The sequence below is a fragment of the Lepisma saccharinum genome, chromosome 2 (assembly GCF_977018435.1).
Source record: "Lepisma saccharinum chromosome 2, izLepSacc3.1, whole genome shotgun sequence".
Taxonomy (NCBI): domain Eukaryota; kingdom Metazoa; phylum Arthropoda; class Insecta; order Zygentoma; family Lepismatidae; genus Lepisma; species Lepisma saccharinum.
The window spans coordinates 22,805,325-22,944,079 of record NC_139230.1 but is presented as its reverse complement, the minus strand read 5'-3'; the positions used below and the strand labels follow the sequence as shown (position 1 = coordinate 22,944,079).

General features: G+C 39.2%; 2 protein-coding genes across 3 annotated transcripts; both read left to right on the top strand.

Moving 5' to 3' along the window:
• The first annotated feature begins 8,436 nt into the window (after nt 1–8,436).
• On the top strand, nt 8,437–8,865 carry LOC145981442 (uncharacterized). Its single transcript, XM_083114674.1, has one exon. It carries the CDS (start codon nt 8,437–8,439, stop codon nt 8,863–8,865), a length of 429 nt encoding a protein of 142 aa, XP_082970800.1.
• Nucleotides 8,866–21,406: 12,541 nt separating this feature from the next.
• Nucleotides 21,407–91,291, top strand: Sps1 (inactive selenide, water dikinase). 2 transcript variants are annotated; one of them, XM_083117153.1, is made up of 7 exons: nt 21,407–21,814; nt 26,382–26,486; nt 53,623–53,771; nt 56,688–56,800; nt 65,023–65,213; nt 81,766–81,978; nt 90,556–91,291. In XM_083117153.1, the coding sequence occupies exons 1-7, from the start codon at nt 21,538–21,540 to the stop codon at nt 90,738–90,740; spliced, it is 1,233 nt and encodes a 410-aa protein (XP_082973279.1). In that variant the 5' UTR covers nt 21,407–21,537; the 3' UTR covers nt 90,741–91,291. The 2 variants fall into 2 exon arrangements, with proteins under 2 accessions (XP_082973279.1, XP_082973280.1); XM_083117154.1 differs by lacking the exon at nt 21,407–21,814 and adding an exon at nt 22,159–22,311.
• Nucleotides 91,292–138,755: the final 47,464 nt, after the last annotated feature.

The following is a 138,755-nucleotide window of genomic DNA, read 5'->3' as shown; positions in this document are numbered from 1 at the left end:
ATACACACATACATACATACATGCACTCTTCTTACTGCATGCATACACACACACATACATACATACATCTTTATACGTATATGAACGCTATTCACCGGATGTTTACATTTCTGTGCTTCCTTGGTGATGGCGGGGACTACACTTGAAAATAATAACATTGAATTTAAAGGTGTAAAGGCAGTGTCTTCGGAAAAAGCGACAACATTTGTGTGGCTTTTGGTTTCAACATGAGATAGGAAACAAACAATTGTTCTCAGATATCTATGCATCGTTCTCAGACATATCCGATACGGAAAAATCCGTGGATGTAGGCAGTAATGCGAAGAGATTGGACACAAACAAGAGGGAGTATGCTCTGCAGTCGGCACTTCATCAAATCAAATGAAAATATTTTACGTGTTTCGAAAATTATAATTGTCTAACGCACATGTGTTGATTAAATTTAAAAGTTGGAACTATTTATGATCATAATCATAACACATTTGCCTTTTGGTTGTTGATAAGCGCTCTCTCCATTGGCGTCGGTAGGTCAGTCGACCCCTTCTCCCCCCTCTGGAAATTGGCATCCTTCATTTCAAGTTGGAAAAGAGCAGGAAGTTTGTCATTGTTATTGTTAATAACAGAAATAAAGTTCACTTGGTTAGCATTCCAGAATTTTCAGGGACAATACCGGAATGATATCATTTGTCCCGGTGTCCCGAATAGTTTCTTCAAGATGCACAAATGTCCTGGAATCGGGTGGGAAGAAATGATTAAGACTTTAGGCTACTTCCTGAACTTTTTTTATATTTAAATGTGTGGACGAAATTTTAAAATGCTCATTTAACAAAACAATCCAACTTTATACATTGAACCGCTCCCTTTCCATAATACAAGAGTTATCGAGTTACAAGAAGGTACTGCAAACATCTTTGACTTCACGATGGCGCCGCCGTCTGCTAACGGTGCTGAATTTCAGTTAATATTATCTTCTTCCATTGTATAGTAACCTGCTTACTACAAAGAGTCAGTGCCTATCTCTTCTTACTGCAGTTTTCAATTAAAGTTCCCACACAATATGGAATGTAAATGACAATTATGTTGTACTTACATAGAACTTTATAGGGTCCACCCCCCCCCCCCATCACTAAATAACAAGCTTCCGGTCAGTAGTGTCCCGGATTTTCAGTTATGAAATATAGGAACCCTAATTCAAAAGTTGAACCCCTCCCTTACGTGAACTATATATACGCCCATGTGTGTGTGGGTGTGTGTGTGTGTGTGTGTGTGTGTGGGTGTGTGTGTGTGTGTCGTGACAAAAGGGCGTATCTCAATTTTCTTGATTGTTGAAGAGAACATATCGTTTCTGTACGTCTTAAGCCTTATCTATACTTTCTGAGTTACGTCGAGATTCACGGGCGCTCTGTCTTCATAAATGTTAAGGTCTGAGTTACGTCGACATTCATAACTGTTCGATATGCAACATTACCAGTTTGTAGATGTCACCAAGAGGAATGCTCTGGTGAACTTGTCCCACTTTTCTTTAAATATACGAGTACGTCTCTTTGTCCCGCTAGGGGCTGAGTTTAGACGGAGGGTGGTATTTGAAAGGGATGAGGGTGAATTACACCCTCTAATTTCTTGATTTACCCTCTGGTTGCTATTTTATGGCTCTTGGGGAGAAATTATAGAAACCACAATGATTCAAGAGTAGTTACTGGACTACCCCCACGTGCCTAAGAAGTTAGCAAAGGAGGTTATGACCCTGGCGATGGCCTACTGGCACCTTGTTTTAGAAGTCAGTGGCCGCGTCCGAATCGGCAGCAGATGTCACCTAGAGCACCGTTCCATCCGGGGACTCAGCCAACCTCCGTTGTCCGAATTCGCGGCAGACGTGGTGTCGAAGGGGAGAGCTGAGAGGCGCGACAGATGCACGCTTTAACTCGTTGTGACCCTGCGCTGGGCAGCCATATTCCAACTTTCACTTTGTACAGACAAAATTTACTGAATAGACGATGAAAAACTTAGTGATACTTTAACATTTTATCGATAATAGTGAATGTAGAAAAATTGTAAATGATGAAATAGCATGTTACATTTTTCATATGAGTAGTAAATAGGTGGAAATCATTGTGATATTTGTTTGGCGTCTGCCTTCTGCTTCCGTACGGTGCGCCTGCGCCTCAGAACGCGATGAGTGACGTTCGGGCTGACACCTGGCGATAAAAGTGACAACCCTACTGCAAGGGGACAGGACGGAACGGAGCGCTTGCCAATCCGGACACGGCCACAGTTAGGGTGCTTGGTCGGGAAAGGGGGTTCTGCTCACCAAAAACACGCCTTGGCACGTCACTAGACGCACAACCATGAAATTGGGTGGGTGGCAGAAGTTTGCGCTGTTGCCACGTCGGAGCACAGCCCTGTGTGTTCTGAGGTTTAAGAGCAGTCTGACGTGTAGATATGGTATTCAATTTCTGGGGCCTGTAACGAAATTTCAATTCACGCGATCACCAGCTCTGTATTGAATGGGGCTCGAAAGTGTCCCGAAGATAGGTCGGTCTGACGCTCGAACTAGGCAACGCAGCCGGTTGACGTTGCCACACAGTGCGCGGGAACCAGCTACTTTTGTCCCGCTCTAGCTTTGCTTTTCCCACATGTGGCACCAGCGCAATTCGAGCACAGCAGCCTATTTTCATGACAGTGCGATTAGGTATAATCAACCCCGATTGCGAACAGCTCTTGTGCTGGAGTTGTCCTAAGTATGATGCCGTATGTCCCACAGTGATCTGATGGATTTGACTACACAACCTAAAGGGTGCTCATCACGTGGAGTCGCCAAATGGTGGGAGCAAAGTCGAAAGGAGTTGCTCCAACATGTAGGAGAATTACCGCTAATTTTCGCTATCCACTGTTTTCAAATTAACAATCTTCGAAACTTATGCGGAAGTAGGTTTCTGCAAGGTTTATTTGAACCAGTGGACTGCACTACATGCAAGGGCAAAGTTGTCATGCGATTGTCAGAGAACGAGTGGAAAACAATTATTGAAGCTAAACGCACAACACATAAAGTTCATCAAAACACTGAGTTTGTGCTCACTTTATGAATAATAATTAATTATGTAAAAAGAATGGTACCTGCCGTGAAGACAGTGGCTCCTCTACTTTATTTGGTGTGGGAGGGGAGAATTGCCAGATAAGTGCGGGTATCATTTAATAATCAATATATAAACGCTCTCACGCACTGTTAGATTTTTCTTGTTTCTTGTACTTTACTGATTCTTAACTCTAATTGAGACAATGAAGATGAACGATGATTACGCGAAAACAATGAAGGAAGACTTGAAAACGAACACCTATTCCCAGAACCTGGAACCTTTGGCTAGATCATATATTCTTAGTAGATTTATCCCAAATTTTGCTCTCATCATTGGATGTCCTCCTCATTCGCAAGGATACTATATACAGGGTGACTGGTAATTAGATGTATTCCCTGAAAGGGGTTAAAGTAGAGACAATTTGCAATAAATTTGACCATATGATACCCCGTCCAAAAATTAGAAGTTTTCGAGATAATCGAATTTCTATTGTTTTTTTAAAAAAAATGACAATTTTCCTCATAAAAGGATGAATTGAGAAAAAACTGCTCATTATATGGAACTTATTTCAGCGTTTTCTGATAGCTAACAAATAAGTGGTTCGTTGAAAAAAAAAGTATTTCCCAAATAACAATCACATGTAAGTAACGGGTGGGTCTAAACTTACAAGTGATGATAAAGAAATGCACTCTTAGTTTACTTGGAAACGTATTAATAACAAAAATGGTATGACACGAAGCGTACAAATTACTTAAATTACTTCCTTGTGTCATCAGCTATCCAACAAGGTACAAATGTTGCTAACATTCACATTTGTGTACAAGAAATAATACTTCATTCATCTTCACGTGAATGGAATCAATGCACAATACAATTAAAGAACATTACACGTCTTGCTCAAAGTGGACACCTCCGTTACGAATGAAGGCACGCAGGTTTTTTTTTTTATTTATTTATTTGGTCTCTTAACTCGTGATGTGATGGTGTCCTTGATGTGTTGACCAGCTGTTAAGATCCTCTCCCTGAGCTCTTCTTGCGAGTTTACCGGTGTCTTGTCATGTGGCTCCAAATGTAAAAGTCGCAAGACGTCAAATCGATCGGGGGATCGAGATGGGCAGTCATCATGCTCATAAATCATGTCACGTCTTGTAGCTAGAGGCACATCCTCCAACAACATTGCCATCCCGTTCCTCAAAAAATGTTCATAAGTGATGCCATTTAAGATTTTGGGCAGGAAAAATGGCTCGATCAAATGATTGTTGATGACGCCCATCTATACTTCTGCCTGGGCGTGCGACAGTGGCTGGATGAAAATTACTCAAAGAAATGGATTGGCCGAGGTGGCCCGATTCCCTGGCCGGCTCGATCCCCCTATTTGACGCCTTGCGACTTCTACATTTGGAGCCACATGAAAGAATTAGTTTACAAGACACCGGTAAACTCGCAAGAAGAGCTCAGGGAGAGGATCTTAACAGCTGGTCAACACATCAAGGACACCATCACGTCACGAGTTAAGAGACCAAATGTCCGTAAAAACCTGCGTGCCTGCATTCGTAACGGAGGTGCCCACTTTGAGCAAGACGTGTAATGTTCTTTAATTGTATTGTTCATTGATTCCATTCACATGAAGATGAATGAAGTATTATTTCTTGTACACAAATGTAAATGTTAGCAACATTTGTACCTTGTTGGATAGCTGATGACACAAGGAAGTAATTTAAGTAATTTGTACGCTTCGTGTCATACCATTTTTGTTATTAATACGTTTCCAAGTAAACTAAGAGTGCATTTTTTTATCATCACTTGTAAGTTTAGACCCACCCGTTACTTACATGTGATTGTTATTTTGGAAAAACTTTTTTTTCAACGAACCACTTATTTGTTAGCTGTCAGAAAATGCTGAAATAAGTTCCATACAATGAGCAGTTTTTTCTCAATTCATCTTTTTATGTGGAAAATTGTCATTTTAAAAAAAAAACAATAGAATTTTGATTATCTCGAAAACTACTAATTTTCGGACGGGGTATCATATCGTCAAATTTATTGCAAATTGTCTCTACTTTAACCCATTTCAGGGAATACATCTAATTACCAGTCACCCTGTATAATGCACAGAGTTCATTGGAATTTCTAAGAAATATGTTTTTTCTTGCCTACGCATTAATTAACTATAGAATAGTAGTTCTTCAATAAAGAATGTAGATCATTAAATATTTAAAATTTGCTGTACAAATGTTATTATTTTTATGTGTTACTTAACAAAAGCGTTTCAAAAATGATTTATCAAAATGATACTAAAGTCCCTTCTATCCGTAATCCTTTGTAACTTCATTTTAATTTCTTTAATCGTAAGTATTTCGATGCTATCCTAATTACCATGGCAATTGACAATTTCAACGAAAGGCAATATCTTTCTGTTTACATTTTCATTGATTGATTTATTTTACTTCGTTTTTCTTCCACTTTTGGTTAATCGCGAAGATGAATATGAATGATGATGAGATGAGATGGATGAAAGGACAATCACAAACATTTAGGAACGGCACAACATGAGCCCAATAGAGGATTATACTGGCTGTGAGTCCAGACGCCGGAGCCTAGCTAGTAGTGTTGCCCACGAAACGAGACGAGACGAGACTTTGGTCTGTCTCGTCCCGTCTCGTGTCTCGTCTCGAAAATATTAGTTTGTCCCGTCTCGTGTCCCGTCTTGAAGGGTTCTGTCCCGTCTCGTCTCGTCCCGTCTCGTTTTGTCTCGTCTCGTCTCGTAAAAGTGATCCGGGATATCATGCCAACAAAAGTCAAAAGTAGCAGAAACACAATATTTTTTCCGGAAAGTGGGATAAAGCTCCAAATATATTACCCATTGCGTGGTGAGAATAAATAAGGTTCGTTAATCATGAGGACATTAATATTAAAAATGCAGTTTCTTGGTTACTGATTGCTAGGTATCTTATGAAATCTACCTTGTGTTTTTTCTCGCTTCCATACAACTGTCTATCCTTTTGAAATGTTTTCCCCTAGACCATCTTTCTATCTGAATGTCGAACTTTCGTGCAATATGAAAATTTACCTTTTTTCTTTAAATTCTAAATTATTATTATTATTATTACATGAAATGTTACAAAGACGGTACAAGAATAGTAATATAACAGCACGAATATTAGATAATATCTAGCTTAAGTGTAGTTAAGTACGCAAAAATTTGCATGAAAACCGTTGTCCTGGCAAGGAAATTAATGACAAAAAAGGTGATTAATTGAATATTTGCTGAATAACAAAAAAGGATATTAAATTCAGTTGACGAAAAAAAGTTCCTAATTAATATTTCTGTACATAAATCTTTATTGATATGCAAAGCCGTATGGTCGCAATAGAATCCTTATTCGGCAGGAATAAGTAACCCTCGATTATGCTAAACAAATATATTTTTTGTTAAGCAGGTGGATGCAAGAAGCCGTTCCTGCAAAGGTGTCTGTTTCACGAAGCGAAGAAACGTGACAAAAGCACCACGTATGGAAGGCAAACCTGCATTTATTTTATATCGCACATTTCAGATCCGTGTCTCTTGAAGTTATAAAAATCCAAAGTTCAATGAATTTTTAGACATGCTATATTTGATTTTGATTTGATTTGATTTAGTTTATTTTACTTCGCGCTTTGTGCCTCTTGGCTAATTTGCGAAGATGGGGATGAGTCATGAAATGATGAAATTGATGAATGGACATTCACAAACAACCAAGCCCGACCGGGATTCGAACCCGGGACCCTTGGCGTCGCAGCGCGATGTGCTAACTACTCGGCCACAGGGTCGGGCTAGACATGCTATAGTTGAAAAAAATATGTTTAGATGCACCAAAAGTGCATAATTATCAGATTATGCATATAACGTGTTATTGGAATCAACCTATTTGTGTAAATTGGATGGCTCCCCGATGGCGTAGTAATAACGCCAAGGTCTTGTAATTAAGGGTCCTCGCGTTCGATAACCAATGGAGGCACAAAGTGGACCGGATCGCACTTTAACCTGAAGGTCGGTTCGCAATTTAGCCTATTTGTAAATCAAGTGGACTTAAAAAAAATACAATATCAACGTTAAGAATATTAGAATCCACTAATTCACCCACCCCAGGGCGAGCCTCAGCTACTGGGCGGGTCGCAGGTGGCGGATAGCGAATGGCCCCCAGATATGGGGGTTAGCTGCGAATAAGGGGAAACCCGAATAAGCAGTCCCGGACCGAGGCGAACTGCTGCCTTGCAGTGAGAGGGAGAAACCTCAAAGGCTAAGGGAAGAAACCCTAAAAGAAAATCTAGCAAGCCGAGGGCTATAAGGGAGGCAGCCCCTCCCACAAGGCTTTGGAACTAGGGCTGATAACCCGAGTGTCCGAGATGAAATTATTAAAAGAAACTACAGAGGAGAAACCGGACTGATTAAACTGTTGACGACCAAGAGAGGGAAAAGGATAATGAGAGTGGCAACCTGGAATGTACGTGGACTTGCTGGAAAAGAGTTTGAATTAACGACGGAAATGGTGAGAGCAAAATTGAATATATTGGCGGTGACAGAGACCAAGAAAAAAGGAAATGGATATGAACAAATAATAGAACCAAATAGTGGTGAAAGGTTCCTAATGTTTCATTCAGGCGTAGGCAAAGAACAGAGAGCAAAAGGAGGAGTGGCTATAGTAATCTCCGAGGCCTACAGACATTATGTTAAATGCTGGAAATTCATCAATGAAAGAATAATCTTGGTAACTTTAACCTTTAACAGTAGCATAAATGAAGACACTACTTTTATTGCTATATATGCACCAAATGAAGATGATATAGCAGAAGAGAAAGATAGATTTTACGAAGAGCTGCAGAGGACAGTGGATGACACCATGGGAGCTGTCTTTGTATTAGGTGACTTTAATGGCAGAGTTGGAAACAACATAGAAGGAATGGAAGGGCTGTTAGGGAAATACGGCGAGACGCACCAGAATAATAATGGGAGAAGATTACTAGATATGTGTGCAGGAAATGATTTTGTAATTACGAACACAATGTTCCCACATAAAGAAACACATAGATATACAAGAGAAGTCCCCAGCCGAAAGGAAAATCTATTATTGACTACATATTGACACAGAGGAAACAGTGGAGATTTATCTTAGATGCAAGAGCATATAGAGGTTACGAGATTGGAAGTGACCACTATTTAGTAATTATGCAGTTACATGTTAATATCAAGACCAATGACCCTGGTGATAACAAAAGGAAACCTAAAGAAAGAATAAAGGTATATAAATTGAGAGAAGAGGCAAGACAAAAAGACTATCAAGAGGCTGTGAAACAAAGGGTGGAAACATTGGAATGGCCCACTATGAGAGAAGATAAACTGGAAGAAATATGGAGTTTATATAAAGAGGCAATCTTAGGAGCAGCGGCCGAAATCTGCGGAAAGTCCAGCGGAAAGCAACAACAGAGAAGAACAGCATGGTGGACGGAAGAGATAAAAGAAATGGTAAAGGAAAAGAAGCAACGGTGGAAAAAATACCTACTCACAAAACATTTAAGTGACTATGAAGCTTATAAACATCAAAGATTAGTAGTGAAGAATATAGTGAAAGATGCAAAACAACAGTCATGGGAAAACTTTGGAGAAGCAATGGAAGGAAACCTACAAAATAGCCAAAAGCTGTTCTACAAAGTATTAAAATCGATGCGAACAGAGAAGCAATGTCCTCTTATGTTCATAAAAGACAAAAGTGGTAACCTCCTCCGAAGTGAAAATGACATTATGGAGCGGTGAAAAGAATATTTCCAAGAACTGCTTGGAGGAAATATGGAAATTGGAGAAAAGGAGAAAGAACAGACTGAGGAAGAAAAACAGCAACACCAAGAGGAGGGAGAAACTGAAGAAGAAATAACTATGGAGGAGCTAAAAAGAGCACTAAAGAAAATGAAACTAGGCAAAGCGGCAGGACATGACCAGATAGCACCTGAGATGCATAAATTCATGGGCAAAAGTGGTCAAGACATACTACTCAAGATTATTAATCTAATTTGGAAAGCAAAGAAGATACCAGCTGAATGGGAGTGTAGTGTCATTGTGCCAATATTTAAAAAAGGGGATAATAGAGACTGCAAAAACCATCCTGGGATATCGCTATTGAGTGTGCCGGGGAAAGTATATGCGAGGATACTAGAAGATAGAATAAGGAAAGTGGTAGAGCCACAGCTAGACGAGGCACAGTGCGGATTCCGACCAGGAAGAAGCACACAAGACCTCATATTTACCATCAGACAGATCAGTGAAAAACTGATGAGATATGGAAAAGAGGCACATATGGCTTTCATAGATCTAGAGAAAGCCTTCGACACCAATCCGAGGGATGAAATATGGAAAATACTAAAACAAAGAAAGGTTAGCAATCAATTAATTACAGCAACGCAGAGTCTGTATAAGAAATGTAGAAACTATGTCCGCACCTGCAATGCAGAGTCTCAAGAATTTGAGACTATAGTAGGACTTAAACAAGGATGTATCCTTAGCCCACTCCTCTTTATCACCTTAATGGATGATGTTATTAAATCATGCAATGGGAAGGTACAGAAATTCAAGCTGGGGTATAGGTTTTTAAAACCAATATATATAAACCATTGTGCCTTCGCCGATGACATATTAATATTGGGAGATTCCGAAAGTAATTTACAAAAGAACGTGAGAATCTGGGAAAAAGAGTTAAAAAAGAGGGGTATGAAGATAAATGATAAAAAGACTCAGACCATGATGATGGCACGACAGCCAAATATACATCAGATTGCTTTGAATAATGGAACGACATTAGAACAGACTACAGATTTTAAATACCTCGGGGTTATAGTGCAGCAAGATGGTAGAATAGATGGTGAAATTATAGCTCGATCCCAAGCCTCAGGGAGACTCTTTAATGCGCTAAAGAGAAATTTCCTAAATAATCCATTAGTGACCAAAAATACGAAAATCCGTGTGTATAAAGTGATATATTTACCTACAATACTTTATCGTAGTGAAACCTGGACATTGACAAATAAACATAGGAGTAAAATACAGGCTTCAGAAATGAGATTTCTCCGCAAAATAGAAGGGAAAACAAGAAGAGACAAAATTAGGAATCAGACCATTAGAGCTAGCCTGGGCGTATTACCAGTGCTTGAGAGAACCGAACAGAACCAGTTACGATGGTTTGGGCACATACAAAGAATGGAAGACTCCAGAATAGCTAAACAAGCCTTGAATGCAAAGATGCAAGGAGCAAGACCACGCGGGAAACCCAGAAGCACATGGGAAGAAGATGTGAAGGCAGCTGTAGAGGCTAGAGGAGGAGAGTGGAGGAGAGCAAAGGAGCTGGCCCGAGACAGAATCCGATGGAAGACCCTCTGGGAAACCTCAACACCGCAAGGTAGAAGAGGATCGACTAAGTAAGTAATTCACCCGCAGGTAAGTCAAATTTCACATATCCCTCTTCATCCTTTTTCATAGACTTCCTGCAATACTCTTGTGCATGTGTGTTGCATCCCACCAGGTGCGAGAAATGTGAAGAGTTATTCTTTCCCTGTACTGCGTTATTTCTATTCATAACAGTAACGCTAAATTCTAGTTTTATCTGAACTTTTAAAAAACGTGCAAAATACTTCTCTATCTTTAAACAACCACCCTTTCTCACGTATGTGTAAAACAATCCCACTCTGTCTCAGAAAACCTCTTCCTACGATTAAATGTCGGAAACAACTCTCAAGTCTCAACAATTATAAATTTATGCTTAAATTTCCTATCATTTATACAAACAGTAGTACATATCATGTCCTTTGGTGCAACACTGTCAACAGCTAATGTTACTTTACTCGTCCTAATAAATTTACTTCCAACCAGTGACGGCGCCAGGGAAATGTGACCGGGGGGGGCGGAAGGGGGCAACAAAATATTGTTGGGGGGCTGTCACATTAAAACGCCCGAAATCACTACATATATAACATATATATACATATATAATAATAGTTATAATAATAATTATTATTATTATATTCATTTATGATGTTTTGTGTTTGTCCCTTGTTTAGAGTGGACGTTTACTGCCTAAATTTACTTCTTGATTACGAGTATATCTGCATATGATTCTATTTAATAAAGGCATTAATTCTTTTTTATTCGTAAGTTGCGTTGTCTCGAGTGGCCTATTTCAGTATTGGAAGACATTCATAATTTTATAATTCATCGTCTTTCATGAGATGAAACTACTGATATAAATATTCAAGTTATAAGATAATAATATAATTGACGAAAAAATGTGCTTCGAAGAGTTTAATTTTCTTGCAAAATGAACGTGACGTTGGAAGAAATTAATCTTCTTAAGTATTAGAAACAATGAAAGTCACTTAGTAAAGTGCAATTCTCCAGTAGGAGAATTCTGCTCTATGTGCTTTGGAGAACACATTGCCCACCTTTGGTACGTCCAGGACTTGACATTTCTTCTCAATATCAAGGACAGCCATATGAGGCAGTTTGCATCCAGCATCCTGTTTCGAGCAAGCCCTTTCAAAGATTTTAAGGACGAAAAGGTTCTTTCACATTCACACGCTGCATTGGGAACTGGAATTGTTACAGAGAATACAACTAGAGTCTGAACCTTGTGAAATGCCAATTTATATTTTCCTAGTATTTCATAGAAATCCATTAAGTGGAGTATTTCAGTGCCATCTTCGTAACGCAGTAGAGTTTTGGGCAAAATTTGTGTTTCACATTTCAGGGAAATGTTATCACAAGATAAAAAATCTGAAAAAGAAATATTCTGACCCTGGCATTACTTACTCTTGCTCTACCACTCCAACGTATGTCAGTGCTACACAATTACAGGCACCTATGGAGTTCGTGGGAAGAAGTTCTTCGACTTGGATATGTACGAGAAAGTGCGAACCTGCCCGCGATGTGTTTTGAATCGAATTTCAAGTGTAATTTGCATTTTAAGGTTCAAGTTCAAATACATTTCCGAATAATATCCCCTCATTTTGAAATTAACTTCAAGAGTATCGGAGAAATTCCCTTTGTTAAGGTTTCCCTCAGGCTCATCATCTCGAAATTCAAGTTCCTGAATAGTAAGAAACCGCGATGAATCCACAACAACTGACATGTAGTGTCGGTTTTTCTCCGATCACCTTTGGTCCCGGGTTCGATACCCAGTGGAGGCACTTTAAACTGTAGGTCCAGTCCCGATTAGCCATACTGTGCATAAAGTGGACTTAAAACATCAAATCTTGAATCAACTTTGAATGTATTTTACTAATTAGCGTTGTCACTAACGACCCACGATTAGAATAATCTGCCCGTACTACAGATGATGTTTTGTGGTCCTCAAAATATCCGTGATGTTTTAAAACCATCCACATTCAACGCTTTATCCCAGTTCTTAAAACTGGTTAAAACTTAGGTTAATCGCGACGATTACAGGACGTAAATAAATTAGAAATCACCTATGCCCAGGTCAGAGCTGAAATCTTGAACGAAAGTCGCACACACACATCCGAATATATACAAAAACGAATTTAGTCAAGTTGTTATTATAAGCAGGAAAGTGATATCATGCAGAATACACCACTTTGAAAAGGTGAAAATCGTCATACTCTTATAAATGAACTCTCTTATTATTCGATATTTAATTATCTTCAGTTAGGGGCACGGGGGCGAAGTGTCTGACTTGGGGCGCCCCCTGCCCCCCCTTTGGCGTCGTCACTGCTTCCAACCCTCTAATAACTTCACTGCTGATAGCCTCAGCTTCGAAATGGAAGCTTGCGTGTCGGCGAATAATACAAAGGACTTGTTTATCTTACAAGGGGTTCACTGTCCTTCTTTCATTCAAAGTCTGCCGTTTTCCATTTCTCTCAGCTTTTCCTAGCAGCTGAAAATAATCCTAAGTGTCCCTCGTATTATTGTTCCTGCAAAACTTCCTGTCGGCAAGCAAAGCAAATTACAGAATTTTTATTGCCCCTCCCTTGCATCAACCTTCATTCCTAGGTCTGGATTTATGGCACTTACCCGCTACTGCAGGTCAACCTCGCCCCTGAAGCAACGGTGTCCATTGTTCAAAGCGAAACCGCTGTCAGTGGTGAGCGGCGAAAAATAGTCTCGGAATACACCCTGACCGTAACCAGGCAGGGGGTGCGCTGAGCTCCCGCCCCCCCTTTCCTGGCATTGCTGTCAGCTTCCCTCTGAAGTTTGATAAAAAACTACTTTGTGAAATTTGTTTGGTAACGAGTGAAAATGTAGACAGTAGATACTACATGTATTTTGCTCAAAAAGTTGGCTAAATTCACAGAATAAAAAAAACAGATACAACATTTGTTCATCTGATTTACAGAAAGGCTAATCGGGACTGGACCCACAGTTTAAAGTGAGATCCAAATCACTATGTGCCTTCACCGGGTATCATACCCGGGACCCCTTGATTACAACGCTATCACTGTACCATCGGGGAGTCCCCTCATAGAACAAAGTTTCCTCCTACGACAATTATACAGAACTTAGTTATCTTTCTTCACTTGAAATCTATTCTATTGTATTTCAGCCTCAGTATTTCGTTATTACAATCCAAGGAATAGTATTCTCCTTAAATAAAAATAGAAGCATTGGAAATAATATTTAAACGGACGTAAAATAATCGAATCCAACCACCTGTGGAATGCCTGAGGGAAACAACAAGAATTTTTTCAACAAAGACATTTCCGAAATTTCCATAACATTCTAATAATTTCGCAACCCGTGCAAATAATAATCATGTGTTAAAATCTTGTCATGGTTCCCTGTAAACACTAAAATCACCAAATTAGTTCTTTCCAAATTTCCCGTACTTTCTCCTCCTCTTTAGCTCACAGCTCCTCGGAGTGGGATAATGCAAGATTATTTGTCCCTAATTACATTCACTGTCTTGCCAATATCTTGGACTCCCTAACAACTTTCCCAACAACTCCTCATCAATTTGTACTGCCATGTTTGCTACAATACTCGAAGGTAGAATTCTGTGTACGGTGTCAAGTGGATACCGTGACAGAGAAACGAAAATCGGAAGCGGAGGTAAAGCAAGGATGTGTTCTGTCACCCCTGCTCTTCGCTCTCTATATATATTATATAGTGGCGTATATAGAGAGTGAACAAGCAGACACCCCAAGGTGGGGACGACAAGGGTACCGGCGCTCCTGTTCGCAGATGATGTGGTTCTGATCTCGGAGACAGATGCCGGCCTACAAAGGGCTCTGGACGGGTTGGAAAAATACAGCAGAGAATCCAAACTGCAAGTAAATCTCACAAAAAAAAATTATGGTGTTCAAAAACGGATATGTATATGGAAAAGACGAAAGGTGGACTTTCAGTGGGCAAGAATTGGAAAGGGTAAAAATAATAAAATACTTGGGACTAGTTCTCACTATGGCAAGGACATGGACAAGACATGCAAACGGTACAAGGAAAGGCTGGGGCAATTACAAATGAAATAATGCGGACAATATGGAAATTGGAGAAATACGATATACATTTTCTGGAAAAACTGTATCTTACATTATTAATAGGGTCAATAGGGTACGGGAGGGAGATATGGGAGCAAAGGGGGGGGTCATGTACTAAACAGAATTCAATGCACATTTTACAAGAGGGCTTTGCATATCAGCATGGGCACTGCAAACTGCGGCGTACTGCGGGAACTTGGACTGGTCAGGGAGCATACGTGGGATATGTTGAGAAGGGTTAAATACTGGACAACATTAATATCGAGAAGGGAGAACTCGGTAAAATGGCAAGCGCTGATGCAGCGGGTACAAGGGGAGGAAATGGGAACATGGGCGAAAGAGATCAGAGGCAAACTATACGGAATTGGACTGGGATGGATCTGGGAGGGGGGACACGTCGAACAGGGGACATTGCAATTAGTGAAACAAAGATTAGATGATATAGATAGACAGTAAATAATAGCGGAATGTGAAACTAAAAGATCGCACGAACTCCAAAGAAGGGGACCGCGGGAATGGGGACAAGTGCGTACATCAAGAAAGTGGTTGACATGGATGAGGCTGAGGGGATGGAGATACGATACAGTAAAAAACGAGGAAGGGAGATATAAATGCGTATTACGCAATGGTAATGATAGGCCAGAACATTTATTCTTATGTCAGGACACGCGCGTTCTGCAAGAGGAGAAGCTACACAACATAAGCTTGGAAAGAGTGTTCGAATCAATTGTAGTGCAAAGGAGCATGAAAGTATTGGAAAAAAGTGGGGATGTATTTACAAACATTTAGGGGGAAAAGAAGTGCGGTAAAGAGACGGGATAAGGAAGAGGAATAATTGTTAATTTACCAGAACTGCTATGTTAACATCTATACGGAATGTAACAGATAGTGTAGTCTGTAGGGAATCATAGTTATGTAATAAGAATAGATGTAGTGCGCACAGCCGATGGCTCGCACACGAGATGAGCAATAAATACTTATACTATGTTTTCCTACTTCCTAATAACATTCACTTCTGTACACCCTTTGATGTAAAAATTAAATAATAATAATAATAATAATAATAATAAACCCTATCCGTCGGTCCGTTTATCTTTCCAACCTATAGAGCTGAGACTATGTTTACAAGATAAATATCGGACTCAGATACTCCACGATGTTTTGGCCCCTCCTTCCACCTTCTCTACCTGCCCTTTTACTTGATGTTATTCAGAATTGTTTCAGTATCTGGAGTGCCATCGTAACATAAAATTATTAATCTGGAATATATTTTTTTTTTAAAAAAAAATGGGTAGTATTGCTGTGTTTCGAAAGAGTATTGAAAATAAGTTTAGGTATTCAATTCATTCATTACTCTCTCTAGAATAGTTTTCTTTTGACTTAATACACGCTTATTAACGTTTCTAATTGAAATACTTTATTCCAAGCAAACAAGTATTTGGTACTGATTAAATATTTTGCTTTTATTTTTTCGAGACATTCGAGACGAGACGAGGCTTTTCAAAAGGTTTGTCCCGTCCCGTGAGCAACACTAGACGAGATTGATTATGTGTCCCGAGACAAACGAATATTTTCGAGACGAGACAGCATTTCACAGCATTTTCACGAGACGAGACAGGCCAAAATCTCGTCTCGTGGGCAACACTACTAGCTAGTCTGGAAACTACAGTCCAGGGCTTACTACGTGAAAGAGAAATTGAAATTTTGGTGTTTTTAGAAATGATCTCTCCTTACAGCCCGTTTATAAATATTATTAGACTAGAAGGTTCTGTTAGCAGGACTGTAAACCCAGCTGGCTGTTACCCGGGGGGGGGGGGGACACACGTGATTTCAGTCATTCGCAGTTAACATAGCCAGTTAATACATCTTAGACTTACACTTGTCTTGTTCATTTTTTGTTGTATTTCTCGTCAAAAACAGAAAGGGAGATGTGTGTGAATGAAATTATACATAAGCGATTGCTACTTGGTAAAGCTCATGTCTCCGCCGATGTATAATTTCTTGACCTTGACTAATTAAGATTGAAACCAAATATCTACATAACGAATGATAGATAGTTCCAGAAATGTGCCCTCTTTTAATTTTTGTCGATGAACACCCCTCGCCATGGGCGCCCGTAGGGGGAGGGGTGCTTGCTCCCCATGAGATATCTGGAAATAATTAATGTACTTCGAATTGTGAAATTGTAGAGATATTTTATAACGAAGAGTATTGTTTTCTGTGACTTACAAGCCGTAAGTTACAGCAACTATTATATTATTATTATAATTTGAAATAGGGTTACATTTAAGCTTACAGTTTATTTTACACTGATTATCTAACTATAAAAACAGCTCTTTGTCCTACATGAATTAATGTTAAGTATACAGTGATGCAAATTGTATAAAGATATATACAAAATATGGAAATTACTAATGTATGTAAGTTTAAAAAAAACATAAATGGTAGTAGTAGTAATAGTAATGTAATAATAATAATAATAACAACATAAATAAAAACAACAATAGCAGTAATAATAGCAATAATAATAATAATAATAATAAGTTTCTGTGACTGCCCCCCTGAGATAAAATCCTGCGGGCGCTCTTGCCCCTTGCCCCAAGATCATTAAATACTCAAACGATTTTTGTGATAATCTGACCTCAATGTCAGAGACTTTCCATGTTTCTCTACCCCTCCAGGCACAGCCTCCGATTACGAGATACAAGTGCCGAGTTTCATTAAAAAAATCGTTCATGATTTCTTGCGTGAAAACGTCAGGCTCCCTTTCTAGTCTCTGTGGTAGGGAGTTTAACATAATAAGCTGTGAAATCAGGACTTCCTAGGATATAATCATGACTAAAGCGTTGCAAAACAACTATAATGCAATTATTAACTTTTCGATTCTGCACCCCCCCCCCCAAGTTCGATTTCGTCCATCACCCCCTCCCAAAAGTTAAGCCCCAAGTTACGCCCATGAAAAATCAGTCTTTGACGGAGATTCTGCTAACCTAGCCATATGTTCGTTTTGGTGCGGACTCGTAAAGGAGGTTGCTGACCTGTTGCCAATGTGAAAGCGACACGAGTGTCTCTGCTCTGAATAAGGGAGAATTCACATAGAAGCGACAAAGGACACGAAACAAACCACCACCAGTAATAAATACAACCTTCCGTTCCCAACCGAAGCGACACAACAAGCTGCCAGTGTCACTTGTCTGGGCCGTTTCCTCAATATCGTGCATCGCGTCGATTCGGTGTGTTGTACGTGCATAACCTGTGATTTATTTTTTGGGGGGGGGATTGACACCGAAGCGACCGGCGACACGTGTCGGTTGAGAATTTTAACAGTTGAACGCCGGCCTGGTGAGGCTTGTCATGCCGCTACGGTGTGAAACTTTCCTGCTGATTGGGTCGTTTCCAAGTGGCATGTGTCGCGTGTCGCTTCTGTCTGAAATCTCCCTAAGAACGAAGACAATATAAAGAAATTAAATCCTATTGGTTGGTCGAATGGCAACTCTGCAGGAATCTGTCGTGTAGGAATATAGTGAATGCGTTAAATTTGAATTTAAAATTTTGGGTGCGTCAGCGCTAAGGCTATTTTGCACCCGTCACATTATACGAGGTCCAGCCCCTTATCGTTACACATAACAACTCTAACGTTGCATAAGTAAAAATCATAAAATATTAAAATCTTCTGACTTTCGCTAAAAGCTGAGGCTGTAAAGGATCACTCAGTACAAATAAGGACAAAACACAGGACAACACAAACAAAATTATACTGGCCATGGGGCCAGTCGCCAGAGCCTCGTTAGTCTGCAGTCCAGGGTGTACTACGTGGAAGTGAGGTTGACTATTGGGTGCACTACGTGGAAGGAGCACCCCTTACACCCCGTGAATGCGTTAAAGTCGCACCACTCAACTTAACTGCTATATTGAACATATGGATTTCCTCAATTACATGGCCACCTTGTTCACCTTATCTGACACCCATTTATTTTTACTTTTTGGGGTTTCATTAAAGATCTAGTGTATGTTCCACTCTGAACGGCAAATCTAGCTGAGCTCAGAGCACGAATCGAAGAAGTGACGCCTGATATGCTGCTGCGATTGAACCGAAATAGCTTTTTTAGCTAAAAACTCGATGTATTCCTTTACAAAATGACACCACAACCAGTTCTGTAACTTTTCTGAATAAAGTGTTATACACTTTCAAAGTTGTAAAGTCCTTTTTGGACCACTCTGTATAATGATTGATTGATTGATTTGGTATTTTATGTCCACTTTATGCACATTAAGCCTAATCGGGACTGGACCTACAGTTTAAAGTGGAATCCGAACTAGTATGTGCCTCCACCGGGAATCGAACCCGGGACAATTCTGTATAATGATCTGTACAGATAGGACCAATATATTTGTGAGCAAAGTGACACCGGAACTAACACGCAGGAAAATAACTATTTCACAGAAGTCACGTGGTTGCATTTACATTAAATTATTTCTTGCAATGCGGAGTGGTTAGCACATCGCACTACAATGCCAGGGGTCTCGGGTTCGAATCCCGGCCTGGGTATGGGTGTTTGTGAGTGTCCATTCATCAATTTCACCATATCATCACTCAACCCCATCTTCGCAAAAAAGCCAAAGGTGGCACATAAGGCGAAGTAAAATAAAATACCTACATCAATCAATCGTTCTTGCAGTGAGATGCCTCCATAGCGGAGATGTTAGCAAAGCGCGCTATGACGCCAGGTGTCCCGGGTTCGAATCCCGGCTTGGGCATGGATGTTTGTGAGTGTCCATTCATCAATTTCATCCATAGGCGCAGACTCCATGGGGCTTGGGGGGCTCGAGCCCCCCAATGTTAACTATGTGGGGGCAGAGCACCCAAATAATTTTGCTTTAGAGGATCTAATGTATTATTTTGCTTCTGTTGTAAAGTTTACTCTGAATTGTGCCACGTGAACTTAACTTTAAATACACATTTGAAATGTTCTAGACCATAAATTTGGGGGGCTGAGACCGCTAACCATCAACTTTGGGTGGGGGGGGGGCGGGGCTATGATCAGAGACAGCAAAATACATGACTTATTACTATATACTAAGTATGTAATTAGAGTATTTTTTAAATTTTTACTAAAAGGAGTTTCAAAATACGATGTGCATGAACTAGGGTATTGGATGGGACTTTTGGGCTACAAATAGCTCTAACATGACATTCGGAACGAGATCATTGATATATTGATGTCTTGCGCTCCGTGGTAGCAGATATTAAAAGTCGGGAATATTTTGTTATTATGGTTGACGAAACTTGTGACATATCCATCCGTGGACAATTAATATTCTGCATTAGAACTGTGAATAAAAAAATTGGAGGAATTCATGGGCTTTTATGAGATTCCGAACACTAGGCCAAAACTTAAGAAAGAGAGAGTGTGAGCCATTCATTAATTTATTTCAGTGATCAGAGCCCCCCAATAATTTTGACAAGTCGGCGTGCCTGATTTCATCATTCATACTCATCTTTGCGATTAGTCAAAAGTGGCAGAAAAGCTATGTAAAAGATAACAATTCAATCAATCATTCTTGCAGAGGATGGAAAATAGTGAAATTACGAATATATGTAGGCCTATAAATTGCTGCTTCTCCCTGCTTCTTCGTCAAAGAAACCTTGAAATGAACGCATATCCCTTGAGAACGAACAGGCAGGGGGGATGGGCGGTGGGTGTTACAACCCCCACCCTTTGGCTCAGCATTTATAAAATAAATAGCTTTAAATGCTGGAAATGTGGAAAATATGGCAAAATATTATGACAGACTACTGAAAAATAAGACATAACCCTTCCTTTTAGAAAATCCTGGGGTCCCGGTTTCGAATCCCGGTCTGGACATGCGAGTGTCTTTTCATCAATTTCATCATATCATCCATCACTCATCCTTATTTTCGCAATTAGCCAAAAGTGGCAGGAAAGCGAAGTAAAATATACGAAATCAATCAATCGAAAATCCTGGGCAAGCGAACAAGGAAAGCAAATCGTCGCTGTCCTTCCACGAAAAAATGCATAGAAAAGTTACAGTCACCGTTACTCGAAACAAGTAACAGCTTACTTCCAAACTTTAGTATCCACCAATCCCTGAGCTCGTTGCTGAGCTCACAGTGCAACATAATTTTCGAGATATAAACGTATATTTTATGCAGATGTGGGGCCAGCATTTTTCAGCTTTCAGCTGATGAATAACGCCGACCTCCGTGGCGGATTGGTTAACACAGTGCGCAACGATGGCAGCGGTCCCGGGTTGGAATCCCGGCCAGAGCACGGGTATGTGCTCTATTTAAGCGTCCCTTCATCAATTAAAACATATCATGACATCTTTGCGATTAGACTAAAATGGTACAAAAACGACGTAAAATAAACCAAATCAATTAAACGGATTAGTAACCTAAAGGCCTATGGCAACACTTATTTTATAATTTGTCAATAAGTTATAAATGTGTACTGTATATTACGTCTGGTATAACCATTGTTGTCTAGTGTTCTTAATATAAAATAGATTCGTAAAAGGAAAACTTGACACTAATCGCCTAGATCTTGACTGGATAATAACCTTCCATGCAGTGTATCCAAATGGACAAAGTGCGCTCGACTTCAAGAATTTCTGCGAGAATTAAGCGGTGCGTGTTTTGGGTAAGTTTCCCATTTACTCCTGTGATGTATCGCAAGGGTTGATTTTCCACCAGAAAATTACTGACTGCTCCCCGGTATTTGGCGCGGGAAGATTTAGCCAATAGCAAGTAAGATACAAGCAGCGTCTTATCCGGGTAACCAAAGTCCAGGGAGCACGCCATTTTGTGAATCAGCGAGAGGTTGAAGGGGCAGGTCTGACTGTGAAGAGTGAAACACCGTATACTGTGTCGCTACGCTTAAAGAATTATTTGGAAGAAGCTAGTGTTGAATATCACATACAAAGGAAGATGCAGGCAGCTGCAGTAACTCAAGATGCTCTTGCAGCAGCCCAGTTGGAAATAGGAGGAAATCCTACCACTTTAGCCATTAGGCGGCCTTTTGATCCTGTGGCCCATGAGTTGGACGCGTCTTTCCGTCTGACACGTTTTGCTGATTTGAAAGGATGAGGGTGTAAAGTCCCTCAGGATGTGCTTTCTAAGCTTCTTGAGGGACTACAGCAGGACGAAAATAATGCCCAGGATCATGAGCATGCCCATTTTATGCATATGGCTATGGCCAGAATTGGTAAGTAATATTTATTGATAACCGGTATTAGTGCTGCGGTAATTTTGGTTGCATCCTGTCGCCATGATGAAACGTATCGTTTGTGTATGCTGTACCCTGTTCGAAAACGTCCTACCAGTGTGGTCTGCGAGTTGAGAACATGTGTTGAGAGATGTACAGGTTTGGGATGGTACCCAAAGCAATTTTGTACAATAACTTTCCACTGGAGCATTTGTTAGTGCTGCTGTATAATTCGCGCGTTTGGCATTAGTTGTGTAATGCATATATCCTTGACAAGGGCACACAACAGGTTCGCTTCGATTTTCAGAGAAACCTACGTTGGACGGCGTTACTATATTGCATGTTTTCGATGGGTATCCCTTATAATGTGGAAATACAAGCTGGACACTACAAATATAAAGTCTGTAACTCTTGACATGACTTTTAAGGACTGTTTTGCATCCTGTAAAATGACGTACCATTTAATCTGTCGCAACAAACTTGTACGTTTTGTTATGGTAAGTGTAATTGGTATGGTGTCAAGATGTAAATAAGAATGACATTACAAAAGTGCGCATTATAAATTCTTGCCAGGCTCATCTGAGGGTTTCGTGCCTTGCACACAGGTTATTTAATCTTCATTGTTAAAGTGACAATTTTCTAGTTACGGGTTAAGTTTCATAAAATTCCAAAATGATGACCTGTTTTTTTTTTAAAATACCATATATTTTTCATGTACTTCATATCCACAATAGAAATGATTAATACCACCAGCCAGCCACCTTCAGATTTGTTTTTGTTTTATTAATTTGCTAGTGGCCGCGGTGGCTCAGTTGGTAACGCGTTTGACTACCATGCTAAAGGTCCCGGGTTCGATCCCCGGCCGGTTCAAATCCGGGAACTTTTCTAACGATGGAAGCAGCCCCGGCGCCCACCCAGCATCGAATAACATGGCTACCTGGGGGGTAAAGGCTGTCAGGAGCACGATGCTGATCACATCACCCCCACTCACGACCGGATCAAGAAAGTGTGGGCGTTACCCCCACACCCCCTATATGCCTTCATGGCGTGGTGCTATGCACAGGGGATCACTTTACCTTCTTTTTTTTATATTAATTTGCTATGGTACATATTTGTTTCAAAGATATTTGTATTAAAGGAATGGAGGACCATGGTGATGTCTTGAGTTAGGAATGTAGTGAAGTTTTGTAAGTTGTGTATGTATGTTAATTTCGTTGTAATAAGACTTCATGCCACCAAGCCAAACATCAAACTAGTTTTGTGTGTCTGGTACTCCCTTTGAGGATTGCATTGAATTTTTAGAAATCTATAGATGTTGACATCAATCGTGGACCACTTTTAGTTTTGTTTTGTAAATAGATGCCACCTCGTAAAATTATTGATGCCATTAAGTCTGAAGAACTGCTGTAGTCAATTTATGTACATACCTTGAAAATATGCATTCTTTGGTGTGGATTTACTGCTATTTGGTTGCAGGGTGTTTCATTTGAGGCTGCTCGACAATTGTTGAATTTTTTTAATAGGCAGATTTCGATGTTTTACGTAATATAAAATTTGTTCCAAGAACAAATGGAAAACACAAATAACTGAGATATTTGATCCCAAAGTGTGGCCTGCATAAGTAAAAACCTACCACCAAAGTACTTTCATCACATTTTGTTAGTATAAACCTGTTGTATACACCCTAAAGTAGTAAAAAGAACACATCGAAAATTGCTATCAACTCCGGACCTAACGACGTAAAGTTAAACCTGCTGTTCTGTAATGTCATGTTGGGTGCTTTATTCAGTTGCGCAAAGCTTTTGGTCTGTTCTGCTTCATGGTAAGAGAACACACTAAGGCATGACACGTACTTTATTTGACAATAGCACATCTCCGCAAGCTAAAAACTAGAAACTTTTGCAAACTACGTAATCTTCATAAACCATACAAAATATTTCACTTTATCAAGGGAGTACAGAGGGTCAAGGGTACCCAACATGTCAAATGGCAGACAAAAGGGGGTAACAGTTCATTATATTGGAGACACATTAAAATCTGATATCTTGTGTTTCGCATGGTTCGTACTTACCAATTGTGTATTGCGGAAGATAGTTCAAGGTGCCATTATGCTTTTTACATGAAAACAATTTGGTACTAGTTTACTATCCTTCGGACACATTTATTTATTTTTACAGAAGAAACAACTTGCTGTATTAAGTTCCTGTAGCATTGTCGAACATCGGGAAGGTGTTTTGTGTGATGTGGGAATGTTTCATAGCTGAAATTCATGTTGTTCATTGAAAATTAATTCTCCGACTGAGAATAGCGTTTGGCGCGTACACCATCACACGTCGTCGTCTTCTTCATGCATCACTCGTCTTGATTGTGTTTTGTTCATGTTCATTGGGTATCCAGTGTTCGAACTGTCTGCATTTGCAACGAGAGTTAGAAGGATGAAACAAGAGTTAGAAGGATGGTGTGTCTCTAGCCCCACGAACAATTGGCGCATGGTTAGGTTAGGAAACATAGTTAAAATTTGGTTTTGTGTTAGTATCAGGATCTAGAAATTGGAAATAATTGCGAACCATTGGCGCATGGTTAGGTTAGGAAACAGTTAAAATTTGGTGTCGTGTTAGTATCATTATCTAGGAAGTTGAAATAATTGCGAACCATTGACGCTAGCCCCACGAACCATTGGCGCATGGTTAGGTTAGTTCAGTTAGGTTAGGAAACATAGTTAAAGTTTGGGCTCGTGGTAGTATCAGGAATATATATATATTTGGTTGTGAAAGAAAAAAATTCGCGAAAATCGACAATTTCCATTCCGAAAACTAATGCCTTATTTTAGCTTATTTTGCATTTTCTAGATGTTTCCCACTTATTCCAGGTCGGATAGCCCCAGAAATGATTCACGGATAGCGCCACGAAAGATTACAATTTTCTTCATAAAAGAACGCGAAAAAGAAATAGATCTGGTGAACTTTGTTCTCGGGCATTTCTTGGGTTCCGAAGGTTGAAACACTGCATAACAATTGAAAATCGAGGAAAGACAAGCCCGACGCGTCATATGTAGGAAGGTGTACGTGCCATATTGTGTGTGAGGCTAGGAGAAAGAAGTACTGGTAATGTGAAAAATTGCTCTTTCATCAAAACAACGTCAATACACCTTCAGGAATGTTCTGCGAAGGAGATACGTAAGTACGAATGTCAAAAATTTGACGAAGATGCGGAAAAGACAAGCACGACATGCGATTATGTAGGTAGGTGTACTCGCCATATTGTGTCTCAGGCAAGCGAAAAGGCCTACCAGAAAGACGTACTTGTAATGTGAAAAATTGCTCTTACTTTCTTCAAAACAACGTTGATACACCGCGAAGCAGATACGTAAGTACGAATGTCAAAAATTGACCAAACGAAAAAATTAGAGGTGTCCGAAGGATTGTAAATTTTTACTGAAAGAGAAAAAAAATTCGCATTCCCTGAACATGAAAATTCGATAATTATCGAAGGCGCTTCCACTGGAAAAATTTCCGATTTCCGCACAAACATGCTACTGCCTGCCTTGAGTCGCCTGGATGCAATCCCGAATGATCCCGATTGTGCCTTCGGCATGTCTGCACCCACCCAATCCACGTGTCTGCCGATTTCCACGAACAAATGCAGCCACTTGTTTAGAGTACCCTAGAATTTCGGAAGGCAACCCCATTGTGTCAGTTCAGTCCCGACCATATGTTTCGGTCTGCCAGTGCTCGCTCCATCCTACGTTTCCCTGTTCAAAGCACAAGAGTTCTGAGAAGCTGGGGTACCAAGGATTTTGACAGCATCTGCTGTGTTGGCAGTAGTCAACATATATTTTTTTCTGGAATGTTTAGCTTACACTTAGCAGCCACCCACAGATAGATCACTGCTCGATTGCAATAAAAATTAATTACAAAAAATGATTGCTAAGAGGAAGGCAAGGGGAGGGGGTGCTGAGGTTCAGAGGTACACCCCCCCAGAGACTGGAGAATGGATGATGTTCAGCTTGATGTGATCTTGCAGTACACTTTGGGAAGAAACTGCATGTAGTCCAGCAAACAGGTTCTTGGGTGTTATGGAAATAGTTTCCAAGAAGCTTTTTTCAAAGCAAAAAAATTGGCGATATTTTATACGTGCTCATTGATCATGATAATCATACCTTGAATCACTTTGGCAAAGACCATACCACAATGCTTACCCGGCATGATTTCAATCTGATCTGTTTGCCTGAAGAATGGCGACTGGCACAATTTCGCACAGTGGATTCTGAGGAAAATTGTTTTGTGATATAGTAATTTGTACTGCACATTTCAGTTCTTTATGTAGCATATTTGTCCAAGGTGCTGTTTGACCAACAGTGGACAAATAATCTGTATAAAAAAGTAAAACGTGGCACCTAGGTGAGGCAAGTTTACATTTCTGAAATGTAAGTTATAATGCGTATTTTTAAAGTTTCTTGAAATCTGACGATTGATTGAATCAATCAGCTGGGATGTTTTGTTTTTCAATACTATGCACTTCAATAGATAATAGCAGAAAAATTGAGAATTTTTAATTTCTTTTGTAGGTATTGGTATGGATTCCTCCGTAACTCCTCTGAGGCATGGTGGTTTATCATTGGTGCAAACAACAGATTTTCTATATCCTTTGGTGGATGATCCTTATTTGATGGGTGAGTTCCATTTTGTATCCTCTTTTGTAGGAGACTGCCTATAGTATAATTTTTATATAAGAGAGTGGGGAAAGTATTACAATGGTTTGAGAAAGGGTACGTATTCATTGTAGAAATCTTGGGAAGGTGATGGCATATTTTCCCCATTTGTACTTATTATAATGTAGATTTTTTATTAACACTATGTATCGAAGATTTCTTCAGTTGTTAAAGCCTCCTTTAGCATAAAGTTGCATGTAGATATGAACACAGCTTTCATCTTATCTGGGAAAAATATTTAGGGCAAAGCCTTACTTAGGTTATCAAGGCATGTAGAAAGGCTTGTTTTAACTATCTACAGAAAGGCAGAATACTTTTTTGAAGTCTGTGATTCAGATATGTTCAATGTGTGGTAGGCAACAAAGAAACACTGCATGAATGAAGAATATACGTTTGGAATGTTTGTCATTTGCCAGTTTTAGAAATATTTTAATTCATTCTGCTTTTGTGCCAACTCCACCACATTGATCACACCATTCACACTAAAGATAATTGATGTGTACCATATTGATTACTTCCCATATTTTGCCTGCTGTATTGTTACTTGCGTATCAAGTAGAATCTGATGACTTTCTGAACATCTCTGTCTGACTTTGTAAGTATAGCTATTACCCCCATCTAGTTTGCTACACTTTTTGACAGTAGGTGTAGTGCAGGTCCATGTCAGTGTCAGGCTGGTGCAAGGGTGATATGTTCAAGCAAGTAAACGCTTAACTCTGCTGCTTTCAACGTCCATTGGATTGCATAGCACACACCACACTGTATACACTGCTCCAAAACGTAGTGCAAATGGTGCAGACAACAAATCAAGGAAGTAGCTCACTGAAGTAATTAGAAACATGAAAAGCTGATTGCACATGGACTAGGTCATTTTTTCAATGGTGTACATAGTGTCTCCTCAGTGTGTTATTCACACATGTGCAGTGAGTGCTTGCTTATGAAATGGAGAGCCCAGTGTCGCTTACTGGTTTGGTGTGAAATCCCTGTCTCCTTCTGCTTGTCTGTTGTGAAAGCTTGCTTTTCTATCTTTGAGCATGCAGTTGTAATTGGCACTGTTTAGTTTACTCATTATGGGGTAAATGAGAAGTTAAGCTGAAAGTGGGAGGGTGAGGACGTTAGGTTAATCATTTTGTGCTGAAATATGTAAGAAAATTAATATTTAAAATGTAATGTAATCATAGTAGATTTTATATTTCTAATTTAAGAAAGAAATTTTTTTTTTAAATTGCGTAAAAAAACTGGTTTTCTACGTGACTTAAATTACGCGTAATTTATGTGAATACATGATGAGTAGATTACCTTGCCAACCCTGTCTGCCACTAAGCTGCTTGACAATGCAGTCGATGTTTTCCATCCATTTTTGGGGAGGTTGGGATATGGTGTTACTTTTAATATATTTTGGTTCCTATTAAAGTGCTATGATTCTGCAGTGGGTGTCCCGTGGCCAACTATTTATTCCGGTGTATTGTAGCAAACCATATTGTAGTGTATATACATTGTAACAATCCATTATGAAGCAAGGTACAGTAAACATACTTGGAACTGTCCTTGTCATTGCACATTTATGATATTTACTTTTTGGTCTGTAATGTGTTCACTTTTTGTGATAAGTCTGGGTAAGTTATTTCATATATATTTATATATAAAATTGTATAGTTTTTCAGTACATATCTCTGGATTTGGCTATGTTCAATTTCTGCTCAGGTCCCTGGATTTTGCTGCCCATGATTTCTTTATGCATATATTTAGTGTACATCATCAACAAGCCATCCTGACAGAATTATAAAACTATATTTGCCAACCCATTACTAATGTACAGCCTGACTTTTTGTGTTTATTGTGTTCAATAATGCTGAGTATCTACGCAATTGTGGACATGGCAGATTTCTTTCATAGCAGGCATTCAATATAGGCTTCATGTCTGACTCTCGCTAAGGTGAAGAGTGACTGTTTCACACCAGTCATGCACTGCTACTAAGGAAAAATTAAATTGTATAAAAGAGAGAGTGAATTTCTGGCCATATTGTAAGTGTTGAGTGTTTTTTTTATTAACCTAGACAGGATGTTTGAAAAATATGATGAATAAGAATTTTCAGAATTCAGGTTTTCCTCATGAAGAAGATGAAAATCATATGGAATCTGCCAATCAAATCTTCAAACTGTCTTCTTTCTGTTGATTTTTTGTTCAGTGTAGGGCTGTGCAATATATCAATATAGAGTATCTAAAATATCAAAAATAACTATATTGACTGTATTGAAAATATCAATATCATAAGACACATCTAAATCTTTTGATTTGAAGTTTTAATTGAATTGTAGTATTATCTAGGATAATCAGAGAATTTTGGTGAAAATAAGTGTCGCAAAACACAATGGAGTCTGTAGTTCTTAAGCACAGTAATTGAGGAACTGAAAATAAGAGAGCTTGAATGGTAGTGTTAATTCTCATGTATATGTTAAGTCAAGCTCAAGACAACACTTGCCAAAGTCCCTTGTCTAGAGTTGTAAATTACTCTCATTATAGGTCTTACCTCGATTTGCAGGGGGGGGGGGGTGAATTCACACTTCTGTGTTAGGTAAGCAGTCTGATAATTACATGCTTCTACTCCCTGGTGATTGTGAGTATGGAGAAGTTCAGACCTACAGGATTGTGAGATGATGGGGAAGCAAAGAAGGGGCGAATGTGAATCTTGTACTTTCAAGAGCAACAGAATGCATGTACTCCTTTCAAACACCTAAAGTTGTCCTGAATTTGTAAATTTGACAACGTAGCACTTCAGAGCCAACATATAATAGCCAGCTTTGCAGCAGTTCTTCTTCCTAAATGAATTAGCCATTGTGAATTTGTTTTCAATCTTTCACATTTCATGATGTTAGAAACCCTAAACCAGTAATACAATATGCAATTAAACAAAGCTTGTAAGTTGAAATGCATGTGTTTATCTTTTTTTAAGATTCTGAAATTGAAAGTAGGGAAATTCACGTTTCAAACACTGAACACATTCTCCTCCACCTGGAGAGAATTGCTGCTGCATTTTAATGCGAAGAGGCAAATTTCTCACGATTTTAGGCATAATTTCATTAAAGGTACCTTGTAAAATACTGGACGATTCTGCAAAGTGAGTCTTCATTCATCTGTGGAGAAAATTGGTTCTGAACTCCAGCACAATGGTTGTTTTCACAGTGTTTTACAGAGCATTTCATTAGAAATATCATGGTGCAGTTGGTTATCCTTTTTCATCAAGAACGAAACATCATAGTTTTGAATCTCATGCTCTCCTTTTTTGTTGTTATATACCGAGTAATAATATAATATTATATCACTGTGCATTCCTCGGGATCATTTTGCTCAGCTTGCTTGATTTTTCTCATCACAAGTTGAATGATATTGAGTAGGGCTGAGCCTGTTATCTGCATGAGTGAGTATCCTTTGATTTTCTGTTAACGATACCAAAGATTTTCAGTGTGTAGAAGAGCGGGCCAAGGCAACAGCATGTCTCAACATTTGTCCTTTTTCAAAGTTTGTTCACCCTTCCTTGAGACATTGGGAGACCAGCACAGGAAGTTCCTTAGATTTTTCTAGAAACACTGGATAAAACCCTACCCTCCTGGGAATCAGATAGCGAAATCAAAGGCATGGGTAAGTGAAAATGTCAATGCCGGATCAGGTATTGTGGAGTTCTTGGAAAATAGGGATGAAAGTCACTGAAATTAGCTTTGTTTTATCTATTTTCATGTGGGAAGGGGATTCAGCAATTTCTTCTTGTTCCCTTCCCTTCGGTGTCAGTCTTTTGTGTATCAGCCAATGAGGGTTGTTTATTTCTGCCGAGATTAGATTGGGAACATACTGTTTTGAATGACAGTACTGAGAAAGATGGAGTTTTTGTTTCAAGTCCACTTCATCCACAGATAGGCTAATCGGGATTGGACCTACATTTTAAACTGGGCCTGAACCACTTTGTGTCTCCACTGAGTATCAAACCCAGGATCTATCGTTAACAAGGTGAGGGCGTTACCACTACATCATTGGGGAGACCCCTCTAAAGATTTATGTACACCAATACTTACAATAATGAGAACGACTTGAGATGGCCGGACCCCTCTCAGATTTTCTTCATATTTGGCATACTCACTAATTGAGGCCTCCTAATCATGAATCTGAAGTTAAAATTTGTCGGAAACGTCTAGAAATTGCAAAATAACCGAAAATCAGACGTTAGTTTTCGGAATGGAAACTGTCTATTTTTGCGAAATTTTTTGTGTCACAACGGATATATATTCCTGATACTACCACGACACGACACCAAATTTTAACTATGTTTGCCTAACCAAACTAACCTAACCATGCGCCAATGGTTTGTGGGGCTAGCGCCAATGGTTCGCAATTATTTCCAATTTCTACAGAAGAAACTACTTACAGTAATAAGTTCCTGTAGCATTGTCTAACATCTGGATTAATTGTGGCTGTTCTACAGATGATAGTGCCATTATATTTGGCTGAGATATTTCCACATAAAAAAGTTTCAACAACAAAATAATAATACTTTTAAGACCGTTTTACATGAAGCTCCACACAATTGAATTCCACTTATGTAAAAAAAAAAAAAAAAAAAAAAATACTTCTACGAGCATTTTTGTCTGAATAGAAAACAGTTAAAATCACTTTGTCTTGCTTTTGTCTAAAAGCGCACACTTGTAGCTTTCCAATGAGGTATATTTGACTTCTTTTCTCCCACGGAATATAATTTTACAAGCATGCAAACAAGAGGTCTCAATATTTTTGTCACTGATAGTAAATACCAGGAAGTTCAATCTTCAATGTGTAGTATTTCTTTTCTGGTTCATTGTCAATCCTGTGTGGTTCAAATTAGATGCACACCGTAAATGGTAGCATTCAAAACGTATGTTCTGACTTCAGTATAATAAGAATTTATACCAGCAAATTGATTAATATTGTTAATAACTTTTCTGGTTTTCATCATTTCTTCACCTATCTAATTTTTTCATGCAATTGTTCACCAAAGTAATATGCCAGCTAGATGACAAAAATATTGGCAGCCAGGTACTTATGAATAACTTTTCCATGAGTCTTGGATTGATAACATAAAAAATGATTCACTTTGAGGTGGTTCTTTCCCACACATGACACAACTTCTCCATTGCCTGTGGCTTGTTTTTGCTTTTTGTTCTTATCAAGTAACCCTTTCTTGGCAACCTTCGCTTCTTGAATAGACCGCTGCTCATGTGTGGTTTCATGGTGGCTGTCCAAATTTTTCCATGCTTAATATGCTTGAGAGGGGGGGGGGGCAACAATTTTGTATGAATATATGCGTTATACATAGAGGCATGCAGATTGCAATGTTAATTTTTCATGTTTCTGAAAGGTGAGAGGAGCAATTTCCTACCCTGTATTGGCACAAAATGAACTGCAAAATTCAAAAAGACTCCTAAGCATGAATATTAGTTTCTTTACAGATGTGAAACTTTCTGAAGTTTGAATTATCCTGCGAGTTATGCACTTCATGAAAAATTTGATTAATTCATTAATAATAAAAATATATTAAAAACTTACGTTTTGCGAGTATCTATGTTGCTTCTGCTACGTTTCGGGATGCAACTGCTCCCTTCTTCAGGCTGTTCACTTATAGGTTATACTCAATTCATAACCGCGTCGACCTTTTATTAGGTATAGGATATGGGATTGGTTAAGTGTGTGGGTTAAAAACGGTAAAAACCTAACACTCATAACAGGTGCAAGTCATATTACCATGCTGTTTTCCTGATTAGAAACGGCTCCTTGAAACGTTAAAACTTTAAAACTAAATAGCCATGGCCCGCGTGTGCTGCAATTGCAATACTCCAAGGTTTCCTCATAGAGCATGAGGTTGGGCACCTCCCCTCTATTTCCCCTCCAGTCTTTCTCCCTCCCCTCCTCCTTTCCAGTTCACGTAAAGTGAGAATTCCTCTTCCATTTGAGCTTGGCGTGCTACTTCCGGGGTTACGTTAAAGCCTACTTTTACGTATTCCTTCCCATCCCACTTCTTGAACATCTTCCCCCACATTTTGTCGATATTCCCATCGTCTCTGTTTAATTTATTCCCTTTTCTCTTACATATATACGGCCCTTCATATACATTCCTTCTTAGAGGTTTTTCCTCTTCCCTAAGCACTTTCCGTTTGGCGATAACGTGGCCTTCGTCAAGGATATGTTCGGAGAGCCCTGTCTTGGGAATCCCCTCCCATATAACTTTGTAATGCTCTCCCCACCGAACATTCATGCTTCTTGCTGTTTGACCCACATATTCCTTCCCGCATTGGCAAACTATTCCATACACCCCCTTCATCCCTCCTTCATTTATTTCTTCCTCTTTTTTAACCACACACACTTAACCAATTCCATATCCTATACCTAATAAAAGGTCGACACGGTTATGAATTGAGAATAACCTAAAAGTGAACAGCCTGAAGAAGGGAGCAGTTGCGTCCCAAAACTTAGCAGAAGCAACATAGATACTCGCAAAACGTAAGTTTTTAATATATTTTTATTATTATCATTGTGAGTAATTCGCACAACTCTCATCATGAATTTGATTAATTCAGCTCTAAATATTTCAGAAGCAAAAATAGATACCTTTATACAAGAATAAATGTAATATTCTGGTAACTACATAAATTTGCTATTGAAAAGGATGTGTTTATTTTGTATAATAACTGCAGTTTTTAAATCAAATTTAGGATTATATTCACAATTTTAAAACTAAGATGTAATTTTATAGACTGCTTTTGATCAGATATTTCACCACTATAACATCAAAAATTTTTATTTACCAAAAATGTGCCTCTTAATTATGCATGAGCTGAACCTCTGTTATATATATTTTTCAGATGAGAATCTAAGTGTTTTCATTAAAGAGGATCATGTCATTTTTTATGTGGGGGTTATTTCTTATTTAATTATTTGTATATATTTTATCAACGAAATAGTCTTCTAGAGTTTTGAAACAGAACAGTGTGTGACCACACTATGTCGACATTGTGGCAATTTCTTCATGGTAAATTTCTAGGAAGATTGATGGGCAGACGGGGATCTATTGAAAGGCCTGCACATTCCCCAGATCTAACATCTTAGGAGGACTTTTACCTTCAGAAACATTTGAAGAGAATGCTGCATGCATTAAAAGTCCATGATATTGACCATCTGAGAGAAGGCATAGTTGCTGCTTTTGATGTTGCACCTACTACATTGCCAAATGTTCTATGTGAGTGTGCTCACAGGAACATTGACAGCATTGTAATGTGCATGTATCATAAGTGAGAGATATTCGTATAACTTTTTGCTGGCTAAAGAACGTTGGAAAAAAGCTTTGCCACTTCATTTCTCGTGAAATTCTGGCCTGATTTGATATATCACATCACCCCATTTCCTTTTAAATGTTTGCGTTGAATTCAATATACCGGTCAACAATATGCTGCACCTGCGCTTGACACACACAGCTAGGGATCTCCCTGTGCCTAACCTATTTCTTTCATGACCAGGATAACTCCTTTACATTTTGTAGGGGGGTGTTAAGGCATTTTTGACTTGTCATAGTTCATGTAATGAGGCTTTTATCAGTCACATAGTTACACATACTATTTTGTATCTTCTGATCCCATTGAAATCCCAGAATAATTTTTTGATATGTATAGCATGAGGGATCAATTTTTTTTTCCCCCCTCACTATTTTTAGTGGACATGGTTTGAGATATTCAAGGTCACAATTATATTTTTATCCAGAGATAGGCTTGTTATGTATCACTGGAAAGCTTGTTCAATTACCTGTACAATAAGCTTTATTTGAGCTTTCTAGGCAAAATAGGGGCGGAGTTACAGCACATTTAGTATAGCTAAGAGGGCTCAAAAAGGGCAGTTTATGCGAACGTTGACCTTGAATAATTTAACATTTACAAGACTCATGAGATGCAAAATTCCATGCATAGTTTCAACTCCCCAAATTTCATGAAAATCTGAGTTGGTCAGGATGTGGGCTGTGTTGGAAATTGCACTTACCTGTGTTGATTTGGTATGGAATGACTCATGTTATTTCAAGTTGATACCACTTTATGGACACACACGCATAAAGTTGCATTACTCGTATATTACGATAGAAGTTGTATATTCTAATAAATCCTTCTTGTATGGTTTTGAAATATATCCCCCAATATGAACTAGTTAATTAAATTACATAAAGTTCAAATTGCGAAAATTGTGGTGTTTACATTAAGTTACACTTCTTTGTTCCTAAAACTACTTATTGTGAAATTTACTTTGAAGTCTATGAAGAACTAATTACAATTCATAATTTATGTCATTACAACACTAGCAGATATATTTACAGTGGTGCTACACATAGCACAGTCTATTTGATACAGCCAACATACCAGAGAGAGAGTACATACATACGTATGTGACTCTTCAGTGTTTCTTTTAAAATAATATTCGAATCGGTTGTGAAAGTAAAATAACCACAGTAGGAAATTTAGACATACGCACTATTTATTTAAAACCATAATAAGTAGACTTTTCTCTCGCAAATAGAATGTCCCTCTCCAGGGGTGCTGACTTGTCATAATTATTGGGTGGGCTCTGATCACTGAAATAAGTTGATGAATGACTCACTCTCTCCCTTTTTTTAAGTTTTGGCCTCAGTGTTCGGAATCTCGTAAAAGCCCATGAATTCCTCAAAAATATTAAAATTTTCATTTACAGTTCGAATCAGAATGTCAAATGTTTACGGATGGATATGTCACAAGTTTTGTCAACCATAATAGCAAAATATTCCAGACTTGTAATATCTGCTACCATGGAGCGCAAAACAGATCTCCCTTATATATCAATGACCTCGTTCTGAATGTCATGTAAGAGCCATTTGTAGCCCGAACGTCCCATCCACTCTCCTAGTTCATGCAAGTCTTCTTTTGAAACTTTTTAGTAAAAATGTTAACAATACTCATAATTATATACTTAGTATATAGTAATAAGTCACGTGTTTTGCTGTCTCTGGTCATAGCCCCCCCAAAGTTGATGGTCTAGAACATTTCAAATGTGTTTCTAAAGTTAAGTTCATATGGCACAATTCAGAGTAAACTTCACAAGAGAAGCAAAATTATTTGGGCGCTGTGCCCCCACATCGTACCCATGGAGTCTGTGCCTATGTCCCCCTCAATCATTTATATAGCTCTATTGGCCGAATCTTTCTTCTTTAAGCTGCCTTGAATAACAGTCTTAACATCTATTGTCTTTCTCAGGGTCGTGCCATGAATTTTCATGATAGGCAAGCGATGTGCCAGTTTCGGCTAATTGTAACATTTCCAAATGTAATATAGGGGTGGTGTAAGGGTAAATTTGGAACCGAAATTACCAAAAATTGGGTGTCTGAAAAAATTTTAGGAGAGCATTGAAGTGAACTAACGCAGGAGTGGTGGTGTTGGGTGTGTGTGGGTAAATCACTGGTACACACACACACGAGGGGGCTTTCCCTGCTAACCTGTTGGTTTTTTTTGTTGTTTTTTCACATTTGGGGCCTCCCTGATGGCACAGTGGTAGCATCATCACCTTTTAATCAAGGGGTTTGATACCTGGTGGAGGCACAAGTGGTTTGGATCCCACTTGAAACTGTAGGACCAGTCCCGATTAGCCTTACTGTGCATAAAGTGGACTTAAACAACAAATCAATCGTTGACATTTGGGGGTTGTGTCCCTTGCCCGTAACCCCCCTGCGGTTAGGGGTTCCAAATTGTACACAGTTGCATGCGCTGATATTTTAGCTGCAAAACAAAAGTTATCCGAAGTAGATTGGTCCCATAGTGCCAGAGTTATTACGATTTTTCTCCAATAAGTATACAAATTTAAATTTCGCACTCAAAAGCCTCTGTGACACTGGGCTTTTTTTGTCAGACCGGCACGATGGACTAAAGGTTAATTGCTTAATGAAAATTTTCCCATTTTTGTTACTTGATTTTGTTATGCATAGTTCAGGACACGATCCCTCATGATTGCTCATCTCATTTGTCTATCCTGGTGGTTATTTTCAATCTCGACCATACTTTTACACAAGACAGCAAAAACAGCACACAAAAGCTAGACTAACACAGGATGATGGCCACAGTAAAGAAAACACGTATCCAAAACCCCCATGCTTCAAAATGCGCCCTCTTCCTTGTCGTATTTGCAGTGTTATATACCTTCTATATTTCTGAGTTACTGACTTCATGACTGGTACTCATTGACTAACTTCATAAGCTAATTTGTTCATTACTTTTCTGTTAAATTTCACATGTGAATAATCATACTGAGTTAGGTGGTGCTACGGACGTTAGCAACACTTGTGGCCAGCGTGGCCAAGGTCTTTCCAACACCCTTGCCAAAGACTAAGTGGGCCGGGGATTGCTTGCGGTCGACATTTCTTTTTGTGAATGAGGAAGGACAGTGACCATGCAAGAACTTCATAAGGCAGTCGAAAAGTGGGGAGAAAGGTGAGCAGTCCTCTTCCTTTTAAGGTGGATCAGCTGAGCTGCGTTGCTCAGCCTTGTGAAGGCTGCAGATAGTTCGTTTGCAGCCAATACGACAGGGAATAGGGGAATTGAAAAGTCTGCACATGTACATATGTTAAAGTAGATAAATTCCATTCCAAGGTTAGAAAGGCATTAAAAACATGACCTTAAGGCGAAGAGGGACAATTACGCACCAGGCATGCATTTATTCCAATATCGTCGGAATGAGCAATGCTACTAAAAAGATCTCCGCCAGAAATGAAGAGTATGAATTTCTCCCCATGTGGCGAGTGGAGCGGCCTAGTGCATTTCTCATTGCCTCCTACGGCCATCCTGGCAGTGTTGCCAAACCTGATGTGCATAATAGAGCTAAATTTCACGATTAATATAGCTTAAGTGGACTTTCAAGGAGCTAGATTAACAAAGGCTGCATAAAGTGCCTTGTAGGGTTATTTTAGTTGTCAGAGGGGTGGGGGTGCTGCTATTACCGTTAGCTTTAAAGTGATGGCAATTTATTCTTAGTTTTCACCACCTAGATTTGGCGGCAACACCCATCTCAATAATCCAATGATGTTAATATAAAATCGAAAATAAAGGGTTCCCGGGTAACAATATTGTCATCTTCATCTTAGCCACAGCGCTATATATAAAAATACATGGGGAGGAAAGAAGAGGTGGGTGACGCAGCCTATAGCTATAGGAATATCACGTCACGTGCAAAATGTACACTCATGGCAAAAGTTGGTATTTATGGGCCGGAGCCAGTGGTGGCATCATAGTGGGGCAGAGGGCGTCTGGCACAGTTCTCAGGCAAAGGAGTGCACGAAAGAGCCAGATTGGCTCTAAAAGAGTGAAGTTGGCAACAGTGATCAGTAGCTGCCCTAGCGAGAAAGACCTAGGGGAAATTGTCCCTCCTTGCCTTAAGATATCAAAATTGTTTTTAACCCTTAACCGGGCAACCAGTGTCTGACACTATTGCTTATATTTTTTGTCAGATACTCCAAACTATACTTCCTGCGAACGTGATATTTTTTTACTTTGTTTCTCTCTTTTCTCATTTCACAATATTTGACTTTGGTAAAGAAAGCTCAGGCATAAAAAAATATTTTCAATTTCACTTAACGTAAACGGGCAAGCAGTGTGTCTACTTGAATATATATTAAGAAATGTTTAATAAAAATAAAGTATTTAATAAGACATCACATAAAAATATTATTAATGCTAAAATGGAGAAAATGAAACAATTTCCTCATACTACCTTCCTGCCTAATATGTTTCATATACTATGCTGCAAAAATTACACCAACATGCAATTACGAACAAGAATTATGGACATAACAATGATGATTAGGTTAAATATCATGTTTACTCTCTTGTTTCCACAGCAATGAAACAAAAATCTCACATAGAAGGGCAAGATTAATTTCAGACACGGCTTGACCGGACACGTTACAAAAATAGCTTGCCTGGATAAGGGTTAAAAAAACAATGCAAGTGGCGCTTCCTCCACCTTTCCTTACCACACACTTCTAGTCTTTCTTATTCTACTTCCATGTTCAGCTGGCCAGTGTGCTCCTCAATTTTGATTGGAAGTTCTATTGTGTCTATGTTTGATTTAAAGGCTGTTTCTAATTCTGTTGGGAACTGAATAAGAGGAAGCTAGAAGTCAATTGAGAAGTGAGGACATACCTAACTGCCATGTGAGACTCTCCTGTTGGAGTATTTCTGCTTGGCCTGATGTCACGATGTCTACCTATTCCTAGTCAGATGGTGAAATCTGCGAAGAAATTTCGGGGTTCAATGAGAGTAGGTTGCTTCAGACTGGTATAGTGTATCCTTTTCTTCATGAAAGTTTCTTCTCCCCGTAAAGGAATCAAACATTCGAATACTCCTATTCCTAACTCTCATGTAATTAAAATTATTGTATTTATTAATTACATCAGATGAATGGCATGGAAAGGTTGTTAGTGGCTGTTTTGAATGAAAAGGTTTGCAGAGGTATGTCTGAACAGGTTAAGACATGCAAGGGGAGTACCATTAGTAGGAAGCTTTAAGCTGCCAAGTGTGAAATCTTCTTTCTCTCTCATAGATCCTTTTTATTTAAAAAATGAATCAGTTTCCAGAAGAAAAGAAAATGTTGTTTTTGTAGTGATTCTTTTCTCATAAAAAGGTTGCATTAAGATTTAAGACACGCAATGTGTGCATTTGAAAAGAGAATCCCTTTCTCTCTTTCACAACTTTGAAATACTACACTGGTGTAGGATTGTTGCTTATTTTCCAAGCTGCGTAAAGTCAACACTTCGAATTGTGTGGGTTTAGTGACGTGCCTATTTTTCATTGGGGGGAAAGTATCCGGGGTACTGTGTTATTATTCCTCTTGACTTGATATGTAGTTTGTATCTTAGAATAAATGCTTGTTTACATAATCACAATGCTATCTTGTGGGAAGTCACATTTCTATTTTTTTTTTGTTTTCCCAGAATCTTAGTTTTTTACTAATAATAATAATAACCCTTGAGGGCCAAGGTCTACCTACCAGACTACTGGCCTCACTTTCACATGTGTGCCTCAGCAGAGGTAGACAATCATCCAACCAATTACTGTATTATGTGTAGTCAGCACTCGGTCATCGTCGTCATTTTTCTATGATCGAGTTACGCTACTCATTCGTAGCTCTCAAATTTATTCACAATGGTAGGGGGTCACCAGTCCCATACATACTGTAGCCTGAGCCCAAGGCCTGGTGCTGTACACTGCACAGCCATGATATGGGGCATGTGCTAGTTCCAGTAAAAAGGTTAATTAAGAAATACACTGCACTTGGAACAATTCAGTTTAATCAAGGGGCTACTGGAGTAGTTGGAGCTTTCCACTAATTCACTTGCATGTCTTAACCAATGAGCTTATATGTAGAAACATTTAGTGTCAGCCAACATTGAAACCATTTGAGTGAGGAGCGGCAACCTGTAAGTGGTCATGCAGGCTGAACAGCTGATTGTCATGCAGACCGTAACAAGTAACCTATGTATTGCAGTGCATGTTATAATGTCATTCCTCTATCATTGTTGTTACTTGTTCTAGCAAGACGTTAGAGCTGTATAAACTGATAATGGACAAATTAGCAAGATTTTCTTCCCCCTTGCTGTCGTCGCGTGGATTGACCATAATGAAAAGTGCTGCTTAAACTTTGAAATTATGCTGAATGCTTCTAAGTTGTGCTATGATTTATTAGATTTTTTTCGGATAATTGTAATTCTGCATGCTTTTCTAGAGTTTTGAACATGCTTTACTTATTTTTTACATGTAGAAATTTTCAGCGAAAAATGCAGGCTCGAACAGGACCCGGGTTAGAGTCCTGGTTGAGCCTGCATTTTTTGCTGAAAATTTCTATATAGTTCATCTGTGTGTGCCCAATCTAAAATTATTTTTTACACTTTTGAAATAGTGTAAATTTCCCCCCAAAATTGTTTAAAATGGTGCAATAAACAACATGGGTTCAACATAGAACTTTAAGGTGTTTGAGAAAATTTTATACCTCCAACTTTGTACAGATTTCCTACCATAAAATCTCCTGACAAACTAAATTGGGCAGGATGAAGGAAAGATAGAGGATGGATCGTGGCATGGTTGTAAAAAATCCGCTGGATCGGCATACTCCCTATTGTTTGAAACATGTCCCCTGGTGAAGTAGAAATAAGATTTGGACATAATTTTATTTTTATTTCCTGAAAACTTTTCCCTCTCCCAGAGGCAGGTGTTTGCAGATTATGCTAGATTTTACCATTATGCCAAAAGCAGGGTGCTAAGTGCGAACAAAGATCAAGCTGTGCTTGGTTTAGTAGAGGCCGACACGCCAGTCTCTCTTCACTGCAGGTCCCAATTTTCATTTCACCTCCCTCATCATGTTTACCCTGCTAACCAACTTTTCGCCATTGTTTCCAATTGTCGTTCCATTCCTGGACACACTCATGCAAACATAATTGAAAACAATTGAAAGAGCTCACGGTTCACACTGTTTGACCGGGACGTTAATGTGGCAATATAGCATGACATAATGGTGGCTTCTTTTATGCATTGCATTTTCATTGGCTAGTTAGTAACTAGTGTTGCCAACTGTATTAATGAAGCACTATTTCTATCACAGAAGGACAACGACAAAGTGACTGAGTTTTGTTGGATTGAAATCACCATAATATTATTTTAAGTACTTGACCGGTTTGATGGTGTGTGAATGTGCATGTGTTTGGTTAGTGAACGCTAAATTTCATAATGCCTCCAGTACTATTATTCATATTTCATCACTTTAGAATAGTTCAAAAGAAATAAATTATGTGGATGCATGAACATTTCAACTCTCGGCTGTGTGTTCTTGTAGGAATTGTATGAAGGAAGCTGTTATTTTTGCTGCTTAATGAGATTGCTAAAATTGGCATGCTTTGATGGGTGACAAGTTCATAACAAAATAATAAGCTGTGTGGCTTATCGTCTGGTGGCAATATATGTACTTGTTATTGTTATGGAAGCTGGCATTGTTTGTAAATGTCCAACAAAAGCAACCGACTGTCACCAATCACAGAGGGTAATATGCTTAAGGAGGAGTGTTTGTGGTCCAATTATCAAGATTTAACAGGTTCGCAGTGCAGATCATTAGTTCTCAGACCATTGGTAGTGTTAGTCTTGTATTACATGTCGTTGCAGTTCCAGTGTGGATGAGCTTATTGGTAGTGAACAGTTATAATGCAATGGAAAAATAATACATTGTTAACTTTATTTGAAAATGAATCACTATGAAGAAGTCTTCTCTGCATCATTTTGGGTAATTTTATGCATGTGTTAGTTCATATGTAGCAAAGTTTTAGTCCATATGTATGTACATATGAAGCCACTTGTTAGCACATATTAATCCCAGCATTTAAAACTCAGAGCTCTGTAATTTCCTGTGCCTCGGTGCACTGTATGGTGATTTTTCTATGTTCCATTAGCAATGCTGGTTCTCGCGTTGTGTTGCACAGGTCACAGCAGAGACTCTTGTGCCAGCCAGACTCTACCATTTTGCTGGGGTGGGCATTGCTGATTGAGGATACTCTTGCTGGTTCCTCAACCCTTGCCGATCTTCGCAGGCTCCCCCTCCCTTCCTTCGCTGCCCCTTCTACTTATCCATCTGTATGATGAAAACCGATGTAGGCTTTGCGCTGCTTCTGGATTGAGCGAGAGCAGTCAACTATTGACAGTAGCTAACCTAGGCAATTGTATGGTCATTGTGCTCATAATTATATAACACACATTAAACTCCTAAAAGTAGAGAAATAAGTGCAAATGAACTGGAGGAAGTTCCTCTCCTACATGGAGGAATCACTTTTGTTTGTGACACACAATAACTTAATTAAGAATGATGGGATCTGAACCAGTCATTGTGCAATTAATTGCTGGGTGATGTAAGTTACTCATCATTAATCCTCTGATGAGAGCACTCGTCATTGGCATGACGAGTTAACGCTTGGCAATACGAAATTTACAAATAAGATTAAGGAACTAAACTGCAGAAAAGACAATGGTCACTCGTTGGGTTTTGTGAACCTTTGAACCTGAATCATGGCTGGGTGTTAGGATAGTTACCTGTCTATCTGATGAATTATGATGAATAAATTATACGAAGTCCTCTGTTGGCTTCTCAATTGGTTGACTAGAGCGTTGTCTCACTTCTGCCCTACTGCTCTCGTAACCTCTTCTCAACTCCAATCCAAAGTCAGTCACCTCTCAGCTTGTCTCCCCTCTATATCCCTAGGCCATGGAGCTCTTCCTCCATGCTGAATCATGTTTTTTAATTGCCACTATGCAAACCGCTGACTCCATAGACAGAAGAAACTACATGTTTCCTGAATAGCTCAGGAGGTTTGCATAGCACAACACTGCATTGTTTACATGCCTCAGAGGCTGAGACAACTGAGAAAAACAAGTGAATGCCCTGGTCAACGTGAATCATTCAGAGAGACTTTATAAAATAAACATATAATCTTAGGGATTGATATGTTCTACCACCGTGGAGAAAATTTTCCATGTTGAAAATTTAACACATTCGGGTCTGGCCTCATAACACAGCATTGTTACCTCTGGTCTGCGGTTTTTGGTTGTTTTTCAAAAAATCATAGAAAAAATATTTTTAATTTGATTTTATTTACCACATATTTCTTAAATCTACAAAACTTCCTCTTTTCAATGAACAAAAATTTGTTAAATTTTATTTTCATTTTCAGACGTTTTTTAATATTTTTTTCAGCAATGTTTTGTGAAGAAGGAAAAAGTACAACATTGTAACAAATGTTAATATAGAGATATTTTAAGTTCGTAATCTTGAAATTTCAATAATTAACTACATAAACTATCAATACATTTTTTGAATCTTGCATAAGAATACTTCTTATGTGCACATAACAAAAAATAATTACAAATTACAAGTAATTATCTTTTGTATGAAAAAGTGGCTGCAGGTCATAACCAGAGGATGTATCAGTTGGTTCTGCATCATCTGTAAAAATTAAACAAATAAATAAATAAAATAAATTTTCATTTTACATACACTATAAAAAATAACAAATGGAAAAACTAAAAATACATCAGTGCATGTAGGAGAATCAAGCAAGAGGCAAGATGAATAGACCCAAAAAAATTACCTCTTCTCACTTCATGTTTATATTGTCGACAATAATTATTACGAATATAACCTACCTTCCAAATCTTCAAATTCATCTGCATCATCAAAATCGTCACTACCTTCAAACTCTGAGTCGGAATCCTCTAGGCAGTCTGGATCTAACGATGCCATTCTAAACAATGCACAGTGCAACAACCTGACAACAAACAATCGCAGGTGCGTGATAAAAATAGCACATGAGTCACCTAGCGGTCAGAATTTCAACAGAGGGGCTTGAATGAACACGCGCATGAGACAAAGTACGAGCATAGTCCATCGTTCAATCGACAAAGTGATTGCATACCACAGGACGGGCTATAGCCCGTCGTGAGATCCCAAAGTGTTAAAAGTCAAATCGCAAAGCTTGACATGACCCAGGTTCGCCAATTCCATATATTTTCTTAGAAAAAACAAATGTACAAAATATAAAAACAACAAAACATAGCTTTCTCTTGTTTTCCTAACCCAAAAAAAAAATTCCATTACCTAAAACATTACAATCTATAATAACAAGTACGCATGTCGATATGATATAAAAACAATATTATGTATCATTACATGACTAGTAGTTACAAAAGTTCATGTCATTAAATGATATAACTTGCGATTTAACACAATTGTGCATACGTAAGCCTTTTGATGTAGGATTGCTCATTCCTACGGGTTGCGAGCGCTCGGTCGTTTGTCTTTTGTCCATCGCCAGCACGATCGCAAAGCTTGGCTTCCAGCAAATGTAAATGGCCGTGTTTTTGCAAGGAAAACCATAGTTCACAATGTTTCTATGGAATTGAGCCTGATGTGGACCCTTCAAATCAGCTTCGAAAACTAAAAAAGGTGTATAAGTAAGTACACGAACGCGTGGATTCTCACACATGTAAGTAAAATCGTAAATAAGCATGTAGAACATAAAAAATAGACGTAAATGTCTTGCATTGAATCTTGGTATACCCGTGTTCGCAGTAAACTTATCACAAATACACAGATCATTGTTTCTGCATGTAGAAAAGCCTGGGTACACCAAAATGTAATATGTTTTGCTTAATTTATAGCCACTTCACTCATGACCAAACGAAAGGAAAAATATTGTTATGCACTGTTTATATCAGATCTTCCCTTCGTTGCAAGCCAAATAAGCCTCTTCAAATATACGAGGGCAATTCGGAAAAAAAGCTCAGTTTGGTTATCAATGACATACATTCATAGATACAGAACTTGTATTATAGACATTTGAAACTTACAACATGACATTACTTTTCAACATAATCACCATTCAAATTGAGGCACTTGTCATAACGTTTTACAAGGTTTGAAATTCCTTCTGCAAAAACATCTGCCGCCTGGGAATGAAGCCACCTGCTAACAGCATCGTGAAGCACATTGTCATTGTCGAAGCGGTGCGATGCAAGCCACTGTTTCATGTGCCTGAAGAGGTGGTAGTCGCTCGGTGCCAAATCTGGGCTATAGGGAGGATGACCAAAAACATCCCAGTGGAACTGCTCCAAATGTTCTTGAGTACGTCCAGCAGTGTGCGGGCGAGCGTTATCGTGAACCAACACCACACCGGAAGTCAGCATGCCCCGACGCTTGTTCTGGATGGCTCGTCTGAGTTGTCGTAATGTTTCACAGTAGACTTCTGAAGTGATGGTTGATCCACGCTCCATGAACTTCACTAACAGTACACCTTTCACATCCCAGAAGACTGTTGCCATAACCTTTCTGGCAGACAATGTTCGCCGAGCCTTTTTGGGTTTCTTTGGTGAGTGCGTATGTCCCCACTCCATTGATTGCTGTTTGGTTTCAGAGTTCACGTACGACACCCAGGTCTCATCGCCAGTCACAATTCTGTTAAGGAATTGTTCTCCTTCTTCGGCATAACGCGACAAAGTCCAAAGCAGAGCCCATTCTGTTGTTTTTTTTGTGCTCCTCCGAAAGGAGTTTTGGAACCCAACAAGCACAGAACTTGTGGTACCCCAACTTTTCTGTCACCACCTCGTACAAAACAGTCAGAGAAAGTTGGGGAAAGCGCAGAGAAAGTTCCGATATCGTGAACCGACTGGTTTCACTGACAGTTTTGTCAATTTCCTCCATGAGTTCGTTGCTGACTACGGATGGGCGCCCACTTCTTGCCGCATCGTGCACGTCGGTTCGTCCATCTTTAAACATGCAACACCATTCACGTACGACACTGTCACTCATCACGTTTGGTCCGTAAACATCACACAGTTTGCGATGAATCGCAGCCGCCGAAAGATTTTTCGCACACGGAAATCGAATTACGGCACGCACTTCACATTTGGTGGGCTTTGCTATTGGAACGTTCATTTTCAATTGTTGTAACGGACGAGTGAACTGCAACACAACCTTCTCCTTCCACTGCTCACTGTCTACTGGAATACTGCACATACTGCCACAGAACTGACGTCGCTCTTCCCAGACATTTCTCGCGCATGCGCAAACGAAGGTTTTTTTCCGAATTGCCCTCGTATAAACTGTCACTGGCTATTTCGCTTATTCCTATGTATGAGTAGGAAGTATTCGATGCACATAATTATTTGCACTGAATAATAAAACTGTTGCAGGCAAAAAACCTAGATAACCAAAATAACGTTCGATGTTCGATTTCCTTGACTATGTTTATAAAATAAACATATAATCTTAGAGATTGATACGATATTATTATTATTATTATTATTAAAGGCATGGTTGTACAAACACACATATACTTGTTTATCTTGCTCAATATTATAAAACCAGCATTTCACCTTTGTGCGCACACATACAATCTCTTGAGGACACTTGGAGTTCATGTAGATTAAAGGCAGTTTGGAACATTGAATTTTGGAATTATTTTGAAGAGAACAAGATTATTCTATGTGCATACACAAGAAATAAATCATTTTTTGTTTCATACTCATGAAATGCTTTTTTGTCACATATGAGCTTAATTCTGCTTGTAAAATGCTTTTTTATACCATTGGAACAGTTTTTTTATTCTTAAAAATCCTACAAACCCCTGTTTTATTTTAAAGTTCCCTGTACATATAGCACCATGCCATGTAGACATAGGCACCAAACCTAATATTTTTGTTTGAAGTTAATTTTCATTCTTGGTGGAAAGAAGTGTATTTGGCTCATTTATCTAAAACATGCATTATCATTTAACGAGGCCCCTGTAAACGTGTTGCCCTAGTCAGCACCTTATTCGCCATGTATCCCCCTACTTAAAGAAACTTGCTTGGCTAAACATTAACAATAGAAGAAAATACTAAACACTCACCTTGATGCACAAAATACTTAAAGAGTGGCCCCCCAAAATACTTATTCGATAAGATCTGCTCTTGTAGAACTTTGGTCGAACATAAGTTCTGCACGAGTCTTGAGATATATGATAAACAATCTGTTAGTTTTAATTTTCATTTGGAGGGTTATATTGGAGACCTCCGATTATTATTATTTTTTTTTTTATAAATATTTTCTCAGTTCTGGGATTTGTAATGATACTTTTACCAAGGGAACGAATGAACTAAAATAATCTTCTGGCACATTTATATTGCCAGGTGGGGCCCCTCCATTTTCAAATTTCGTTAAAAAATCTATTTTTTCTTTTCTTCTACCCGATAATGGAAAATTTAGTTTTTATGTCATGGGCTTATAGCCACATCTGTACTGAACAAAACGAGATATAATATGTAACTCCAGCGTTCTTAGTTCCAGAGATATAAAATTTTATATAAAAGCATGCAGAAATTTAAAATTCCCACTGAAAACTCCTCGATTGTTCGTCCGTTTACCGGGAAAACATGCTCGGTCGTCTAAGGGTTAAGCTTGCCTTGGATGCCAGGTTGTTTGCACACAGTAGATTACATTGTCTATATGTATTCCATGTCCATATCATATACGAATTCTACATCCTGCACTTTCAAATATATTAACAGGAATACAATAATAACTTAAGCAAAATGTTTTTTTAAATCGCTCCTATCTGTGCAGTTATACTCTAAATACACCCTCAGAATCTCGCGCTCCCTTCATAAACATTCAATGTTTTGACCACTTCGTGTGGCTACCTTGTCTTCAAATAGTCACTGCTTGGTGGCGCTGATGTTAAGCAAAGATCCTAAACTGCTCTAACCCAATGGCCTTTCACTGCAGCGAGCTGGGGAAAAAGGTCTGTGTGCTGGATGGTCATAAGAGGATAAAACTTAGCTTTACGCTTGTTGGAGTACTATTTTACTTGTTCTCTTCAGAATACTAAACTTCTGTTGGTGTAGAAAATCATATTAATGAAAATAAAACAGGCTCAAGATTTCATTTTTGGTTGGAAGAGTCAAAATGTCAATTTTATTGGATGTAACTTGAAGTTGCCTCTCCATAACGAATATGTGGGGTCTTTAAATACTTAATCATATTTTTAACAGATTGTATGTGGCTTAATAATCAACTTTAATAAACTGTTTCCACTTCCAACATGGGGAGAAATTCATGCTTTCTTTTGCCTCTTTCGATGTTATTGAAATAAATGCCCACCTGTTGTGAAAGTGTCCCTCGTAGCCTCAAAAGTAAATATTTATTTGCAACTAATGATATAATTTTGCCTATTTTTAACCAACTTCCAACTATTGTAACTTTTTTTATCCATGTATTAAGATCTCAATTTTCTTTACGTGTACCTGTCATAAAGTACTCTTTATACTCTAAATAACAAATTTTTATTAGGTTCCCCATCAGATTTTGGGTCTCAAATTTTGAAAAAAAAAAAATAAACTTACATTTTTCAAGTGCTGTAACTGAGGAAATCAGTAATAAGAGCTCTAGTAGTTTCTGCTAAAACTTTGGATGTTCCTCTAATATATATATATAATATGATATTACATTACTTCCCCACTGAAAAAATTCCAAACTTTAAATTTTGTTCAAAATCAAATATCAGTTTTGGCACTAAATTTCAGCAATTTGCATTAGAGATGGTAAAACTGATACAGAATATAACACGTACCTTGAAATAATTCCAAATTTACAATAAATATTTTGAACTCTGAATATTATGAGGCTTAATATGAAAATGATCTCAAAATTTGTTTTAATTACTTAAATTCAATTAAATGCATGACCAAAGATGATATTCCATATTTATCACATTTCCGAGAATAGTAGCTACATTTTTTATTCTTTCCTTTATTCTCCATAGTTTTTCAATTGACAGCTTGTATGTTGGTTGTTGCATAGGCAAGTTTCTTCTGCAGGCTGCATGGAACTTGTTTTATTGTTTGCATGCAACATGTTTTATTGTTTGGTGATTCAGCTAAGATGAGCTTAAGTCGGAAGTTAGTTGTGACATGTTTCCTCTCAAATATATCTTGCAGTTGTCTGGCTCGCTGGATGTGGCTAATTATTGCAACTGTCTACAAGAGCCAAAAATGCCGGAAGTCATGAAAAAAAATGGCCGTCATTTTTCAAACTAAGTGGAGTTATAGAAAAAATTATGCCCATTTTGAACTACCCTTGAATTGTTACCGTGACAAGAAAAGTTTTAAAAAAATGGTCACGCAGCCAGTGCTGGACCATTTGGTATGAATTGAGCCTTGCACAGTTTTTGTAAGTTGAACTATAGTATTTTGTGTTTGTACGCAAAATTTGAGATGTGTACAGTACATTGTATGATTAGTTAATTTTCTGACAAGTATCCAAAAATGGTATGTTGGCTTCGATATTTTCATTTCTGTTCATATGAACTGAAAGGGTTATCTATTGTGAATATCTAAACAATGAAGGCAAAGAATGTGACGATTCTTGTGAATACTCTAGCAGGAATTCTAAGCAGACTTTAGTTTTCAGATTTTGGAATATCATAGCAGCTTTTCAAAAGGTGATGGGAAATTTTGAAGGTGGCTTCTCCTGCATCAGCCAAATGTCCACCTGAGCCTTAGTACTTAAGTGAATATTGTGAAATTCATTAAGTTATCCCACTTGTACTACAATACTTGGTTCCTCTCAGATATATCCAGCCACTTAGTAATGTCATGTGCTGGCACATTGTCCTCATGCACCCCCACCAGTATTCAGCAATACCACAGCAGAAGTTTAGCATCTCTAGAAACTGGAACAGGGTGGCTACTCACTGGGAATTCCTTGAATTCCAGGAATTATACGTGAATTCTGCATAAATGATTACAACTTACAACTTGAGGTATGTTTTTGACAATGTACCTTTTACTTTTATTGACGAAGCTGTGTGGAACATATAACAGAATTCTCAATTTGTTTACTTTGTTGGTGTCCTTTGCAGAACAATCTATCTTGCAGGCGGAAGATATCTTTAAGTTGATTAGTTAAATTTGAGTTTGAAATTTTATGGAAATAATTTTTCGTAGATTGGTATATCCTGTAACATTTGTGACTTGTGTTTGTACAGATGCATTTAGAGTCTGAGTATGTGAAATGTTAAATGTATATTAAGTATTTTAAATATATATATACCGTTTAATTGAATTAGAATTTTTTGATACATTGGAATATCACAGACCCTTTATATTGTTAATATATTTGTGTGTATGCTTGTCAGTGGTGAGGTAATGTAAGGTTGTGAAAGAAAACATCTGCTTGTACCCTTGAATTTTTGGAAAGTTTGCCTTGAAGACCGGGAATTATACTTGAATTTTATCATGGTCCTAGAGTGGCCACCCCGTGGAATGACACTTCGTTTCATGGAATAGACAATTCTTGCACTTCTTTGCTATTGGTGATAATACTGTTTGACCAGCGATCCGAGAGCTCCAGTTGGCAAAGTGCCAAGAAAAAGGGGAAGTTGGCGATAGGAAGGCAGGCGCGAGAACGCCGCTCGCGGTTGCACGTTGAACAGTGTTACCAATCTGCGAGGATGCTTATCCACCAGAACATAGGTAACGAAAACCGAGGGACATGCACAACCATGCCGTTTGCCAATTTTAGGTTCACTGTTGGTATTGAAGAGTTGAATCTTGATTAGTGTTATTGTGCTGTGCTATTTTTTTTATATATAATATAAAACCTTGGGAGTAAAACGTCGCAGTGAATGAATGGATGTCTAAACACTGCAGGCAAATGTGACAACATCGCTTTACGGAAAAACAGGCGGTGGCCATGGACGTCCGCAGGATTTTTTCCAGGGAGGGGCAAGGAAGGTTTTTTTCCAGGGGGGGCAAACAAGGCACATTTTCTCCAAAAATAGTGCTGTTCCCTAAAAACGCATTGCTTAAATTTGAATTTATGGCGATCATGCAATAATTAACACATATTATTGTGTCTAAAATGAAATTATATGTGCGAAATACATAATTTTTGGATGACTTTCATTTTTCAGGGGGGGGGCGTCCCTTCCGGACGCCCATAGTGGTGGCTCGAAACCAGATACGGGTCCAGTCGGCTTCCTCTGGGGTTGGGTCAAAGATGCCGAACTGGCGCTACGTTCAAGACTTCAGCTTTTGCAAAGACGCCTCTCCACGGCCAGAGCACTTCCAATATCTTGTGACAATATTCTCCGGTTGGCAACGTTGCTCTCTTTCCCCACGTGACACTCGCGCTGCTCTCGTTTCAGAGAAGCGGTTCCACAAACTCCCCCAATTTACGACTGGACTCTTCTACTTCGGGCATGCGCAGAAAACTCGAGAGCTCTCGGATCGCTGGTCAAACAGTAGAACTTTGACCTCCCCTCATACAATCCTAAAAACAATACATATTTAATGCTTTGTGATGCGACCATGATAAAAGTCTGATTATGGGAAAGATTTGGTTTTTCATTATTGTTGCTCTTTTGACCTGTTAATTTCAAAGGTCCACGACCTTCAATATGTTGGGTGATGGTGGTGGTATCATGTCACTTGGGTTTACGCAGTTGGTGGTAGTTCAATTTCTACTGGTTATTGGAATTGTGTTCTGCTTCTGTGTATTGTGATTCATCCTCATCAGTTAGAAGCTTTGTGGCAAGTCTTCACTTCATCTTGGAGCCATGGTGGCCTAGTTAGTAAGTTGAATGCCACGTGGGAGACCCTTGTTTGATTCTATAAATGTGTGATATAAGGTCACGATTTTCCTCCCACAATCCTGCAGAAAACAACTGTGATGGGATTTGATGTGCTGACCACACGCCACCCAATGTAGAAGCTACTTGGCAGGTCCTGTCCCATAGAGGGCTGTTGCACCATGGAGTGAGTTTGGTTTAGGTAAAGGTAGCTGGAGCCTGGTGCTGATCTTATCAACTCCAAAATATTGTCTGATTGAAAATGTGTGGGACCCTACATCCACTCCTCCCTGTATTGTCTTACATATCCCTTGTTCTCTGGGATCTGTAATCCAAAGTGCCAGGTGGGATGCGCTTGTGTTGTGTAGGCTTAGTACTGGTTTCTGCTGATGGCAGTGGACTTGCAGTTAGGTCTAAAAAAAAAAGAACAGTGCAGTAACATGAAACTTTGCCCATAGGTTTACTTTGCACATCATGTTTACTAGAACGTACTGTGAATTGTATTTGAATGTTTGTTTCTCAATTGTCAGCAACCACCTGCTGTCTTACTTAGGAGATAGGAAAGAGTTAGTGTAAATAATTGTAAAGAGGAAAATTTGAATATACCATAGATCTGTTAATTTGAGGAACAAAGATTGAATCTTTCTTGTGTTATTGACGTTATGTAGTTTTTGCAATGCTCTCTTACTATTTCCCAGAAAAGTTTATTTTAAGAAACAAGTCACTAATGTGAAACATCCTGATCTATTGTCTATAAAGTAAAGTAAAAAGTTAAGTTCCCCATGCATACAGCACAGTGCCATGAAGGCACACTTATGGGATGTGGGGGTAGGGCCCCGTTCTCGATCTCTGCTATTTTGGAGGTGATGTGATGAGCACCATGGTCTGGCCACCTCTACCCACAAGTACCCATTGATTTCAGGCTGGGTGAACCCCAAAGCTGCTTTATGTGGGAACAAAACTAAAAAAAAAATCAGACCTTAGATTATCCACCCTGGGAATGAAACCTGGGTCTCCTGTGTGGCAGTCAGTTTTAACTGCAGCTGTGATCTCTTTTTCTATATGCTGCCATTGTTACAACCAAAATGCCATTTTTATTTGCACAAATGTTTCTTTTTAGTCTAACAATATATGAGCTCTAATCGTGAAGATAATGGGAAAAGAGTCTAAAATTAATTGTTCCAAGACATCAGTAAATATATTGGTTTCTCATGTACTCCTCTTCAGGTAAAGTGGCACATGCTTAAACTGTTCAACCTTATAAAATGTGACACTTGATGTGAACAGGGGTGTACATTAATTTATTTTTAAAGACTATAAATGTTCTTTAATGCAATCTTTTTGTTGTTTTGCTTTGTTAACAATGCTGTTTTAAAAATCTCAAGTAGTTGTAGGTTGATTAATTTTGAAAGTCGTTGTTCTGAAGGTAAGTACAAGAGGTTAAGAATAAGTATGAATTTTTAGTCATTTTAATGTTCAGTACAGCCCATTTAATGAAAATGTGAATTTTGGGGGAAATAACACCAAGTAGCTAAAGATAATAACACAGATTATTAAAAGAAATTTGGAAGTTCAGGTTAGTAATACTGCTGAAAATATAAAAATGGGGGTACCACTTCATTCTCAAAAATGTGGAGGAAGAAATAGTTTTCTTCCCAATAATGTTGTAGCCTTAAATTTTGTAAACTTACCATAACTTGAAATCATACTTGTATTTTATCCACAATGGTTTTGTAGTGTGAAAGCCTGACACTGAATTTGCTAACAAATTGGAAATGACAAAGGTGTGAAGAATAATGCTTTGGTTTGAGATACAATCCCTTGCACATGAAGATTTTTTTTTGTTTTAATTACTTCATTTTCTTTTTTTATTTCAGGAAAGATTGCATGCTCCAATGTTTTAAGTGACCTCTATGCAATGGGAGTTACAGAATGTGATAACATGTTAATGCTTCTGGCTGTCTCAACAAAAATGAGTGAGAAGGAACGTGATGTAGTCATGCCATTGATGATGAGAGGATTTAAGGTAATGATTGCACAGCTTGCCATTTGTAACACACAAGTGTATTTATTATTATTATTTCATGAATTTAGCACTGAGAGAACTTCTGAACTTGTATGTTTGAAGATTGTCTTGAACCAAACATTGTACGAACTGCTCAAATACACTTGATATCCCCCATGATTAAAAAGATGTGCTGCCACCATGTATCTTTGATTTTGCAACTGTTCGTTGCTGTTTATATTGAGTCCACCATGGTGGATATGCTGGGATGTGTGTATTACAGGAGTTAGAATATTGCCTCAGTATCTGTCAGGTGGCACAAAGGGTGTACATCAAGTGTCTGAGAGATATGTCTTAAGAAAGTTGAGTTCTTGTATCTATAGAAGAAAAGCTCCTAGGCCATTGGGGGATAAGCAACTTCCTCTTGTTCAGCTTCAGTGTGTGGATTCACAAATTGCATAGTCATGTGCTATGTTTTGTAAATTTTATTCAAATTTGTGATTTGCCTCTTTGGTTCAATCTATAAGCAGTAAATTAACTTTGAATTGTGGTTGTTTACATATATTGGATAATTTTAATCTTTTGTTTGATTTCACATGTGTACCATATGTAGAAACCTTTTGTGTGTCACATCTGGTACAGAAATGGTAGCCATATTGCCATCATGATACGTGGTTAAATTTTCAGACCTTTACATGATGGATATATGGCCACTATTTCTAAACCAGGTATTTTGAACTATGGATATATAGGTGAAATAATACACTATTTTTTTTTCTAAAATGGTTGAATGACCATGTGAGTTGATGACCCCTTGTATGTTCAAACTTTTAATTTCTTTCAGGTGAAAGGGCAACAAGGCCAATGTTTAAACCCCACAAAAATTATTTTTCAGTTTCAATATACATACTGTAATCATAAATATTATCTGCCCTATTAATTCAATAATGCTTCCTACTGGATTGCAGATTATAGTTCTGGAAAGTGCAAGAATGTAAGAATTTCACCACAATGTTTTCTGTCTTGTAAAGGGACTTCTCTGTATGTGGCCAGATTTGCAAATTCTGGATTGAAAAATATTTTGTAATGTACATATTCTGGAGTTTTTTTTTGTTTTTTTTTTACATTAAATTTATAGTGGAGGCACCCTTTCAGCCAATGTGGGGACAGAGTTTTTGGCAGTGACCCTTTCTTGCCGTGTTTACCTACGAAGAAACTCCTGGTCAAACAACAATTAGGCCTGCTGCTTGGGCAAGAAGCAGCAACTTTAAAAATCCCCCTTCCCAAAACAGCATATGGGAAACAGGATTTTTTTAAAATAACCGTTCTGCGCTGTGAATGGACATCGGTTGATATGGTGGCTCCATTATAGATGGAAGTGATATTTATTTGGGCTTTTGGATCTAATTCTTGAATGTTTTAATGCAAGTTGATGCATTCAATTGGGGTTGACTACTTGCACAATAATATTAATCTCGATTCAAAGCAGTATTGGCTCAGCCCTAGTTTTTCTTTTAAAACCAAATTAAGAACGTATGAATAGGGAACTTTTCTAATTCGCAATAACACTGAAAAACATGGATCATAACCAGAAAGTGCTTGAAAGTACGTACATAAAATGATATGTTGTGAAACAACACAACTTTGATCTCATTCAGTTTTTAGTGATTTACCACTTCTTTATGCTAATATGCAGTGAATATACTGTGAAATTCAGAAATCTGCAGCTGACCATTCATAAATTTGTTTTGGAAGTTTCATTTCCAAGTGATTAGTGTGGCCTATGATTTGTCCTTTGCAACTTAGATGTGAAACTTCCCTTAATCTTGAAGTGAAGAGAATTAATGTTTTCAAATTTTTCAATTTACGAGCAGTTAACCCTCCCGTTGCCATGCTTTTCGACACCTTTATTTTACCAAGCAGGGTATTTTGACTACCCCAATACAATTTTGTGATTTAGTGTAATATTTGTTTTTAGATTCTGTTATTTTCAATGAATATCTTTATTTAGTATTGAAATACATTTTTTCAAATTATTAAAAGTATTTAAACTGAACATAAACAACGTATGGTGACACTAGTGCATCATTGCAATTTATGTACGCTCTAATTCAACTCAACAATAGTAACCTGAAAGAAATAAAGAACAATATATGTTGAGCTAAACAATGGATGTATGGTAAAACTCAACAGTGAAAAAATTAAATAACGAAGATGAATGACAGATGTATTTTGTAAAACCTTCATTTTTGACAAATAAGAAGATAAGACATTTCATACCAAGCTGGGTAGTCTCACAACCCCACCAATATATCCCGTCAATAATAACTATAAAAACAAAAAAAAATTGGGTCAGTCATGAGTGTAAATACAATTTCAATCATTTTAGGACAAAGTCATGAAACTACAAGTATGTAGCTCTTAAGATAAAATTATTATAGGGGAAAATCAACCTGGGGTAGTCTTGGTAATGGGAGGGTTAATTGTTCATTAATTTAAGAATTCCATCACTCAATTGTGGCAAGTACGAGAAACTAAGAATGAGCATTTTAATGTTGAGTGCAATTTTTTTGAAAGTGCAACTTTGGTGCAGTAAGTATCTTGCAAAAGATAAATGTGAAAAATTCAAGTTCTTCTGTATGAATCCATAGTTGATACAAAAATTGGAATTACAAGATTAAATATTTGAGGGATTTTTTTGATTCATATGAAGTTTAACATTTTAAATTTGCATCTATTTTCTTGCATTTTGTTAGAACTTTGTACAAAATGTCATATTTCCTTTGGGTAGACCAGTTTGGGTTTACTCTTGTATTGCCATATTTGTGTCTGCTTTACCATGGTCACATGGTGGTAAGGATCTCTCAGATTCTTGCTATGGCACAATATGATCTGCACCATGCTCAGACTGTTTATTCATTCTGAGTACAATTTCAGGATACTGCTCTGGAAGCTGGAACAAATGTGACTGGTGGACAAACTGTGATGAATCCCTGGTGTACAATTGGAGGTGTTGCATCCACAGTGTGCCAGACAAATGAATACATAGTGTGAGTATTTCCTTTTTTCCTTTAAGTATATTTCCTGTAATTTCAACTGGGAAAATATCTAGGTGGCATGTTGCTTGGAGAATTCTTGCCAATCATGGGATACATCCAAACAGATCTACAGACAAATGAACTTACTTTAAAGTTTCGGACCAAAGATTGGTTAACTTAATCTCACTTAAAATAATATTCAAACATCTATTTTGTAATATACACTTTTTTAAACCTCAAAACAGTGAAACCTTGATTTTACATTAATCAGGGCATCAATGTGGGAAAATGTAAACTGGGAAGAGGAGGAATACAGGTGTGCAAGGCTCAGTTAAAGGTCACCTAAAGGTTAAGTGTTTCGATATGCAAAATTTGTATTAAAGTGGATGAGGTACAGTTTTGTGTAAGGTGCATGCTTATTTAAATTGTGAAAGTGCATGCAACTTTCTAGTTAATGATGATGTTTCGGCTCATACTTTCCCAACAGTTTGGTCTTTTTCAAGTCTAAAGATGCCACACGACATTTACGTGGAGTCTTAATTGTCATGGATATTATGCAAAATTCAAAGTTTGCATTATTTTGCAACATTATTGTGTAAAAACATATTTTGTGATTACTAGGGCCCCGGACTTTGTCCTATAAAACTGTAGAATATGTGTGTAATTCTGTCATAAAAATGCAGAAATATTCCCAGTAAAGCCAAAATTATGCACAACAGTACTTTTGAATTTCTCATTATATGGGAAGTCAGTATTTTCCAGAGAAGATAGAGTACAGAAGGGGTGAGGTATTAAATTAAATCAGAATCACTTAAACCAAAGAATGTATTGGGAAAATACTAAAAATATCATGATGTTTACTGCAATTATCCTAACTTTAATTTACTAATATATCAGATTTGATTTACACCTCTGTGGTGGAGCTGTCTCGTGTCACTACTTGCGCAGACACTTGTTTTCATTTGCCTGCTCCTACGATATTCGGGACAGAGTGTACACACTAATACGTGCATGGCTCAAACAATAAATGATCTTGAAGTTCCATATTCAAAAGAGGATATAGTAGGGGCTGTAATGTATCGAATGTTACTTTCACTTTTGACTGATTGTTGTGGGAAACGATAAATAGGTACAGAAATGAGAAGAATTTAAACTTGTTTATGGTGATACTCGTGCCAGCACAACAATTACTGAGGACATTTTCCCTCAACTATGTCCGCACAGCTATCAATTGTTGGCTGGTTAAATAAAAAGGGGGGGGGGTATTATTGTTCTGTACTAGTTGGGAAGAAAATGTAGCATCTGCTTTAATTTTCTTTGTTTGTAATTTCCTTATCCTGCCAACGTAAGGATCTCATCCCAGTATTTGATCCAATGCCAAATAAAAAATACGTTATAATATAAAGTCCCTGGCCCTAGTGATTACGCAAGGGGTAATCAGATATAATTCTTGAATATTTTGAAGCAAAACCCCAGTAAACTGATACTTACAATTGATCAATATTTTGAACAACTTTAAATTCTTAACCTTTAGCTGACGGATGGGACATATATCTCCCAGTAGTGTGTAGCAGCAATTAACGTGTCTGTTCTTGAAAGAGATTGAAATAGTCCTTTTGCTACCCCTCATAATATTATAGCATCTTTTGAAAATTTTACATGTGAATGAGTGAAAAACAACACTTAAGCAACATGCGACCAGAGGCCCGCACAAGACCTGTTTATGAGACTATCACTCCCAAGCAACATGCGACCAGAGGCCTGCACAAGACCTGTTTATGAGACTATCACTCCTAAAATGTCATGCAACCTGCGCAACACCCTCGCTTGAGCACCTTGCCTGACCACCTGCCAAGATCGTTCCTGGCAGGGATTGTAAACCCGTATGGTACCTGCAGTCCTACGATACCTAATAGGTCTCAGTGCGTTCTTTCAATCAACTGCACCGGTCGCACACCTGTCTGCAGTGTTACCAACTGCAATAGATTTCCACTACTTAGAAAGGGAACTCAAAGCTTCGTAAGCCACATCACCAATAAAATGAGATTTAAGAATTTATTTATTAACCAGTCTCCTATAACAGAGCGAATGCTCCAATTACAATAGGCATTACAATTTGATTTGCTATTTACAATATGATTTACATAAATACATGATACAAACACACAGTAATTATTACACAAAACCTTAGATAAATATGAATACAAAAAGTTAGAAAAATACAAAAAAAATTACATATATATATATATATATATTACAAATTTTGAACAGAGGAGAAAACTAAAGGACAGAAGAATGGTGCTACTTTTCCCCCTACACAGATTGAAATAGGTTTTCAGCCACAACACCACCTTCAACAACAGTTTCCATGTAGCCATAATACACCTATTACCCCAGCACACTGACACCTCCACCCACAGGCGATTGGAAAGTGCCTACATTTCAGGAATGCACGCCACCATACCCCCCAGACTCAACCTAGCCACCCAATAAGTATTCTCCCATTCCCCCCCCCCCCCCTAATCACAACCCACCCACCGACCATCCATCCTGCAGTAAACACTGGTGAAAGGATCTTTTCGCAAAACCAGTGTTCTATCACTTGTTTCTGGCACCACTGTGCTGACGGATGCTGGCGTCAGTATTCTGTGCCTCTACGCTTTTGTACTCCACTTTCTACCTACTCTGAAAATGAGGTCATAACCTCGAAATATCGATCTTTTCTTCAATTGTGGTAAGTGTTTACTGTCTCCTACATATATATATGGATAAAAGCAAGGAGGACCAAAAGGGCTAAATAAAAATCAAAGAAGGAGAAGGGAAACACTCGCCGGACAGTGGAAAAATTCAAAATTTTCGCTAGCTTAGTAGCATCATCAGTGTGAGACTAAAGAGACTGAACCGGAAGTTGGGGCCCTGCAGAGTTGCCAGGTCCCCATCGAAGAAGAGGGAGGACACCTGACTATCTCTATCCACATAAAACCCACCAACCACATGCAATACCTACACTTCTCCAGCTCCCACCCGTTCCACACCAAAGAAGCCATTCCATTCTCTCCGGCCCTCAGGGGACAGCGCCTGAACACTTCACCCACCTCCCACCAGAATTATAACCTCCGCCTACACCAAGCCCTGGTCAACTGTGGATATCCCTTAGTCCTGGTCATGAAACAAATATCGCGAGCTGCCTCACACACCACTACCACCAAGAAACCTGCTGCCACCAACCCACCTGCACACATCACCCAATATCATCCCCACCTCAACAAAATCAGGCACACACTACACTGATCCTGTAACCAAAAACATATTTCCTGACAAGCCCAAAGTGGTTTTCAAATGCCCCCCCCCCCACCTCCAAAATATCCTGGTCCACAACACTCCTTCAACACCCCTCTGCCCACAAATGCAACCGCCCCAGGTGCAAGACCTGCCCCATCCTCATTACCTCTCACACCCTCCAGATGCACACGGCCGCTGACAAATTTACCCTCCATCCCAAAGGGACCTGCCATGCCTGAAACCTTATCTACATCCTCACCTGCAACATCTGTGGGGATTTTTACCTGGAGGAAACATCAACGGCCCTCAACCTCCGGATCAATAACCACCACTCCTCCACCCACAACCTGGACTTCTGTTGCCGTGCACACCAACCACCACAACATCAGTTTCAACGACTGCTTCCGGGTAACGATCATCCATCTCCTACCCCAACCAGCCAACACCTCTGTTCGCAAAAGATTGGAGAGGGCCTATATATCAGCCATCAGTGCAACCACTCCACCTGGCCTGAATAAGGCCACCCAGTAATGCCCACCCTTGACCCACTGTCCCTCCCAAGCCATCCCATCCCATCCCATCCCTCCCACCCACCCTCACTCCCAACTCATCCTACACACACAGTTTTCGACGAGCCTGGTGACGAAACGGTGTTTTTTCATTCTACGCACCACTACTTCTTCGATGGGGACAGTGTTTGTTAATGTCTGCATAGGCAGCCATCTTGGATGTATGTCACACAGGCAATACGCCACAATAGTAGGCATCAACAAAATATCACAGGCAGTAATTTTCCCCCTTTATATTTGCCAGAATGTCAAGTAAAGTGTAAAATATGCATAGAATCCTTGCAAAAAAGGGCACGAAATAGTTTCACTAGATATATCTCCATAACAGTGCGAGATATAAAAAAAACTAAGAATCAATTTTGTTTATTTTTAAATTCTGAACAAAACATGTATCTATAAAAAAAATTCCAAAAACCACTATTAACCTTTTGCCGCCCAAGACCTTTTTCACAAGTAAGCCTCTATTGCCCGAGCCGATTTTGAGTAAAATGCAGTTTCAATTAAATGAGTGTAGATCGGAGGCTAATTGCCCTAGAGAGATGAGTGATATACCGTTGTACACGGAATGAACCAGAGATTCAGACTATATGAAATTTTTGAAAATTCGGCGTATATGTGGTGGGGGGGAGGGGCTAACTCTCAAAATTCCAAAATTTTGGGGAAAAAATTTGGTTCCCCCACCCTCCCCCCAAGAAAAAAGTGTCGACATGAACATGGAAATGATCGCTGACATGTAAGGAACACAAAAATATTTGCATTATCATCATATGTACAATGTAACTTGAGTTGTACCCCCAAAAGGAATGGTCGGCATGCCACTGATTCAAGCTTCAAAATGCAGCAGTACCTTGAAATGACTATAGCTCAGAAACTAAATGCCCTAGAGATATGAAAGATATACCATTGTACGCAGAATGAATCACAGATTTAGACTATATATAATTTATGCACATTCGGCGTATATATGAAGGGGGGAAATCCCCTGAAAATACTTTTTTTAAAAAAGGGATTTCGCCCCCCTCCCCCCCCCCCCGAAAAAAAGATATGAAAAGTTCAAAATGCACATAGAAATTATCGCTGGCATGTAAGAAACAGAAAAATATTTGCATCATTGTCGTATGACCAATGTAACTTGAGTTGTACCCCCAAAAGGAATGGCCACTGATTCAAGCTTCAAAATGCAGCGGTACCTTGAAATGACTATAGCTCAGAAACTAAATGCCCTAGAGATATGAAAGATATGCCGTTGTACGCAGAATGAATCAGATTCTGACGATATATAATTTATGCACATTCGGCGTACATATGGAGGGGGAAAGGGGAGATCCCCCCAAAAATACTTTTCCCCGCCCCGAAAAAAAATGACAAAATGCAAAATTTATGCAAATTTGGTGTATATATGGGGGGGAAGGGAGAAAACCCCCAAAAATTATTTAAAAAAATAGTCACGACCCAAAAAATGTCCTCGCACTTGGGCACAAAATGACGCCTACGCACAACATTCACGGACGAAAAGCTAGAACGTAGTGACAAATGAGCGCCAATTCTTGCAGCTGCTTGAAATTCTATATTTAGACAATGCTGGGTAACCCCTGTTGCCACTTGTGCTAAAAAAAAAAAAAAAAAAAAAAAAAGGTTTCCTTCAGCACGCTTCGAAATTCCATTCTCACAACGCAGATTCAACAACCAGTCTTCCCCCCTGCTTGCGCCCTCACGGAAAACTTTCATTTTGACATCGGATACTGATAAACAAGCTTCCTTCGAATGCACTTAGCAGGAGGGAGTGAAAAGCATTGCTTTAGAACAACAAAGCTGGTCTTCCTTTGTCAGCAAAAAGTTGACCTTGAAAAGAGACGCAAAAAAAGAAGTCCCTTTCCCCCCCTCCATTTTCATGAAGACAAAAAAAATGCAAAAAACCATTTCTGTTAAATACATGTGTTAGGAACAATATAAAAAAATAAAATCTAAATTCTAGCCAAAAATAGAAAAGTTATAATGTAAAAACTACGACCTTGACACAGCATCTTGATCGAGACGCTTGGTCCCCTGAGGGTTACTTTTGGGTATCTCGTTCGAGACGCTTGGGCAGCAAAAGGTTAAAGGAGTTATGATGTCTTTTCTTAGTTATTTCATGTAGTGGTAGCCATCTTGGATTTATGACGTCTCTCAGGCCTTCTGCCACAATTGCGGGCAAACCACCTGGTAACCGGCATTACACTCGAACAATCACTTGCAATCTGGAAAGAAATACTGTGGGGGTAAGACACCCCTGGCACCCCTAGGGGAGGAGGGGGGGACATGTAAAAATAATCAAAAACTACCGATATTAGTGTGGAATAAATAGTTTTCGGGTCGCTAAGATTGATAGTGACACTCCCAATGCCTTTCAAACCAAAGTTCATTTTACTCTATAGTTAGAATTCATTATACATATTCCTGTCTAATAGAAGATTGCGATAAATAAATATCAGGGCAACACCAGGCAATCATCTAATTTTTAATAATGCTGATTGAATAAATCAATAAATTTTGTTAAATGATGACTATTTACCATAAGAACATAATTATTTTTAGATGCTTATTATATGTGCAACCACACATGTATTTCTAGTGACTTATTGCAACTGTTGGCTATTGTGCTTGGATCATTAAACTAAACTTATTGATATGATAATCTACATCTACATGTCTTCACCATTATACTCATTTTAGTGTGTGTTGTACTCTGATTGGGGACTGCTTGTAAGTGCACAGATGTGGTAACTTCCTATACCGCCACACAAGCAGCCATTCTTCAATCTGGTCACAAACTACTAGAGCTGGATACATTGTTTAGAAGCAACAGTGACATAAAACCCTCCTGTTGATAACGTGCGAGGGGTGGAAAGGTCACTCCCTGAAAATTCAGAGAAATATTGAAGCGAAGTGGTCTGTTCCTATGGTGACATCCACTTTAGTTATTGAGCTATGATTTTTTTGTACTTCGTGGCAAGTTTGAAATGTGAAAAGCTCCTGTCCGCTGAGGTGAGACAGACATGCGAGGGGGGGGGGGGGGATTCCCCTAGGTTCTTCTCTCTTCAGCAGCTGCTGATCACTGTTGCCAGCTTCGCTCTTTTTGGAGCCAGATCTGGCTCTCTCATGCACTAGTTTGGCTGTGAACTATGGCATCTGACCCCTGCCCCACTATGATGCCATCATTGGCTCCGGCTTACATAGACAACTTCTGTCATAAGTATACATTTTGCATGTGGCGTGATATTGTTTTATTGGCTGACATGAAGAGGGGGTAATATTTTTATCTGGGAATACTTTATTTTCGATTTCATATGACCATTGGTGGATTATTGAGATGGGTGATGCGGCCGGATCTAGACTGTGAAAACTAAGAATAAATTGCCATAACTTTAAAGCTAACGGTAATAGCAGTGCCCTCACACCCCCACTCATTTGACACGTAAATAACCCAGCATGCACTTTATCCAGTTTCGTAAATGTAGCTCCTTGAACGTTTTTACTCCATTTACGGTGAAATTTAGCTCTTTTATGTGCATTAGTTGGGCAACACTGCCAGGATGGCCGTAGGAGACAATAAGAAATGCATTGCTCTTATGGAAGTATTATTTTATTTGTTCGCTTGGGAATATCAAACTTCCGATGGCATAGAAAAATATATCAACGGAAAAAGGACAGACTGAAGTAGTAATTGACAGACAGAAATGTCAAAACTTCCATTTGATTAGCCGTAAGTTGAAGTTTATTCCCCATAAGGAATACATGGGTTTCTGAAAATTCTTAATTATCATGTTTTTCAAACATCGTATCTAGCTCAATAATCAACTTTAAAAAACACTTTCACTTGCAACATGTGGAGAAATTCATACTCTATTCAACGCCAGCTTTTTCCCTCAGTAGCACTGCCCATTCGGACGATATTGAAATAAATGCACAACTGGTACGAAATTGTCCCACATCCCCTTAAAGCATCAGTATTGGTGAGTATGTGTAAGTGTGTGTTTATCTGTTCAATGTAGTATAGACTCCGCTCTTGTTTTCATTAATCAGAACAGTGATTTGGCAGTTTTTGTAACAGCCAGTTTAAAGTTTCTCTCCATTCACATGGTTTGCAGAGTTCATGTTCCTCAGTACTTCAAAAAAGAAATGGAATGCTGCCATAGGCACCCATGTAAAATTCCATGTACATCTTGACAACCAGGCCATATAGATATTCCTCTTTTGTCTTCTCAAGTTAGGTGAAGGAAAGTTTACCTCGTGGCCTTTAAGTACTTTGAAAGTGTCAGAATCTATTTGTTTTAAGATGGTTCCACCACATTAAAATTAATGGAATCTTGAATTTGTAGTGCTTCATGATTTGTATTTTCACAGGCCAGATAATGCTGTTGTGGGAGATGTTCTTGTGCTGACAAAACCACTGGGAACCCAAGTTGCTGTAAATGCACATCAGTGGCTTGAGCAACCAGAAAGGTGGAATAGAATAAAACTAGTAGTGTCTGAGGAAGATGTGAGGAAAGCTTACCAAAGAGCAATGGATTCTATGGCAAGGCTGAACCGTCTAGGTAAGTTGTCCACATAAGTAAAATAATATTTCATGGTGCAACAACTTGTAAGGCCCAGGGTCTACCTACAGATTGCCAACCTCCTTCCGACCTGCCGAGGTGGGAGATCATACAACCAGTTACGGAGTGATGTGTGGTCAGCTTGATGAACCCCCAATTGTAGTACGTTTTCTTGATCGTGTTAAGCTACTCATTCATAGCTCTCCAATTTCCTCATGATGGGTGGCCACTGGTCCCATACAGAGGCTGAAATCTCAGGAGAAGAGTTGTTACACTTCCGCCCAAGAGACTCAAACCTGCATGCACCCTGTAGCCTGAGCCCAAAGCATGATGCCTTAGACTGCAGGGCCACGGTAGGGGACATCCACATAAGAGGAAGATATTTTATCAACATACCCATTGACGTAAGAATTCCTTGAATTCCAGGATTTGCTTCCTACGAGGAATTTTAAGCACTGATTTCCATGATACTTTATTCCCTGTTGAAGGAATGGGCTAATGCAAAATACTTTCTAGCAACAATGACCAATGTTTTACAGATCCAATATAAAATTCTTCAGAAGAATTTTTTCGGCCTTCTCCCAGCATAAAGTGGCTCTGGGGCTCACCCAGCTTCAAATCAAAGGTACCTGTGGGAAGTGCTGGGGGGATAAAGGTGGCTGGAGCATGGTACTGATCACATGACCTCCAAAATGGCAGATATTCTGTTGGGCCATACCCCCACATCCCTAAATGTGCCTTCATGGCAGGGTGCTGTATGCTTTACCTTTACTTTCTGATCCAAAATTTTACATTTCCCTGCATTATTAAGGGCATGCATGCATACAGTCAAACCCCGATTTTTATGTTTTTCAGGGGCCTGTATATAAAAAACATAAAATGCTGGAAACTTAAAAAGTGGGAAAGCATAAGGGAGGGGTGAAACTCAAGTGTCGGTAAGAAAAGACAACACAATCTACTTTTTATGGGGTATATTGTGTCAAAAATTATTTAACAATGGGAAATAACTATGATAATGAATTTTTAAGGAATAAAAGCAAGACTTGCTGTGAAAGTCAATGACTGATTAACGGGACCAACTTTCGAGGGTAGGAACAGTGGATGACTGCTTCTAACTGCCGCCTCTTAGGTTCAATTTGTCAGGGTTGCTACGCATCTGGAAAACCTGGAAAACAGGGAAATGTCAGGGAATTTTGCAGATCGTCTGGAATTTACGTGCAGTGTGGAGTCTGCAATAGAAAAAGTTGCAAAATGAACAAGCAGTTCACTTCCACTTCTGGATTTGGTTCTTATGATTCTCAGTCTTGTGCAAAATAAGCCTTTCTTCGAATTTCTGTAATAAATTTTCACTTTTATAGTACTAGATATTAGAAAGAATATCAAAGTAAAACTTAGTCCAGATATCTGATTGATAACTAAAGTACATTGACAATATGATCATAATTGTCGGAATGATTGGTGAAGATGAGATTATAGTCTTGTTATTTTATAGATCTGAGTTTTGTTGGCATTTCCTATAGAATTCCTTTATGCAACAAAAATTTTTCCAGATGCTTTGTACTTATAAATGTAAGAAAAAGAGCAGCATTTCTGTTACCTCAGCCTGAAGGCTAGATACACGTGATTGTAGCCCCTAATACATTTAGGCTAGATACACGTGATTGTAGCCCCTAATACATTTGATGCCGATTGTAATTTTACTCTTGAAATTTTCACTTATTCTTGTGTGTGTTGAATGAAATTTGCTAAAAGAAGAAAAGTTGTGAAAGTGATTATTCATAATAATTAATGGATTATATATTTAATTGAAAAACACAAGGTTCAAAAGCAAAAATCATGATGATAAACATGTCTGGAAAAATTTCATTTTTGGACTGGAAAACCTGGAAATGTGAGGGAATTTCATAATCAAAAACTCGTAGCAACCCTGGTTTGTGCATCTGATGTGTGAGATCTCAGTTTACTCTGTAAACTGGTAATTAGTTGCTATTTTTAGAAGTCCCGGGTAATTGGGGGGTGTGATCTTTTATAGATGGGTGCCAAGTATCTTTATATACTGCAATCAAAGTGTCCATAAGACATGCAGAATGGTTTAGATTCCACTTTGAGCTGCATATGTATCCAGTCCCGATCAGCCAAATAGCATGAAGTGAACAAAACAAGCTTTGTCAAACTTACGCAAGTTTAGACCTCGCAATAAATTATCAGTGACGTACGCAGGATTTTTGAAAAGGGATGGGGTTACGTATACTTTTTATAGTAGTCACTTTGCCATCTTTTCCTGCCTTTGACTTCTTTTTTTTTTTTTTTAGAAATACTGACCAGAGAGAGAGGGAGCTTGTGACCCCCCATCAACCCCCTTTGGGCATGCCACTGATTCTTATTTACATCCATGTTAATCGACGATTTATTATTGCATAATCGAGGATTTATTATTGCATTTAGAAGTCTTGCGGAGGGCAAGCACTCCTTCCACCAATAGTTTCCCCGTAAATAAGGTGCTTCCCTTTTTTTTCTTCTTTTTTTTTGTCTTCCCGTCAACATTTAATATTGTGTTATTTTCAGCACCTGAATCGTTCCGATAATATATTTTTCTTAGCATCATGTGAATTTCCTTCCTGCACTGCTCTGGTAGTTCAAGGTTTTTATCAGATTGAAGAACAAGAAGAAGAAAAATAGGTTGTCTTTTTTTTTATCTCCTCGCTTTGTATCTGGTGCTAGTGTTTCCTATCACTGGTGCCTGTTGCCAGCTGCCCATTGCTGGGAGACAACCCTCCCACCGTTTTGTAAGGGGAGGAAGCGGCAGACAAATATGTGGTGGAGCTACGCCAAACAAGTCTTATCAGAAGTGTGCTCATTCCGGGCCAAGTTGCAGAAAGAAAGTAGGAGGAAGGCAAGGGGGGTGGGGGAGATAGCTGATTAGACACTTTCCAATGCAGTCATGTCAATGCTTCCCACATATGAGCAAGATACCCGATGCCTAGCATTAAAGAAAGAGAAAAGGGTTGAATCTTTCAATTACTGCATAGCTGTGCAAAGTGGCAGATTAATTTGCTCCTGTGGGGGAAAGTTGTTTTTTTGGTTTTTTATTACTGGCCGTACGCTATGTTTGTTGAATGTGCATATTCAAGTTCAAAAGCAACAACATAATTTTAGACATCAGAGGAAAGGAGATCGCTTACTCCATTATGTTAATTGGTTAAAATGTCTTGTGTAAGGGGTTCTCACTTCCACAGGAGCAAGAAAATCGGGGCAGAAATACTTGGCACTTTCCAGTAATTGCAAGATTAGTGATGATACCATAGGGGCCATGAGAAAGCAAATGAGAGAAGGTAGTTTCAGATGCACTTTGCACCATGCTCTGGCCACCTTTACCCCACAATTCTTCAATTTTTGCCAATTTGAAGGTGATGTGATCAGCACCATTCTTGGGGAGCCCCCTTGCTATTTTGGCCCAAATACGCATTTTAATGGCATTTAGATATGCACTAAATTTGGCTGCTCTCAGAAAATATTGCCACACCCCTCGTTTTATCACGCATTTTTCCTTGCCCCATCGCTTTACAACATATTTGTTACGCAATATGCATAGAAAAAACATTCTCTGCCTCAAGTAGAAGAATTATTTATCTCAACTTCACCCCTCCCCCCTTCCCCACACAATTGGTTTGGCATGAATATTTTTCCATCAGTGAGTAAAATATTGACCTAACTGTCCATAGAAAAAAAATATCACTTTAGCTTGTGCATTTTCAACTTCATTCTGATAACCAAATGATATAGCGTCCGTGAAAAAACTCCAGATAATGAAACTATACCCAATCATATTTCCTTAGGAATCTAAACTAATTTCCATTGAAGAAAAGGTGGGTGTTATCCAGTATGGCAAATCCTTAATTTTTTCAATTTGCAAATGAAGAAAGCAAAACCATGGCGCAGTGTAATCAAGGGGTCCCGGGTTCGATACCCGGTGGAGGCACAAGTGGTTTGGATCCCACTTGAAAAAAACTGTAGGTCCAGTCCCGATAAGCCTTACTGTGCATACAGTGACTTAAAAACAGCAACTCAAACTCAAGAAGAAAGAAAAAGTTTTTACAAACAAGTCCCCCCTCTTTTTTTCGTTTCTGTCAACTATGAAGGATTCCATAAATGTGTGGCAAACAAGCGAATGGTGATCCGAGTTCCATTGTCAATTTTCAACTCGCGTTTTTGTGGAGGGGAAGGGTAAACAAAGACACCTCAGTCACACACACATTGTGCCCAAACTCTACGGTATGACAAATGCAACTTGTGCACCTCCTCCCCCCTCCTGGGAAGCATGCCTCTTCCCTCTCTCTTCTAACATGAAAACCTAACTTCTGGAAGTTCAAGGTCGCATGGGGAATGCGAAAGCAAGAAACAGGAGGGAGGGAGAAGTCGCGTGGTCAAAAGAACTGGTTTCTGGCAAATTTTAAAACATTGTCACGGCTTGGAGAATGTATAAAGCGAGAAACTGGAGCGAACGTAAGATCGAGGTGAACGTCCTGTTATTTAACATGGCATTTTGCCGGGGCCTGATTGGGTGAACGTATTAAGTGGGAAAACGTAAAATCGGGGTTTCACTGTGTTTATTTTTTTGACTAAAACTCAAAATGTTAAATAACACATTGTAATGTTAATTTTTCGTGTTTTTGAAAGGTGTGAGGTGCATTTTGCTACCACGTTTTGTCACAAAATGTGACTTACTCAAAATGTAGAGTTTATTTACTAATGTGACACTTTCCGAGGTCTGGAGTATCCTGTGACTTATGCAAATCATGGAAAATTGATTAATTCTGCTGTATATATTTGAGAAGCCAAGATGGACTCCTTTACACAGGAATAAATTTTGTACGCTGATAACTATACAGGGTGTTTCGTAAGTTCGTTTACAACGCTTGGGAGGTGATTGTATGAGTGAAAATAAGGTGGAAAGTTCATGTAATGAAATTCCGGAAACTGCTTTGTTGCCGAGTTATTGACGTTTGAAAATGTGGGAAAATGATTTTCCGAAGTGAATAATGGCAAAACGTGTGGAGAGAAGTTGTCGGTGTTAGGCGGTCCACCAAGAAATCGGGTACGCTCTTGTCAAAAGATCACGCGGCAATGTTGTGCAATGTCGGCGCAAGGAACTCCCCAAAGGAAGCGAACGAAGATGTTGACAGGAGTGGGGTGAGTGTGCGTTCTGCGTGAACTGGTATCGACGAAAATTGGCATGTGTTGAATGGCACCAAAAAACAAAGAAAATTTCCTGAGCGAAGGGCACCATGACGTAAAAACGAAAAAAAAATGAACTGTCATAGGTTGCATACCCTGAAGGGCAGATTGGTGTCCGTGTGATCTGATGTTAAGTACCACATTTCCCGCTAGGGGCGCCAACAGTGTAGGTTTCCTCATGAAGGAGCACACATGTCTGTGCCATTCGTGCTTCAGGTGCTGTGCCAGCAGCAGGTTGTTAAACATTCACGGATGAATGGAAAGACATGAGGTTCTTGGACAGTAGTGTTGGGCAAACATTTGACCTAGCAGTGTTACGTGTTAATTTAATTCTTAGCCACAGCCCATAGTGTTCTGTGAAGTGTACTAGTGTTAATGGCCATAAACACTTGTAGCCCAGTGTAAGGGATGGCTGCATACACGTCCCAAGAGCTGGCGGACATGTATCTGATTTATGGGGAGGCTGGAGGTAATAGCCGTGCTGCAAGGCGTCTGTATGGGGCACATTTTCCAAATACGGTGTTACCATCGCAGACCTTATTTCAAACTGTAGACACTCTACTTCGGGAAACAGGATCAGTGTTGCCACCTCGTCGAGAAGTTGGACGACCGCAAAGTGTGCGAACACAAATGTTTGTGGAAGATGTGCTAACTACAGTGATGGATCATCCAAGCACCAGTACGTGCGCACTAGCCCACGAACGAAACACCTCCCATGTGAATGTGTGGCGAGTCCTGGTAGATAGAAGAGGGGATGCACCCGTACAAAATGAAGAAAGTGCATGACCTATTACCTCGGGACTTTGGGCCACGTGAGGACTTTTGCCAATGGTTTGTTCATCAAATTGAAACTATTCCCTATTTTTAGAATATGGTACTATGGACTGATGAGGCTATCTTTACGAAAACTGGTGTGTTCAATAGTAAAAACAGTCATGTGTGGGAACATGAAAATCCACATGCACTGCTAGTGGCACATCATCAGCACATATTTGCAGTGAATGTGTGGTGCGGGATACTGCATGACCATTTGATTGGACCGTACATTCTCCCTGTTCGCCTATGTGGACCCACTTATCAAGCATTTCTCAGTGAGGTTTTGCCTGAACTACTAGAGGACGTGCCCTTGGCACTGAGACAAAGACTGTGGTTTCAACATGACTGTGCACCCCCACATTTCCTCAATACCGTAATCCACAACAAGTGCATTGGCAGGGGAGGGCCTGTGCCATGGCCACCTCGATCGCCTGATATTACGCCCCGGGATTTCTTCCTCTGGGGAGAGATGAAACGCCTTGTTTACGAAACACCTGTCATGTTTGCCGAGGACCTCATTGCCCGTAGCTGCAGCATCTATAGCAGAAATGCCGGAGTTGTTGGGTCGCACTAGACAATCCTTGATTCGCCGTTGTCGCCTCTGCTTGGAAGTACATGGTGGACACTTTGAAAACCGTCTGTGATGTGGTTCCCTTCACATCTCCATTAAGCATACTGTGTGCCCTTCAGGGTATGCAACCTATGACAGTTCATCGTTTTTACGTCATGGTGCCCTTCGCTCAGGAAATTTTCTTTAATTTTTGGTGCCATTCAACAATGCCAATTTTCGTCGATACCAGCTCACGCAGAACGCACACCCACCCCACTCCCGCCAACATCTTCATTCACGTCCTTTGGGGAATCCCTTGCGCCGACATTGCACAACATTGCCGCATGAATTTTTGACAAGAGCATACCCAATTTCTTAGTGGACCGAACACAGACGACTTCTCTCCACCCGTTTTGCCATTATTCACTTCGGGAAATCATTTTCCCACGTTTTCAAACGTCAATAACTCGGCAACAAAGCAGTTTCCAAAATTTCGTTGCATGAACTTTCCACCTTATTTTCACTCATACAATCACCTCCCAAGCATTGTAAACGAACTTAGCGAAACACCCTGTATAAATGTGCTATTAGAAGTGTAGAAGTGAAATGTTAATTTTGTGTAGTAAGTATAATTTTGAAATCAAATTTACATTTTTACTAGGGATGAGACCGATTAATCGGTATTCTATCGGTATTGGCTGATATAGGCATATCGGTTTGTTGGTAAAATTACCGATTATTTTACTGATCCGATATATCGATAAATATCTTATAATTTAGTGCAAAATTCTGCCATTTTGTTGTAATTTTTATGGATAATCTCGATGCCCTACTTTTGAAAAAAGTAATTGGCTAAATATTAAACTTCTTTTGCACTGCAGTCACCTTGAAACACACATTTATTAAGGAGATCAATGAACATTTCAGGTTCTTCATGGACCATTTCTAATTTTATATCGGATCGGTTATCGGTATTGGTAAATTTTATATGGGTACTTTATCGGTATCGGCCAAAATTTCATATCGGCCCATCCCTACTTTTTACTAATAATTTAACACCATAATGCTATTTTATATCCCACTTATAAATATCTGGCTCTGCACATTATGCATTGTCTCGGGCCATTCCATGCGAAATCACAGTCTCCGACCTCACTATTTTCGAATTGCATAAAAATGAGAGTTACGTTGTATTTGAGGAAACAGTAATATTTGCACAATAACAGCCACCAGCGATGCATACTTCTTGTGTAGCAGGATTAAAGTTTTTCTGTGTCTGGTGAGAGTTTCCTCTCTCCTCTTTCAATTTTTATTTAGCTGTAGTGACCCTCCTTCCTTTTATCAGATATATACACACACACTCGCACTCTCTCTCTCCTCACAAAAGTTTGGAATATTGTTATATTAGGCAAAACAACAGGGTGGATACTCACCGGGAATTCTGCGTGAATTATTGGCTCCGGGAATAATGCGTGAATTCTGCTTGAATTTTTCTCAGATGTGAAAAATTGCAACTTTTATTAATCCAAATCCTATTGAATTTATACATGTTGATAAATGCCCTGAGGCGAGATTTTCACAGTTGAGTTTTTATTTTTGTCGAGGAAGGAAAATAATGAAAAAAACACAGAATTCTCTCGATCTGTTTACTTCGTTACTGTCCTTTGTAGAGCAATCTCACAGACGGAAGATTATTGCAAGATATGATTTCTTTAATATGATTAGGTAGATTTGAGTTTGAAATTCTTACCCAATTAAGTTTTTCGCAGGTTAGAATATATACCATAGCATTTGTGTGACTTGTGTTTGTATGTGGTGTATTTCGAGTCTGAGTATGGGAAATGGCAAATGTAAACTTTACACCTTAAATGAAATACTTTAAATATGCCGTTTAATTGAATTAATTAGAATTTTTCTATACATTGGAATCACACAAGACACTTCATATTGTTACTATATTTGTGTGTGCATATCAGTGGGGCAAGGGGGCAAACATTGATGGCCAAGGGCACCTGCGGGGGGAACAGAGGGACAATTATCCCCCTAGATTTCAAATTTTATGCAAATAAAAATACATTTCATAAATTTTTCTTGCTCGCTTCACTTGCAATACCTGCTTTTCTTAGTCTCAGCAAGTTCAGAGCCATAGCTAGGGAGCGGCAGGAGTCAGCCCTGGCCACCGAACAATCTAAATGATATAAGATGTAAAAGAGAATGCCATGCTGCCTCGTGAAACATCAACAATTGTTGGTAGGAAAAGGAGCGTGCACATTTGAGACACTTTATGTAATTTCTGCTGTTGGTTTGTTATGAGGTGGATGAATTGATTATGTAATGAATATAAATGATAGACCTATATGGTATGTGCATATATATATATATATATATATATATATATATATATATATATATATATATATATATACGTATTAAGGAAATTTTGAATACTTACACAATTTAATGTTGGCATGAATTTTCTTATTTTACATCAGTCCATTTTGAATATGTGTAAAACATATGTTGTACATGAAAGTTATACATGCTATATGTACAAAAAGAATAATATTCGGAATGTATTTATCATGCATTTCTGTCATTCAAAAATACAGTTTCTGTACTTGTTCTCCATTATTAATGAATGTGAAATTGAACATTTTTTTAAAAAAATGTTTAAAATAGTTTATTCCACACAAATGCTTTAACACAGACTTCTACCCCCTTTTTGTGTAATTTACGAGGATCACTACCACCACTACTAATAATAATAATAATAATAGTCATAATAATGTCATTATTATTATTGGTACGTTCATCCTGGTACTTGTCTTCTCCCAGACAAAAGGTCGTGGTCTGGTGCATGTGTATGGGTGTTGAGAGCAGGGACTGCAGTTGAAACCTAGTTTCAGTTTGGCCCGGAATGAAACATTGCGGTTCACTTTCAGTTCTCGAACTGAAGCTGGATTGAAACCGGAGTATATATGTCCGAACCAGAACTGGAATGATCTGATGTTTTACATCCAGTTCGGCCCGGAATGAAACCTTTCGGTTCACTTTCAGTTCTCGAACTGAAACTGGAATGGAACCAGAATTAAAGATCACGTGCCCCTAAGGAAAACAAAAACATCCCGATTCCCATCGTGGTATAGTGAAGAGACGAAACTTACGCTGAAGAACAAAAAGAATGCGTGGATCCTGTGGAAACAAGTTCCAAACGTTCATACACGGAACACTTTTACTCAATTAAGAAAACATAGCAAAAACTTAATGCAAAGAGACTATAATAATTACATTCAAACTGTGATGGAAAGTGCTGCTAAAAACCCCAAAATGTTCTGGAAGCTAATTAACTCACGCCGACAACACGACCGTATTCCCGTTCAAGTCTCCTGGAACGGTAAGTCTGCTACAAAGAAGGAGCGCACATCACTTTTTAACTCGTATTTTCACAGCAGCTTTACAAATAATACCGCTACTGCACTGCCTGAAGTCAAGCCCATCACTCCTTACACACTCTCTCAAATCTCAACTAACTGCAATGAAGTCCACGAATTATTAAAATATCTTTCATGTTCTAAAGCTAACGCTCCTAATGATATCCCTGGCATATTTCTACAACGATTAGCCCATATTGTATCCAAACCAATCAGCATAATCTTTAACAAATGTTTTTCTGAGGGTGTATTTTCTCTTGCATGGAAGCAAGCAAATATAGTTCCTATACTCAAACACGGAAACAAAACTCACGTTACTTCTTACCGTCCGATTTCCTTACTTCCTGCACTTGCACTACTAGCCGAAAAAATAATTTCCAATCGTATCCTTGCGCATGCTACTCCGTTCCTCTCTCCCACTCAACACGGTTTTCTTCCTCATGCTTCATGTGGCACAAACCTTGCTCGTTTGTTAACCAACGCGGTTAACTGCCAAGCAAGACATGGATGTCGTTTACTTAGATTTTTCTAAAGCGTTTGACTCTGTCCCTCATACAAAACTCATCCATAAACTTTCAGATTCAACATTCACGGACCTCTTCTTAAATTACTCTCATCTTACTTGCACAATAGAAAGCAAAAAGTTATCATATCTGATTGCTCTTCGTCATGGCTCCCTGTAGTTTCCGGTGTGCCTCAAGGAAGTTCTCTAGGGCCCCTGTGTTTCACACTTTTCATGGACGATATTCATGAATATATTTCTCCAGAATGCTCAATTTTATTGTATGCTGATGACTGTAAGTTATTTAGAAACATCGCTTCAGTTGAAGACACTTGTTCCTTGCAAGACAATCTCACACACATTGAACGCTGGTGCCAAGACTGGAATCTGAAAATAAATCCCGAAAAATCCGTGTTTATGAGGTTTACCCTCAAATCCAATTTTACAGCACCATCCTATAGATTATGCAACAAAATCATCCCATTCGTACAACAGCACAAAGATCTTGGAGTCATTTTCGACAGCAAACTCACTTTCATCCACTACATACATTACATAACTTCGAGAGACATGAAAACCCTTGGGCTAATTTACAGATATCACACATGTTTCTGCCCTCAAAACCTACTTTACATCGTGCGTCATACCTATTTTTGAATATGGTTCCTGTATTTGGTCAATGGCCTGTGATAGCAATATAAAGAGAACAAACAAAGTGGTAAATTTCTTTATCAGAATAGTCAAACATAGATGACCAGCCCTTGCAAACTTTTCCAAACATGAAATTCTATCCACTCTTCAAATTCACGATCCGTCCCTTCGCCGTCAAGTTTCAGATCTAACATTTCTTTTCAAAATCATGAATGGACAACTTTTCACTAACGAACTCTTGCCACATCTTCACATCCGGATCCCACGTACGAACAGCAAATGCAACAACTTCTTTTACACAAAAGCCTCAAGGCTATCCCTAGAACAAAGGTCATTTCTCTATAGGCTACAAACAAGGTACAATACACTAGTTGATCCTCCAGGCTTCCATCTATCTAAGCAGGCTTTCAGAAATGCGTGCATCAAGCAGCTGAAGAGAAATTAATATTTGTTATACCCTTGTTATTGTTTTATTATTATTGTTTAATTTTTATTATTTTTTGTATTATTCTTGTTACATATGTGTGCGTGCTTCTCATTTGTTAATTTCTATTTTTCTCGCTGTTGATATCCTGATATAAAATGGATTTTCTCTGTATTCAGGATTTCTCAAATAAATAAAAAAAATAAAAAAAAAAAATAATAAATATGTGTCCGAACCGTAACTGGAATGATCTGAGGTTATGGTTTCAGTTCGGCCTGGAATGAAACCTTTCGGTTCACTTTCAGTTCTCGAACTGAAACTGGAATGAAACCGGAATTTATCTATCCGAACCGTAACTGAAATTATCTGGGGTTATAGTTTCAGTTCAGCCCGGAATGAAACCTCAGTTCTCGAACTGAAACTGGAATATGTCTCTCTGAACCGTAACTGGAATGATCTGAGGCTGTACTTCTAGTTCGGCCCGGAATGAAACCCTGCTGTTCGTTTTCAGTTCTTGAACTAAAATTGGAACGAAACCGGAGTATATCTATCCGAACTGTAATTGGATGGTCTGAACTTTCACGTCCAGTTTGGCCCGGAATGAAAGTTTTCAGTTATGTTTCAGTTCTCGAACTTAAACCGTTTCCAGACCCAAGTGTTAAGGATTTGGGCATGTTTTTAGATGTTTGAGATCGAGAAAAATACTGAGTAACTTTTACATTTTCTTCATTTAAGAACTGTATCTCACATTGTACTGACAATTGTATTCTTTTTTTTTTTTTTTTTTTTTGTAATTATCTGTGAAATGAAAAAGAAAAGTTTATATGAATCCGCCGCGTCACCTTTACCATAGTGATTCAGTTCAAAATGGCATCAAACAACGGGATGAAAATTAACTGTGGAAAAAGTTACGTATCTTCTACTAAGAAAATTAACTAAAATCGATACAAATTGTACACAGAATATACCTCTTATATCTCATGATTCCAAAACAAGATTCTGGCTGCTATTAGATGATGGTATAAACTTATTTTGAGATTTTTTTTCAACCTTGTAAAATTTTCACTTTTCGAGAAATTGTGTTGATTTGAGTCAAATCATTTGACATGGAATGACCCAACTATATATATTTATATATAAACATATATATAAATATGAGGGTTATGGTGAACCAGAATGTAGCGAAACATTTCAGTTCAGGTTTGGGTGCGAACCAAAAGTGTTCACAATGAGGTTTCATTCCGGAACTGAACTGAAATTGAAAGTACACGGAGGGTTATGGTGCACCAGAATGTAGCGAAACATTTCAGTTCAGGTTCGGGTGCGAACCAAAAGTGTTCACAATGAGGTTTCATTCCGGAACTGAACTAAAACTAAAAGTACATGGAGGGTTATGGTGCACCAGAATGTAGCGAAACATTTCAGTTCAGGTTCGGGTGCGAACTATAAGTCGAACTGGAGCATGTTTCAGTTCGAGTTCAAATTCGGTTCGCAGTCCCTGGTTGAGAGGCGGTAATACGCAAGGTTGAAATAGAGAAATGTCTGCTTATGGCCTTGAATTTTTTGAAAATTTGCCTTAACCGGGAATTATACTTGAATTTATCATGGTCCTAGAGTAGCCACCCTGAACAAGTTTGGAATATTATTATATTAGGCAATAGGTGTTAGGCATGGTGGCATATGTCGGCGAAAAGATGAGAATGTCCAGCAGACAGATACCATGTGTTGTTGCATTCCAAGGCCGTGTCTAACAACAATATTCCAAACTTTTTGTGAGGAGTGTATATGTGTGTGTGTGTGTGTGTGTATATATGTATATGTATGTGTGTATATATATATATATATATATATATATATATAATGTGTGTTTAGTATTATATTTTGTAAATATGTATTTCTGACAAGGGGCAATGAATAAATCAACTCAACAAATGATGCTCTGTTGCAACGATGCATCTCAAATTTACAATTTTGTTTTATAGCTCAATGACACTCGATCAGATGTTTCAAATATTAGAGAAATATTGAGAAGCTAAGAGCAAGGCGATCGTGTCTTCCCTCCAACCCCCCATTTTGAAAATTGAGATCATGATTCTTCAACCTCCTGTAAAACTAAGGGATCACTCTTCCCAAACTAACATTAAATCATCTGTTAATACAAGAATAGTTGGTGACTTACCAGCCCCAGACACGATGTCTAAAACTAAGAGTAAAACTGTAATGTGAAACTACCTCATCTCTTTTCTGTCATTTAACAAAGAGAATATACAATTAGTAAACAAAATGTAAGGAGAGAATGAAAACTTACCAGTCTCTTGCTTTTATATCAGGCGATTGACTTCGGTACAGTGATATTCCGATGTGACTTTGCTTTCGACACATATACAAGGTGGTTATAATTAAAGTGACGGTGTTCAGAGTGGTACAGCACGGGCTGTAATGAGAGTAGCAGTCTGAAACTTCGTAGATATGATAATGAAGCAATGCGCTCGCGAATTATGCAAAAAAAAAAAAAAAAAAAAAAAAAAATAGTTCAAATTCTCGCCACCAGGGTAAAAAATGGCACTGTAAGCAGTCAAAACGTGGAATTTTCCGTAACTCTGACGTCAAAGTCGGTGACATTGCCTAACCATTGTGTGAGCTCCCTGGTTGTTGTTGGTGACGCTTGTTGCTTTTTTTTCCTTTAGTGATGTGAATGTTCGCCGAACATTAAAAGTTTGATTTTTCCCGTGTAAAAAGCAATGGCTATTGCGAAGAAAGACCGTGCACTGCTAGTGAAGTTGTTTTACCAGAATGGGAGCATTAGTAACACTGCACTGCGGAAATATCACCAACAGAAAGGGCTGAGAAGAGGGCCCATGTCAATTAATGGGCTGAAGAAGATGATGAAGAAATTCGAGGAAACAGGTGAATTGGGTGTTGCACCAGGGAGAGGAAGGCGGCCCATCCCCGTGGAAGTTGTGGACGAAGTTGCTGTAGCTGTAGCTGACCGTGCAGCACATGCCTCAACTTCTGCAACCAGTGCTAGAGCTGTGGCACGTGAATTGTCACTCCCCTGGTCAACAGTTCGCAAGGTATTGCGGTACATTTTACACTGGTACTACAAGATTCAAATTGTGCACCAATTGAAACCCCAAGATATTCCACAATGCCGTGAGTTTGCCTATCGGTTTTTGGCACGCATGGAAGTGGATGACACGTGGCCGGGGAATATTCTGTGGACTGACGAGGCGCATTTTACTCTGGTCGGTACAGTGAATACTCAGAACTGTCGCATGTGGGGTTCCACTTGTCCACATGTTGTGCAGGAACAACCATTGCACTCAGTTTACGTGACTGCATGGTGTGGGTTCACTAGCTCCTTCATTCTTGGTCCGTTTTTCTTTGAGGAGATGACACCTCGATGGCCTGTTAGGTGTATAGTGACATCTGCACGTTATAGGGACCTCCTTGTGCAACACGTGATTCCAGCTTTGCAAGAACGGAACTGTGAACACACCACCATTTTCATGCAAGATGGGGCAACACCACATGTCGCTCGCCACGTGAAAGATTTGCTGCGAGAAACCTTCACTAATGACCGCATCATCTCTAGGCAGTTTCCAGATGATTGGCCTTCCAGATCCCCCGACCTTAATCCATGTGACTTCTGGCTGTGGGGATATTTAAAAGATCGTGTCTATCAGGGACATGTCCGGTCTCTGCCTGATCTGAAGGCTAGCATACAACGACATGTCGCTCAGATTTCACCAGACATGCTGCGAGCAACCGTCGACCATGCCGTGTTACGAATGCAGCATGTTGCTGAATTGGGAGGCCATATTGAACAGTTCTTGTAACCATAGTTCCTAATAAACATGCCAGAGCCATTGTTCTCATGTGTTTGATCTTTCCTGCCTTTTTCCTGTAACTATACCACGTTTTGACTGCTTACAGCGCCATTTTTTACCGTGGTGGCGAGAATTGGAACTATTTTTTTTTTGCATAATTCGCGAGCGCATTGCTTCATTAGCATATCTACGAAGTTTCAGACTGCTACTCTCATTACAGCCCGTGCTGTACCACTCTGAACACCGTCACTTTAATTATAACCACCTGGTACTTTCGACAAATGATTTAAAAAACTGTCGCTCAAAGAAAATTATTCCCTGTGCAGAAACAGACCTGTTGAAACACAGTTATCCAGGTTGGGACAGACAAAAGTCTAAAGTTGGAAAGGAAAAGGTGGATTACCACAGGTATTTGAATTTCCAGGAAGATTCTATGTACTATGTCTGAGAGACATCCACCACTCACATGGGCGATGACTGTTTTGACTGAGGGAGGTATCTAAGGAGAGAGATGTGCACAATACACCAGGTGCCTCGTTGGCACCGGGACCTCATAGGGATTATTGTTATGCGAGACCGCATCTGTGGGAACAAAGCCTGGTCGACTTTGAAGGAACTCCTAGGTGGATAATTTCACTTTACCCTTGATTTGCAACATATTTGACTGCGAATCTTATCTGTGTATGGATCTTTGTCACGTACTTGATGTTCGTGGAACTTTAGTCCACGTTCAAATAACAAATGCACAAATACGTATTGTAATTATTCAAAGCCAAAGTTAAGTTGAAAAAGGTGAATGAACATTTGAAAAGAAAGAAATGTTGGTTTTGGCTGCCCTCCTAGACTCAAGAACAACGGTATCTGTAAAGAAATTTCAACTGATACTGCTGGTATTGGCCGATACCGATGCATCAGTATCAGCTCAGCCCTAGTTAACACATGTTTATTCAACCATGTAATCTGGAACATTAAGATCAAAACTTTGTGTGTGTGTGTGTGTGTGTGTGTGTGTGTGTGTGTGCGCGCAACTTAAAATCATGCCCAGATTGTGATACTCTTCTGGATCATAAATACAGATTCAAAATTTTAAATTATTCTATTTCTCTTCCTTAGCTGCAAGATTGATGCACAAGTATAATGCACATGGTGCAACAGATGTAACAGGATTTGGTCTTTTGGGACATGCTCAGAACCTAGCTAAACATCAGAAGAATGAAGTCTCATTTGTAATCCACAATTTACCAGTTATCGCAAAGATGGCTGCTGTAGCTAAAGCTTGTGGCAACATGTTTCAGCTGCTTCAAGGACATTCTGCTGAAACATCAGGTAATTGTCATTCAGTTTTGTTTTTAGTTTGTGTATTATTAGTATTTTGAGATATGTGCTTATAATTGTGATCTTAGAGATTGGTGGAATATAAATTTGATATTAGGCAATTGAAGTATGTAATATATTAATTTGAAATTGTTAACTTTCTTCTTCAGTACCAATATTTGGCTGTGTGAATCTATCTAACCAGATTGTCCATCGATTACAGCAATAGATGTTGAGAGTAAAATTGATAATTGAGTCTGCTTTCAGTACACATATCATCATTGTATGAGAACCAGATGGTGGTAACTCTATTTTATGAAATTTACAGGAGAGTAAATAAACCTGTTCTTAGGAATAGGTCTTACTCTGTCATTCAATTTGAGATACCGGACTTCTAATGGTTAAGTGGGAATATATCGATCTGGGTCCAAATAGAACTCTTCAGAGGAGATAACATTAAACAAAACTGAATTTTTGGAGTTTGTTTTCTGGTCCTCCTATAACATTGTGTAATTTGTATCTTCAATTAAGTTGACTATTTTGTTAAATGTTTGTTTATTTTCTTTTACAAAGTTCATTTATGATTGTAGCACATAGTCATTAACTTTTGATTATTTCTATCCTGAACTTGTGGAACCCCAATTTTACGTGCCTTGATTTTACGTTTTCTCACATTATACAGTCAATGTTGATGGTCCCCCCAACATAGCAAAATGTTATAAAATTTTCCTCAATTTTAATTTCCTGCATTTTCAATTTTTTCAGTTTGGTTCCCTGAAAAATGTAAAATCTTGAAAACGTTACGACTAAGGATCTGTGTCTATTCAGCATGAAAGTTAATTAGTAGAATAAATTGCACTGCTCAATTGAATGGTTTATATTCCTAGACTTGTTCATATCTTTCTGGGCAGCATTAAAAAATGAACTTGTCTGTATCCATGTTTTTAATTGCATATCAATGGGAGCAGCACCAAAGCTATCTTGCAGAAGGGATTGGTGCATGCTTGTGAAGTGAGAACACTTTGGCAAGTGTTCCTCGGTCCCACACTACCTAAAATATTTTCACCTGATTAAAAAAAAAATATGGAAATCTACTAATCAAGAAAGTCCCAAGCAAATATTTTAAGTGTAAGGGACACGAAATTGATAGCCTCAAGGCCATGTGCTCCTAGGGTGATTTGCCATGTTAGGTTGACACTCTCCCTCATATTTTATACTTTTACGTTGTGTTTTTTTTTACTTAATGCTTTTTTTATGATTTATACTTTTTTTAAAAAAAATATAATAAATGACAAATTCTTAACAAATTAATAAAACACCTGAAAAACTGAGCACAATGTAAACGATAACACACGCAGACATAATTTATGTATCTGAGACTTGTTGGAACTGCCAGATTCATAACAGGAAGGAAGCTCATGCACAAGTGTGTAACGGTATATTTTGTGCTTTTAAGCTGATTCTCAGCAACATACACAATATACACTACCATACATTTTTGAATCCTTGTCCCGAGGTTCAAAACTTGCAGTACCTGAAGTTCTGTGGATGCTAGTTTAGGCAGTAGACACGTATTTCTTCAAATTATAGTATAACGCCCATTTCCTTTTTGATATATATAGGTTTATTCATAATATCTTTACAGAAGTTAATTCTTGGCCGTTATTCACAAAATTACATTCCGGTGTACCCTGTCCCCCCTTCCCGAAGAGAGTGTGTAGACTCGCGTAGCCACTGGCTCCACGAGTAAAAAAAAATATAACCCTCAGTACCAAAAAAGGTGGCTGAAGGTATGTGTGCTGTGTACCCGGTTTCCCACATGAAACAAACTATTGGAATAATGTGAAAAGAGCAAGTGTGTGTACTAAAAGAAAGAGAGAAAGTTAAAGTATCCGCCTATTCATATTATCAAGAGAAGTCTTCGTTTCGCCCCATAGAGAAGAGACACCTCTTTACCTCGCCGTATCGCACCAAAACATCTGAGGCCGACTGCTGCCTTCCCTTCCTTTTATAGGCCCCGCTAATGACCTAAACCGTTACTGGAAACTTACCGCTCCCCAACGGCCAAGAACTCAAACGTACAGGACATAGACATAGGCATACACAATTTATAACATAAAAAAGGATCCAGTAATGATCGCATCATTACATAGTCCCCCCTTCCTGAAGAGAGAAAAATCAAAGTTCTGTAACCTAGAAAAATAATAATAATATACACAATACACTTGTCCGCAGTTTCTGTTCACTACAAACACACTTTCATTAGGTCACACGACACTGACAGTCAATGTTCACTCTAATTTTGTCCACAAGTGTACTTCGAGATCTGCGTTCTTCCCTCAGCACTGGAGCTGGTTAACCCACGTCGATTCTTACCCACTCAGCATCTCTTCCATCCTTCCTCCTGGACCAATTAGGGACAGTCTCCTGGAAATCCATCCAAGTCACCAAGGCTGCTGGTTCGACTCCCGGCAACGCCACTGCTCTGCGCTCCTGCCGAGATCGGAAGACACCGCTTCGACCGGCTTCCACATGAATGGGTCTAAATGGCTCTACATCCAGAGATGTCACTGCTATTCACTGGATTTTCTCACCACCGAACTGCGGCTTCTCGACGAAAATACGCGGTAAAAAAATACGCACTAACTTTGCGTTACTTTTGTTGACTGCGGAACGAAACGTTTGCAGGAGTAGTGTGTGAGGTATCAGAGAGAGAAAATAAATGAAAGATAAAAAATAAAGAAAAGATAGATAAATCCCTATATACAATATTTACAAAAATCCCCTTTTGAAATTAGATCAGAATCTGTTTCTCAGCTTGTAACGCATCTGGGGTACATCTTCATTCTCGTCTTCTGGAGAAGATACGTGCGCTCCCTTCGCTGAATTTTGCCCGGCTACTTTCTTCGCGAAGTCAGGCGGCGAAGAATAAGGTTTTAACTGATCGCTGTTGGCTCTCAATATTCTTCCGTCCTCGCTGTGTTTTAGTTTGAAAGTATTTGCCGAAGTTTGCTCAACAATTGCGTGCGGTCCAGAGAACTTCCCCGAGAGTTTACTAGTTACTCCACGGGCCTTATCAGAGAGAGGATGTTCCTTAAGCCAAGCTTTTTCCCCCACCTTAAACGTGCACTTGCGGCGTTTCTTATCATATACTTTCTTCTGTGCATTATGCATGCGCTCTTGATTGTTGCAAGCTATCTTCTTGGCCTCTTCTATCATGAATTTCGTTTCTTCCACGAATTCCAAGATGTCCTCCTGTCTGATTTCAGGTCCTTGAGGCAAAGCGTCCCTGGCCTTCTCGAAAGGACCCCTCACAGAACGTCCAAAATGCAAATATGCTGGACTGAATGTGGTCGTGTTGCAAACTTGGGAATTCAATGCAAACTGCACGTACGGTAACGATGACGCCCACTCGTTGTGCGACGAAATTAGTGTGGAAAGAGCACGTTTAGTTGCCTTTACGTAGCATTCTGCGAGATTGCCCTGCGGGCGATATGGAGAAATTCTGATCTGCTTGGAATCAAACATCTTCATCATCTGTTTCCACATTCTGGAATTGAAAATGCTTTGATTATCAGTGGAGATTCTCGGGTAGAATCCATGGATCGAGAATATATCCAGTAATTGTTCTAGCACAGATTTCGCAGTCACAACGCGAAGAGGGCGCAAGATAGTAAATCTGCTAAAACTATCGACGCATACTAGAACGTATTGGAAGTTTCCCTTTTTCGAACGAACGACTGGTCCCAGAATGTCACAGTATAAGTTCTTGCCAACTTCTGTTTCCTTATTACTTGCCATGAAGCCTTGCTTCTTAGTCGTGTCCCCTTTAAATACACAGCATGGTTGGCACGACTTACAGTATTGAATAACGTCTTTTGTTAGGCCTAGCCACGTGTATTGTTCTCTGACCTTTGCTAAAGTTTTCAATCTTCCAGGATGAGAAGCGAATGCACTATCATGCAAGGACATAAGAATTTGCGCACGTAGAGAAAGAGGTGCCCATATTTTGCCAGTTCCTTTCTCTTTGTACTTTTCTGCAGGCAAATTTCTCCTAAGGATTCCATCATCGTCGAAATACGAAGATTTGGCCAGTGTCTTCACCTTTTCCTTGTACTTCTTCGTTCCTTCCACCTCCTCGTTTCTAACAGCCTTCGCTATGTCTTCAAGAAATTTATCTTTCATTTGCTCGGAAATGATTGAAGTGGTGTCCAGAAGCCTGCTCGGATCCAGCGGTTCGTGTTCTTCATTCCCCTCGGCCACGGAGAAAGGCAACAATGAAAAGCCCTGCATCTTTTCACTTTTAGAGAGACGAACCTTGGGTAGTTTGATCCCTCGAAGCAAATTTTCTCGTCGTTTCTTCTTTATTTGCTTCGCGCTTTGTATAGTGCACAAAGCACTGAGGTCAGCAACTGGTTTCTGTGCAATATCTGACGAATCGATCACAACTCCGTCTTCCATCTCGAATTTTACGTAGCCTTCATCATTTTCATCTTCCAGGGGGAATGTTTCCTGCGCTGCGGGTAACCCGTCGTACTCAGACGGATGGGTGTTGCATACTTCATTTCTCGATAGAAAGTCTACCAGATTTAGCTCTCCTTTCACGTATTTGATGAGCAGAGGGTAGCGCGAGATACGAGCGGTCCACCTAGACATCTTTGCGCTCTTGTTTTCAGTACTGAATATCGTGGTCAGAGCACTGTGGTCAGTGAAAACTTCCACTGCCGGAGCGTGGGAGCGTGTCGAAAGTCTCGACTGCAAGGAGCAAAGCGAGGAATTCTTTGTGCGTTGTGCTGTAGTTCTTCTGGGCTTGTGAGAACTTTTTACTTCCAAAGGATACAACATGCAGTTTCCCCCCTTGGTCCCTCTGTCCTAGTAAGAAACCGGCACAGTTATCGCTCGCGTCGCTGTAGATGACGAACGGCTCATTCAGTACGGGAATGTACAAAGAAACGTTATTCTTTACAGCTTCCTTCAGTTTGGTCAGGCACTCTTCGTGAACATCCGTCCACCGAAAGCGAATTCCCTTACGTAACATGTCAGTGAGAGGACTCGTCAACTCTGACATGTGGCTAATGTGACCTTTCAGAAATCCGAAGAATCCTAAAATGCTCTGGAGTTGCTTCACATTCTTCGGAGCCCTTATCTGGTCCAAATACTCAATCTTGGATGGGTGGCACATCACTTGCTTGTGAGAAATTCTGAAACCCAGGTAATCCACTTCCGAAGTAAAAAGTTGGGACTTCGATGGTGAAAGTGTTAAGTTCGCCTTGTGTATTCTCTCCAAAACTTCTTTCAGCGCGAGCAACAATTCTCCCTCCGTTTCTCCATAAACCAAAATGTCATCGTAAAATGCAATGCATGAGACACCCTGCAGCTCTCCAAGGACAATATTCATCAGTTTCGCCAGTGTGTTAGGAATCATGCTCAATCCATAGGGACATCTCAAATAGCGAAAGATTCCTCGTGAAGTGTTGAATGCCGTGTATTGGCGTGAGTTTTCTTCCAATAAAAGCTGGCCAAAAGCGTTTACCAAATCTAATTTACAGAAATATCTAGCCTTGCCTAATTTACTCAAAGATTCAAACATATCCGGGACTTCATTCCTAGATTTCTTTGTTACTGCGTTTTGTCTTTCGAGGATCCAGGATCACCTTGTATTTATCCCCTTTCCTGATTAACAACGGTGAATTAATGTAATTAGATTTGCAGGGCTCAATGAAACCCCCAGCTAACAGCTCATCGATACAGTTATCCATTATTTCTTGCTTTTCTGGAGTCAAAATACGAAGCTTAGAATAGAATGGTGTCCTATCGGTTAGTTCTATTTTGTGCTGTAAGATGTGTGTAACGCCAGGTTTTTCAGAAAAGACGTTACTGTAGATGTTTAAAATATCTGCTAATTTCTTCTTTACTTCTGGTGAACATTCTGCACGCTCAATCAATTCTGCTATTTCGGGACGTCTTTGGCAATATCCCATCGTCGCGGTTGTTGCATCAGATGTTTCACTTTTTCCCATCGTCGCGGTTACCGTCGCGGTTGCCCCAGCTCCAGCCTCCACAGTCGACGTTATCCCCTGCAGAATCGGAAGACTCATCCCCGCTTCCCTCTTCTCCGCAGAAAACAAATAGATGACGTCACTGTCTGCAAAGCTGTAGCCTCCCTCTTTCAAGTGCAGAGATAATCCGGCTTGCCTTATGAACCCACGACCTGCGATGAATCCCTTGAAACAATCGCGCAAAACGACGAATTTATGCCTAAGTTTCACCCCATTCAAATGTACAGTAAGATACATTTCCCCACATGATTGTACAGAGCCTACTGCCAAAGAAATATTGATACGTTTATTGTTAATCTTATTTCCTTGTTTTTCCAGTTGTTTTGCGATCTCTAAATTTACAGTGCTCACAGAGGCCCCTGTGTCTACGAATAAGGAGAAGTCCTTTCCATTGATTTTACAGGGGACTAACGGCTCTTTGTCGCCAGAAGTGAAATTCCTGCAGTTGCGTATCTTCCTACTCCCCCCTTTGTTTTTCTTCCACGCAGCGCCTGCTACGATGGCGGTGTCGCTCTGTTCGGGCCTAACGAGTTTTTTGGAGCAGTACACATGGCGGCTTTGTGGTCAAGACCGTCACACCGAAAACAACGGATCCCCCTTCTCTTCGTCGGTTCTTCTGCTCTCGACGGGGTCCCAACATTCCCGGAAAAGCTTAGCCGGTTGACCAGTCCAGGATTTATGGCGCTCATTGATACTTCTGTTCTCACGTTGCCGAAGAGGTTCGTTGCCCCCGCGGCTGCTAATTGCTTGGTTCCACTCACAGGAAAAGGCTGGGCGAACACCTGCGGTGAACTGTTGTCCCTCAGTTCTGGGCAATAGTACAGGGCTTCTGAATACAATCTCTTTTGAATGTCCATAGAATGGGTTTCCAAATCTTTGATTGTTGCGAATGTTCTGTTGTACAAGTGTGTTCTGAATTTAGGATGGGAAAATTTCAAAACGTGCTGGATGACCTCGTCTTCTGTCCCCCGTTTCTCCCTCATTGCGAAAAGCTTCCTGGTGTGTCGAATAAATGCAAGAAGAGACTGGTCTGGTGACTGGTAATTGTTCTGAATTATCCTTGCTATTTCCGAATCATAATCGACACTAAAGAATTCTTCCAAGAACGCCTTCTCAAATTCCCTAAAAGTGCCGAATGGTCTCGAAAATCTGAACCAATCTGCAGCGATTTCCTTCAACGAAAGCGGCAAGATTCTATCTAAGAGAAAAGTATCCCCAATTTCCATGATTTCCTGATAATTGCGTAATTCATACAAATAATCGTGTGGACTTACATCGCCGACGTTTCCCTTAAAGATCGGAATGTTTATGTTGCTTTTTTCCAAGATTTTGTTCATTTTCTCCTCGCCCGTCCTTGCCGAAGTTCCTTGCGTAAGGTTTAGAGAAAGTCTCTCAAGTTCCCCAACAATATCTTCCTCAGGCCTTCCCTCCAAGTTCGCATTGCCTAGCAACTTGCCAATGAGCTCCCTGTCTATTTGAATTGCCATTTTGTCTTCTGTTACTTTCTTTCCACTTCGCAATAACATATGCCTTCAGTACTTCTTACAAAAAATATCCCGACTATGAGCCCCCAGTATGTAACGGTATATTTTGTGCTTTTAAGCTGATTCTCAGCAACATACACAATATACACTACCATACATTTTTGAATCCTTGTCCCGAGGTTCAAAACTTGCAGTACCTGAAGTTCTGTGGATGCTAGTTTAGGCAGTAGACACGTATTTCTTCAAATTATAGTATAACGCCCATTTCCTTTTTGATATATATAGGTTTATTCATAATATCTTTACAGAAGTTAATTCTTGGCCGTTATTCACAAAATTACATTCCGGTGTACCCTGTCCCCCCTTCCCGAAGAGAGTGTGTAGACTCGCGTAGCCACTGGCTCCACGAGTAAAAAAAAATATAACCCTCAGTACCAAAAAAGGTGGCTGAAGGTATGTGTGCTGTGTACCCGGTTTCCCACATGAAACAAACTATTGGAATAATGTGAAAAGAGCAAGTGTGTGTACTAAAAGAAAGAGAGAAAGTTAAAGTATCCGCCTATTCATATTATCAAGAGAAGTCTTCGTTTCGCCCCATAGAGAAGAGACACCTCTTTACCTCGCCGTATCGCACCAAAACATCTGAGGCCGACTGCTGCCTTCCCTTCCTTTTATAGGCCCCGCTAATGACCTAAACCGTTACTGGAAACTTACCGCTCCCCAACGGCCAAGAACTCAAACGTACAGGACATAGACATAGGCATACACAATTTATAACATAAAAAAGGATCCAGTAATGATCGCATCATTACAAGTGATATCTCTTCTTTCATCGGTAACTTCCATCTGTCATTGTACTTTGTATATCTAAACCCCCACCCACACTGCAGAATTTGTAAAAGGGATTTTTTGTAACCTTGAAAGTTTATTTTTTATGCTAATTTGTCTTGCCTTTTCAGCAGTCATACAAATACATGTCAATACTTTGCATTGGTTTGGCAGTCAGCTTCAAATTTTTCATGATTTTTATGGACTTGATTTTTCAGGAGGTTTATTGATTTGTTTGCCAAGAGAACAGGCAGCTGCATACTGCAAGGATATCGAGAAACAAGAGGGCTACCAAGCTTGGATAATAGGCATTGTTGAGAAAGGAAACCGTACTGCTAGGATTATTGATAAGCCTCGAGTGATTGAAGTTCCTGCTAAAGAGAAGGATGGTGAACTCTGGTAGAAGAAATAAATTTACAATAATTTTTAACTGATTTTATAACTGTTTTCATATGATTGATTGAGCCAGGCTTGTAACAATGTTCAGATCTGAGAAGTGATAATGAAATTGTTGATACATAAATAGAAACCACATTATGTGATAAGTGGAAAATTTATTTCTTTAAAAGTGATTTCTTTTTAATGTAAAAAGGTTTCAGTTTGGAGTGCTTTTTCATATATCAAATTTATATTTACATGACATGAAATGAGATATGTATGAGTATCAGTGATGAATTGTTAGATAATGCTTTTCGATATTTTGTGTCCATTAAGATTTTTCCTCTTTTAGATACTTTGCCACATTCATTTAACATCAGAATGATCAATGTAATGTCTGTTTAATGTTCTTAACATTCCCACAACATATTAGTAAAGACTGCATTCATTACTTTAAATATTGAAAATTATTTTTTTGTTTTGGATAAATATTGTCGTAAATGGTAGCCCATGTATACTTGCCTAATAGCACTAGTTGTTGGCTTTCACCTGAAAAATTAAAGTTTAGGAACATTGGCAGAAGTATTGTTATTGATAAATTTAAGCAAATTGTTTAGTAAACCTTATCCTTATCAATAAAACTCTTGGTGCAATCAACACTCTTGTAATTTTGTGGGCATTCTTGTTACTTTCTGACTTGGTATGTTTGTAAACAGAATATACAGTGGTGCCTTGAACAACAAATGTCCTGAGTAATAAGTGTGGTGCAGCATTATGAAGTGCACATTAATATTATCATCCATGATAAACCTCCCAGTAGGTTATCTTACATGAGCAGGCACAGGACACTGTACTTTATACACAAGCAGTGACCTGGCTACAATTCATGTAAAACGATTGTTATAAATGCACTAAAAGAAAGACCGACCAAAGTGTCAAAAGATGAAATAACAATGAAAGAGAGACACTTTGTATGCAAAGATATTGTAGTGCAGTCATATCAAACTCTCGGCCCGCAGCATCCCTTAATGTGGCTATCCTTGAGCCTATGTATAATTCATACATGCAATACTACATACATGTAGTTATCCTGCTTTTCCTTTTCTCATGAAACAAACCTAGGCTCATCCAAAATTTACCAGATTGACCTTTTATCCCTACAGTTTTATTCTTGCTTTCCCTTAAGGAGTAGGTGTGGTATCGACTAAGCAAATGGTTGACAGGTTAGCTTTGAAGTACAAAAATATCTTGCTTGCTGGGGGAGAGGAACATGCAATCTTTCTGTTGCCAATGAGTAGAGTTTCTTGATAGTGAAGGGTTTGTGTTGAAAGTCATCTGTTTCTGGAAAAGTTTGACAACCGTGTCACTGTCCAAGCCTTGTGGTAGTAAGAAGAGGGCAATAGACTTTTTCAAGTGAAATGGTAGATTGCCTACTTTTTGTTGTGGAGTGAATAGTGAAAAAGTGTGGAAATTTTATGCCCTGATAAGTGAATTTATTCAGAAGTATTTCTTTGTTCTGAAATACAGTTGCAACTTTGTAGCTGAGTGGTTAGCACAGTACACTTCAGCACCGGAGGTCCCAAGTTCGAATTGCAGCCTGGGCATGGGTGTTCTTTGCGAGTGTCCCTTCATCAGTTTCATCATAACATTATTCATCCTCATCTTCATGATTAGCCAAAAGTGGCAGAAAAGTGATGCTAAATAACAAAAGTAAAATAATTTAAAATCAGAAATACAGTTGCAGAGAGGATGAATGACTTAACAGGCTATATCAATGAACAAATGAAAGTGAAAATTTCTGGTTTTCTAGCTGTATTCATTTGTGGATGCAATTCTCATCTCAATATGGTGGAAGAACTGCTTGACATGATTCTTTTCTATGACAAAACACACGAAGATATTTTCAAGGAAGTTGAGACCATTTTGCATCCATGTATGTTATATTTTCAATCATTTCCCAACTGGTCAGGAGTATCTGTAAACTTGATTCAAGCCAATACTTGTCCAAGTAAATATAAAAATATTTCCCACTACAATTACACACACACAATTGTGTATTCATTCAGTTTTAAACAGGTGGTATGTGAAGGGGAGGGGGAATTCCAAATGTATTGTATGTATACCTAGAATTTCCAGCATTGGTGGAGATTTTGGTACCGTACAATTTTTTTAATGTTTTGCAATTTTGTACTAAGCTCAGGAATGGATTTAAATGAATGCTAAGTAACCTATCAGGAAACAATATCCACATAATGGATGCCACCCTGGAATGGATTGTGTTCATTATGCAAGGCACCACTGTATAAGTATTAAACCTTTCCTCAAGTAGTATTTGGGGCAAATCTTGCCTTTCCATGTCCCTGTTAGTTTTGTGTTCAAGGGATGCATCATTCTTCAATGTGTTTTGAGATACACAAATGTCCATGTGACATTTAGTTATTACATTCATTTTGGTAGGTTATAACTAGGGAAAGGAACTTTAGGTAATTAAATGTTTTTTCTGCGATAAGATACAGGCCCTCATTTTTGCCAAAATTCTGATTATAGCCTTATATGTCAACACAGCAAATTTTATTTTACATAAAAACACATATTTTCCAGTTTTCCGTATGTAAATACATATTTTGCGAATTTTCATTTTAAATACATAAAATCGCTCATTGACTTCATCCACCTCGAAATCCTCGAAGGAAAAATGTTTATAGGCTACTCTGCACCTCTTTCATATCGAGAGTGCTAGGTTTGTTTTGTCTTTGAACACCCTCGCTGGCAGACTTCTGGCACCTCGCCTACGATCCTATTGGGAGAAAATAGCTGTAAGTAGTAGCTGGGGCTGGCTACACGTAATGATAGCAAGGCTTTTTAATGAAGCAATGCAGCTATTGTGGCCGGAAGGCATAACATTTGACAATGTTCTTCTCCTCGTGACAGATGCTGCAGCTTACATGAAAAAAGCTGCAGTAGGCCTTGCCGTTAGCTACCCCAAAATGGTGCACGTTAAATGTGTGGCCCATGCGTTGCATAGAATATGTGAAAAGATAAGAGCTCTTTATCCCAATGTCGATAAACTGGTTTCAAATGGCAAGAAAGTTTTTATCAAGTTGGCTAGAAGAATAGACAATTTTAAACAAAAATGTCCTGAGGTTCCCCTTCCCCCTACACCTGTAGTTACGCGATGGTGCACTTGGTTGGATGCAGATGTTATGCCCAGAAGTTTGAAAAAATTGTATCTGTTGTAAATGATCTCGACAAAGAAGAATTCTGCAAGAACTGTTGATGGAGCCCTCCGTAAAAGTCGAATTGGCATACATCTCAACAAACCTGTCCATTCTCTCTAATTCCATATGAAAGCTTGAATCGTCCGCGAACACTTCGGCAGCTTCCATTGTTAAAGTCCGTATAGTAGAATCGAAACTGCAAGAACTCACTGGATCTAAGTGTCTAAATGTACAGAATTTTTTGGGAAAAAACAAGGTTTTCAAACTTTGTGCCAAATTGCATGTGTTTTGGAAAGTGAAGTAGAGGAAGAGGAAGCTTTGGAAAACTTAAGCGTTAGTGACATTTCGTGATTCAAATATGCAAGAATTGTTTCTTGTGACGTGGAGCGATCTTTCTCACAATATAAGCTGCTTTTTAGAGATAATCGTCACAGATTTACAATGGAGAATTTGGAAAAAACTATGGTGATCCACTGCAACTCTTCCAAAAAATTGCTCGCTAATTTGTCACATATTTTCCTGTTTTTATCACATATTTTCAACATTTATGACACATAAAAAATAAATATTTCTGTGTTTTTTAGCACATAAAGTTCCGTTCCCTAGTTATAACACTATCCTGTTGTCATATTTTTTTCCCCAATATGCCAGATGTGTTTCAGTTCCCTTGATGGCAAGTTATGATGTAAGTTACGGAGCTCGGCAACCCATTGTTCGTGGTTCCCACACACCTGAAAAACCTATAATTCTCAGGGAATTTGAATAAAAGTAAAAACTCAGGGAAAGCATGTAATGATCATGAGTCCCAATGAAGCACATCTGAAGGACTAAAATATGCTTGTTTTTGTACTAATAATCCCAACTTCACTAACTTGCTTTATATGAACTATTTTGAAGATGTAGGCTTTAGATAGGTGTTTATTTTGCATCACAGATTGATATTGTAACAGGGTGTCTACCAGTTGGGAAATCAACGGACAGTGATTTGATAAAATTGAATATTTGGAAATCTAAAATTTTATTGAGTTGTAATTAGATTTGTTCACTTTATTTCTTAAGAATCATTTTTACAGGCATTAATAATTAAAATAGTAGTAATAACCTGTGGCTCAACAGCCCTTGAAGGGCATAGGCCAATCTCCCGACTGGCAGTATCCCTTCCACAATCATAGCTAGAAGTGTGGTGATGTGGGGCAGTGTTGCCAACAGCACGAGAGAAAAACGGGCTAAATTGGAGCTAAAATTCACATCCAAGGGGCTAGATTTACAAAGGTGCGGCTGAGCACTGAAAAAAAAATCTGGTTCTTAATTCTTGGGTGTTTTGGTGCAAAATTTCTGAAACTCAAGAACCACAACTAATAAACTGTCAAGATGAGGCGCTCAAGTAAATTACATTTTCTTAATTTAAATAATTTATTTCCCCCGTAAATTGTGGTGCAGTAGATTACACAAAAGCATTACACATTTTCGGCATATTCCTCCATATATATGCACAAGTACACTAACACATACACACGGCTGCATGCACGAACTAGTGTCTGGGCGAGCCTACTGTTACGAACGATTCGTTGATTCCACACTGCACTTCTGTGAACTTTCAAGGACCTGATGCAATGCAACTGAACAGAGATTCGCATTTTCTGGAATTGACGTTATCCGTAATTTGCCTCTGGCTACACAGCATACCAAAACCAGTAACAAGGGGATAAAGTGACAATGTGCACTTACTACCTGCTCCCCAGGAGGGGTCACAGGACGAGCTTGCAGGTGCAGAGGAGGGTTGGTTAAGTGAATTCTTTACAGTTTCCTGAAATACCAAAAAACATTTCATTACTGAAAGGACTAGATTTGTAGCAAGATTTCTCTCTGTAGGGCTAAAAAGCCCCTTGGTGCTTTTGCTGAATTTTGGGGCTGAGTACGTACTCAAAAGGACCAACTTGGCAACACTGATGTGGGGTCAGCAAGTTGAATCTCAAGCCATCATAGGAGATTTTCGAGACTTACTCATAGCTCCCCAATTTCCTCAATTGTGGGTTGCCACTGGTCCTATACACTGGAGAACCCATGCCGTTCCGCAGTCTTGAGTCCAAACCATAGGTGCTTTGACTGCATGGCCACAGAGGAGGACCAAGCAACCCTAAATCTCTTCTTAAAAGTACAGCTTCAGTTTTCATCGTAACTGGCCTTGGGGTCCTGAATAAAGAATAATAATTAAAACAATAAAGAATTTTGAATTTATTTTGGTACACACACTGTATAATCTTGTCAAAAGTATTCTACATATACACACCCAGTCTTACTATATAAATATTTCAAAGCTCTGAATGAAATAACAGAATGTACTTTATACGTGGATATATTGTATACACAAAGCACAAAATGACTGCTTTTGGCCTGCACATAGGACCTAAGTCTGTTTGGCCACTCAACAATTGGATTACGCCTGTATCAAGGGGGAAATCTTCCACTGCCTTCACAAGATAGTGGTTCAAAGTGACAATACTGCATTATATGTTCTTGCAATCATGCCTTGAAGTACCAAGCAACCCTAAATCTCTTCTTAAAAGTACAGCTTCAGTTTTCATCGTAACAATTTCTAGCAGAGAGAGCTTAAGCCTACACTGCCAGATGGTCCATCTGAATGGAAAATAAAGTTGAGCACATTTGTCTCTCAAGTCACTGCTGAGTTGTTTCAGCCATATGAGCTGGTGCACAATCCTGCTGAAAATTCAACTCCTGGCAATGGAATAATATTGCTTAGATCCTTGACCATTGTCTCTTGGTACACTCGGGCTGATATTTTTACCCCTTTCTACAGAAAAGGAGCTCTCTGATGCTATCATAATGCCCCATTTCCCACCACATCATGATTGAAGCAGAATGTGGTTACTACTAAATTCTTGTCATACAACCTGTCATTCTGCAAGTTGATAGCTGCCTCCATGGTAATTCTTCTGTGCCAATTTATGCTTAATGATCCAGTAGGCACTTTGCCTTTGTAGCTTTCTGAGGCTAGAAAGTGGTCTGTATGATGTTTGTAAGCTTTCAATCCTAGGTCAGTTTGCAACATGAGAGACATGGACATTTTGGAACTGGTCAGTTCACAGACCATCATTGATTCTTCCATACACAGATTTTTCCAGTTGCACTGTCTTTATAGTTTGTGGCTGTCCCTGTCTTTCACTTTTCCAGTGTCACTGAAATGCTGGACAGTACAATACTTGAATCACTTTGGAGATTTAAAGCTTGTAGAAAATTTCAGCTGACTTCCTATCTTGCAGACTACTAAACGACCACATGACTTTCATAACTGCCCCATTCCATTAGGACAGCTAAAGACAAAATGTTCTATCACTTCTGTAGGTTAATTAGCAATGACTTTCAACACCACATGATGAGCCACCTCCAAAAGTTTGTGAATGTGTTTGAAAGTTATTTTGTGTGCTGTAAAAAAAAAGTGTAAAAATTCAAAAAAAAAAACCTTGCTCCTTAATTAAATACATAAAGATATCATTAAATTTGTTTTGTTATTGGCTGATACTGATAAAGGACTACACAAACTTTACTAATAGGCCTACTGATCTGATATAAAATTGCAAGTGCTCCTTGAATGTTCGATGAATGGTTCATTCACCTCCTTAATTAATGTACATAACCAAGTGATTGTGGTGGGTTTTGCCTTTGAAAAGGAACTACCTATTTAGACATTTATTTTGCAAAACCATAACATTAATTACATGTTCTTATTAACAAAATAAATAAGATCGCAGAATATTGTACTAAATTACAGATTGTTTATAAATATCTCAGATCGATAATATTACTAATAAAACAGATGCACCAAAGTCCATTGTAAAATATATTTATAATAAAATATGCCACTGAGCCATTCAGCAAAATGTACAGTTACCTTGAAACGAGTGTAGGTCCGAAGCTAATTGCCCTAGATGGATGAATCAAGTACCGTTATACACGGAATGAACCATAGATTCGTACTATATAAAATTTATGCACATGGAATGTATCCATGGATGGGGGAGGGGCGGAACCTGAAAATTCAAATATTTGTACAAAAAATTCTTCCCTCCTCTCCCTGGACAACGAATTACAGTACATTGTCAAAATACACATGGAAATGATCACTGGCATGTCTGGAACAAGAAAATAATTGCACTATTATGATATGAACAATACAACATGACTTGTCTGTGTGCCTCTGACTAAGGTTTGATTTTACGGAAGTTAAAAGTTTGTCTCAAAAATAAGTGTAGAAGATGAGTAGCAAAAAATATTCTTTTCGACATACCTTTGCTGCAGCATGGCACCACACACAATGGCACATTGCGTGCGATGCAGCGGTACTTTGTGCGCTGTATTGTTCATGGTCCACACTCAACACATCTCAATTGCTCCTTCTCCATACGTGGGAAGTGACTGGTACCATGAACCTCGTACTGCTTGGCCGCCACAGGAAGATGGGCTTTCCTGTCAACCGAAGGCCCCGGAATGACCCTAGTGTGTGCTGTTGTGGGAGAAGCTGACATTGAAGGGCCCGGCCCACCAATAGTCTCCAAAAGACTTGGAGCCAACCTTTCACAAAACCTACTGTGCCTCACGTTCTGATGAAATGTCCTGAAGAGGATGGAGGCATTCAGGACACACAGGTCGAGTAAGTGGAAGAACAGCTTGACAGTCCACTTTTTAGTCTTTCGTTCAAGGGAATAGGAATTTGTCATGTGGTCGGCCTTGTCAACTTAACCCATGTGAGTATTGTATTCACATACAACAGCTGGCTTGAGTACGTTGCCATGGTCATCGCAGAAATTTCTCAGCTGGTGACTGATGCATGTTGGTTAAAATGTACACCTCCCTTTTGTCTTTCCAACATATTGTGGTCAGGTCATTTCACCCGAACACGTAAGTCTCCTCTCTTGAGTTTCAGGTCAGTCTTGGAAAAATTGGGGGGGTGGGGGCTTTTCATCTGGGATTGACGGTCCCGCAACAATACACACCTTTTGTTGCAAGATCGTCAGAGAGCTCTGGAGAAGAGAAGTTGTCCATAAATAACTTATGACCAACTCCTTGCACCTTCCCCGTCAACGCTACAACTAAAGAGTGTGTCCCATTCATCCCTGGAGTCTTTGTCCTTGCCCAGATACACAGTCATGTCATAGGTATATCCCAAAGAATCGCAGAGTTTGTAGATCTTGATCCCAAACCTCTTGTGCTTTGGAATATATTGTTTGAAAATGACCTTACCTTTGTACAAAACCATGGCTTCAACTGCTAAATGCCCTGTAGGATAGTAGCATTTAGAGCTAAGCTCATTGACTTTGTCAAAGAGAAATCTCATCTTCCACAGCCAGTCATAATTTGGATCTTGGTGGGGGGTTCCTTCGTGTTGTCCTCAAAGTGTAGGAATCTGAGCAAGTTCATAAAGCAGTTCCGTGACATCTTCTGTCCGTAAAACAGTGTGAGATGCTGGAAGATTTCTGTGGAAAAAGTCAAGGAAAGAAGTCCAAAGGTGATGACTGTTCGTCGATATGTCGTGACTTCAGTCCAATCTGTCCAAGGAAAGGATGCAGGTTGGGGTGGGACCTACCCTTTCTGGGTGGGGAATGCCAGTGGACAGGAGATGTTAGAGGAGGGGAAGAAGAAAGTGTCGATGTGTTTTGTCTTTGTGACATGTCATCTGAATCAGATTCTGATGACATTCTAGAGAAAAATTCAAGCTGCTCTTCCTCCCACTCGGAATCTGTATCCATTACCTCCAGCTCATCACGAATTTCATCAGAACGGAGATCACTCGGAGAAAACTGTCCTGCTAGCCACTTACCCACCAAAATTACACTTAAAATTAAAATAAAACTTGTAGGTGAATAGCCACGCACAAAAAAAGTTCCTTCCACACTGAAACACAGAGGTGCACATGAACCTGACCTGTCTCGCAGAACAATGACACTTCTGGCTGACAAAGAACTCTAGGTGTCTGCGGAACTGCGTAACAGTGTTATGAGTCTATATTTAGAAGTGGCAGGTCACATTCCGCCAACTTTGCAAGCATTTTCCTGCAAGAATTTCTCTTTGGCTTGAGCTTTTCATTTTGCAAGATGGCTTTGTTACCCCTGCCTGCCCATTCCCCCACTCTTTTCTCCCTCCTCCCAACCCACCACTTTCCAACAAGGAACAGCTAGCGGCTATATGTGAACAAACCCTTCCCAGCTAAAAGTTCGTCTACATTATTGCCATGGAACGAATATTCCAACTTTTTTTTTCTTTAGAAAAAAAAGCCACCTTTTTTATGGGATAACAAGACTTACAACAATCCTTATGCCAACATAACGGGTGTCCCACTCAAAAGGGGACCCATAAATTGTCATGCCATTGGATAAGTATTTCACCGAATGGTATCAAATTTGGACAGATTGCAGTGAGAAAGTTGACATAGCAACACTGTACGTCGTAAAGACTGAAAAAGTGGGTCAACAGGCAGGTTCAACGAGTCGCTGTGTTTCCGTGAAGCGAAAGTGGAAGAAGTGGCTTGATGTGACTTCGTCATTGTGTTTTTAACAATGTATTGGTATTCTCTTGAAGAGCGCATGTTTATTGTCAAACTGACACTTGGATGGTACCAACAAGACTGTGCAACGTCACACACCTCGTGAGTGAGCATGGCTGAGGTGGAATCGTTTTTCCCTAACATTTCCAAAGGACTGTGGCCCCCAAGGTCACCGGATATGACCCCACCTGACTTTTTCCTATGGGGTAACCTTAAAGGAAAGATCTTCAAGAACAAACCACGCATCCTCGATGAGCTACGGGAAACATCCGCAGTGAAATCCATGCAGTGACACCCGAGGTTCTGACAGCTACATTCACAAACTTGCAACGTCGTGTTCAACTGTGTTTACAAGTTGATGGAGGTCATTTCCAACACCTTTTGTGGTGTAATTTGTAGAACTAGGAATTTTAGGTGCAAAATTTTGCCAATAAAGGTGCAAAAAAGGTGCCAATTTTTGTACAAAAAAGGTGCTAAAATAGGTGCTAATTTTCAGATGTAAAATTTATTGTGAGCAGTGCATACATATATGATTCAACTTGTCTGGATAAACACATAAGAGTATTCTCTGGTTTTAAATCGTTTAATATAACTAAGCAAAGAAAATTCTCTGATACAATAGAAAGCGACATAAAGGAAAACATGCTTCTTCTTACTTGCTTAGAATTAGTCTAGAAAACTGTTAAAATAGATTACATTCAAAATTTCTATGTTCTTCTTTTAAAACCATGGGTTTCACTTGATGTCCATTGAGAGGTGCTTCTAAAATGTTCAAAACGCACCTGTTTTGCCTATCTGTGGTTTCATCTAGTATGAAATAGACTGGATGGTCAGCTACTACTTGCCTGATCTGCGAGATTTTAGCTTCATAAAGAGGTTGAAGGTAAGATTTCCTTAAGGTGGTCTCATCTGGAACTGGCTTCCCAGTATATTTCTGCAAATATGATTTCATGACAGGATTGTTAAGTTTCGAAAGAGGTATTCCACACACTATAAATGTCCTTGATGTCTCACTGAAAAATTAATTGGTATTTCTGGAACACGAAGATGCAAGCGCCTCACCAATGAATTGCTATTCGCTTCCCACCTCTACCATCTCGTAGTTCTTTATTCCTGACGCTTCCCACTTTTTAGATGCTGCACAACCCGAGTGCGTTGGTGTTTGTCATCAACAGCAATAGAAATATCACTCACATCACACCTCAGAACAGATCCATCACTCTGAATGCCATCACCGCTAAACTGTTTAACAATGTCCTGCAGTTTCCCAACATTTACTTTATGTTTTGGCATGGTGAACAAGCAAATCCGATGCATCGACCAGTCGATCCCAGACTGCAGTTACCTTGCTCACTGAGACGGGAGAAGGAAACTAAAACAAAACAGCTTTCCTACAACAATTCGTAAACAACACAACATAGGACAAAAAGAGCACAACTTCTAGCAATTGTAATGCGTCATTTTTGGCACTGTTTAAAGTCCACGTGCTTACTACATTAACGTTCAAGAACTGAAGATAGCCGATTCATTGTTGTGCGATAAACTAGAATCGTGTGCTAAAAAGCCGTGCCTCGAATGTGGGTGGGAGTTGTATTTAAAAAAATGATAAAGATGCAAAAAGGGCGAAAAGGTGCAAAAGGTTCTGAGATTGTGAAAAAGGTGCAACCGAAACACCATGAGTAGAGTTCAATACGTGCTTATTTTGGGGATGAGTCACTTTTTTACCCATTTTCACACAACAAAATTTAAGGTGCAGCACCTAAAATTCCTAGCTCTGGTAATTTGTTTTCCCACAAATGCAGGTAGGTCATGTTCAAATTTCGTTTCCTTTACTCTTGATTTCCCTTTTTGAGAAAAAAAATTCAGGGTTCCCTTTCAAGTGAGACACCCTGTATATGTGTTAACAAGAATATATAATAAAAAAATCGCAATTCCAGTGAAAAATAGCGACATTATGACGTAAAAATTACCAACATACCAAGGTGCTATATAGTTATTTGGTAGACCGAGGGTTACAGAATTGCATCTATGTATAGATATTTGGGAGACAAAAGGTTAAGAAGCATAACACTTGTTGGTTTTCTACTACTCAATGCTAGGTCACGTTGACACTGTTAACCATTTTACGTGTGTAGTCTGCTTCACTGCAGATGCTCAAGCAAGAAAGCTCTGGTATTTCGGCAAAAAAAGAAAAAAACAACATGCAAAGGTCATTGACTATCAACAGTTATATTCCATATTGTCTGCTGTTTTGGCAACAAGGCAATGGGAGTTGTGCTTCTTAACCCATAAATATAGCACTAGGCAATTTTGAAAAACTTAAGTAGTTGTTAAACTAATATAAAACCCATAGTGACAAAAGATTTTTAACTTCTTGTGGACTAGGCTTACCAAGCACGTGCTTTTAAAATGTGTTGTGATGTGCAAAAGAAGAAACTAGCAGAACTCATTGTAGAGCTGAAGTAAATTTTCTTTGGGCTGAATGATGGTCCTCTCAATGGAATTGTATTTTATGCATATTCCCTACCATGTTATTAATACTCTATGGTTTGATGTGTGTAATATGTCAATGGTTATATATAGAATGAAATGTCAGATAAAACAAATAATCAGTAACAATTGGACGGGTTAAAGTTACAGTGGTGTGAGTCACATTATCTTTGTTTTCCAGAAAATAACAAAACGCAAAAGGTACTGTAATAAATTCGGGAACAAAAATGTTGTAATTTTATCATTTTAGGGGTGTCACCTGGATCCAAATTTAACATAGAGACTTGAATTGAATGGAATTCATGCAATGTTACTGATGACGAAAATGACTTAACACCACTCTGTATGACTTACACCAGTGTATTTGTCAACAAAATGGATATAAAGTGAACTTGAGGACCTCAAACAAATAATTTATTTTTATTAAAAATAAGTAATTGTTATTACAAATGGAAGAAAATCAAAGACTGAATAAATATTCATTCATAATTTTCTTCTGGCTCTGGATCCACAGTTTCACAATTTGCAGTGGACCAAGATCGTCAGGTAGTGGGTGTCTCCTCACATTCAAGAGTCGTTCGAAGGGAAAGGAAAAAATCATGTTTCATTGGTGGAATGTGTTCCAGAAGGTCTACCATGTCCTTCTTCACTTCTGTAACTGGTCGTCCTCGTGAATACAGCACATCTTGATGAACGTTTGCTAGACATGACGGTCTACCAGCCCTTGCTGGTCGTAGATTAAGCACAGAAAAAGCATGTCTGCATTCAGTGTGTCTTTATACAGAAGACTGTAAGGACGATCTTTCAAAATCAAAATCCATTGGATCTTCAACCAGTTAACAGGGCAATTGTTCTCATTTTGTTTTCTACGTGTGATACAGTGTTCCAAGTTAGCAACAGATTTGAAATAGTCAACGTCCCATTTTGGTCAACATTTATCTACTTTTTCTTCTGCATTTCAGAATAATACTGTACCAGTCATCAGGAGTATAAATTGGTCTATTCTTTGCGTATAATTCAATCGATCCAAAATCTGTGTCGTTTGGAAGGTAAGAGTTCCCATAACACACGTTTATCTGCCAAACACTGGTGATTGAGTCCGGTCACTGGACCAAAATGAATGTTTTGTGTGTGGCCACTGATGAACCAAAATGTGCTTGGCTGTTGGGCCGAGATGGGTCTGTCTAATTTGTACGATGCACGCCAAAGAAAATGATAGTACTTACTGCGTGTCGCTATCACAAACCCATACCTCTGGAGTGGAGGACCATATTGAATTCCGTAAGGTGATTCGACTCGGATGATTGCAAATGACACTCACTGATAATAACGAAGATATATTGACTAAAACAAAAGATTACATGTATATACAAACTTGGTGCAATGCAACGCGATGGACGGAATGAAACTACCACGCACACTCGGCCATATTGTCTCGCGAACTGACTGAGCGTCACTCTCTCTCTTTGTTCGAGATTAAACATAAAACAAAACTGAATTCCCCTGACATCTATTGTTAAAAATATCAATTATGACTTGAGACAACTGGTATGGAGGCAAGTTATCTTCTTTTTTATGGCGAACTCTCTACCGACTCGGGCTTCCATTCATCACTGGTCTCAAGATCGTCTAATGAATGGATCTTGAATACTTTCTTCAGAATTAATTGTTTTGTATAGCAGTCCCACACTGAAGTGTGGAGTCATTCGGCACTCAGGAATAGTTTGCAAACACAGTGGTGTAAGTCTGACTTACACCACTGTGCTGATCAACGCAACAGCTGTTTCCTTTATAACTAGAACTTCCACTGCCATCTGTTGCCAGTTGAATGAAGCTCTGACTTCCTTCATGTGTTTTGTTAACAGATTGACTTATCTATTGGTTGTCCAGCGAAAAGAATAGACTGTTGGGTATATGAGAACAGCGTTGCCGCTTACCGCAGGGGCGAGTAACGGACCTGCTGGCAGTGAAAGTACAAGACCAAACAAACGTGCGTGGCGCTTAAATCGCGGGTACGTACAAATTGAAGAAATAAGTTCACGGTGAGCTATTATTGGAAACAAGAAACAAATTCACAAAATTACATAAACTGAAAGAATAATTCTTAATGAACTTACTTTTCTCTCACATGTCACTCCAGGGGGTTAATTCCTTCCATTGCAGAATCATCACCAGAATCATTTTCTTCTGTCAGATCATAACTCTCGCTGGAATCTTCACCCAAGTGGATTATTATCTGATCAACGTCATCCTGCAATTCATCTGCATTCCACATTTCCTTCTCTATGTCCATGACATGTTTTACGTAATTTTGCCAGTTTTCAACTGTTACTGTCTTAAATGATTCAGTGATTAAATTTTCAATGTCTTTAGTTTTGAATGTAGTGTTGTTACACCGCACATAATGCTTAACCTGTGACCACACAAGTTCAATCGGGTTCAGTTCGCAATGATATGGGGGCAAACGAAGCACCGTATGCCCCATCTGTTTTGCCATCTCATCGATCTTATACTTATCGTACTTAATTTTATGAATATTTGTAAGTTCCAGAAGATCTCTCCGTAACATGTCATCATAACGAATGCCATGAGATTTCAATCATTCTTTAAAATCATTCTTCTTCCACGAGGTTGTCGGCATTGGCTCTTGCTTGCGGCTATGATAAGAGGCATTGTCGACAACAATAACAGATCCCGGAGGGAGATTGGCGAGCAACTGTTCACGAAAATACATCTCATACGTTTCTCCATCCATTTCATCATGGGCATCTGCTGTATTCTTTTTGCACTGAAACACAAGTTGGGCGTTTTGCAGAAAACCGCGTTCGTTACCCGCATGCACTAAAGCGTATCGCGCTCCGCGAGATGTTGGATTTTTTAAACCAGTGGAAAGACCTGCCAGAAACGCTTGTTTTGCAGTTGTAATTGTCTTGTCTTTCCATTCATAATTGACTGAATTTCCGGTGTTCACCCAGGATTCATCAGTGTAAACAATATTTCTATTTTCACGCCTAAACTTCCTAATCTCTCTTAAATATTTATGGCGAAGAGAAATTAAATCTTCTCTTTCCATTAACATGGATTTGTTGCCCCTTTTCTCATTCGAAAAGCCAAGTTCTTTGAGAAAGACATGAAACGTTGATCTTTTAAGATTCGGTAATGTGGAGTCAGAATTAGCAGCAACAAGAACAGAATTAAGTGTTGGAGGTTTGTTTTTAAAAAAGAATTCGTGAACTTTACGTCGCACATCACTTCTGACAAAATCATTATATTTTACATTTCTACTTGTAATTGGAGATCTTTTCCTGGGTCGTTTCTTACCTGGTGTTTCAAGAGGACCTTGAGAAACCTCGCCCCAAATTTTATACACAGTAGCCCGAGAAACTCCAGTTGCTTTCGCCGTCTCGCTGGCTAACCAACTTACACTGCGATCCGGATTTTTCTGTTTTAAATAAACAGAAATATTCATTACTATTTGCCTTTCTTTACTTTTGAGAACCTCACCACGCCTTCTCATCTTTACACTATTTTCCCTCATATTTCAGTATTAAAACCAACGATTTTTTACAGCACAACACAACACAGCCCAACGCACAGATCCGCCACAGTCATTCCTCGTCGAAACCAACGGTCAGTCACCCTCTCCTTCCGATAAATTTTGTCTACCGCAGTACTGGCTGAGGGGGTGTGGTGGAAAGCAGTCGACAACGCTGGGCTCGCCGTTCCCCTCCGTTCACGTGTCCCTGCACAAACAAAATTAAAAACACGCGCTGCTGGAAGGAAATTTTGCTGGTCTGAAAGCTTAACCAGTTCCAGAATAGCGTTTTACATTCGAAAGAAAAGCAAGTGTGTTCACCTTTGCGCTCAGTAGTGAAAACAATATTTAAAAAGAGGGAGGATGTAGGGAAAGTAAAAGCCCATTTGAAGCAACAGTCTATTCTTTTCGCTGGACAATCTATAGATCTGGTTTCTGTGTTTATTTTTTTTTTAAAGTGACTTACACCACTGTAACTTTAAGTCCAATTGATGAAACAGTTGGTTTCAAAATTTTGCATTTGATTTTAGCTACTGTAGTTGGAATATTTGTGCAAATAACATTCTTTGGTCTCTATTTCATTATTGTGAACAAATCATTACAAATACAGTGAAACCCTATTTGTAAGTTTCTGGATTTTACATTTTCCCACCTTATGCAAGGGTTATTCAGAAAAAAACTTCCGATTGGCTCCTGAAAAGCAACACAACCGTAGTGACATGGTGCAGGCGCAGTAGCCAGCAGTAATGTGTAATCACACTCCCACATACAACTGCAGTCCATTTGCTTCAACAGTGCACAAGTAGGAACTGAGGAACCTGGATACTTGTATTACTGCTCTCGCCAGTTGTGAGGAGCGTGGTATGATTCAGGGAGGTCCGAACCGGGGGGGGCAGTTCGCCCCCCCCCACTCATCAACGAGATGGCAAGATAGTCTTTTTGCCCCCTCCCCCGGTCGGGCGCGATATTTTTCCAACTTATGTTTCGTTTTGAAAAAAAATTGAAAAATATTCATGAACTAGTTAAATGAACATGGATTCAAGTTTTCGCTACCAGAAAGAAGTAAGTGACAGGAAGACCTATGTGCAGATAAGAATCGCAGCCACGTCTCAGCAAATCAAGAGTAAGGTGCAATTATCCCCGTAGGAATTCGCTGCTTCCTTTTCCAGTTTTCCTTTGAATCTTCCAGATAGTGTATGTACAGGTGCAGTCGGTGTGAAACAATAAACCCAGCGTACCCCGATGAAAAGGACGGGGCAGAGAATTTCCAATCTCTTCTTTTCCCATCTACAACTACATTGCACGTACGCCAAGGACTCCAAATCAGGGAGGTAGGTGGAGCTTGAGCCTTATAGGTAAAATGTTAGTGGAAAAAATCGAGGGGAATGCCAGATGACGCGGTGGTCTAGTAGGTAGGGCTTCTGACTCCCATGCGGAGACTCAGGTTCGATTTCTGGGGTGGGTGATCTAAGGTAGGAATTTTTCCACCCTTGTCCCCACATAGACAGACTCCGGGGTTCACCCAGCCTCAAATGAAAGGGTAATCCTGGGAGTTAAATGTGGCTGGAGCTTGGTGCTGATCTCACTAGCTATGAAAATGACATTTAAAACAAAGTAAACTTTTAATAAATCTAAATGGCCAAGAAATAAAAGTTCATCCCTTGGTTGTTCCGCCTCTACATAGTGCTTTCAGTATTGCCTGATATGAAGAAACCCCAGAAGAAAGGCAAGATTGTCTTCTTGCTCCCCCCCTCCCCTAGTTACAACCTAAAAAATGAGACTATATGTATTTCGAGTTAACTTGGTTTTGAAGAGTATTTGGAAAAATATTTTTGCACTAGATTTGTGAACGCACTCGAGTTTTCGTTAATAGCTAGAAGCATGCGACATCACAATTATCCCCGTTGGAATTCCCTGCTTCTGTTTCCAGTTTTGCTTTGAAACCTGCCAGGTTTTGTAGCTGCAAGTGTGCTCACATATAACAATACACCGAGGAAGGGGGACAGAGGAGAGCTTAATATTTAAATCTTCCAGTGCACTTTCCGAACCCGAGCTTGCTTTAAAGATTCCTTGCTGTGAGAAAGGTCATCGGCCACGAGAAAAGGTGCACCTTGTAAGTTCTTGGAAATTCAAATCTAGGTAATCTCCCCTTCCATTCCAAATTTAGACTTGGTCAGACGACACAGTCATTGTTCAGAGTAAAATAACTGCAGATGGTGTGTTTCGACAGTTAAGCCCCTATCACACGGAACTGGATATCTAGTCGGAAAGCCCTAGTTGGCGATGAACTGACTTTCTACGTAGAAATCATGGCCGCCTGGCTGACTGCTTGACTGGTTTTGAGGAATAGGACATGTTCTAATTGCTACTAACTTTCTAGACTAGATTCTGTGGAACAGCCAATCAGAACAAAGTTTGGCCATGTGAAAGATAATCTGTGAGTTCGCAAAGAAGCGTTTTTTGTATGTGGTTTCCGAGTGCATACAGCACGAAAGGAATGTTTACAATTGAAAAAGCTAAAATATTCTTCCATACGTGTATAGTAAATGTTGTACAGTATGTATTTTATCAGCGCAGTTTTTCTCTGCCTAAAACCATTTAATACGAAGCGATATGCCTCTCGGTTGAATAGTTATCGTATTTGAAAAGTGTGAAGTGATAAGTTATTTACATCTAGCGCGGCCGCCATTATGGGAACGAAAGACTATCGACAAGTACGGTGTAACAAGTACCGTGTGAGGCGAAAATTAGCAAATGGGTAGCCAGTCCAGCGTCAACTAGAGCATTCCTACTCGATATCCAGTTCCGTGTGATTTAGGCTTTACTCTGGAAATTATAGTGATGAGTTTGGATTTCCTACAACACCAAGCGATACAACTGTGCATACATACGTGTAAATCATTTGCAGAAAGTACACTAACTGCAAGGTCGCGTCGGAAGATCACTGCACTGCACTTATGGCCGCGTGCACCAACGCCGATTATTTCGAAGTTCAGATGAACGAGATCAATTGTAATCCACTCTAAATGAACTTGGTTTTGCATTGCACCAACGAAAAACGACGTTCAGGAGATTCCGTTCAACTGATCCGAGATTAATTTGTAAGGCTATACCTGATTGGTTAGCTAAAACAAATGACAATCAAGAACCCCATAGAGTAATGTGATGTGTTTTAAAGTATCAACATGTAGGAGAAGAGAATAATTCGGGCTGCAAACTTCTATGAATTTGAGAGATTTACTAATCAACCTTGTCAATATGTACAAGGATGTAGTGGAGTGTAAAAAAAATAATAATTTAAAAAAAGAACTGACGGCACAACACAAAAGGAGAAGGAGAAAGCATGGAACCTTCTTCTACGGGACTTTAATGCCTTACAAAAGGCATTCGATTTTGAGAGAACAGCGTATGCTGAACCTCGCCCGCTCAAATAAAGATATATTATTATTATTTCTATTAATACTGTACTGTGGTAAGTATTTGAATTTTTCATTTCTTAATTCTTATATATTTATATTGTCGTGTCGTGTAAATAGCCAGTAACATGTATTTTCGTAAATTTATACAATCATATTTCCAACACCATGTAGCAATATCGTAAACATTGCTGTGTTATAATTTACCTTGCACGTAATATATGACATTTATATATGTTTTGTGTTCTGGGATAGAAAGTACAGTATTTATAAACATTACGACTTTTCACCACAGAACCACAAATTATTATTATTATTTTGGCAGTTTTTAGTTTACATAGTTCTCGAATTATCAGCATTGTACATCCAACATCTCTAACGTTTGCACGCCCTCGATATCACTTTCCGCTCTTTTTATATTAAAAAACAACTGCCTGCAGTCGAAGCGTCAGTATCGTGAACCAGGATCAGACACCAAAACGGTCGCGAATGGCCGATCAGAAGATAAACTCGTTTTGATGTTCCTAGATCGCGATCAAGTGTTGAACCGTCTTCGTGCAATGGAATTTTCCAGTGATACTTTCCCGATCCGAGTTTAAAATTTGATCTTCGTTCGTGCACACGGCCATTAGTCGCCTGATGTAGAATCAAAATACTGTTAAGTTTTACCTCCCCCCCTCCCCCGACGTTTTCTTTACTAATTTATATTTTCTGTGTGAAAGGACAGAAAAAGACGAGAGTAGAGACGGACAAGTATCGTCTCGATATACTACCATCAATTCTCTGCCCTTTCGGGCTTTAACGCTGCAACCCTTGGAATGTATAAACCACCCCCTCCCATGGAAAGGGAAGAACGTTTTATTTCTTGGCCATGTAGATTTATTAAAAGTTTACTCTTTGTTTTAAACGTCATGTTTGGGGCTGATGGCATAGTTTTTGACCTCAGAGAGAGGTAACAACATTTATTCTTACGTTCACGGCTGATTAATTTTTACGTTGTGAGAAGTAATTGTTTAGTTTTAGGTGGCAAGATCGAGGTATGATCGATATTTTAGACTAATCGGGGAGCGGGGAGCGGGGTCTTATGTTGTTCTCTCAAATCTGAAACATCTGAGGAGGCCCATTGATCTGAAAAGACATGTAAAGTTCAGACTGATTTCATTCAAATGCAATACCAGGTACCTAACTGCTTACAGATCAAAATATCTAATTTTAAAGCTGTTGGCGTAGCGTGGCGACTTGCCCCATATTTAACACCTCGGCCCATTCCAACCATGTACTATATTTGAAAGTCTTTGTTGCAAAACTTTAGACTAGCAAATGCTCTAAAAATACTGATAGTTTCATTTCTTAATCTCATTGAGTAGCGGCTCGTGCCTAAAATAACAGGTGAAGAAGTTCGTTTTGTAATGGTTCTGTATTTCTAACGAACTTCTCGATATTAATAATGCAACAAGTTCCTTGAAATTCCCACGATTAAGCGAAGACACGCTTTCGTCGTGACCCCTGAACGCAAGTTCTTGTTTACATAAATACAGCGTTGCGTCAACTATTAATTGTAGGAAAAGCCTATTTAATCTTACATTTTCATTGAACCGTACATTTAAAAGCCTACTATTTTCTTGAAGGGCATCTGCTATGGTATTCCTGTTTTTTTCAAAAACTTTGAATTGTAATTTACACTTTAAATGTTCCATCGAATCATTGCGCTTATGCAGAGAACGCGTTATATTGACAAAATCGTTATACCCTTCTTTATTCCACACATTGTATTTGTTACTAACAGTAAACAAAGCCAGCAGAACAACGATTGCAAATAACGACTACTACACAACCAAGGAAAGTCGACAAACCAGGAACTTTTAAATTTAATGTACGATTTCCCTGCCTTTTTGTTCTCTCGCTTAACTGATATTTGAAGAATGTCAGTGGGCCCCCCACAATTTGAAACGTCTTTTTTGTCTTCATCCGTCCATCTGGAAAATGGTGTCTGCAACAAATTACACACTAAGTCATTTACTGGGTTCATTGTAGAAACCACAGCTCAACACATGAACACAACACACGATAGGAAACGCGAAACACACACGCGGAACAAGATCTCGCGAGAACGCAAAGATTTTGCCACAATCACTGGATGCAATGTTTTCTCCGACGAGAGAACTGCTTCACGTAGAAGGCGACACCCGTTCAAGGCCAACGCTAGGTGACGTCACCGTTGCCATGACAACCGGCTAAGTTTTCCGCAACCTGGCGGCATTTGCTCTTGGGTTGTTTTATGCTACGACGAACTCTTCACGTGCGTAGCGCCGAGCGGCGTATTATTGAGTATTATCGTGTGCGTTCTGCTGGGAAATAGTTTCATTTAACAAGCAAATGAAAAATGTCAATATTAATTTGAAAATTAGGTGAAAACATCTGCACTTGTTGCACTTGGCCAGCCGCCACTGAATCTCAATCTCTGAATAGAAGTCTGAGATTTGAAAATATCAGTAAAGGTGAAAGAATCGTTTTTGTACACCATTTTAGAAACCACTTGAATTTGAAATTATCGCATTAATGTAAATCAAATTATACGTGTGAAATATATATTTTATGTTGACATTCGATTTCTAAGGGGGAGATGTGGCCATCGTTGCCCTCCTTCCAGGGCAACACCATTATCGGGGTAATATGCCCCATAGAAAAATACTCTGCTTGTCCCTCCATGAAAAAAATCGTGCATGATTAGGGGGGGCAATTGCCCCCGTGCGCACGCCTATGCTGAAGCTGCCCTCTCTTCCCGTAGAAATGTAAACAATGAAGAGTTGCCAGAAGGAAATACAAACAGTTTGGAAAGAAAGCATTTTCCATAAACTTATTCACTCATGACATTAGCGTAGATTAATATACAAGGTTAATTTCAAACGAGGAAGAAATAAATTATCGGTAACTGAAAAAATGCAGATTTGATTGATTTTTGCTATTTAGTGGCGCTTTTCTGCCACTTTTGGCTAATCGCGACGATGATGAGGTGTGATGATATGATGAAATTGATGAAGGGACATTCGCAAAGAAAACCCATGACAAAGCCAGGATTCGAACCCATCCCGGCGTATTTTTGTAACCACTCTACCACTGAAGTCTGCCACTGATTCTTGTTACTTGCAAAGTTAGCAATCACACATATGCGTTGTTTTTAATTTTATATGCGTTGAGTGGAAAGTACATTTGGATTACAATGATGTAATCCAAATGCATCATGTAGATATGTTTTGATTATCACGTTACTAAAAATTCCTGAAAATGTGGTAAAGTTGTCTGGTAATTTCCCTTTTGTATTTCTTTTCCTCTGTTAGGAAACGCTACGACGGCTAACTGCTAGCATCCTATTTCTTCCATCTTTCATGATGCTTTTAATACTGTTAAATAAAAAGTGGTGCTAAGAACATTATATTTGATAAAAAAACGAAAAAGAGTGCGGTCTTCAAGTCGTGGACTGAAGTGAAAGTCTTTCGAATTGTACTTCGACTGCAGCGCCAAATACGATCAGTAGATACAACTGAGGACACGTTGTTTCCCTCGCGTTTTAAACACTTGTTTATAACCATAGAAATCACATAGCATTTTCAAATGTTCGTACACATACATTTCCACACATTAGAAGAACTTTAACCAACAACTTGCTGACCCATAACGCATATTTAACCCTCCAGTACTCGCGCGGGTGACCATTGTCACCCAGCCCATTTGTTTTTGTTACCGCCAAGCAGTGTGATGGAAGGGAGTGATAGGGGCTTCAGTACCTTCCCCCTACATTTTCAGCTACCTGACTAGTGTGAGTTTGTATGTTGTAGTGAGGAATGGCCCGTGTTATTGCGCTTGAAAGTCAGTTGGGTGACACTTGTCCCCCGCGCGATTAACGGCGTTATGAATGCACCAAAGCGTCCACGACTCTGTAATAACTCTCTTATTTTGGACGTATTGCTTGGTGAGAGTTTCGATGAGGATGATGTTGTGGAGAATGATAGCGACGATGGTGGATATGACCATTTAGATGTCCAGGACGATCTCTTTGACACAGAAGAAGCAGATGAGCCACAAACGGACCAAGTGAAAAATGCCGAAAATGACCTGCCGCCAAATGCGGAAGAAGAATCCAGTGATGAAGAGGACATCCCATTTGCAAATTTATACATTTTAAGAGACCAGTTTAAGAATGTAATGAAGTGGAAGAACTATCCTCTCAGCCCAGAAATGTACGAACCATAGCTGACAACATTATTTTGCGGCTCCCAGGACCAACTAGACAGGGTAGGGAAGCACGCAGTGCACTTAATTGCTTTGTACTTTTTAACGTTATTGGAACTATAGTTACATCAACCAACATTTATATTCACCATATAAAGGAGCATATTAGCCGAGAGCGGGACGCCAAACACACGAATGTTGTTGAAATTCGTGCTTTCATAGGCATTTTGCTACTAATTGGCTGTTTTGGCAGTAAAAGGAAAAAACTAAGCAATGTGGAACTCTGCAGAGACTGGTGTGGAAGTCTGTTATCTTGTTAGTGAGAATAGATTTCATTTCCTCGTGCGATGTCTTTGTTTTGATGACATCGGAGATCGTCAGCAGCGAAGAGAAATTGATCGGCTTGTGCCTATCAGAGAAGTCCTAGAACTTGTAGGGCAAAACTTGTGGTCAACGCCTCAATCATTTACAAGTTCAACAAAGCTGCAGCTAAACCACCTGCAAGACGAGAATTCCTGAAAAGTTTGGTATTGGAACTCATAAAACCTCTGATTGAGAGTCTCATCCAGCTTCCTTTCATCCCTGCACATCTGAACAGAAGAGGAAAGGCCCTTCTTGTAATCGAAGAAACTCCTCAGCCTGAGTGCAGACAACAAGGTAACAGTAGAGGTCGCTTCTATCTGTGTGGGAGGGTAAGAGACAAATCAACCAGAAAACATTGTGAAAAATGTGGACGTCATATCTGTAGTGATCATTCATCAATTCTTTGTCATTGAAATTTTCAACCTACAATATGCATAAAAAAATATTACGAGTAACAAACATTGTTGTGACTATACTCTTTCTATATGTAAAATGCAGGGTACGCTTTAGCGATTTATTTTGCCCTGTAATAAAGGCCAAATTATGTTAATATATATGTTTATGGATTCTCAATAAAGCAGTCTTTCAGATGAGCAAGGAGTTTTACAATGTTACCCTGCATTAAAAAAAAGTTACGGTAGCCTAAAGTTTAAGATATTTTTTCCATGCAAAATTTTTGTTAAAGAACGATTTGGTATTTTTTTTCTTTACAACACCTGTTTCATACAAAATAAATTCAAAAAATATTTTAAGTGTCCCTAGAATAGATTGTAAATCTAACAAAAGAAAGAAAATCCACCATACTATAATTAGTCTTTTCGAAATAAATAAAATAAATTATGGGTGACAACTGTCACCCGCGCGAGTATCCGTGTTACGGGATGCCGCGCGAGTACTCGAGGGTTAACCCGTGTTGCTGGCTTTCTATCTCCGCGATTCAAAACAAATGAGCAACGAGTGTGGATATCACGTGATCTAGTCACCAAGCATCTGTGCTGAGAGCTGCGTACTTGCGTGCTTCTTTCTGTTCTTGGCGCTTTCGAACAGTACTAGGTGACGTCACTTCCGTCAAAACCACACTTCAAGTATGTACTTTGCACCTTTCGGACAGAGCCAAATTAGAAATTCGTCATTGCTTGTCGACGGAATATCGCCCTCCAGTTTGGTTCACCTCGAGCCGCTAATGCAAGAAAAATGTGTAAATCATATCGGGATATACATTTTAAAATAGCTTTTCATTAAAGGTTATACAAGCTTTTCATTATAAAATAATAATACGTGATGAAAGTATAAATTACAACTGACCACGTGAGCAAGAAAAAAGTAGCGCCCACTTTCGAAGATGGCGACTTCCATGCGTGCAAGAACGTTTCCGTGTTCTCCGAGTTTATTTTTTTCGAAAACATCGGCGAGGACAGCCGTTGAAAAGTGGCGCGAAGCAGATTGTTCTAAATGTTAGTTTATGCGACGTTATGTCACTGGTGAAGGGGGTGGTAAAGTTGTTGTCCGAATGTAGTGGTGTTGGCGTCTTCAGAGGCGCAACCACGATTTCTTGTCGGGCGGTGGCAAGTACCGGGATAAACGCACCAATAATAATAATAATGACATTATTATTAGTAGTAGTAGTATCGAAGACGTTATTATCCTCGTAAATTACGCAAAAAGGGGGTAGAAGTCTCTGCTAAAGCATTTGTTTGGAGCAAACGATTTGAAATATTTTTTCAACACGTTCAATTTCACATTAGCTATTAATGGAAAACAAGCACACAAACTGTATTTTTGAATGGGATAAAATGCATGATAAATGCATTCCGAATATAATTGCGAGGCCCCTATCCGTTCTTTTAATTGGAAATCTGAATGGGAATCGACACAAAATCTTCAGGAATATGGCAGCAATTTATCATATTTAAATAATATTAATAAATTACCGACGAAAATTATATTTACTAATTTCAATCTTTCTCTGTTTTCCGGGAGCTGAAATCTGAAGCTGTAGGACAGGCCTGTGCCCAGGGCATGGGGTCATCTTCCGCCTCGAACTGTGAAATATTTTATTGTGAAGATATAAAAACCTACGAAAATAACATTGTGGATTTTTCATATTGTGCAGGAATTTCGAATTCGTCCTTGCATGTATAAATGGGTTGTTTGGGGAGAGAGGCAGGCTAGAAGCCTGAAGTCTGCAATATTGAGTGATTTTTAATTTTTGTTTTATAACCATTGATGCAAGTTTATAAGACATTCCGATTTAATCGGGACAGTCAATTCTTTTTAAACTCTGTCCCGACTTTTTCAAACTGCAGACGTGTTGCGTAAATGTTTCGTTTTTGTTTTTTTTGTTTTTGTTTTTTTTTGTTTTTGTTTTTTTGTTAACTCACAATTAGATGTGTTCTTCATTTTAGTAACCATAGAATCAGGCACGTATCCAAGGGGGGTCTTAGTGGACTAGAGCCCCCCCGAAAGTTTTCGGTTTACACTAGATAAAATGAGATTTTTTTGTTTCTTGTGGTGTGAAATAAAATAATGTGACGTTATGATTTAAGGAAATAAATAATTATCGAGACAAGACGGAGAATGTTCTATAACCCTGTTATTGTTAATAAAATGTATCCAAGGTGGGGATCAGGTGGCTTGAGCCCCCCTCCCCCAGGAAATGATTTAAGGAGATAAATAATTATCGAGACAAGACGGAGAATGTTCTATAACCCTATTATTGTTAATAGCAGGTATCCAAGGTGGGCATCAGGGGTTCGAGCCCCCCCCCCCACCTTTTCAGGATTTTTTTGTTAACACTAGATAGAATTATTGCGTAGGGTTTTGGCTTCTTGAATAATGTGATGATAATTTGAAATAAATAATTATCGAGACAAGACGGAGAATGTCCTATAAACTCTGTTATTGTTAATAAGGTGCATCCAAGGTGGGGATCAGGTGGCTTGATCCCCCCTCCCCAGGAAATTTTTCAGTTTTCACTAGATAAAATTAGGTTTTTGGCTTCTTGAATAATGTGACTATGGTTTAAAGAGATAAATAATTATCGAGACAAGACGGAGAATGTTCTATAACCCTATTATTGTTAATAGCAGGTATCCAAGGTGGGCATCAGGAGCTCGAGCCCCCCCCCCCCATCTTTTCAGGATTTTTTTGTTTACACTAGATAGAATTGCGTAGGGTTTTGGCTTCTTGAATAATGTGATGATAATTTGAGATAAATAATTATCGAGACAAGACGGAGAATGTCCTATAACCCTGTTATTGTTAATAAGGTGCATCCAAGGTGGGGATCAGGTGGCTTGAGCCCCCCTCCCCAGGAAATTTTTCAGTTTTCACTAGATAAAATTAGGTTTTTGGCTTCTTGAATAATGTGACTATGGTTTAAGGAGATAAATAATTATCGAGACAAGACGGAGAATGTTCTATAACCCTATTATTGTTAATAGCAGATATCCAAGGTGGGCATCAGAAGCTCGAGCCCCCCCCCCACCTTTTCAGGATTTTTTTTTGTTTACACTAGATAGAATTGCGTAGGGTTTTGGCTTCTTGAATAATGTGATGATAATTTGAGATAAATAATTATCGAGACAAGACGGAGAATGTCCTATAACCCTGTTATTGTTAATAGCGCGTATCCAAGGTGGGGATCAGGTAGCTCGAGCCCCCCAACCCCCACCAGATTTTTTTCACAATTTTTTTAAACTTTTCTTGCTCTATCGGTGTTGTCGCAGCGAACTTGAGCACTATGTAGAGACTTGTCAGCATTTGGAAGCTGCACAACAAAGGTAGCGATTCGTTGTAATTTTTAATCTCTGGAAGGCACCAGGGGAACATTCTTGAATAAGAGAACGAGTCGAACTACTGGAAATATTGACGAATCTTTCTAGAATTCGTTGAGGATTTAAATACGCGGCTTCAATTTCCTGGTTGATCTGTACAACAGAATAAGTTAATGAGACTTCAGAGGTAGTGTGACAATTCATACAGTCGATTAGTGATCAGTCAGTGTCCATTGGTAGCTTTATAAGATCTAGTGATTCGAAAATGCAAAGGACTAAATACCATAATGTAACGAAGTCTATTACTACGTCCAAAGCTGAAGACATTGACGACAGCGGAACTTCCGGAGCCTCAGTGTAGTGCTACTAGTAGTTCGGGTCAAGGGCCGAAGAGATCGATGGTCTCTCTCTCTCTCTCAAGTGAATATTTCAGCAGTACCAGGTATTAGAGCGGTTTATTAAAAACGGAATAAGCTGCACAGATCAACTGAAAATCAAAATTTTGAGTGATGATTTAGTTGTGCCAGTACCAAATTTCGTGTATGCAGTCCGAGAATTTTATGACATAAAAAAAATATAACTTTCGTTTAAGCCTACTGGGTTCGACACACTCAACAGTCAATTTTGAACAATTTCGAGTGCTAAGGCCTGAATGTGAACCATATGGTCTTTGGTGGATTTCGAATTTTATAAGAGCTGCAAACATGGGAGGACAATACACATCAGTAGTGTTCAAGTTCGAATCAAAGAAAAATATTCGAGAACTGTCTGCGTCCAGTTCGCAGGCCACAGTTAGAATCTCGCGTTGTCGAGTGAATTGTGCATCCCGTGCATGTGCAGATGCTTCGTAAAAACACTTCTGGTACGTACATAGATGGTTTGATGCCTGATGAGAAGAAATGGACAAACACACATACAGCTCACCGCTCACGAGAAGATCCCCAACCGAGGGGAGACGGGGAGCGGTGGTGAAGGGAAGGACCGGTCCATTTGCAGATTTTAGGGGTAGCAAAAAGCCTTCCGCCTCGGTCTAGTATCCTTTTCGAAGTCCGTGGGAGTTGATTTGCGTCAATCACGCAGAGCGTGTCCGCAGCAACAGTTTGCTGCTTTTCTTTCAGTGGCCAGAACACTTTTGTATTGCTTATCCTGTGCATTATTTAGACTGCATTTCAAGGAATTTTAAAAAGAATATACGGCATTTGGTGAGCTTATAGATCACACACCCCTGTAAAACAATAGGCCTCATTATAGGCATATGCCTGAATATTCTAATATTTTTTCACTATGCCTGTAATATTATACGGTTGTGAAACTCGGTCTCTTACTTTAAAATAATAACATAAATTTACATTCTGCAAGATATTCTGCCTTTGAGTTGTTTCTTCCAGGCCTAAAGTCAGGAAACAGTTTTTGTAAGGTAAGTCGTTACTAAAATCACATTTGCGTTTCGGCATCGTTCAGATCGCTGATTCATAAAACTTCACTTCTCCACTGACATGTAACAACTAAGAGAACAGCAGTTAAAAACTATTGTTTATTTCTGAATTCTGATGTCGTGAAACTCAAATCAAAGAAAGCCGCGGCGTATCGCATATTCTTACCTATTGTTAGAAACTTGCTGATCACCATGAGCCGCGGTAGATATCACAAATGCTTTGAAATCAAAACCTTACGCGACGAGCGGCGACAACAGAAGAGATGCAAAAATCCAACATTTTTTCATTGTTGGAAGAAAAATTTCTTGGCTTTGTGCTTGCAACTGAGAGTGTCGTATTTCTTTACTTTGAAATTGAAGGCGGATATAATATTAACAATTATTATTAAATAACAGAAAAGAGAACATTTCCAAATTTTCCTAAAAATCTGCCCGGACCATTTTTAGGACTCGAAAAAGAGGATTAGCCCAAGTAAAACAGGACGTCTGGTGACCCTAAACGACTTGTATCACTGCATCGGTTACAGCGAGCCCACATATGTTTCTCACTCAGGGTACACTCCCCTAACCCCAATAGTGGAGGTCACTGCACTTCCGTTGGGGATCATCTCCTGAGCGGTGAGCTGTACTGAGATGGTTCCGTTAATGCATGGAAACAGAGGAGTTAAGTGGTAGAAAGTGTTCCGATTTCACGTTCTGAATAAAATGACAGCCTTCAACAGTGGCGACGATTTATGGGATAGTTGCTCCCCATTTTTTGCCTCCACACTATCACATTATGGCCTCTTGATGCTAAGCCATGTCTAGAGTCTACCAAGAGAAAGTAAACTTTCCTTGCACCCCCTCTTCTTGTTTTGGCACCCAATTGTCACCACTGGCCTTAAACATACAATTGTGAGGTTCTATCTATACTCTTTTAAAAATGGTGTTCAGCCCCCCCTCCCCGAAAGGAATTCCTGGATACGTGCCTGCATAGAATTATCATTGCTGTTCAATGGTGCTGGTAGGCTATATATTTTTTTTAATGAAAACAATGTTAATTTGCAAAACACATTACAATTCGAATAGTTCTGAGAATTGAATGTAAACAATCAGCACCAAGCTGTACGCCATGTGGCAACCATTGTCTGTAGTCTGTAAGCGACTGTGTTGCTAATTGTCGGAGGTGGGGGGGGGGGGGCTATCAGTGAGTGTTTTTTTTCGTGGATTTTGACCATAACATTCCAGCTCTTCAAGTGTATAGCCAATAGCAAATATAATAGTAGTCAAATTCTTCATCACTATTTTCATTCTGTTTTTACTCTACATCTTGATCTGATGTTGACATCTGCTTAGTGGCGTTTTTATTTCAACCCATTATCATCACACTGTGCAAAACAGACTGCATGAAAGGAGTAACGGACATACAGTATTACCAGGTATTACTTTTGGCCGAGTCTGCTACCACGCACGTGTCAGCAGTAAGAATAAGCTTCATATTTGCTCCTCCCACGTAATTCGTCTGCTAAGAGGATGTTACAAATCTTAAGAACAGATGAAGACTAGAAAAATGCAAGTTTATGACTAGTGGGAATGAATGTACAGGTAATTTAGAACCTTTTTTTTTAGAAAGCGTAGCGATATTATTTGAATGCTAACAGAACCTAACCTAACTACGAGAGCATTTAGGTTTATTATTAGAAGAATGCTAAGGGACCTAATCTTAAAACATTTTTGTGTAAGTAATCGCTAAAACTTCACAATATGTGTTACAGACGTAATTGCATACATAGCATGATGAAATCACGCTAAAACAAAGACCGAGGCCGTGTCAGAAAGGTGCAAGACCGTACTTGAAGCGAGCATCCTCCGAGTATGGTCTTGGAGTGCGGTCTTCAAGTCGTGTATTGAAAGTGTTGTCTTTCGAATTGCACTTCTACTGCAGCGCCAAATACGATCAGGAGATAAAACTGAGTACTCGTTGTTTTCCTCGCCATTTAAACACTTGTTTTTCACCATCAAAATGACATAGCATTTTCAAATACTCGTACACATACATTTCCACACATTAAAAGAACTATAACCAACAACTTGCTGGCCCATAACGTATATCTATCTACCTGTGCTGCTGGCTTTCTACCTCCGTGATTTTAAACAAATGAACAACGAGTGTGGAAACCACGGGAACTAGTCACCAACCATCTGTACTGCGAGCCAGGCAGGAGCAGGGGGGTGGGGGTCAGCCCCCCTGGAATTGTCGTCAGCCCCCCTTTACATTAGGTAAACTATTTTGCATAATTTGTTTCCAGTGAAGAGTAAACATGTAGACAACTCACAACTTTAAGGATAAATCCACAGAATATGAATAGTATCTATTACACTCGCTCATTTTGTTTATGAGCAGAAGTAGCTGCAAGTATTTAGAATAGTCTCTAGACTTCAGAACGTTCTTTCATAGGGGAGCTTCTTTATCTGTACGTTCACTGTCCCTGTTTCAACCTCCCGTTTAGACAGAAATCTGTGACTTTGATGTCATCATGCAAGTTCCCACCGCATCTACGTCAAAGGTCAACAACAGCTCCCAAGTTTTGGGAAGGAAGGGGAGTTTAATTGCTTCGGCCGGGGGTGGAATATACTGTAGGCACTGTGATTAAATATTGTGCGTTTTTTTTGTGTGTGATATACATATCTGTATCATTTAAAATAGTATGGGGTGTGTAAGGGATAATTTCAGTATCAGTCAATTAACACTTCAAGAGATGTTTTAAAAGATGTAGAAAAACGCAGTATTTTTGTAGTATATCATATTTATAAATGAATGAGCGCCCCCCCCACAAAACCCCATTTTGTATTGTAGAATCGGAAAGAGGACTTCATTCTCCTGTATGTTACGCCCCTGATTTGATGTATTCGTTCAAATTATAAACTAGAATTTAAAACGAGATAAAAATGGAATGTTTAAATTTCATTGCCCACAAAAAATAGCCATTTCCACATTTTGTTCTCACTTCTATTTATTACATTTTTCGTTTTAACGCGAGGCCCCTTTAGGCGCGAGGCCCTGGGCATTTACCCACTTCACCCGTCCCTTGCTACGCCACTGCTCACAAAGTTTATATCGTGTGACCTGTCGCAAAGAAGCTGTGGATCCATTTATTCTTTGGATTAAATGGTAAAGGTAAAGTGTTCCCCTGTGCTTAGCACCACGCCATGAAGGTGTATAGGGGGTGTGGGGGTAACGCCCCACACTTTTTTGATCCGATCGTGAGTGGGGGTGATGTGATCAGCAACCCTCCCTCCCCCCGGACGCGCTGGGTAGGCGCCGGTTCCACTTCCAACGTTAGAAGAGTTCCCGGATTTGAACCGGCCGGGGATCGAACCCGGGACCTCTAGCATGGTAGTCAGACGCGTTACCGACTGAGCCACCGCGGCATCTATTTTTGACGCCGAGACGATATTTTCAGCAACTACCTCTTGTCTCCTCTCGTCTCCAGTCCCTTCTGTTCTTCCCTTCTCCTTCTCCTTCTTCTCTCCCCTCCTTCTCCTCTACTTTTATTTCATATCGCCTTCCGTACTTTTCTCGCATCTTGTCTCCATCCCACTCTTCGCCAGTTCTCTTATCTCGTCTCCTCTCTTCGATTTCCGACTCCACTGCGCTATCCTCCTCTTCTTTTTGTTTTTATCTTTCTCTCTCTTTTGCTCTACTCTTCACTCCCCTCTTCTCGTCTCCTCCCCTCCTCTCCTCTCGCCTCTTCTTTACTACATCTTCCTCATCCCTCCTCGAATATTTTTCCTTTCTTGTCACTACTTCTCCCCTTCTCGTCTATCCTCTCTTTCTTCTCACTTCTACTTTTCCTCTTGTCCTTTCGCTTTCTCTTTGTCTTCTCCTTTCACCTTTCGTTTTCTCTCACCTCTTTTCCTTTCTGTAGACTCATCAGCGATGAAATACTAGAACACCTTTTTTTTCTTTCAGAAAGAATTTTATCATTTGCAATATAATAGTGATATTTTTATACAATAATACTTAGATTTCTTTCTTTCGCGTATTTCATAAATACCTATTGTGCATGTGGCAACCCTGAAATTGAGCCTAACTCTACACGCAACCCACCAACGCCTTCCGTAAATTGGGTTGCCTAGTTTAAAATGTCGTTGTCCTAAGACTTTTGAGAGACACTGTACAACTATTACAGCATACAGGAAATCAATAATACAATAATATTGCTAATAGAAGTACACCATTGAAATGATGCACCTGCTTTAAATTAAGCAGTATACCAACACTAAGCATTATATATTTAAGAAGTGATGTTATTAATCAATAACGAGAATATCGTCAATGTCTTGTAATGTAGCAATAGTATAAAACTTCACATTCACCCGAGCAAAACATCAAACACATATTTCTTTAAGATTAAATTGCGAGCGAAGCGAGCAAGAAAATTTTTACATCCATTTGCAGGCTTTCAAGAATATTAATTTAATGGGGTGTCAATACTTTGTTAGGATCCCGCGATAGTTTCTTTTCGAACGTTTGGCGCCAAAAACGTGTGTTTGTCTGTGATATAATATTCAAACTCTCCCCCCCCTCACTACAGAAATCCCTTGACAATCCAAGACTTAACTCTTTATCAAGAGCTTCATATCTCCCCCCTTGAATCCTCAATCCTCCCACCAAATTTTCCATGACAATTTTAGACTTACTGTTTATGTTGAAGAGTGGACATTGCCTCCTCCAACAATTAATTCTCAGTCTCCACACCAGAATTTGCGCAACAGTCTAAGACAAGAGTTCATTCATTGTTTTCTGCCTAATTGGCAGGTTTTTCACTGCAATCTCCAGCTTTCCCTGTTCTCTGCCTTACGCTTCGTAATAGCATACGACCCAGTTAATTTAATATCATCCATAAGCTGATATCTCTTTCTTCCACGGACTTTTCTTCCTTCAACCATTCCCTCCAAGGCATCTCTTAGCAGGCAGTTTCTTCTTAGACAGTGCCCTAACCAGTTTCTTTTCCTCTTCTTGATTGTCTCCAGTATAGATCTTTTTTCACCAACTCTTTTCAGTACGGCTTCGTTTCTTACTTTGTCCGTCCATTTTACACGCTCCATTTTTCGCCATGTCCACATTTCAAAAGCTTCGAGTCGTTTCTCTTCATTTCTTCTCAACGTCCAGGTTTCTGCACCATATAGTGCTACACTCCACACAAAACATTTCACTAATCTCTTCCTTAGACCTATGTCCATGGGTCCACAAAAAACATTTTTTCTTAATACACAAGAATTGGATGCCCTCTCAATTTAATGATCAATTCCCCCTATACTCTGTCCCGGAAATCTCTGGAGCAAGGTCGCGCATAGCGTCAGAGAAGTGGGGGAAATCAACTGGGCAGAGAGAAGCAGTACTCGCTGCTGGGAAGGCTGGTAACTGCAGTCGCTCCCCCCTTCCCTTCCATGCAATCAAATACTCTCACGTGTTTATTGGTGGAGCCGTCCTCGGGTCACTACTTGTGCAGACTTTTTCTCGTTCGCTTGCTCCAGGGTATAACTAAAATACCCCCCATAATCGAAGACTTAACGCTGATGTTGAAGAGTTGGATATATTGTCCCCCCAACATTAAATTCTCAACCCCCCAGAATCCAAGTGTCAATGTAAGGCATAATATGTAAGATTTGGATATGCCCCCCAATAACACATATTATCTGTTACAATTCCGTTGGAAGTATACAATTTGGTATCTATATAGCAGCAATGGTTAATTGACGTGAACACTGAAGCATTGGACACAAGTTGAATTACCATTGGAATTTCAATTATAAGAATACCCCTCCCCTCCCCCCCAAAGCACCAACATGCGTCCAGAAACCCACCTGTGGGCACCCCTACCCCTATATACTTTATTTTCTTCATCTAATGGATTCAATATTGTGGATGTAAGGTGTAAAAATAGAAAAATATATAATATATAAATGTTGAATTTTATATTATTTGAAGGTAAAAAAAAATCCCCCAAAAAATCTCGATGGCGCAGTCTGCGCCATAATACCCCCCTGTGGGCACCCCTGCCTCCATCTATAGGTGAAAAATGTAGGTGTCGTATGCTGGGTTCAAAACCTGGGCTCTCTCTTTTTATCATGATGTTCAAATGTGAGGCTCTTTTTCGTTCAATTTCTTGGATTTTAAGGTGATGTGACATTGCGATTAAAATACATACATTACAATTTACTAATAATTATAAAAATATCACTGTTTCATTAATATAAAAACAATAAGGCAAACATTTCAAATATTTCATGGTTATTTATAAAATATAGAGGCCCATATTGTGAAATATTTATGTAGGCCTACGTGCGAGAATAAAATATACTAACTAACTAACTAACTCCCTCGCCCTCCTAAACCCGAAGGTTCATGGTTGCAGCAACACAGGCCTTCCATCTTTCCCTATCTTGAGCAAGATCTATTTACTCTTTTCCATCCCTACCGAATTCCTTTAGGTCCATCTCAACGTTGTCCCTCCATCTTCGTCTTGGCCTTCCTACAGGTCTCTTACCATCAGTGGCGTAGCGTTATAGTACGCCCGTACGCCCGGCGTTCCCAGATTTAAAATTTCAAAAATGCGTAAATGCTGTGAATATAAAGTAAAACTTGACTAATTTCATATATGTTTGACCTTCATGGCATTATAATAGCTATTTTTCGCGATCCGCTTGCAACGCTCCACTCTCAACACTCGTTCTAGCATCTTTTTTCAATGCCTTTCCTGGCCGGACGCCGAGCAGGTTCGGCGTAAATAGACTCTATATTCCTTGCTGTCTATCTGGAGGGAAAGCTTCGATGTCTACAGCACGCGCGTAAATGCTCTCTCATACGCCAGCGTACGGAGCAGCAGAGGTCTACCGTGATTGGTTCAAGTGACCCTTCCAGCCTTCTGAGGAAGACGACAGCGGTAGAATTCCTACCTGGTTCTTCGCGCTCATGCAACTCGTGCTATGTGATGCTACAATACGCAATATTGACTGACGTAACTTTACCAATCTCAAATATACCGTTTATTAATGGCCACTGCATTGTATAATTTATCGCACGAACAGCGATGTGCATTAGAAACTAAAAGATCAACACAGTTTTTGTCAAATAAGTTGGTGAAGTCCTTGTGGTAGAAATTCAGCCTGTAGCTGCTCTACCACTTAACCCGCAAAACTATTATTTTTTTTATTGTTATTATTTTTTCGTTATTATCTAACTGCTTAATATTGTGTCAATGGAAATGTTTAGCATTCATTTGAAAACTCTTAATTGTCTCTGGACAAAATTATTTTAAAATGTTTATCAGCATTCTCAAGATGTAATAAACAGTGGTCTGAATTACTAATCGGCACTGTTACGTCAGTAGAGTGTACGATATTTGGATCATCCACCCACCTCCGTGTCAGAGTGCTTTGCACAGTGCTCCAAGACGACAGAGGTCCCTGGTTCGAATCCCGTCGTGAGCACGGGTGTTCTTTGTCAGTGTCCCTTCATCAATATCATCACTAATGTTCATATTCGCAATTAACCAAAAGTGGTAGAAAAGCGAAGTAAAATAAACCAAGTCAATCAGTAGTTGGTGTTGGATCATCCACAACAATGACGTCTACTGTTGTGCAGAGGCGCTTGTGATTCAGGTAGGTTTTTAATGACTTGCGTCATGCAGATAGGTATAAAAAAAGGTATAAAACACCAGAGTTCAAAACATTTGTGGCATAGTGAGGCATCTAATTTTCTAGCTAAAACATGCATGGATGATGTTTTATTGAAAACCCAGCTGACTTCGGGCAAATAAACAATACCTGTGGCGACTAATACCATAAGTAAATTATTAAGCAAGAAAGGGCCGACCCTTCCTTCGGACTTGGCGTTCCCAACCGAAATGTCCATGCTACGCCACTGCTTACCATCAGGTTTCCCAACAAGAATCCTGTAAACTCCTCTTTCCTCTCCCATTCGTGCCACATGGCCTACCCACCTAAGTCTTCTTGATTTAATTATTCTAATAATATCTGGACATGAATACAAATTATGTAGTTCTAAATTATGTAACCTTCTCCACTCACCTGTCTCCTCATCCCTTTTAGGTCCAAAGATTTTCCTAAGGATCTTATTTTCAAATACTCTCAATTTATGTTCCTCTTTCAATGTAAGGGACCAAGTTTCACATCCATATAATACTACAGGCAAAATTACTGTTTTGTATATTTTAACTTTTAGTTTCTTAGATATTAAACGAGAAGACAAAAGTTTATGAAGAGAGGAGTAACATGCATTTCCTGAATTAAGCCTACTTTTTATTTCCTCTTTAATATGATTTTCATTTGTTAATATTACTCCTAAGTATTTGAATTTGGAAACTGGTTCAAACGAGTTGTTATCAATAATTAGATTTTGATTATTACCTAACACTTGGTTTCGGCCTGTAAGCATATATTTAGTTTTCTCTTTGTTAACTTCCAAACCTATCTCATTAGCAGTTTTGAAAAATATTTTAGCATTATTCTTAATTGTATTCACATCATCCCCCAGTACAGCGGCGTATACTCTGGGTCACCTAGGTAATCGGAGATGACCCGGCTATAATTTTTAAAAAAGTTGTTTTTTTATTTCTTGGCAATATTCTTCCGAACCAATCTTTTATTCACATATTTCTTTGCTTCCAGCACGCGAATGTTTTCAACCGTTTATCGCGGAATGTCCGTCAGGCTTTATCTCCAGCTGGTGGAATCTGGTGACGTCAGGGTGAGATTCCACCGGCTCCCTTTAAATCTCTTGACGGAAGGGAGGAGAAGGAAACACTGATTCTCAGGCGCGGTGATTCCGTGGCAAGGGCAACCTCCTTCTGGAGAAGAGAGAGTCCATCGGTTGCACTCTCCACCCCAGAGCCTTTGCCGTTCCCTCGGTTGGCACCCTCTTCTGCTATTCTTCCCCGATGGCCTTTGTATCGTAGGAGCTGTGTTGTTTACGACAGGGAAATTTCTCAGGAAACAGAATTCTGGGTTCACAAATTACGTACTGAAAAGGAAAGTAGGGAAATACATCTGAAAATGCGCGAGAAACAGGGAAATCTGAACAACATTTGCGTACCAATACTATGTTAATTCTTATTTTACATTTGCGTCTGTCTTCCTGATCTCTGCTATTTAAACAGATATTGTCAAAGAAAAAAACTTTAATATTGAAGATGAAGGTAATTAAATAAATTAAAATTTTAACTAGAAATTCAAGAAGTTACACCGACCTCTGTGGCGGAGTGGTTACCACAGCTCCCTACGACACCAGAGCTCCAGGGTTCGAATACCGGCCTGGGCATGGGTGTACTTTGTAAATGTCCCTTCATCAATTTCATATCATCACTCGTAGTGATTAGCCAAAAGTGGCAGAAAAGCGACGTCAAATAACAATTTAATCAATCGATTAATGAAGTAATTAAACTATTTATATGCTTACTTTTTTCATATTTGTATTTTAAAATGCGTGATTACTTTCTTTGTAGCCTTCAAAACCAGTGAGAGTACTTCTTTCACAGAAATGAATAATTTTTAAAAGGGAAAGCTATCAGAAATAAATTATATATATATATATATATATATATATATATATATATATATATATATATATATATATATATATATATACGTACACATATATTAGGTAATTTAAGTATATTTTTCCCCTCTTTAGATTAATAATGATCATAATGATAAAAGATGTTTGAAAGTAAAATATATAAACAAAAAACGCAATGATTCCAACTTATAACACATCGCGCATCGCAGGGAATATAAAGCTGGGAAAGGGAATTTTTCAGCATACATAGGGAATTTAATTGTGTGTTAAGCAAGAATGAACCACAATAGAAGATTGTCGCAGGGAATTGAATGCGTGTTGTAGCCATTTGAGAATTTAATATTTGTTTAGCTGTTAGTGGTTTAGTATTCGTGCTAGTGCTGTGTTTAATGAAGTTAAAAGGCAATGAATATATAATACAATATTTGCGACTAAAAATATTTGGAACGGGATCTTTTCCGGAGAAATTGGAAATAGTTAATGTAGGTAGGCCAGTAGCATCTCTTGTAGAGTGTCTCTCAAAAGTTTTAGGACAACGACATTTTAAACTAGACAACCCAATTTACACAAGACGTTGATGGGTTGCGTGTAGAGTTAGGCTCAATTTCAGGGTTGCCACATGCACAATAAATATTTATAAAATACGCGAAAGGAATAAAAACAAGTAATATTGTATAAACTTATCAAAAATATCACTGTTATATCGCAATGACAAAATTCTTTCTGAAAGAAAAATAATAGGTTTTCTAGTATTTCATCGCTGATGAGTCAACAGAACGGAAAAGAGGTGAGAGAAAACTAAAGGTGACAAAGGAGAGGAGAAAGAGAAAACGAAAGGAGAAGTGGAAAAGTAGAGGAGAGAAGAAAGAGAGGATAGACGAGGAGAGGAGATGTAGTGAGGAGAATGGATAAATATTCTAGGAGAGATGAGGAAAATGGAGCAAAGAAGAGAAAAGAGAAGGAAAACGAGATGAGAGAAGAGTGGAGAGTAGAGTAAAGGAGAGGAAAAGAGAAGAACGAAAAGAAGAGGAGAAAGTGCGTGGAGTCGGAAATCTAAGACAGGAAAGGAGATACGAGGAGTGGAGATGAGTGGGATGGAGATAAGATGCGAGAAAAGTAGGGAAGGCGATATGAGATAAAAGCAGAGCAGAAGGAGGAGAGAGAAGAAGTAGAAGGAGAAGAGAATAACAGAAGGGACTGAAGAGAAGAGGTAGTTGCAGAAAATATCCTCAACGTCAAGAATTGATGCATTGGTCAAATTATCGACATGAAATATTCAATAACATTTTGAAATGTATTGGAGAATGTATTAAATCGGTGCGAAATGCCTTTTGGCTTAGTTCAGAGCAAGGTAAAATCTTCCATGTAAGATCTTTGATTTTACCTGCGATTATACCACTAAAAACATGAATGTTATTTGAATATTTATAAGAATTATCCAATTTTTGTCCACTTCTCGGTTCGTTGAAATGGAGATTTTGTAATTTAATATTTCCCCTCCCCCCATCGTTAATTCCAAACTGAATCATTCCGTTTCACACGGGGTGAACAATCAACACAATGGGATAGGTCTAAAACTTACGAAAATTTTCTGCCACCAGAAGGGTTTGAACCTACGACCATCAAATTGACAGTCCTGAACGTTAAACACTACACTACAAGCTTTGGCTCCTGAAAGTAAGTAGAAGGAGCTGACCAATGTGAAATGTAGATGCAACTCTCCTCCTACATGTAATGTGCAAACAATACTTGTTTGTAACAAAAAAAAAACGAAGGTAGTACGACTCGGAGAAAATATTTAATGGAGAATTGCACATGATGAGAACTATTCATTCGATATTTGCGGAGGTATCCTTGCATAGAACTCGAGTGGGAAAAGGGGTAAAATTAGTATGTCCTGAATTGCCACAAATATAAATAGTTATTTCATAAATATTTGTCAATGTCTTTGAAGCAGTACACAATTATCGTTAAAGTATTATAATTCACGATCTTATACATGAAAATATCCCTTTGAACGTCACCTGAAGCACTTGCGAAGGTTAAGAAACCTGTTGGTGAATTGGCAGCGTTGTTTTTGCCTCCCCACTTGGTATCCAAAATTGAAAATCAGTGGAAAGCTCTCAATTACGTAACATGGGTCAGTGTGGAAACAGAAAAACTTTGGTGCGAAGTTTCGAATTACAGAGATTCCAGCGGCGAAAACCCCTTTCAGGATTTGGCATCCTTTGCCTTGAGAATGTTGACGCTTCCTCACTCAAATGGAGATGTTGAAAGAGTTTTTAGCGTTATGAATCAAGTTAAAAATAAGCAAAGAAACAGAATGCAGAATGCAATGCTTTCGTCAGTGCTGACAATTCGATACGGCTTAAAAAGAAACGAGAAAACTTGTTACAGCTACATACTGCCTGAAAACGTTGTCTCTGCAATCGGAACGATGGCGGCTTACCAAAAAAATGAAGAGACAAAATTTTCCGAAGTTAGTTCTTCAAAGTGCAGTGGACTGGAGCTACTGGAAGGACTTACTGAGGAGGATGCTTTTGTGTAATCTACTGCATCACAATTTACGGGGAGTACAAGAGGACGAAATAAATTATTTAAGGTAAGAAAATTTAATTTAGTTGAGCGTATGCCCCTCATCACGACAATTGATTAGTTGTGGTTCTTGAGTTTCAGAAATTTTACAGCAAAACACCGAAGAATTAAGAACCAGATTTTTTTTTCAGTACGCAGCCGCACTTATGTAAATCTAGCCCCTTGGAGAGAATTTTAGCTTTATTTTGGGTGCGATTTAGCCCGTTTTTCTCTCGTGCTGTTCACACACAAACACGGCCTCACGCACGAACTAGTCTCTGGTCGAGCCTCACTGTTACGAACGATTCGTCGATTCCGCACCGCATTTCTGTGAACTTTCAAGGACCAGATGCAATGCAACTGAACAAAGATTAACATTTCCTGGAATCGACACTATCCGTAATTCGCCTCGGGCTACATAGCATACCAAAACTAGAAACAAGGGGATGTGACAATGTGCACTTGCTACCTGTTCCCCTGAAGGGGTCGCAGGACGAGCTTGCAGGCGCAGAGGAGGGTCGGTTAAGTGAATTCTTCTTTGCAGTGTTGCAATGGTTCTTATTAAGGCCGCGTCCGAATCGGCAGCAGATGTCACCTAGAGCACCGTTCCATCCGGGGACTCAGCCAAACTCCGTTGTCCGAATTCGCGACAGACGTGGAGTCGGAGGGAAGAGCAGAGAGGCGCGACAGATGCACGCTTGAACTCGCTGTGACGCTGCGCTTGGCAGCCATATTCTAACTTTCACTTTGTACAGGCAACATATACTGATTAGAGGATGTAAAACTCAGTTATACTTTAACATTTTATCAATAATACTAAATGTAGAAAATTTGTAAATGATGAAATAGCGTGTTACATTTTTAATATGAGTAGTAAATAGGTGGAAATCATTGTCATGTTTGTTTGGCGTCTGCCTTCTGCTTCCGTGCGATGCGCCTGCGCGCCAGAGCGCGGTGGGTGAAGTTCGGACTGACACCTAGCGGGAAAAGTGACAACCGTACTACAAGGGGACATGTAGATTCGGACGACTTGGACGTCACTTCGACGGCACGCGAGAGCAACGGGAGAGAACGGGAGGGAGCGCTTGCCAATCCGGACACGGCCTAAGCTGAAAATATGAGTTTACTTTATTGAAAATACCAAAAAACATTTCATTACTGAAAGGGCTAGATTTGTAGCAAGATTTCTCTCTGTAGGGCTAAAAAGCCCCTTGGGGCTTTTGCTGAATTTTGGGGCTGAGTACGTACTCAAAAGAGCCAGTTCTGGCCCCAAAAGGGCCAACTTGGCAACACTGATTTCGGACAGAGCAAAGTCGACCACGCTGCCGCTATGGATGATGGGAAACCGTGCGAAACCAGCAGCCTCAGGCGATTGAACCGACGGCACCCATTGGCTGAGATTTCTTTTGGAGCATTCGCTTTACTCGATTTCCTACTCCATTTATTCTTTACATTCTCATCTGTAAGATATATGCTATATGTAGACGTATTCTCCGAAATCTCATCTTTACATTGATGTACGATGCACATCACAATTTTGTTTCGTAACTGCTGTCACAATAATGGGCTGTTCATTGCCAAACTTTTCCGGTGGCGGCGCCCCCTGTTGCGTCCCTAAATAATTTCGTTCGTCATTTGGTTGCCCTAAGCTTTACATTGGAGCGCGATGGGATGGCTATTCAAACATTATTTTCAATGAAGGTAAGAATTTCTCGTGTAAATCGGTAATAAAAATGGGTTTAGCAAAGCTTTAAGATTATGTAGCCAGTCATATCTTTCCGAAAATTACATTCTCCTGAACCTAAGAATTAATATATTAAAGCGCAACGGAGTGGTTGCGAAAACTAGCTAAATATGCACGTTTATGCACAAAGAACACTAAACTTGACGTCATTTGGGTCGTCTCTAGCTGCCATGGGTCGATAATACAAAACTTTAGAGTTTTGCACTATGCTTTGCTTTTTTCTGGTTGCGAGCAACGGCGGGTAGGAATCGAAGAAACTCCCAAAATTATAAAAAAAAATGTATTAAGTGCGTAAACGCATGATATATATTATTATACACTATGACTGACATTATGTCCTATCCGATAATTTAATATTAACGTATGCTTTCATTATATTAAGCAGATATTCTCCCCTCGTATTTTCGTCCTTCTCTTTCTTGGTAACAACAATTATAAAATTATAATTCCTGTAAATAAGATAGCCCTAGAGGTTGCGAGACATTTAACAGAATAAAATATATTTTTTGTAATAACTATTATTGATGTTAAATGTGTGTATATAAAGCAAAGGACCGCAAAGGACCATATATACTAGCTACGTGGAAAGTATGATATCACGTGAAAAAAAAGTCAGTTATTAAAAACAACTATAAAAATAAAAGTACAGTCGCGCGGAATTATTATGCATTATTGAAAATTGCAAGTGACGTAAAAAAGTGCTGTGCAAATTTTAAGGCATTTTTGAGTTCCGATATCTTTTCTGTTGTTGACGATTGTCTTTTCAAAAGTCTTACTTTTACAGCACTGATTATTCAACTATCATGTTCAGACATCATTTCTGAGGTTAAGATGATATTAAACTTGCAATTTAATGTAATAGCAGCACGTTCGGCATCAAATTCCCCATGTATTTAAATGGGAGAACAATTGCCGATCGATCAAAAGCGTGGGGACGCAACAGGGGTGCTGCCACCTACAATAGTTTGCTTTGACCAGGCCCATTGTCATGCCAGGAGGAGATCTATAGCTCGATTACAAAGGAAAAAACCTTCCGTCAAAAGCGTTCGCGCACTATGACATGAAAACGTTTTAAATCTATTAATTTTACTGATAAAGTGATAATGACACCAAACTGAAATATGCAAGATATCTCGGCGATATTTGTTTTGGTTCTCGAGATACACGCCTTCAAACACTGCTGAAATTCACCTCCTACGTCACAGATTTGAAAACGTCCTCTGCACAGACTAGAGAGGCCTGACGTCATCCTTTAGAAATGCGTGCAGGCAGGTTTCTGCTCGTCCCGTAAACTAGCATGGGTCGTGCAAGCGACAGTCATTTCTGCGTAAAACAAGTATCTTGTTATAACTTCCAGTGCAAAAATAATGTGTTCTTCATTTCTTGGATATGAATTATACCCTAACAGTATAGCAGCATTTACTATAATTTAGCCACTCGGTAGAGGGTTTTCATTAGGCTGAAAAAACAATACTGGTAAGGTAACAGTCAATGGCTGAACACGTGAACAGCCTTGTTCATTGCCACTAATAGGTTCTGACTGGTAAGAAATTATTGTTACAAAAATGTCTTTTCTGGAATTACAATTATTTTCGTCATATTTTCTACGCAATTTTTAAAATAACAATACGTTTAGACAGGGTGCGAAATCACTGCAGATTTGTGGGGGGAAGCAGCAGACAGTTACACACACACACACTATATACCTAGGTCAGTGGCGTATACTGCGTTAAGAACCTGATCTATCGCACCATATCATAGTGTTCGAATGGGCAAAAATTTGCTGGTGGGGGTGTTTAGGTTTTTTTTCAACTCATTTGGGGTGGCGGGTTGAAGTGATGTGACTCTTGTGATTAAAAATATATACCTCATAAATAAAACATGGAAATGTACACTGTCAGTAAGGAAAGGATTTCAAGAATTTCATTCTAATTTGCATAACTAAGAGGTCCATATTGTGAAATATTATGTAGGCCTATATACGAGAATAAAAATAAAATTTCAACCTACCTATTTTCATGATTTTAAGTTCGGGTACTCCTTTCTGGTGCAGTGGTAACGTCGTTGCCTTGATACATGGTGGTTTAGATACCACTTTAACTGTAGGTCCGATCCACATTAGCTTATCTGTTCATAAAGTGGACATACAAGAAAAATCCACAACGATTCGTAAGCCGAATCCGTAAGTCCCTCATTTCAGTTCACTACACAACACAGCACATATCATTCACAAAAATACAATCCACTCACTACTGTAATCACACGCTGCCTCTAAATAAATTCCACGCACGAAGACCACTCGACGCGATCTAGACTAGAACTGGTCCTTGTCATTTCGTTAATTTTTAGATGCACTCATAAACCATTCCCGCTCAGCCAACAATTTTCTACTCCCCACTGTATCTCTAGTTGTTTGAAGGTCAACGACCTCTTTTTCATATGCCATATGACACATTTTTCCTTGTCTGCGGTAATTAGGCTTCAAAATTCCCCGTTCCTGGGAAAATTACATGCTGGGAAAAATTGGTTTGCAACATTGACCCCGACCGTTGAGGAAGTTCAGAGGGTTTTTCCCCCGCCATATGCAACCCTGTTCCCTCTCCTGTAAGAGTTTGGCTCCACAATTCCCCGATCCTGGAGAAATTTCATGCTGCGAAAAAATGGATTGAAACATTGATCGGGTGATCTTTGTGGTAGCCCTGTCACGCTTACCCGTCAGCCCCGTGGAGTTGCCCGCCGGCGGTGGGCCAGCCGTCTCGCGAATTCAAAGAAAGCGGGCAATGTTTCCAACTCCTCTAAGAAATCAGGTTCATCTTCTTATTGAAATGAACAATTTTATGCACATTTTCTGATAGATATTTTTTTCTGTATTTTATTCACCGAGTCTGGGCTTCGCAGATAGCCCCGAATATACGCCTCTGACCTAGGTACACACACACACACACACACACACACACACACACACACACACACACACACACACACACACACACACACACCTATATATAATGTCATTAAATATGTGTCAATTATTAAATAATGAAATTAAATTATAAAATATACAATATATTATATCGATAGTCCTTCATTCAAAATGTAATTGCAAATTGAAGATTTTAATGTAGCTATTACTGATACTATGAACAATGATTTGCCTAAGGAGGGAGGGACAACAATTAAGAGACATTAAGAGAAGATAATAGTTTCCTGTATAAAATCCACATATAAAAGCTAATACGTGTTTTATTAATATATTTATGTACTTCGCGGATGCTAAGGAAAGCCGATGTGAAATGGAGAATAAAAAGACAAGTCGGTCTTATTTCTGTGTTCTGGGGATACCTGCGTTCAGTGTCCTTAGAGATGAGGCTCTGTGTTGTCCGTTCTTTTTGTACGTTTTCAATATTATTCCAGTCAAATATATTCGAATCTCAAATTAATTGGTGGGGGGAAATTTCAGAACATGGTCGTTGGTAGGGGAAATTGCCCCTGAACCCCCTGGATTTCGCACCCTGCGTTTAGAACACTTCATAAAAGAGTTGATATGGTAAAAAAAAAGGTACGCGGAGTTTTTAAATTTCCTGCAGTAAACGACAGTTTCTTCAGCTTATATATTATATATGGCAAATTTATGTATTTTTCCTACTTTACGTCGCTTTTCCGTCATACTGTTTAATTGTTAGTATGTATCTTCTCTAATGTCACATTTCTTCCCACTTTTGGGTAATCGCGACAATGACTACGAGCAGTATTCGATTTAAGAGTCAAACCTAGAACATATGAGTTCCTCAGTTAAATCAAGAATTTTGTGTATAATAATTACAACGCCAGTTCATTCGTGGTAATTCTGAATCGCAGAATCGGCCGTTTGGTTTGCATATACACGTATAAGCAGGATAATATCCAGTTTTAGAAGGCTTGTAACGTTGAAAAGAGGAGTCAAACGAACAAACAAAAAAATATTTAAGAAAAGTTGTTTTGTCTTTATGATCTCTATGCACTGTGAAAGTTTGTACGATAAGCCTTTGCATAAGTTGTCAATTCTATATTTTTCGACACTTGAGACAAGAACGAGAATTGCCCTCCGAAACCGAGACGAGACTGTCAACGAAGCATTTACAAATAAACACGAGACAGACATTTACAACTCTCAACGAGAACGAAACCAAGACTGCCATGTCTCGTCTCGATATGATCCCTAGTGATGAGGTTGTGAACCAATTAATTAATGCGTTCGGGGAAAGAGATGAGGCACCTTTTTTCGCAGTACAAAATTCAAAATATATTCCAGTATGTGATATAATGTTATATACAATACATTATTTTCTTGTAATAATTACACATAAACTTAGCTTTGAAATGTACTGTGCAAGTTTAACTGATGTAATCTTCTCAGTGTATTTTCTCTTATCGGCCCAAAAATATTTTGTCATAATTTGCGTAACAGGAATGAAACACAGACTGAAATTGCTTTATGGAAAAGAAAGAGTAAAGTGAAGAATGTGGAAATTCTTATTTTGCACTACATGCTTTATGGTAAAATTCGATAAATATAAGTTTAATTTTTTTTTTTTTGAAAATTTGGTCAATAACCAATTTTACAAGCAATAGTTTTCTCGTCACTTGATGAAAACACGCACGCAGCAGAACTCTTTCGTTTATCATTCACGTGAGCAGCAGGGATATTTAATAGAAGAATGACCATTATAAAGCATAGCTTTCCCTTCCATTATCGTTCCTTCTTCCACTATTTAACTCTACACAGATTTGCAAAACTGCTGTGCACGTTGGCTCTCCGTGGGCTACCCCCAGTAAACTGGACGCAGTGTTGCCAATCTCCGAATGCAGGATTTCCCTTTTACCTGTGTAAAATTTCCCTTTTTTAACCTAAATTTCCCTCGATTTTCAAAACACATCTGAAGCTGTATCTTTGTATTACTATAACTGTTAATCAGGACCGTATAGGGGTTATCCACGAGTAAACAAAAACATATCGAACGGCACAATCGATTGTGGAACTGTAGCACAACAACTTCCGGTTCACGGCGGCCGGGTATTTGTGGCTTTTCTTCTCGTCTTGTATATCGGATGAAATGTATCATATAAAAGCACTTGAC

What these genes read in the sequence shown, in the direction of transcription:
- LOC145981442 (XM_083114674.1), top strand. Translation starts at nt 8,437, where the DNA reads ATGAGAGAAGATAAACTGGAAGAAATATGGAGTTTATATAAAGAGGCA.
- Sps1 (XM_083117154.1), top strand. Translation starts at nt 26,390, where the DNA reads ATGGATTCCTCCGTAACTCCTCTGAGGCATGGTGGTTTATCATTGGTG. An exon ending in GGATGATCCTTATTTGATGG is followed by an intron (nt 26,487 to 53,622) that starts GTGAGTTCCATT and finishes TTTTTATTTCAG; the next exon opens with GAAAGATTGCATGCTCCAAT. An exon ending in CAGACAAATGAATACATAGT is followed by an intron (nt 56,801 to 65,022) that starts GTGAGTATTTCC and finishes GTATTTTCACAG; the next exon opens with GCCAGATAATGCTGTTGTGG.